Here is a 121,896-nt window from a genome sequence, read left to right as displayed (position 1 = left end):
AATGTGTGCCAACTATATATTTGAACAGCAGGAATGTAGCGATTCAGGTGATGGTAAACCTAAACACTAAGTTTACTAGTGAGTGTTTTGAGTTTAATATAAGCATAGACAGAACATTTTTGCGTTGTAAGACATAGATGAAAATTAAAGCAACATATAGCCTATACTTTACTTTCGTAGAGAAATGCAAAAATCAGCAATTGCTTGGTGTAAGCTTTTTAGGTAATCCGATCATATGTATAGCATACAGAAATCTATAAAGAAATATGTTTAAATAGATGATATGTGTAGAAATAGGCTCTGTACAGGTCATGAGCAGGATTGGAGATCAGGCATAGGCAGATCCTAAGAATTTTTTGTTTTGTTTTGGTGTCTTATGATAATCACTGACTGTAAGACTACATCACTATATCACCGAATTTGTTGTGGCCATGGGAAATGTGCAGTCATTGAGTAAAGAGGAGGGGCGAGAGAGCATGCGGACCTATTGAGTGAGAGAGGCGGTTCAGCCCCGCTATGGTCTCAGCAGCAGCGGCTCAGGGAGTAGTACCAGACCACTGTGTTGTGCAGGAACAGGCACGACATAGCTGAAAACCGCCAGCGGAACAAATGAAAACGAACACTACTCTTTCGTGTGGATTAATTCAGGGGCGAGACACTCAATCGAAGCAAGAAGCTCTCTAAGCGAAATTGGACCCACTGACGAGGATTGGGACATTAGCTACTGTACGATAACACCGCCGAATGGTTTCTCTTGCCCCGCCGCTAAGGTTAGTTAGCTTCCATGGCTGGCTGTCCGTTGGTTTGGGCAGGGGGGGTCTGTCTGTTCTGTTGTTGGACGACGGGGTCCGGCTATTATTTGGAGGAGAAACATACATAGCAGTATTGACCTTTTCGAGGCTATACGTTGTGTTCAGCTACACGGGTCGTCGAACCTTTGAGAAATGTAACGTTAGAGAACAGTTAAACTAGCTGTTTGCTCACCTCATTACAATACTCTTAGTTGTCTGGTTACCATCAGCTAGTTAATTATTTTATAAATCAGGAACACGTGCTACATGGCTAGGCTATGCTAGCCAACGGCTAACGGTGCTAGCTACCTAAGCTAGCTGTCAGAACTGCGGAGTAGCTAACGCTAATTTTGTTGTACAGAATTAAACCTACATTGGTGTTCTGTAGGTAAACACACAATTCCACTCATAACGCTACCATTTCCTATTATTTTGATAAATAATGTCAACTGTCTACTATTTGTCAATATATTGTGATGTCTGGCTAACTTGGTTAGCCTGCTAACTTAGCTGTGCACAAAAGCGTCCGGTTTGCGTTTGTAAACATGGATTTAATATGAAGTTGACTTATTGTGAACTGTTGATATTTAAACTAACGTTAGCTGGCACCGCATTGCTTTGTTGTCAGATTGGTGATAAGCCGTGATTTGTTCATTATACTGGTCTAATCAGCTTGATGTCATGTCACAGATCCTAGTAAATGGAACCGACAGGTGAGTTAGCGTTAAATGGCTGTTTGTCTCGGATTGATAAATTGCTGTTGTGACAATGTACTTGCTTTCGAGTTGGATTGTGCTTTTCAACCTAGTCCATTTCTATAACTTGAACGTAATTTGTTGGTGGGCTACGTAACATTTACTTCTATTAATGATAGATGTCCTTTTGTACTAGCAACCGTTATTGTTAAGACGGTTTCCCTTGCCAACTGAGCGATGCCAAACTTTTAGAGCAGGCACATCTTTACAGACACGTTGTTTGACATGTTAATAGACAGACTCTGTGTAATGCCAAGGGACAGAACATTACCTCAAATTATATGGTCATTAATACACAAAAGTAAACATGTATTGCTGTGGGAAAGAGAGGATGTCTGTTTTTGTCAGTTGCCCAATCTCTGCTGCCACTTCCATAGAAGTCAGATAAAATATACTTTTTGGATGTGACTTTGCAGTTTGAGAACGTTTCTTTGCATCATAATCACTGCCTCTGGACATGAAGGTGACTGAATTTAAATTGTGACACAGCCAAATCTACCTGTGAGTGAAGGTTTCAGTGAATACACAGTTGTATTTTGCATTAACTTATTATAGCATTGCACTTACATCCAAGAAAACATCTTACTCAAAAATACTTTGAACAGTACTTCCTCACATTTTTTATGTTTTATGTGTCACTCATATCTTTATAGCTTTGACCCTCTTAAAATAAGTCACATACACTGGGCAATGAGTTTAAAGCTTAAGTTGTTGTGTTAATTTTATTTATCTTGTAGAGGAATATCTTGATTTGATGGGATTGTCAACATTTGTATGGCTGGGGCACTTAACGTGACACCTATTATGAAGTTAAGTGCATTTTGATCCTCATTTGAGCTAGTGCCCATTGAGCTTCACCAGAAGTCAAACAAAAGATGACATACTCAAGCACTTTATGGGAACTGCTGTCATTTCTTTTTGCTGAGAAGTATATTCACCCAAAACGGAAAAACATTTTTCCACTTACCACCCTTTGGTGGTATCTAGCCATATACGGGTTTTGAGACATCTGTCTCTGAAACCTCTGTTGCCAGCCCAAAACAGTGGATGTAACTGGACATGTGGCAACACCTGAAAACCTGGTAGGTTTAGACTGAAACTGTCTGCATAGCTAGATACCATTGGTAGTTATAGTTTTTTTTATGACTTTGGTGAACTCTTTTTGATTATGTAACCCAGGGATTCCCCCTGGAAATGGTTTAGACAAGGTGGTTGACCATGATCTTGATGCATCTCATCTGGTGATCCACTTAGCAGCTGATGACCTCTAAACAATAACCACACTCATTAAATACATAGAATTTGCTGATTGTGGCTCACCTCAGCTAGAAAGCACTAAAAATAACACAGCATCATCAAGAGGTATGTTGGGGCTTGGTTGCCAGTATCAATTGATAGATGTTTTGAGATCACTCGGCTGAGTGTAATATTTTTCTAAAAACATCTTTATTTAGTTATTACCCTTCCATTTGTCCTAATATGGTTCCTTCTTTTGTGTGTGTGTGTGTGTGTGTGTGTGTGTGTGTGTGTGTGTGTGTGTGTGGGGGTATTGATTTATGAAATAAGCCACAATTCTCGAATGCATCAGTGTTTACAGTTGCCTTTACACAGACTGAATACAACAACTTCCCCTGAATAAATTCCAAGAGAATATATAAATAAAGTAATGGTTCAAATAAGGAAGTATCTGAACAAAGGATCATTTTGAATCTGAACAAACATTTGGCTCCAAGTTTGTCTAGCTGACAGTTTGGTTCATTTGTGATATGGGAACAGTTTAGTTAGCGCTTAAACATACAGTTGTCAGGTATAATACTAAGTAATTGTGCCTGGAGACAATTGGTGTAACAGGGCTGACAAGGCGTTCTAGAGAGCACAAAGTCTGCTTATAATCCATAACACTGTGACATTGCTGGCTTGAGTTATGTGCACTCACAGTACATCGGTGGCTTTGCAGTTTGGACTGTAAAGAGTTAAATGAGAGTGAGGAGATATCTCCCCCTTATCCAAAAGGGTAATGGGGGCAAAGATAATCCTTTGCTCAGTGTGGTGCCCCAGGGAGACTATTTCACTGCTAGTTCAATTTCTGCTCATATTATGAAACACAACATAGTTATGAAACTGGAAAGGGGAGAGGTCTTGCTCATTTTATTGTCTGTAAAAAGATAAATCCTCACAGTGAATTCTTGTGAGAAGAAAAAGCATGTTGCATCATCACGAATTATAAAAGATTTCCATAAAAATTCAATCTCTGCCCTTCAAAGTCATAAATGTCATAAATTGTCACCTTTCTTTGTCACTGTCGGAGAGGTGGTTCACTGTTATTGTAATTAAAAATCCAGCAATCAAATATGAGTATTTTGTAGTGCTTATATATATGTTTTTTTTTTAAAGGAACAAGAGTAAAATTAAGAGGAATTTACTAGACCAGCCCTGTAAAATAAACAGTTGTTTTTATTGTACAAAACATATAACCATTTTTTATTGTTTCTTAGCAGTTATGAGCAAGTAATGAAAATATCATATAGACCAGTCATAAAAACACAAACTACAAGAATGTTGCTCAAGCTGCATTGCTGCAACATTTGCTTCCCTCGAATATACCACTCCTGCTCTATACTGCCAGATACAACTGCTTTTCTACTTGTGTAATGTGATGTCCCTTAGAGTACAAATGGCATGACGCTGTTTACCACTGACAGATACTAGCTTTCTGGTACAGAACACCAGAAAAGTGGTTTGTGCAATTATGTAAAACATTGGGGAAATGTTTTGTTTATGCTTTGCCTGTTATTTTATGTGGGGAATGTAACCTGTTCATGTGCGTTCTTGATTGTGACTGCTACCCTGTGAAGATAACTAGCTAGACAGTTGATTGTGCCTCTGTAACGCTTCTTTTTCCCATCCCAAATCGAGTTTAAGTGCTTCACACCATACCATACTGTGCTGACAGCAAGCTCCAAAAACCAAATGGCTATGTTTAGTTATTAGAAATGGTTCAGGTTTAGACAAGCTTGTTATGAACCATACACAGCCTGTAGGCAAGAGCTCTCTGAGAAGACAAGTTGTGGTGTAAGAAAGCCTCCTTACCTTAATTGATGCTTGCTTGATTTTTACTTGAGCTTGGTCAGCCAACATGCATGTATCAACATCCTGGTTCGACCTGCTGAATGACAGATGATAAGAACTGACTAGAGTCAACAATGTTTGGCCACCTACAGCCAAACACAACCTGTCTGTTTGATGTTTCAGGGCCATAAGATATTTTGCTTTTCATGTAGCTTTTGTTGAAATATCAACCTGGATTTCAGATGATTAGTAGGTTGGATTTGACAATAAATCACAAGTCACCATCTTCCCTAGCTGTGTAATTTCAGCTTTAATCTGTATCAAAGGCGAGTTTTTGTGATTTGGGTAAATCCAGTCATGGTTCTATTCAGATTTAAGTGTTTTACAAGTGAGCACTTCACGCTGTATATTGAACTGAAATTTTATCTTTACTGTAATAACAGCACATGAAACAATGAGTATAGGGAAGTGACACAAGTTTGGTATGTTGCGGTGCACTTTATGAACCCTTAAGTTGACATGCAGACCCAAAGAGGGAAATATGAGGCAGTCACCGTGAAACTGCCTTCCAGGCGCATTCCCTCCCAGTATCCCTCTCACTGAATGAGTAACAGCAGCTGTCTAGCATTTCTTGCTCACCAGTGGACTGCACCTGGTAGGTTTCGTGTGTGGAGAATGTTATGCTTGACTCAGTGTGGTAGAATATTATGATCAAGCACAGCTGGTCTGTTGCACTGCCTCAAATTACTCGCAATCAAAGTGCCATTGAACTGGACAGAGTGCCACCTCAGTTAGTGGCTGCATTGGGGCTGAAGTTATACTATTTTTTGGGATTACCAAATGGAAAAATCCTGATTGTGAGATGTTTGAGAAACCCATGCAGAGGCTTCAAGCCTATAGCCTTGTGATTTTTTCCTCCTCTTTAATACCCTCCCACTTTGAAATTTAGGATGCCGTTGTAAGGATGTAGTCGTCAAAGGGTATGTGTGCCTGCTGGCCTAGGAGTTAGTTAGGTCACTGATTCTGTCTCACTCTGTAGAGCTCAAAAAAGCTGTGGGATGTATCTGTTGCTAACACAAAATCAGTGAATTCTCACACTATCTGTGAGAGCTAGCTATTTTTACCCAGCAGTTTTTCCGTATAACAAGGTCAAATCAGAGTCACACTTTTCACTTTTACTAATTGCTACACTTTTCTGCATAAAACAATCAAATTACAAATCCCTTACGTGAAGTGACAATTAGCCCAAGACCACAACAGACCAGCATATTTACAACCAATTAATAATTCTGTGTTTTCCCGCCTGAAATTATCCTCGGTAAGTAGACCTTACTCCCAAGGTGTGCACATCAGTTCTGCTGTAACTAGCACCACCAATTCGAATCTCAGCAAACTGATCTAATAGCCACTCCTCAGGTAATTTTTATTTTGTGTTAACTGTGCATTACATACCCTTTTAAAGATTGAATTGCTTTACCAATTACCAGCATTGCTTGTTTGTGCACGTTAATGGCAGTATAACTTAGAGGAAAAGAAGTTGAGATATTAGGATGTTGAAATAGCGGAGGGCCTATGGACGTTCTTCCATGAGCCTTCTTTAAGCTCTGATTTGATTTTAGTTCTGAAAGCACTTGGATTAAAGAAATGAAACCAACATTTCTCATTTGTTTCATTTTTGTTGAGATTTTGTTGCACATTGTCATCATCTAACAAACAGCTGCTGCTCTTAAACATTTGAAGATTATTGTTTCCCTTATAGGAAGTGTATGATATGTTATGATTGTCTGTAACTTCTGTAAACATTCATATTTTTGGCATTGTGGTTTTCAACAATATTTAGACTATTCCTTTGCCTTCTGAGTGGATGAATCGCCAGACCTGTTTCAGAAAACGTAATTCTTTGATAAAGAGACTACTGATAATATTGATACCTGATGCTATGGCAACGATGATTACAAAAAGTGATGTTAGTTATTTTCTCGTTCTCTCTTCTTTTATTGGACTTGTCAGATAGTCTTTCATAAATACTGTTCAGATGTTGCTCATATTAAACAAAATTCCTCTCTGAAATGTCATACAAACAGGCTAGTTTTAGAACACCTACATTATTCCAGTCACTCAATTTGACATTGTGTAATGTCTTTCCACTCTGAAACTGAAGCATAGAACAAATGGATAATAAAGATATAACAACAATAATAATAATAAGTTGAAAAAAAAGAAAGAAAAAAAAAAAGAGAGAGAGTGATGCAATCTTAAACCCTAATTTCAATCTAAATTTTTGACTCTTTCAGCAGCCAAACACACTCATGGTGTTTTTTCTACATTGGAAATCAAATATTGTTATGTTGTTATATATTGTTTGTCCCAACACTGTTCCAGTTCATCCTAAACCAGCTCCATGGGGTTTAAGTCCATTGACTGTCCTGGTCTTCCCCTATGTGAAGCCAGCGCCTGGTTCTTTCTTCTAATGTTTTGGGTCATTATCTTGCTGTAGGATGAACCCCTGACCAAACAGAATGGTGAGAAAAAGGCAAGCAACAAAAGAAGACTGATATCAATATACAGTACTGCTTCCTGCAGCACAGCATTGTCCTAAGACTGCATCAGAGGGTGTAGTATCAAAGTTCGTTTCAATTTCTTAATCCCTGGTAAAGGCCTCATATATTTCCATTTTTGGGGGATTTTTAAACCTTGGGTAGTTTACCACTTACCTTTTGTACTTGACCTGCTGCAATTTCAATAGAAACAGGAAAAATAGGGATAGGTAGTGTAAATTCTTTAGGCTACATATGTGTCAATTGAAAATTAAAATTTGCATTCAAAATTGCCAGAAGAAAGCAACATACATTTTGTAGATTGCATTACCTGTCTGTCTAAACAGTAATCTAAACAAAAACAGTTCAGTGCCCTCATATTGTTTTAACATTAGATGTTTCTAGTGTTCTGAGTACGTGATAGAATGTCTTTGTGAAGCCTAGAGATAGTCGGTCATTGCCTCTGCCATCATTTTCATGTTTATTGATGTGCTTAAGTGGAATTAACCTGAACTGTCACATAACTTAATTGACTTATATTGCTTATGTTATCAAAGGTATTATACAACATGTCCAAATAGTGATAGTTGGATATTCTTTTTTCCTATTTTTTCCTTTTAACGTGTGTGAATGAATTTTTCAGTTATTCAGTGTCTTTGGAGATCCTCTCTAACCGCTCCTTTTAAATACATGAACACGCGCTCAAACATGGCCTTCTAAGCCACTTAATTTATTTTTTGCTTCATTGGTAATACCAAGGAAATCACTGCGTAGTATAATAAAAGTTCACCTAACTAATCAATCATCGAAATAATTACTTGTGTCCCTTCATTGTATGGAATTGGAAGCTCAAAAGACTATTTTTTAAGAGCCTCTTATAATAGTCTTTTGATTGTTTTTTTTGTATGCAATTAGGCATTAATTAAATTCAAACTTTAAACATTTATTATTCATAAGGCTTTTTATTTAGGTTTCCCTGGCTATGAAATGGAGTTGCTATTACAATCAGTCACCCTTATTTAAACATACTAAAAGAGAGGCAGACAGCGGATTAGCAGAGATTAGAAATGGCTCTGTGGTAAGTGATTCACTTGACTCCGTTACGCAACACAGATGACAGCATGTTATAGGACATTACTGTTGTTTGTGTTTAGGCTACAGCTGGGGGTAGTGTTATATTTATATCTCCGATTGGCATCTTTGGCTAATCAGGAATTTGTGTGAGAGCATAGTTTGTTTTTCACCTTGTAGAGAGCATAGTGAGGGAGGCGAAGAGGACACACCTTGGGGTTGATGATCTTACACTGTAAATATGAGTGATGTAAGAGTGAGAGGTATGAAGTGTAATTACAGGTTATAGTGTGGTTGTGTGGAAGGATTGAACTCCTGCCTTGACGTGCACTGGATCCATGACTGTGCAGTTTGGAACAAAATCAGTCCTGTGAACACATCAAAACATTGAGCTGCTGGTGTGATGTGTTGTCTGTGTTTTGTGTTTACGTTTTTCTGCCACCGAACCGTTCTCTGTCCATAATTTAAAACCTTGTGTATCAAATTTAGGTGAGATGTTTTGTTTGACATGTTGTTTGTGTAAATAACGCAGGCATGTATGGTCATTAGTGTTTGGCAGTGCGCTCAGATGCATGCACTCTGACACTGTATACACACACACACACACACACACACACACACACACACACACACACACACACACACACTTTCTTGAACCCCCTCATGCATAAATGGAAGCTGTGTGAGGTTGCCGTCATGAGGGGCAAACACAGGCACTCGGGTTGCATGCTGCCATACAGAAGAACATTTCAAAGCTCTTGAATAATTAAGTAGCAGTGAGGAGGAAGTAGGTCAGCCCAACAGACAAGTGTACTCCTCAGTTTTATTTCCTGCTCCTCAGGATGGAGAGCTGAATGTCAGGTGGGCTTAAAGAGCAGAGCCAACAGAGAATAAAGAGGGATTCGTAAGTTGAGACCTCATACATCAGAGCGATGCTGTCACATTGTGTCCTGAGCGGAGGAGTGTTTGGTGTAATGCCATCCAAGGGGTTTCTGCAGAGAGTAATTTTGTGCATCAGTAATTAACAAATAATCATTTGTAGCAATCGTTTACACTTCACCAGTGATCGATTAGTCGTCAATCGTAAATCCTCGGTTATTTTGGGGGGTAATTAATTTAGGGTATTTTCAGGCTGATATGAATCCACTTGTAGAAGAAATTGTTTTGATTCAAGCTGGCAACCAGGCAGAGCTGTTAATAATTGTTATTTAACGCTTTTGATTCAGTGCCTCAAGTTGAGTTGAGTTTTACTGTGACACCAAGGTAATGCTTTTTGACACTTTGTTGAGTCTACATGGATTTTTTTTTTTTTTTTTTTTTTCTTTTTTACAAAAAACATTTTAATAAAATACACCAAACGTCTTTAGTGTCTAGTGTCTGAGTAGTAGGGCTAGATTAAAAAACGATTTTCCGGTTAATAGTAATTTTTAATTGAATGACCCACTATTGATTCTTGCAGTTGTACCTTTCCTCCGTAAACTTCACTTGTTGTAAGTGGTTTAGTTAAGAAACTTAAAAATGCACAAAAAGGTTATTTTAAGTTAAAAAGTAACATAGATGAAGGCTGTAACCTGCTTTGAGTCACAACAGTCCCCAACTGTGACGTGAATAATTATAGTCTATGTGGCTCCGCCGCAGTTTACTGGACTGTCTCGACTCAGGGTGGTTAGCTGACGCTGGCGAGGTCGTAGTGAAGCTAGAGATAGAATCTTCAAGAGAAGACTGAAAAAAGACTCTGCACACTGATCTGAGCTCTGTTTTTATTTGTTGAGGCGATCTTTGGCAACGAGGTGTCAGGCCGCAGAAGTCAACTTTACAGTGTGTTGATTCTACTTTACTTCACCAGCAAACAGCTGCCTGCAGATATCAGGCTCGTGTTGCCACTGCAAACAGTACATATGAATTAGTGAGCAGACCTTCAGTTTCTGCCCTTCCTGTGGTCAGAGCGATCATTGAAGTGGATGTCTGTACATAGTTGATGCAGCTGCTATTGACGGTCTATGTGTAGATGTATTTCCTTTTTACAATATGCTGTATGAATACTGCAGATGACACCTATAGGTTTTTTAATGCACATGTAGACATATTGATGGGTCATGACTTTTAGTTTTACAACTTCCAAATTAAACAAATCGTTTTTCTAACTAGGAAATTAGTTTAAAATTTTGCCTATCATGCACACAATTTCAATGCAGAAAAGTCCCTGGGATAGATTCTGAGAAGCACGTTGCGCAACATTTTTCTCTGACGTAACTTAATCTTCAAGAATTGAATCAAATCGATTCTACAGCTCTACTGATAAGTAACAGTCATAAAAACAGTTTTGCGTTAAAAGGAGTAAAATTTCATTTGACACAATTTCTTGCCCTGGCCTCTTGGAATGACATTGGAAAGCAAATCAAAGCAAAGCAAACCTGTTAATATGAGCTGCAACCTACAGTTGGGTTGACCAGATTGTTTTGTCTCTTTCTGTAAGGTCTCGTCTTCAGGTGTTTTTTCGGTTGCAAATACATACAGCTGATGTATGTACACGTGTATACAATTTATAATCTTTGTGGTGTTTTCAAGTGCAAATTATAACAACACATGGGGCAACACAAAGCATTTCATCAGTTGGCATATGTTGGTGTAGTGTGACATGTGGGGTGGGGTTACATTCGCAGTAGCAACCTGGTGCTGAATAATTATTGCTGCTGCTGCAATGTCACAAAGTTGCAATTACTCGACTCTGCATAGGGCTTTTAATTTGAAGCTGGAGACACATGGCAACACCTGACCAAGGTGAGAGGTAGAGAAAGAAGAGAAAAATGAGAATCCTTTATAGTTGAACTGGCCATTGGGCATACTGGGACCAGACCAGTGGACTGTTAAAAATCCATAAAGTTTTAACTGGCCTAGTCAGTCTCTTGACTTGCCCTCTCTCTTTATTATAAGACACACAGTCCACTCTATATATATATTGGGCTATGTATGTTTTAATAGAGAATTTAAATCACAACCTTTCATCAAATGTTTACTCAGCCGTCTAAACAAATGCACAAATACTGAACTGCTCAGTACTCTCCCTTTGTAATTTAACTGGTTTTGTATCTGGGTGTATCCCAAAGGAATCATTCATAGGTAGGAACCTGTTCTTGAGGTCGGGAGTCAGCGTTCCCTCTGAGATTACTTAAATTTTTACTGGTGAACTCTTTTTGAATTTACCCAAACAACTTTTGATTGTTGTAATTAATCGATCAGAGTAATTATGTAAAATGTGTATCGATGGTGTCGGCGTGTGTCCGTGAACAGAGGGAGCAGCTTTCAGATCCTGCAGTGTGTTCTGGTGGAGTGCCTTCGCCTCCATGGATACAGGGAGTTGGAGTTGGCTGAGGCAGTGTGTGAAGGCCTCAGTTCTATGCCGGCCAGCAGGGAGGGGGAGGGTAGAGCCTTATGTAATTTCACACAGTGTCGCTGAGGCGGCTGGCAGCAGGGGAACAGGCAGGAAATCCAATAGCTTCTCTACTGTCCAGCCTGGATACAGCTGGACGACCACATCTGGAGGTACAAGCCAGCCAATCACTGTCTCTGTTCATCTCTCTTCCGCCTCTGTCTCGTCTGTCATGTCAGATAAGCACTTTTCCAGACTATTGTCAAGGTGATACTAATGATATAAGCTGTTGAAAAACTAATATAAGCCATTTGATTGTTTCCGCCCAAAATGTAATTATTTAAATCTGACATAATTTGATCATGAGTAAATATTTTTCTTTTTTTTGGTCTTAGAGGTATTCATTTTAACAAAAATATGATGATACAAAATTCAAACTTGACTAGAATTGTCATTTTGTATATTTTTGTCACAATAGAAACCAGATGAATACGTTTCTTTCTTTGATACACCCTACCTGCTATTATCAGAAATATATTCTTAGCCTCCACCTAATTACAAAAAAAGTCCTCCGCAATTACAGAGCAGCTACCCACACTACTTCCTGTTTGACTTGTTTTGATGCCTTTGTCCATCACCTGTGATGTGAAAATATCCTATTTTTGCAAATAAAAAGAAGTGATTTTAAATCCAAGTTATAAAATCACAAGCATTCAGGTTATGGTAGAAAAACAATGCTGCCTCATGTGGCAAAAAAATTCAACTTTTACCGCAACGCATCATTACACGCATTGCCTGGGGGGTTACTTTTTAATGTGAATACTGTATTTCTGCTGGTTACCTCAGGACTGTTGCAGCGAAAGTTAAAACCATTGCCGCTATGATAACTTTCCAGAGTTGTGAAATCCTGTCTGAGTATTACAAATCACTGTGCTTTGTTTTGGCAAATAATAAGCTTTTAAACACATAAATCTGCTGCTCCAACTGGACTTCCTGGATCATATTTCATTGTGTCACCAGTATTTGGGCTTTTGTTGGTGCAAACGTGTCCTTCCTGTCATGAAACCGAGAACATGTCAAATCTGTTAATGATGGCTGAATCTTCATCATCAATCATTTTACAGTAACAAAGTGAACCAAACTAACAAAAGAAATTTTTTGTTCTGTATTTTAATTTTAATTTTGAGGTGTGTATTTGCCTTTTCAGACCGAGGTCTCACTGGTGGATTCTGAACCGGATTTCTTTCAGTGCTAGTGTGCTTTTGAAGCTAAATTAATTTTTTATTTATTTTTTTTGTGTGAAAATAATAGTCATGACATTCAAAGTGGCTTTGGACAGATTTGTTGATGACAAGTATATTTACTGTCCACTGCCGATTGAAGTTATAGTTTAAATGGTGATTCATGTCTGACAGTGTCAAAGTTAAAAATAATCTCTATTAAGGTTTTATGTGCTACATTTGAACATTGTTTACATCTCAATGCTATACTTCCATTTTCAGTTTCATAATCACCTGTATTTTTTTTAAATTGTCATTAATATGCTAGTGTTGTTTAGTCAGATTCAAAATGAAAGGTGTGACAGGCTGTGGTTAAAGGACATGATTGCACCTCTTCCCGTCAGACAAATTATAGTTGTGTCAAAGTTGACTGGGTGTTCACACATTTCTCACAGCGTCTTCAGTTGCTGACTTTGTGTTGTGACCGCAGAGTTCCTGTATGAAAGTTGAGTAGAGGTAAGGCAGAATCAGCTTTGGGTGTTGGGCTGTTCTTTCACTGTTTGGTACTAATAGTAATGCTCTAGCCACCTGCCTGCCAGGAGCTGCAATATATATCAAGCCGGCACACAGGCAATAATTATTTCACCTGCTGCCTTTTATAGCTTCTCTCTGCTACCTAATATTTGATTTTGCTTCCCCGTTAGTAACTCATTCTCTTTCCTGGCTTTGTGTCCAGCAAAGGTTGGAGGAACTTGATAGTTTGGATACAAAGATTTTTGCGAATTCCTCGGAAAGCATTAAATTATTTTTGACTGGCAAAGATGAATAAGATGAGGTTTGTGACATTGCAGGGTGTTTTTAGCATACTTACAAAATTACAGGCATATAGGTGTCATCCTGTCTGCTGTGTTTGAAATTAACCAACAGTAAATATCATACATTATGACCTCTTCCCTATGTTGATCTGTTGTCTTCCTGTTTTTTAATGTTAGTGGGACAGTGTCTACCAGCTGATGAGGCATTCTGCCTTGTCAGCATGGTCTTGGATATTACTGCTTGGCAGCATAAAGGGCGTTGCACAAGGGGTTGGCAGATCTGAGTGTTTTTCCTGCTGTTGTCCAACGGTTAATTTAAAGGTGCCTGCAGGCACCTTCTCATTTTTTTATTGGCTGTTGCAATGCGACTTCCTCCTCTTTTACTTTGCTATGTTTCATTTAGTTAAGCTCTTGCTATGTGGTTGTTAACACACAGAGACCAAGAGGAATGTACCATTGTACCACCTAAATATAAAGAGTTTAAAGACTTTATAGAGTTTCTGTTGCACTGAAAGTCAAGAAAAACATTATTCAGCCTCTTAAGAGAAATGTAAATCAGAAACAGGCTTTGCATGGTGCCCTGGGTAATGGCAGTGTTAAAGAGAACGCCACAGATAGTTTTGATAAAACAAAAAATGGGTGAGGTCACTTGGAAAATGCTTAAGTGTTTCCACAGTGTCTGTCTCAAAGAACTGTACTTACCACGTAGATTAAACTTGTTTCTGCACCCTGACCTTATAAAACCTCTTGGGGCCCCAATACTGAAGCATCAATGGATTAATTGCAAGAGCTTTGTTTCCATGTTAAATTTGGGTGAAGGGGGAGGGAGGCAAAGGGTGGGAGTAGAGGAATCAGCAACTGCAGATAAGGGTTGAAATCAATGCAGAAGTTCTTCAAGGTTTACCTGATTGTTTACCTGATTTACCTTTACCTGACCTCCTTGCACTGCACCTTATTGAACAGATTTATTACTTAGTACTTACACCAATGTCTCCTACTGCACTGAAGCTTTAGTGTTGTCCCTCACTTATAAGTCGCTTTGGATAAAAGCATCTGCCAAATGAGTAAATGTAATGTAAATATATGCTCTGGTTGTGATGGCTACTATGTGTTGGCTCCAAAAAAAGCCTGAATAAACATTGGTGGAAAAGACCACTGGTTCCTCTCTAAAATTATGAAGTCAGAACTTTATTTGTACAAGATATTAGGGTATGAACAGCAAGTGACTTTTTGTGTGCGCTTTAAAATGTGACCTGGACCACCCATGTTGCAAGTAAAGATATGAAAATGATTTGGAAAGCAAGTGTTTGCATGCACGTATAGTGTTTGTGAGCGGTGCAGTATTGCGGTTGAGGGTGAGTGAGCGAAAGGGTAAGCGAGCGAGAGCCTCCTTGTCCAGGGCCCTTCGGTAATGAGGCTCTAGGGAGATAAATCCTTATGAGACCTGACAGGGTGCCACATTCCTAGGCTGAGAGTCCTAGCAGCCCCCCTCCCCTCAGCACAACTCTCTAGGGCACTGCTTTATAGACTTCTGATGTTGTTCCCAGACCAAGCCATATGCCCATTACAGTACACTCACCTGCCTTTTCACAACAGCTCCATGCCTTTGAATGGAGCCATCATCTCTTTTGGCTGTCATAGTAATTACAGAAGTCCTTGCGTGACAGCTGAATACTCTGTGTTTCTTTTTGTGTAAAAATACTTGCAAAATATTTTTATGGGCATATAATTAACAGTACAGTGCTGCTGTAGTGATGGGTCGATCACACTCCATTCTATCAAGGTCCAAGCCGTGTGATCAAGGCTCTTATCAAAAAATATGTTACACGCTTTTTGAATCTGCTTTTTGGAGCCGGACTGTCAAGCTACCAAGTCAGACCAGGCAGAGATTTGATTAACTGTTAATGTCAGTAGAATTTAACTGTTGTTTGAAGTCAGCCTCCTGCTCTCCTTGGCAGGCTGGAAGCCGTCTGTGTGCTCTGTGCTAGTATTTCCACAGCCATTCCTAAAATGGAGAGGGAGGGTGGGGGGTAAGAGGATGAAATTTTGGCTCGCACCGCTGAAGGCTGAGGCCCACTCTACTCTGTGGAGAAGACGAAAGCAAAAGAGAGGGGAGAAGGAAAGCACGCTAGAGTGAGAGAGAGTGAGGTGACTGAGTTCATTCGCAGTGTTGGCAGTGAGCCATCGACTTGCCTGTGGGTGTCTGTAGCAGTGCCAGTGCATGTGTTTAGCCTCTCGTCTGGAAGGCCCCATTCGCCTCAGAGTTTATGTCAAAGCTCTCTCATTGTGTTGGGCCTCTCATCTTGATTCAGGTTTTTTGTCCTCTGCAGATCTTGTGACTGCCTTCAGACTTGTTTTCCTCCTTCTCAGGGGAATCTCTCTGGGCTGGACGGTCATCAAAGAGAGGCGTCTGAGGAGGATGGCTTATCTCACCCTCTCTTTGTCTCGCTGGCCTCTTTTTCTGCCCTTTTGTTGAGCATATTTGTATCCTATGTCAATATCGTGAGTTTTTCCTCATCTAGTATTTCACCAGCATTGAGACCTACTCAAGGACTGCAGCACTTGCCTTTATGTGGTGTGTTTATCCAGGTTTGTGTGACCAAAAAGATGAGTTTCTTGAAAATATTTGAATCCACAGTGTAGACTACTTGACTCAAAGTCAAAGTGTCTAGTTGGTGTGAGACTTTTCAGCACTGTTTTCCTATCTTGCAGCCTCCCTGAGCCTATGTTTACAGAGCTCCTCTGTTCCTTAAAACCAGAGCCATGCTCAGCCTTTCGTAACAGAGCCCTTTGCGTAACTGAAATCAAGTGACACTTTGTGTTTGTAGCAGTCGAGCAGGAAGGAAGAGTAGAAAGTACCCCTCTTTGTGCAGCAAAAAAAAAGAGTCAAATCCAGAGTCAGACAATGGAGACTGGCACACTGGCACTCTACCATAAGTTCTACTGTGCCAATGTGGTGTTGTCTGGTCTCAGGTTCTGTAAACATAGTATATAAAGTGCTTGTTTATTACTGGTTTCAGTGGTCCCTCCTCAGACCCTTGTCTTTCAAAGGACCACCAGAGGAACTATGGACACCAATGGTAATAGCTGACCTGTCTAGTGAGCAAATGTTACAGTTTATAGACCATCATTGGCTGTGTGTTTGACCTAGTGTTATTTTTTGAGTTTTCATTTGAAATTTTTACATTTAAGTGAAAAACTATATTGAAAACTTCATTGTATTTTCCTTTCAATAGCACTGTTAATTGTGTCTCCCAGTATTTGTCGTCAGTTGTCTTGCTTCCACAAAGAAGTATGCATGTTATTAATTATGGACAACAAGGTGTATAGGCATGTGAAAAGACTGACATTTATGTTAATGTAGCGATAGAGATAGCATATTTACTAAACAAAAAGTAAAGGAGTGCTACCTAATGCCAATAAAGTCCACTGTTGTGGAGCTACAAGCAGACAGCTGTACCCCTGAAGGCCAGTTCATGGTTTCCGCTTGCCCTTGGACAGATGCGGACTGTGGATGTGGACACGCTTCTATCCGTGCTTTAATTGCAGCTATGTGTATGCAGACATGTTCCACACGTGCACACTAGAAATGTGATGGTGACCTCCTGACACCAATTATTAACGCTGCTTTTGTTTGTTGTATTTGACTGAACAACACTAAAAAAGATGAGCTTAATAAGAATGCGGCCAAGAATGGGAAATAAACGATACAGACATGCAAGAAACCAGCGTCCACGTTACTCATCTGGTGCATTCGTGGCTGCCATGGTCGCGCCGTGGACAATATGTGTGGACTCAAATTGGTGCTGCACACTGGCATCTGCAGAGGGTCCATGAGGAACCTTGTGTACTTGGGCAGATGATGAACTTTACATCATGTGAATCCATGTGGACCCATCTGGATCCCTGTGGACACAGAAAACATGAATTGGTCTTGACAGGTCCAGGCTGTTAACAAATCATGCTAATGTAGACAGAGAGATGGCATCATGAATCAAAGGCCATTAAACAGCTTATTCATTTAGCACAATATATCCTATATAGCATCTAGGCCAGATCTTTTGTGTTTTCATCAAAATGAAGGAAGCACCTAAATTAAATTAATCTCATTTGGGTTGTAACAAGATCAAAATAGGAAACTAACTCTCAGGGGATATCCTAGTAATAATTCATTAATTAAATAAATAACTATTTTTAAAGACAGTTTTAATATTTATTTCAAAATTTCTTGTTATGCTTTTAAACTATTAATGGTTACTGTTGAAAACAAGCACACGATTAACTTCAGTGACAATCTCATTCATTGGTGTCTAGAAATAAAATGCTCCAGGAGTTTGGCCCAGTGCTGGTGGCTTTTCCATTCAGTTAATAAAATTGCAGCGCACCCAGAGCACTTTGCTGTCTTGTCAAGATTTCGATCAGTGCCATGTTGAGAGCCCGTATTTCAGCCACCGTGCCGCTTGTTGTGTGCCTCACTCAGTGCTGAAACATGAGCTATGAGGGAGAGGCATCATTAGTCACTGGCTCATAGAAATGGCAGGAGTCCTAATTTCTCTGTTGGCAGGAGTCACAGGGACACATATCACAAGTATTAGTCTAGCTACTACTACTATCACAGGCTTTTTGGAGTGCCTGAACAGAGAGCAGTAAGCGGCTGGACAGAGCTGAATGTTGCCTGGACCTTGAAAATCCACAAATTCATTCAATATCGATAATTAATACAACATACAACTAATTTGAAGTTCAGTAGGTCTATCCAGTTTAGGACTGAATCCTAAATGAATCAAATTAGAGGTCTGTTATGGTTCTAAATTGTCAGTTATATTTGAATCAATAACTTGATATTCTCCACAGCCCACATGGTGTAACATTTACACCTCAACAAGGCAACAGCAACAATGTTTTTAAACATACAATATGTAATTCCTGCCGCTTGGCGTCTCTTAATTAAAACAACAATGGACGGAGTGTGACATCATGAAGTAGCGTGGAATCATGGGAGTTGGTGTCCTTACCAATATTGCCGTCAGTGCAGTCGGCTACTACTGGTTAGGATTCCTTAAGTGCTAATCGTTCTGGAGGTTTTTACTGGGAGCCAAATTTTACGCAGAGGTCTCCTGTAATCCAAAACAAAAGGAACAGGTGATCAAAGCCGATAAAATCACTGAATAAAGCAGTTAAAATATATGGTTAGAAATGACCAAGATCTAAAAGGCGTGACTCCTGCGCCAAGAGGATATGTCGTCGTTGACAGGTGACCAAATGAAATGGAGTGTTACCTTGAATAAAATGGCAGATTTTTCAACATTTGAATGAAAAATTTGAGGTAATGTAAGTACACAACTAAACAAAATATATAACATGGGCCTTGTCTTTTTTAGATGTGGAGAAGTTGCATGTTTTACCTTTTTAAATAAATGCACAAATAATCAACATGTTGTGCAACACATATTGGCTGTTGCACACTGGGCCTGGCATTTGTATTTTACTTTTATGTGCCACATAATAATAATAATTAAAAAAAATGTATAGATTAGATAAATGTGAGACATAAAGTGACAGCCACTGGGCTTGTCTGAATTAAAGACAGGAGTCACAGAGTGACAGCTGCTGGGTTTTGAAGTTTTCGAGCTTGGGTGCTGGTGCTAACAGACTTTCTGTGTACTCGGTGAGATGGTACCATTTCAAATGGTGGAAAAGGTTTGTTGTGTTGCATCAGCATGGGTTGCCTGCAAATTTTGCAATAAATATCGCTTTGCTGTTTATCTAACTTCAGAAATCCCAACCATGTCTAAATCACAGATGTATGACATTTCTTTGCCCAATTTCCCCAATTTTCTTTTTTTAAAGTTATTCCTTTGGGCAGTTTTTGTGTTTATTCATATAGGGACAGTGAGAGAGTGAAAGGAAAGTTGGGGAGAGAGAGGGGAGGACATGCAGCAAAGGCCAATGGGTCAGACTCGAACCCATGGCTGCTGCGGTAAGGACTGAGCGTAAGTGGTACGCGCTCTACCAGTTGAGCTCTTTGCTGCAATTTTGTCATCTTGTGCCGATGTCTGTCCTCATCTACAAGGAGTGTGTCATATAACACATTGTTGGAAATGTCAAAATAAGAGACTATGAGAAGAGTCACTCTGGTTTGCATAACGTCATCTGAAATTAAAATCTAGTGCCTGACTCTCCAGGCCTACATCTCTATCTGTCATTGAGTTATTTATGTTGCCTCTAAAGCCCCATTAAACTCAGAGTATTTTTGGTTTACCAGCTAGCTGCTTGACTTGGCTGGTCTCTGTCTGTGAGTCCTCAGTGTGAGCACAGTGGGCCATTCAGTAAGCAGTGAAGGAGGGGTTGAGTCTAGCAGGTGCAGGGACTCTCACTTCTTTACTAGGAGCACTGGAGGGGGGAGCAGCTGTGGTAGGGAGGTGATGACATTCTGATATCCGGAGCAGACAGACGCGCACTTTCATCTCTAAGTACTCTGGAAGTGCTAGCCAGAAAACATCAAATTGTTTCCGAGCAACAGTTGCGTGTTCTGTACAATGTTTTATGTATTGTTCTGTGCAGGTACAAAGGTGTTCAAGGCAATTCATCTGAGGTTCCTCAACTACAAAAATGTCTCATGGTTTGTTTTCTCTCTCTCTCTCTCTACAGGTTTCAGGCTAAGAGAAACAACCAATAATGAACAGCATCTGCTCTGCAGCCACACCCACTTCCTGCCTGTAGAGGAAGCGGCTGTGCCAGCATGTCCTCTCATCCCCAGTCTGTGCCCCCGGGCCGGAGGACTGGACTGGACACACGGCACCTGTCAAACCCTGTCTCTCTACCACTGCAGATGCAGCGGCAGCACACGGTAAGGGGCCCGACACACAATGCGTTTAATGGACCACCTGTAGTGCCTCAACATTTTAGAGATTTTACTGTAGTTGTAGCTCGGGCTTTGCGTGCTTGGTGGGTATTTAGTAAACAGGGTATTACTCTGAACAACTGGAGAGGGTCTGACCCCAGAGGCCCCCACTGGTGTTTTTCCAACAGAAACATTCCCAGGTTACATTGTTTTGCACACAGAACCCTCATTAGATGTTTGAGTTGAAAGTTCATGTTGTCACCATGGAGTCACATTAAGGCTTCCCCATTATTTCCACCCACATCTCCTAATTATCAAGATTATTTTCCTCTACATATTACAGACAAAGCTGTCTGCTTCAAAGAAGAGGCCTCTAGGTGATACAGAAGTTCAATCTCTGACCTCCAGTGTTTACAAGGCTTTTTTTGTTCTGGTATGGCGGGAGAATCCAAAGCTTACCCCCCAGGATCCCCACAGCTGCACATGTAGTTAATCCTACTGCTCTCTCTTGTCATCACATTCAGGAGGAGATGAGGGTTGATGGGCTGTGTCCCGCAATCCTTGATTGGCAGAGGCGCAAGTTTACAGTAGCTGTATGGGTTACTCCACTTGTGTGAAAGACAAATGAGAGAAATGAGAGCAGGAGAGAAAAGGACTGGATATTACAGAGGGAACAAGGCAGGGAATGGAGGGAAAAATATAAAAAATATTATATATAAAAGATTATAAGCTATAAGAGAAGGGATCAATGCTTAAAACTTTTTGTTGTTTGTGTTCTAGGAAGTGGGACTGGTCGACTACCACTCTCATGCCAGGGACTACAGTTCCCACTTGGCCCAGCCCCATCGCCGTCGGCCTTCCTTGCTTTCAGAGTTTCAGCCTGGGAATGAGAGGTAGGTTTACCACACTCAAATATAAATTCTATTCTCATAAGCAATATATTGCTTTTTCTTTTTTGATGGCACCATGTTTAGAATCCCTGCGCATTTCATTACCTGCTGTAGTGGGTGATGTTTGTTTTTTAATCATTCATTTGTACAGTATTTGCACTGCAAATAAAGCATGAGGGTGTGTAAATGAAAAAATGTTGCAGGAAAATACCTGCAGGAAAATATGCAAGACTAATATAATCGCTGTAGCTTTATCTGAAAATTATAAATGATTTTTTTATATATCGCATTCACCATCCTCCTCTGCTGTGGTTTGTAGCTGACATTTTGTTTTCTTACATTTTCTCAGACCTTGATGCATGTTGTGGAATTCACCGTTTGTCACGATAACATGAAAGTGGTAGTGTTGCCCCTTTAATGTGTTTGTCCTTGAGTCTTGAGGACTGCGGGACAAAGCATGCTCATGGAAGCTTCATGCAGGCTGCATTTTTATGCAGTATTATTCTACTAAAGCCTCTGCCTGTTAACCCTCCCCCAGTGTAATCCTTATGTAATTGGCATCCGCAAGCCGCTCCTCTGTAATGTTGTGTTAAATGGCTCTGCAGGCAATGGAGCTTGCAGAGTTTTGCCATCCTCAATAGACCAACAGTAAGTCATGCAAAGCATTGTATGAATAGTGCTTTCTCTCTGGAGACTCAGGTCTTGTACCTACCAAAGTTGTTTATTATTTATATAGCCATGCTTTTTTGAGGATGAGCCTTGATGAGTACTTATGAATAATTTATGTGCCTGCCATGAATTGTGCATGATGCACAGGATAAGTCACAAGAACATATATATTTTTTCTTCATTTGATTGTCATGGCAGATTTTCATGCATACGCGAAAAACATGCAAGGAATAGAAAAAATTAAATATTCAAGAGGTTGACTTCACTAAAAATCAGCTGGCAGATATCTGTTACATGAACAGTATGCCGGGGGTGGAGTGGGGGCTCTCTTTCAAGATATGTCAAATAATTTGGGTGTCTGGAATGCAATGGCGTCACAACAGCAGACAGCAGATGGTAGAACGACTCTGTGGCAGTGTGTGCGTGTTGTGTCAGCGTCTTTAAGTATCAATCAGATGGGATTATGGTGTTCACTGTAAAGGCACTGTTTAATGGTTAGTGTAGCCTAGCCCGCAGTGTGGGAACACTGGGTCATGGGTTGCTACAGAAATAAACACTGCACTGTTCAACTGCTGCCCACCAGCTCCTGATTTGCTGACACCTTTCATTCAGTCACGGGTGCTTTGGCAGTCACTCAGAGTATAAATGTTGCCTGTTTCTCCAAGACAGATGCCGTGTGAAACTTCGACAGTAGAACAGTGAAGTTGTTTTTCACCAGATTAAAAAAAAACAAAAAAAAAACCCCATCATATCAAAAGGGGAGACTAGCAGTTAGCCCACGTTTCTTTGTGGAGACTGAAATTAACCGCTAGTCTTGCTGGCAGGCGTCTGTGGGTGGGGAGGCTTTCAGTTGAATATATCAGGCCTTCGGCATTCCTATGGAGGGCTTAGAATCCAGTCTAAAGCCCTCATTCTGCGTTCTCATTCAGAGTCTGAATAGTGTAATTCTGGCCTTGGCAATCCTTCAATCTATTCTCCTCTCAGATGTGTGCTTGTCTTTTCATAAGTCTCAGTAATTCAGCACGACAGGTCTCCATTTGTAGCAAGATTGGGGTTGTTCACATTCTGACAGAAAATGTAATCACAAACATGACCTTAGAAACTGGGCTTTCCTTTAAGGATGGCTTTCTCTCTTCCTCAGTATGATAGATCTATGTATCCTTCTTCTGCTCTTTAATTTTCTTGAGCTGAAAGCAAGGTGAAAATGTGCTATTCAGTTAATGCTACATATTTACCCCAATTACAGGTCAGAGCTCCACAATAGTATAATCACTGGTAAGCCACTGTGCTAGTTGTTTGTTTCTTCCCCCTCTTTACTCCAGGCAATATCTCAGTCACTCCGCCTCTTCCCATCTGTCTGAGATCACCCAGGCCTCTTGAGAAAGGGAGAGAATAAATTTTATAAGAAGCGTAACAAGACGGAGAAACCACTTAAGAGGGTTTCTTTTCTGGTCAGACCAGAGTAGAGTGCAAACAAATCTGGCGCAGTAATACAGAATGAGTCTTCACTCACCGTGATTATTCTTGTAATTTAGCTCTGAACTAAATTAATTTATCGCTTTTCTTTGCATATTTACCTACATAATTATATTACTTTGTTTTGTACAATCTTTTCACGTCTTTTTTTAATTTTTTTTTATTATTATTTCCAAGGAAAAATTGATGAGGAGTTTAGTGCATCAGTGCTGAAGTACATTCTAGGAATTGACTGCTTTCCCCAGCACTACCTCTAACCACATAATGCCTTGTGGATCCCAAAATTCAGACAAATTGATTTTTCAAAAAAATTGCTTTCAATTATTCCAGTATTCGGCGTTTAGTGGTTGTAAATATCCCTGTCCCTTGTTAATTTAGCTATTAGGATGTGATTAAATGTGATTTTTATGTGTTCAGCTATATGAACAGAGAAGTGTTTGAGCACTTCTGTTAAATTTTATTTTACTCCAACCATTGTCTTTCCTCTTTGGTGCACTTTCTCAGTTTCATTCATCCCAGCTGTGGTGCAGTTAGCCTCACTTCACTCTCTGTTAGCCGTCCCTGCACCGTGCACAGCTGTAGGGCTGCTCCTCTGGGAAGCAGCGAAGAGATTGGCAGCCGCACAAACGCCGTAGTGTTTTCACAATAATAGGCCGCTATCAGCACACATGATCTCTGTTCTTGTCGTAATGAGGCCCAAGCCAATAAGAAAGTGATGGAGCTGTTGCGGGCCGTGGTGTTGTGTTGTGTTTTGTTTTGTTGTTGCCCAGCCCCCCCTTCCCTCTCCTCCCCACACGCTCCGCCCCCCACCCATAACACATCTCTTTCTCTCATCCTCCAGACAAATCCTCCCCAGGGATCAGCTTATTCTGCACGCTCACAAGAGGGAGAGGGAGAAAGAAAGGGGGAAAGGGAGAGGGAGAACAGGGGGGTGGGTGGGCTAGAGCTTGATGATGTGATTATGTAAGTGCCAGCCCTCTATGGAGATGAGGAAGTGTGCGACTGAATGAGTGAGAAAAATGTGTTGGGGTGGGTGGGTGGGGGGACAACAAAGCCAAACACCAGCTGGGCATTAATTTTTGCCCCCCATTTTTCAAGATACTATTTTGGCAATCGCACAGATAAACACCCACAATCCATTTTTTCCCTTGACACCTCCTGACACCTTTTAACATGCAGATTTACTCTGGCATCTTACGTAAGTGACATGATAAATCTCCCCAGTGTAAACCTCTGGTCTAGTCAGAGGATGGTCTCGGACTGTCACACCACCCCACCAGCACCCTCCTAGACAGAGACAGGCTCCATGCTCTTTGGCTCACAGAGAAACCACACACTAGGCCATTGTGGGCCTGGACCAGCAATTATGGTTGTGTTTTCCCTCTCCTCTTCAGAAGCCACTTCCATTTTGACACTGGCAGCGAAGTCAGTGACATTCTGGCATCTGCCTCCAGGGCAGACTTGAGAAAACCGTTTCCTCAAAAAGAACAGAGAACCATTTACATGTGGGCTAATAAAATTTCCCAGATCCAAGTAGCTACTGCAGTTAACATTCGGAACCTGTCATTTGACTGCACACCAAGGGTCCGCTGTACTGGCGCACTGTAGCTTGTTGCTGTCTACCCCCCCACCCCCCGTGTGTTAATGAATTTGATTAATGTGATGAAAATGTGCAGAATGTGGTTTATATTAGAACCACACATATAGCGGATCATGACCAGATCACTTTACAGTATTGTGCTCCCCCCTCCTCCAGTGGTACCTGCCAGTTCTAGATTTGCGGTACTGGATGGGGGAGTGCCGTAGGTCTTCTGCGAGTCAAAACAAAGCACCTTTTCAGTTTTGTGTGTGTGTGTGTGTGTGTGTGGCCCCACACAAGGGCCGCTCTACCATACACTGTTATATTTAAAACCATTAGGTGGTAGCGCTACAGTGAGTCACCATTTCCAATTTTCTTGATTCCCTTTCTTTCCACTTTCCACTACTGAGTGACCCATTACATGCTCCCAATTTGCAGAAAAATAGTCCTCAGTGATTACTTTATGATGATTCTGTTTGAACCAAAGCAAGCCAGCTGGCTTTTGTGTGTGCCTTGAACACAACAGTAAAGATTTAGGTCAGCCTGATCTCAGGCTGTAACTGTCATTTTGTGCTTTTGTACAAATGCGTCTTTGTGTGGTTAAATGTAGCTTGTATAAATGGGATTTGATTAGACCACTGTGTTCGCACAAAATCAGCACCAAAGCTCGTCTACTGCTCACAAGATCAATATTGTCTCAGAGTTACTGATGTCCTCACATCTCAGACTGGGGTATCAGTCTGACTTGACGCAGAATTAAACTGATGATTAATTTGTCTTTTGCCCATTGATTTGATTGATCTTCACCTCTCACTTGATTTTGCTTTGGAAGCATTGTTTCTGCTATTGAGGTCTGGTCTAGTATTTCAGGCAAAAGATCACAGCAGTCAAGCTGTCAAACTTCACACATGGTCCTTATCTTCCACTAGTTTCTCCTCGGGACTAGTCTTTCCCTCCTTCAGTATCAGATTGTGCTCAACTTTCATCAGTTTCAACTGTAATTTATCAGCCTCAGCTGTACCGCAGCGTAACCGTGCTTTGAGCTGAATGCCAGTATCTACAGTAAATCCTTGCTAACGTTTGTATGTTAACAGGCCCACAGTTAGCATGCTAATATGCATGTTAACTAAGGGTATTTTAACATGCTGATATTAACATTTGCCACCTTGCTATGTTAGCGTTAAATTGTCAATAGTTCTAGAGATGTTCCAACATGAAAGAAATATTTCTGGTCAAAATCAGAGTGGTTCATCGTCTATGTCCATGAACTTCCATTCAGTCTTCCACACTGCTAATATGGCCAAAAACCTTACACAAGACACCAGCGCATGAAGAAATATACTGTTTTCTTTCATCAGCAGCTACATTAGAAACTCTCATAATTGAGCAAAGTTTGATATTACAAGCCCCATAGTATTAACGGTTGCCTGTAGCTCAATGTACAGTAAGTTTCTCAATCTCGAGTCCTGTTCTCTAATGTGCTATGTTTGTATTTTTTCTGTTGCAGAGGACAGGAGCAGCATATTCGCTATGAACACATATACCTGCCTGAGCCTAGCAGCCAGTCAGAGGTGGAGTATGCAGAGATCAAACGGCCTCGTTTAGAGATCGGACCGGAGTCTCTGATGAGGCCTTCGTCCCACCGGCAATCGCTGCCTCTGGGAGGGGCTGAGGATATGGCAAAGGTCAGTAGCCACTAAAACACACAGTACAGGATTTTGACAGTTCGGAACATATTACAGCGAGATGGTCAATGAGATGATGGCCAGGAATAACCGCCAGCATAGCAACAAAATGCCATCGTGTAGAGAGAGATAATTGATTTGTTTAAATTTATGGTGATATACCTAGCTGTCTATTGTCATAAAAATAAAAAAATATATATTTTCATATTGGTATTTTGAAAATCAGTGTTAGTGCCTCAGAGGGTTTGATAAATTCTGATTCATAACGTGGCTACTTCTGCTCAAAAATTTTACGACTGCATTCTGGAGGCATCTTGTGTTTTTTGGACTAATCCCAGCGGGCCTCCTTCAGAGCCACAGCGGATATTATTAGACATGCCGGAGATTCTGTATTGTAGGAGCTGGAGCTCTGTGAGCAGCAGTGGGAAGACTAAGGGAGTTGTGAAACAGCAATTAATAAATAATAGAGCTGACCTAGATTTCAAAAGACTGAGGAAGAAACTGTGTGAACTGCACATCAAAACGACTTGCTTGCAGTGTAGAACTGCTGATGGGGAGGTGTTCCTGACATTACACAGAGAGCTTCAAACCGCCAGGGGAGGCAGACAGCCAAGGAATGGTAAATAGATACACCAATAACAGAGGGTACAGTAAAAAAAAAAGAAGAAAAAAACAACAAAAAAAACATTGACTCTTATGCTAGCAGGCAAATATTCAGGAATGCCAGTAATTCCCTTCAGAGCAACTCGGGCTGTAAACCCATTATATAAGTCATGTCAGATGCAATCACTGCATGGAGCAAGTGCACCAAATGATAGTCGGAAAGAGGAGGAGATGGGAAGTGGAGAAGTGTAGAGAGGCACAAATAAAGGGGGGGGAAAGGAAAGGGAGGAGAAAGAGACAAAGATCAACAGGAAAAGAAGGCAAGAGTAGGCCAGTAGTAGCAGACAAAGCTGGAGCTTGCATCATGACTCACATGGACAGTGAGACAAAGAAGGACAAAAGCAACATTTTGCTTCTGTACACAATTGTGCAGTCATCTCGAGTGTGTGGTTAAAAAATGGGGAAAAGATAGAAGATCAGATTAGAAAGAGAGACTTGGAGTGTTCTCCTTTATAAGGGAGCTCTCACAAAATTTCCATTCATGCCATTCTTGCCATATATGGCTCAAAGAGTGAGCAGTGCTGTTGGAGCGATGGGATGCTTAGAAAACTACATGTGACAAAGCTGACTAAATTCCCATTCTGATGAAAACAGTGCTTCTGGTCAAATGTGTCTCGGCCTGTCTGAATGAGTATATGTGAGTTAGCTGACCCTCTTTTAAACTGATAAATCAGCAGGGCTGATATGTAGTAACTGTTGATATTAGGTTGTTGCAGATATATTGGTATGAGTGGTTACGTTGGCATTGAATCGCAAGACATTGCAGCACAGTAATAGAGTTAGTTTCACAACAGTGTTGCCTTTACATTGTTTGACACCCCAGAGAACTGAAAGATGTATTTTTTAATGCTAATGCTCAGCATGTATCTTGGCCACAATTCTTAAATAACTAAGTCTGAGGGATCTTAATCAAAAATGTTTATTTTATTAGGTTCTTATGCAAGTGGGCTGATATATTGTTATCATATATTGTTATTGGTATTGGCTCAAAAATCCAGTATTGTGTGGGCTGTATTTACACTCCCTCCCCTCAGCTTGGGTCGTATGCTGGCCGGACACTCGCCCGGTTTTGGTGACCAGGTGTCTCCTCTCGAGATGGACATTAAATCAGTGATACTGTGAATGTCATTTGACTGATTCCCCTAAATGTGTGAGATAGAGAAAGTGAGGGAGAGATAGAGAGGAAGTCAGTCTGCGTTTGAAAACTGAAAGAACTGAAACTTGAGCTCGGAGATTCAGTCTTGACCTTGGGAAAACAGAGTATATCTGTGATAAAATATTTTAAACCCAAGATTCACTTTAACTTTTTTTTTGCTGAACCATATACACGCACGTGTTCACCTTAAAAACTGAACTTTATTTGATACTCAAGTACTAGAATTCACTGTAATTCAGAGGTTTAGCAGTGAAGTGTAGACTAGAGTATTTGTTAACTTTGACTGCCAGACATTATTACTGTAGATTGCTGTAGAGAGCATTGTATCTTCAGTGTTTCACACATGCCTATAGTTACATATCTCTACATTATCTCCTGAACACCACCCGCCCTCTGCCTTTTTACTTAAGGCGTCTGGCAAACAAATGTTTTTTTTATATTCCCAGTCATAATAGCACCAGCTGTGTATCTGGACTGATGACCTTATTGGCACAGGATGTTCAGCGATCAGGGACGACGCATGCCAGTAGTCAGAAGACACTGGCCTGAACAAGACTATCTACATCCAGAAAGTGATAACAAGGATTCTGTAGTGTTTTGGTCTATGTTTATCAGAGCATAGAGCAGCAGTGAGATGTCAAATGCCACCGAAACAACACTCACGGACTGTGTTTTGCAGCTGTTGAGACACATTCTTGTAGATATTTTTATTACTTACCACTATCACTAGCTTTATGCAAATGTAAATAGATTATAATAGAAAACAGTATTATATGTACTTGTCTGTTGTCTGACCCACTGGTTTTCTTCTTCCTCTTACTTACATGTATCCCGTCAGATTATTTGAATTATTGTCATAATGATTACACATTTATGAAAATATTCGATAGTTGCATTAAAGGCAACAGCCATGGAGCAGCAATAGTCCACATTTAAGAACTTTCAAAGTCATTGACATAAATGACTATCTTTTTGTTTTTGGCTCGAGGAACAAAGCATAAAAAATAAACGAGGTCTGTTGTTGTTGACGGTTCACAGCAAGGCCACCCACACAACTTACGCCTGAGTTTTCTGGCATTTTAAAGATTTTCATTTAGCTTTAAATCTCAACCTTGTTAAGATGTTAGAGCCTTATTGAGACCATGTTTACTCCATTATGCATTTTTTTGTATTGTTTATCTTTTGCTAATGAGATTCAGCCTTGAAATCTAAGAAAATCCCATTTCAGTCACCTCAGTTTCAGTAGCTTTGTGCACCAGCTGCTGTGTTCTTCACATGAGAGTGGGCTTCACGTCCAAACCAGTGTTACTACTCTGAACAGGATGTTAAGACAGGATATGTACAGCTTTATTCAAATGTTGTCTGGAATGCATACACTTAAGACTATGTGACTCAGTCACACAGGCTGGTGCTCACTAAACAGAACACATTCACACAGACGTGCCACAACACCCAGAGGTAATTTAAATAAAACCTGATGCATGCACAGCCTGAGACATCATGCAGTGGAATGTTCTAAATGTGACCGGGGTTGTCGAGGGCATATAAGCTGTAAGCTGTGCTGGGCCAAGGGCTTAGCTATTGGCCTGTGACCTTTTCACACTATGTCACAGGTGTAGTAGTTGTTGATGTGCTGCTGCAATGCTGACATGAACAGAGGACAGTGTAGGGCACAGGACCACAGGGAAAAGGAAAATTCAGTCTCTGACAGTGTACACTACTTTTGACTTGGTAGTTTAATTACACCATAAAATCCCTCCTGGTTAAACTCTCTCTAAACATCTTGAACACACTTTACTGTCTGTTAGATCACAGCAGAGCAAAATGGCAGTTCAGAAATGTCAGCAACAAAGGCAAAAATGAAAGGAGTCAAAGGTTTATATAAAAAAATCCCCTGTGAACATGTGATGTCCTTCTTGTGACTGTGGTCATCATGCACGCATGTTGTGTAATGATATCTGGTTTTACATCACCATAAATTCGTCCCCTGAGAGAAATGTCCGGCATGCTGAGCTGGAACACAGGTCAGGAAGGATGTTTTCAAGGAGACAAGTCGGGCCTTTTTCCCCCTATTTTTTTAGAATTTTTTTAATTTAAATTATGTGTCGTGTTTTTTTTTTTTTTTTTTTGTGATTAAATGGCTTTGGTGACAGTGGGCTCCTTCATCTAGCACAGCCCTTCAACATCATCTGGCACTGACATTTTCAATCACAGCAGGTCTACGGGGCTGTAATGCAAGCTGCCTAGTCCAGATTAGCCCATTTACATAATCTTCATTTCAGGCGTTTAAAAATATCGCAAAACAAAACCCAAACTGGATCACACATGTAGTCATTTGAGGAGGATGTAACTGTAGGATGCTCACATACAGTACATACAAAAAAGCAGGAACACACACACATCACAAATAGATAGATGCTGCCCCTGCAGAGCAAGTAGTCCTCTCTTACCATTTGTGTGCGTGTGTTGATATTACATAAACCGGTGCATGTAACAGCAACACGGTTTCCACTCTTGCTGTGCATGTGAATGGATTACTGAGAATTGGCTTCAAGCATGATCTTTCTAAGGCAGCACATCTGAATGTGTATGTGGTCCAGAACACCTCATCAAACTGTGTGGGAGACGTCAGGAGGCCTGACAGGCTAAAGCTAAAATCATATTCATGTGTGGAGTACAACAATCACTTTGCAAAGACAAATTCGCCTTTTAAGGGATATAATAGAAGATGATCATGCAGGTTACCTTCTCCTTTCCATGGTAAACCACTGAAGGTATTTATTTAGTTCAGAAACAGTCTTAAATGCAGCTACAGTGCTCGACTGTGATCTAAACAACATGTGGTGATGAACCAGTCATTTAGTGTTACAGCTGCGTGTAATGTTTGGGGGGCTTCTAATACATGTATTAACAATGTAATAGACTAGATTCATGGTTATCTCCAAGAAGAAGCTGGCTGCCTTCAACCACATAATGCTCCCTGAAGCGCAAGAATTATCCCAGGGATGAATTGAAGCGAAATTAATAACCTATTCATCTTGATTAAAGCCTATACAATTGTTGTTGTTTAGCTGGACAGATAAGTAATTATCATTTTGATAATAATTGTTAATTATTTGTAATTTTTTGAGCAAAAAATTCTCTGCCTCTGTAGGTTCACAAAAATGTAAATTTTTGCTGGTTTTAGTGCACCTGTTTTTAATGCACAAAGAGTCTCAATGGAAATGTAGGAAATGCAATAAAAATTTAAACAAAAGTAATGCTTTTGTTCTCCTTGGCTGAAGTGAAAAAGTTGGGGAATAAATGTGTATATATAGCATGTGACTTAAACGTCCACTGAAACTTCTGCTCTAATGAAGAGACTAAAAACTGTGGCAGACGTAAACATCAGATCTGTGTGGACCAATGAGGAGACTGTAACGTTCCTCAGGTTAACGCATGAAACGAGCGGAAAAGCTATATTTACATCACGTTGTCCACATTATTTGTGTTTGTTTGAGGTTCTTCTGGGCTCTTTCATTTACGTCATCTTGTTGCACCGTCCTCCTCTGCTGTGGTTTAGCGGCACCTGACTGGAAATGTCTGATGAATGACAGTGCACAGTGGCTACACTGACTTATGAGTATGCTACTGTAGTTTAATGAATCTCTTCTCTCTCATCGGTGCAGCTGCTCATTTGATGAGCCGCACTGTGTATTGTTTGAGTGACAGACACGCACCGTTTCCATTCTTCTGCCAGAAGACAAGTGCGTCCTGAATTTGATCTACTCTACACCTTAAAACAGAGTATTTCACATTTCAAACAAAGTCTCTCAAGCAGAGACAGCTGCCAGCGCTCTGCTGCACAATCCTAGTGAGGGAGGCTGTGACCTCATATTCATTAGTGTGGTCTAGTGACACTGAGACACTACACTGCCTTTCATTACCCAGAGGACTTAATTACTGGTGTGTGTTTCCTTCCCAAAGGATACACAGACTATGTTTCGCTGATTTCTTATAAAATAACCTGCCGACCTTAAAATCAGAGGAAGACAGGGATGCTTTCAGCAGGAAAGAGAAGAGATGGAAACTTTTATCTGAGAGATTCAAGACATATCAAGAGGGTCTTTATGCCCGTTGTATGTCAGATATCTTACACTGACTTGTCAACTACAATCAGTGTAATCCGAACATTGTGTAGACTTCTCTTACCTCATGAAATTCCTTTTAGAAATACTCGTCTGGCCTCATTCTCCCCTCTCCCTTCAGATTTAAATCAAATTAATTTATTGTGTTTGACTTTTTCTCGAGTGTCAAATTGAAAACACTGAGGATCATAATATTATATAGATCTTTAACATGTAACCATGCCACTTTTTTTCCCTGTTGTGCATCTGTAGGATCGTGGGAGTGCCATGGGGAAGCTGGAACCCATCTCCCCTGTCAGCCCCGTCCAGATGGACCCTGACTTGGATCTTGTGCCGGCTCGCTTCTCCAAGGAGGAGCTCATCCAGAACATGGACCGTGTGGACAGGGAGATCACTATGGTGGAGCAGCAGATCAGCAAGCTTCGCAAGAAACAGGTCTGCACAGATCAAACTGGCTTGCTTAGAATTTAGAAATTGCAGGCTGATGTCATCTAATGTTTTCCTGCTTAGCTCTTTGAGTTTTGTTGAGGAATCCTGGCAGTCCTGCTGTGAATGCCTCTGGTGTGGGAACTGATTTTATATTTCTGTTAACTTGTTGATTGTTATTGCACCACTGCAGCACTAGATGAATGTTTGGTGGGAACATATGCACCAGAAATAACTTTACAAACCGCAAAATACATATTTGTCTAGTGCCAATCTAATCTACTGAAAACAGGATATATAATGAGTTGTAAAATCTCTCATATGCAAAGGTATTTACATTCTTTCATTATGATAGGAAAGTGGCAGAAATGTGTTTTGCAGTGCATGTGACCCTCCTAGAATGCGATCAAGGAAGGAAGGCAGGTACAGGTCGGCATGTAGCTGAATATGACCCAGATTTGGAGAAGTGTTTTTAGTGGTGTTTAGGTTCTTAGAAGTTATTTTTCATGGTGTTATTTTATGCCCAACCTGCGAGAGGAGATGATATGTGACAGTGAAGAAAGTTAAGTATACACAGTGTGATGTCATTAATGTGCATTCCGCACATATTTTGAGCAGGAACTATCAGGTACCAAAGTGTTTATTTGTCATACTTGTAGATGTGTAACTCTTTGCCAGTGCTGGCATCCTTGTTGAATTTTCTTAGTGGCAGCGTTTAGCTTGTTTGAAATGTTCAATGTGCAGTGTTCCAATGTGACTTTCCCTGCCAGGCTATAGTTGGCATTGGTGCAATAAAGTCTTAAACAGACTTTGCTGTGTTGTAATCGCTGCATTCAAGCTTGTAGCTGTTTCTTGCTCAATGTAGCACGATTCTGTACACGCACTCCTCCAGGCAGCTGCATTCCCACTTTTCTTCTCTTCTCTTCTCTTTGGCTTTTTATTTAGGAGAAAAGTAGGTTAAAAATATATAAGGTTATAAATAACAGCTTCCCCGGGGGAGGAGGAGGATTATGGTGGAGGTTTTTTTGACTGCTAAACCACTCATATCCCTGCCACACTGTCTCCTTTTTGGCCGCCTGCCATGTTCAGTGGAGAAACTGTGTAGTCAAGCTCACTCTTTTCCACCAGGGTCCCTCCTCCACCATGGATGCTGTCATAACACTCAATTATTACAAAAAAAAAAAAAAAGCATTAGGTGAATTTATTGATCATAGACACGTGTGTTGCTCTTGTAAAATGACCGGTCAGTTTCATCTGATAGGGTGAAAGCTGATAAAATAACTCTTGACCATTTTAATATATTATTCACATCTCTTCACTGTAGCAACTTGTGCTTACACTGGTTTCACAGGCTGTCAAGCTACTTCACAGAAGGTTCATAACTATTGATCTGATTGGCTTAAAGTGCTGATTATGCGTGAAGGGAAAACCTAGATTAGTTTAGAATGCCCAGGTTAACATGAATTAGCTACAGCTGATAAAATCGTCTGATAGCTACATTAAACCTGCCTGCTGTCGAATAAAAATAGGAAACTTGTTCTCTAAATATTTGTTAATAGAGAAGGTTTAGTATTAATGAATCTGGGTATTTTACCAAATTGCAACAGGAACCAAAGTAAACTCATATTCCAACCATGGGTTTGAAAATTATGAATGATTGAGAAGCTAAGATCTGCCGCTTACAAGCATAAATCAAGTGTTTTTATGGATATTTTTTTACAGTCCGACTCTCTTCAAGCATTAAAACATCTGGACTAATTAAGTGGCACGGTAAAACTTTATTTAGAGAGTGCTGGCAGAGGTAGTGGATGGGTGGGGCTTAGGGCTTAGGTTACCGCCAGCCTGTGTTGTGTCAGCCAAGCTCAGGATGGCTGGTTTATTTTATTTTACTCTGTGGTGGGTTTGGAAAGGGAAGGGGGGGGGGGGTCTCTATGGGAATGTCTGTGTTTCCCTCACCAGATGCTTATCCAGGCCTATCAGGACACATGATGATCCATCTTGCTTTGCTCTCATGTGGATTCTCTGGAGGCCTTCTTTCCCCTTCTGAAGCCCCTGACAGGAGATGAGAAGGAGGAGTAGGAGCAAGGGGGGAGGTGGTAGCAGGGGGGCTGACTTAACTGTAGATCAGCTAAACACACACTGGAGTCACTAGGCCTCGGCCTCCAGACAGCTAGTTACAGCTGGATCCTCTCTACTTCTGTCTCCAGCTTACAGCCTGCACACAGACTGTGTCCAAACATTTTCAGGAAAATAACAATGTCAAAGACTCAAGTTTTACCTTTAAAGCCACAGGGTTTTATGCCTGCTCGAGTAAACTGTTTGTTTGCTGATAGTTTTGTGTTGTTTGTCAAAGTTAATGACTCTAATGCATGTGCTTCAATAGAGACAAAGAAAATGTTCTTGGTGTTCTTCCCTTGAACAGAAGGGAGAACATCTCTTTATTGACTTTGAATAGGATATGAAATTTAAACTTTTTGTGAATTTACTGAAGTTAAGCCAAAACATAGATACATTTTGGTTTGGGTGCTTTTGAGATTTTTCTATTATATCTTCCAATAAAAGGTTTCCAACCAGAGAGATGATTTGCTTTTCAAATACCAAGGCCCATTTTCCTCTTTTATGCTTGTGTATATTCAGATGAAATTCAGATATGATTTAATTCACATCAGTATTTCTGTACTTTGAGTGAAGAAAGTCTAACTCAACAACCTGTGCTAAAACTGCTTGCCAACAAGTAACTAACACACACACACGATGAGCTGCACTGCTAAATAGTTGGCAAGACAGAGGTTTTGCTCATATGATTCATGCTACACACAGCAACTTGGGCCTTCTTTACGACTGTATGTTGTAAAGTGCTCCTTTCTGTGTCACACTGGAAAATTCAATGTATAAATAATTTAAATGTTTAAATACTTTTTGTCTCATTATCGCCTGTCATTATCACCGGCGGAAAGAAGCCGGTACTTCCACATGCTGCTTATTGACATAGTTAAGTGTGGGAGGATTAATGATGCTGACAGGTCCATTTACGCCTTTTCTACATCTGGATAGTATATGCAGTCAGATTACTGTCCCTCACTCAGGCTTCTTGCTTGTATTCACACTTAGCTTAACGGTTTCTGATAGCTATCCAATCTGCCAAGAAGTGTCTACATGTAAAAGGGCTATTGGAGCCAAACGCTGCTATTTTTTCTATGTGCTGTTCTGCTTCTTTCTGAATGTCAGAACAGGTTTCCCCACTTTCCCCTCTGTACACCTTCAAGGGGATGATTGAAGGACAAGGAAGCACTGACTGAATTGTACATGACTGGCAGTGCAACATAAAGGTTGATGGGTCCCTGCAAGTTTCTCTCTTTTAGTTCTCTGACACCCCTCAAATTCCAACTTGCTGTGGATTTCTTTGCTCACCGCTCACAATAAACAGTACTTCGAAATAATGGTTGGTTACAAGCCAGGGTGACTAGTAAGTTAGAGGAACTCTGCTGTTTTCCAGTATTTGTCTGGTGTTGATTTCCCACATTTCCCCCCCACTTAATTTTACTTTTGCATGTCCCCCATTTTCTCTCTCTCTCTCTCTCTCTCGTTGGATATTCCAGCCGCACAGCAGGCACTGGCTTTGTTTACAGGCTGTTGTGGTAACTCTTTGATTAACTAGGCCCTGGGGAGTTAATAGCTATTACAGCTAATAGGACAGTTAGTCTAGTCCCTGCTGGAGAGCTGGGGGAGGGATGGTTGCTGTAATGCACACTCTTGAACCTTGCAACAGGAACTGGTGAGCCACAGGTCTTCCTGGTAGATCAGTAGTATTAAGTATTAACCGTCATGTCTGTGTTTGTGTGTGTTACAGCAACAGCTGGAGGAGGAGGCTGCAAAGCCTCATGAGCCGGAGCGGCCCATCTCACCGCCACCCAGCGAGGCCAAGCACCGCAGCCTGGTGCAGATCATCTATGATGAGAACAGGGTCAGTACTATACACACACACACACACCAAATGCTCAATAGGTAGCACACTATTCAAGTCAAAATGACCTTGCTTTTGAGTTTGGTTTCACTTGATCACATATGCAGTGTATTCATTACCACAAGTGAATTGAACTCCATGGTTCAGTGCAATTTCACTGGGCTGATGCAAGATAACAAATTAAACTAAGCCCGGCTCTGAATACTCTCTGGTGCCTGGTATGGTTATTTGGTTCCCATGTCAGGGACAGGGCAGCTTGCCAGTGTTGGAGATTACCTCATGGTGTCTGTAAGGTAAATGAGTTGGCCCAGCAGGTACACCTTTGTTGAATTAACCACAAAGTCCCTCATTTTACCATGACCACAGCCACATGTTGTGTGCTTCTTTCATCACATTTCGCTCTGAGGAGACTCGTATTTGTTTGCAGAGGATATTTTTTGGTCTTGGAGATCCGTCATTTTTGTTGACCTTGTTTGATGTAATCCTCAAAAACCCTTGTCAATGAAAGCAGATTGTGTCACAAAGTATTTATCTCCTACCTCAATCTCCCAATCTTCACTGTCAAGCGAGGCAGAACTCTTGCCTAACAGAATAAGCTACTAAAGGTCAGCGTAGCAAGCATGATGAATCACAGACGTACACATCCACACACTCTATGAGGTGTCACAGACGCACACTGACATAAATCTTTGTCCTTTATCATCTGTGCAGGTATAGAAACATAATCATTCTTTCAAGAAAAGAAAAGCAGTTCACCCGAGAGGTCGTATAAAGCTGTTTGGAAGTGTTAAGTTGGTCCCGGTCACAGCAATCATTACATGCAGTGGTGCACTGGGCAGAATATTACCTTTTATAATGGAGTGATTCTCAGTGCTCTCAGCCCCCCTAGTGGTTAAATGCACAAGTCTCCTTTTTATTGGAATTGGCATTTAAACCAGGGAACTCCCCTCACACAGTATCACACCCCACGTTTAACCTCTTTGAACAAACCCCCTTTGGGAAACTAGGAGTAATGTTAAAACCTCACAGTTCAGAGGAAAACGGCTCTTGAATGTTTTGAACAGCTTCCCTGACAGATTCAAAGCAAATGATTTTTAAAGAAGGGCAAAGCAGTGTAGAAAAAGTAGAAATCCAAGTGGAGAAGCTAGTTTAAAACCCACATGTTGGCAAGCAAGCGTTCACCCTGCTTAAGTGTCATTGAGAAAGAGACTAAATCCTTCACAGTTCTTGGAATGGTGCGGTGACACTTTGCTCTAACCTGCACATATCCTTCCAGATAATCACCAAAATGCCCTGAGAGGCCCTTTTAAAGAGAACACCACCACAGCACAGGGAGTGTCCTTCATGACTCGCTCCCTTGCGGTCACCAAGCGCAGCCAAATCACAGCACTTGTATACAACAGCAAGACTCTGCAGATTGCTCAAGACTCATCTGAAAGGCTAGTTTAAGAATGACTCACAGCTTACTCCACCATGTAGCCTGACCTCTGTAACACTTTCCACTTCCCTCTGACTGGCAGGATGTACTCTGGCCTACTGCCTGCCCCCTTAACCTCGCTATCGCTCTCTCTCTCTCTCGCTCTCTCTCTCACTCTCTCTGTCTCTCTCCCCTTTACCCACACTAACCTCATTGCAACAGTGACACTGTAGCATTTACTCATCCACTCATATTCATATTAATTCTTTTAATCACTGTAACATTTATTATTTGTTAATCCCTTATTAATGAACATTACCTAGGTCCCATTTACACATTTCTTACACAGCAGCAGTTTGGCTAGCTAGCTAGCTAGCTAGCTAACAACTGTCCATAATCTAACAGACCACCTGCATGGATGGTCTGTGAATGTGAATGACACAAATGTTTTGCTCATCTTCACGGCCTCTCGCTCTCCCTGTACAGATCACTGCTCTGTCACCCACACAGGTAACTCAGTGGTTGGACTGATCATGAATGTTAAAAAATGCTTTGACTCTCTGTCACCTGCCTGTACAATTGTGATAGTTTTAAGTTGCTGGAGCGGCTTTGCTAATTTTCAGTCTCACTTCAACCTCTTTTGTCACAAAGACAGACCATGTCCTCCTCCCATGCTTTGGGAGGAGTGAAGACTGGGTATGCACCTTGGAGAGACGGAGACATTTACATTTTACATTTACATTTTCAGCATCTGTCTCAAAAAAATTGTTGAATGTATTTAAGCGTGACTTTTTTTTTTTTTTAGTTAGGTGTCCAGTCTGCCCATGGCACATGAACAGGTTATATTTAAACAGGGCGATAACATCGCATTAAAGCTTAATGTTACATGTCAGGCCTGTGGTGCGTGTATATATTGGTATGTGTGTTTAAGCACCTGGCTATAATTACTTCAGCTTCAGCGGGCCTTTTTGAGCTGGTGTCACCGCGGTGTCGTCTGTCCCCTCTGGGCTCAGTGTCACCAGCTCTCTCAGACAGGGTTACAGCCGCATTTCTAGCGACAAGCCCATTGTCAAACCCCGGGGATGGCTCAACTCAAGTTCACTCTTCTCATATTTGGGACATCGCAGTCATGGACACAAACACAAGAAAAGACAGCCCCACTGAGACTGCATTATTATAATTCTGTTGAGCTGTGCTAAATCCTCATGTCTGTGCCATATTGACGTCCTTAAAGAGCATTCTCTCTCGCTCTGTTCTTTCTTCGCCTCTCTCTGTTTTCCATGTTTTTCTCTCTCCGTTTTCTCTTTAGGGGAGATACGAATCATTTGTAGTGTTGTGATTTTAGTCACAGAAGCCTCGACTGTTATTTTCATAGGTTTGTCCTAAGCTCAAGTTCAACATTTAATTTCAGGGATCATGTGATACGCCGGGGAAAATGTGTTGTTGACAGCAGGCAGCTTGTACAACAGTACAACTGCTATGCTTTACAGTTTATAATGCCACTGCCAGAGCAGCAGTCCTGTGTGCTGCCACAGGGAGGGGGCATGATTAAAGTAATGGAGCAGCCTCTGTACTTGGGTCTTGTGATGTGGTTATGTGTGTGGATCAAGAGGGCAGTTCTCTCAGTGTAATTAACCATACGTTTAGAGAAAAGGTAATATTGCATCTTATCCACCCTCCTCTCTTGATTGCTAAGTTTGTCATTTCTAGTATTTAATGTGAAGCCACACTCCAGGAGTTTTGAGGTCAGTATCATGCAGCCTTTTTTTTTTTTTTTCGGATTTGCTGAAAGAATCGCGGCCAGGAAATGAAGAGAAATCCTTGAGCTTTCCTACTCCCTAAGGATGAAAGGCTGCTTTTAATAATTGCTGCTCATTAACTGCTCCTGTAGTGAGCAAGCTTTCTGAGGCAATACTCTGCAGCCTGTTACACCTACTCACTGGTGAGGAAGCAACAGGAGTGAGGGGGGAAAAAAAAAGCATATCAATGCAAAACAACTTAAGGAATAATAATAGCATCATGTCATTGTATTTGCATTTGAATGTTATGTTTTAATAAGTGTAAATGTAAATCATCAGTGCTTCCTTCTGCCTCACGGAAACCTAGAGGAAATGAACAGGGCACTTTTAAAATGAGAGCCATGTCTTTTGGCTTCCCTCACAGGTGACCCAGTTGGAAGCCTGTGTTGAGTCGAGGTAAGCTGTGTGCGTGAGCTCCTCTGGGGTCTTACTTCCGAGTCTGTTAGCGTGAGTCTTGCATAAACTCAGGAGTAGATCCCAAACACCTCCTGTGTTACCTCCACAGTGAAGACCGAGTGAAAGGGACAAGGAAGCAGCATGACATGGTGGGCGGTGAAAAATAAAGGTTGACACGCACACTCGCCACGCACACGCGCCACACACACGCGCCACAGACACACACACACACACACACACACACACACACACAGGCAAGTTCTGTCTCTGTTATCACCTCTGAAATTTCTCCCACATCTTCCTCTCCATCCACCCCCCACTCCTCTCTCTCCCCCCATACCTCCATCCTCTCTGTGAATGTGTCAGTCCTGCCAGTCTCACTGCATGGCCACTGAAGGAAATGAAGTGAGATGGAAAGCAACGGACCATGTGGTGTGTCACCAAGCAGGGTCTGTTTGATCGATGAAGCGGAGAGAGCGTACAGAGCGGAATGAGGAAAAGAGTGGAGCGAACATTGAGAGGTGTAGTCTGGGACACTGCTCATACATTTGTCTGCTGGAGCTAAATATAAATGTATGGAGGAGCAGAGCTGCAGAGCGGTCATCCAAAGACATAGATGGGGGTTTTTTGCTGCCCATCTCCGTGCCCCAACACCTCTCCTTTCTTGCTTAATGGTCCGTGCCAGGAGCTTTTGTTTTAAGAGGCTGATTGTTGTAGGTAGAGAGCTGGAGGTGAGATCTTTCTCTGTCTTTCATCAGATGTCTCTTATGAGATAAGCACCAAAGCCCTTTAGCCCCCCCCCCCCTTTCCCTGTTTTTTTTTTTTGCAATTTCTCTCCCACTCACTTTCTATTCCACTCCCACTTCCCTGCCTGCCTGCTCCTTCTCTCTCTGCTCAGGGGAGGTGAGTAATGTTTTTTTTTTTTTTTTTTTCTGGGAGAGGAGAGAGGGAGCTGTGGCCCAGCTTGAGATAAAAGCTCTAATAATAGTCAGTGCATCCATCTCTCCATCTAATCATCCATCCACCCATCCATACATCCAGGATTCCGTCCGTCTGTCCGTCCGTCCCTCCGTCCGTCCAGCGAGCAGTGTGGTGTAGCCTCTGTGATCAAGTGAGCGTGCTCACTGCGTTGCCGTGGTGATGACAGAGGTGCAGGCAGCTGGCTAATGTACTACTTATGTTTGTATTCCCTCACCAGAAAAAGGCAGAAGAGGCTCACAGGATACTGGAGGGACTGGGACCCAGGGTAGAACTGGTGAGTGGAGTCTTTGATTTTCATGCCTTTTCTGTGTTATTCTTTGTCCCACTCTCATGTCTCTGCATTATTGACATGTGGGAACATTTTTATTGAGGGTCAGGTTTGAGAGATAAAGGATGTTAGGGAGACACAAGGAGTGAGAGTGAAACACATGATGTCCCCAGCACTGGTATAAAATGAAGTAAAAATATTTGATTTCTGTGCTCAAAGCTCCATTAAGCAATGTTGAACACATTGATATTGAACATTGAGTAACATCAGAATGCAATATGAAATGTTTCTTTTTATCCAAACCCACTGAGAGTAGAAACAGAACCAGGCAGAACAGTTACTACATTTCCACAATCGGGACATTTTTCTCTGATCCATATTCAAAGCGTCTCTTTGATTGCAATAATACTTTGTTTTTGTCATATATTCTCACACATACTGTATCTGTCTGTTATTCTAGCTGTCTGTTGCATTAGATCGAGATATTGCACTTCTGTCAGTCAGAGCTTTGACTCACTCTTGTGATTTGATGACCATTTATGCAAAAACTGAAATCCTACATTTATCTGTGGCTAGGTCAGAATCATATTGAAGAGATGCTGGAGTGATTGTCAGTCATTTTGACCTTCATGTGTCTTGCTGTTGAATTTCAGCTGTTTGCAATCAGTTTCAACTGAAAATATAACTGATCCTTTGATCTGCTTGTTTCTTCTCCCATTCCCAGCCTCTGTACAATCAGCCCTCTGATACCAAGCAGTACCATGAGAACATCAAAATGTGAGTCTGTTGCTGTAAATGTCTGAACTCTTATACATGGAGAAATGTTTTACATAGACCCACTGAAGGATACAAACTGCTGAAGAGATTAACTGTTGGGAGAGGAGCTCACCACAGATCTCTAAGACATGTGTTATGTATATATATGTTTAAGATACAAATGTTTTGTAGGGAAATACTGTATATAATCATTTTCAAATAATGCATTTGAAGCCATAGTGATGGCCTTGAAAATCAAATACCAGAGCAAACCAAGCTCAAATTCACCAAACAATTCTGATTGCTGCAGTCATGAGAAAGTGTAATAGGACAAAGAATGTTGAAGAGCCCCGCCTGTTATTGATTGTATTCATAGGAGATATTTGTTTGCTCAGAAATGTAATAACTTTGAGCCCATATTTAGGGCCATGAAATAATATCACTGGTGCATATGCTGTTGTATAACATCCTTGTATTTTTTTTTTTTTAATTCTCTGTAAAGTCCCCCGCCCCTGTGTTGGCTGACTGCAGAGGGGATGTGAAATTATCATTATTTAAACATAGTAATGAAACTTACTGGACTAAACAGGTGTAACGAGGGCAGCTACAGACAGTGAAAAAAATAATGCAGATGGCTTCAGGAAAAGGAGGTGCACTGTCAGTGAAACTGTGCTAAGCTAAGAAAATGCTATTATTTTAGTTCTGTCAATTGAGTTTGAATGCATGTCTATAATAATGTAAGTGTAGTGTCAATTTTTTTGCCTTCATTCATCCTGAATTTGACACAGGATTAAAGTTTTTGAGTTTTCTCCTATTTGATCTTCAGTTTAATTGAAACTCTGCCGTTATTTTGTTGTGAGGGCCTTGAATTTATCACTAGAAGCTTCAGTAATTTTATATCACAGAATTTATTTTTGTACACTTTGGAATATGTCTACCAGCTGCGGTCTGTTAGCTACCACCACTACTGAGCTAACAAGATGGTAGACTTGTCTTAAGTCATATTTATATTGTTGTCACACAAGAACAGGCTTTAGGGGCGCCTCGGTGGCTCACCTGGTAGAGCGTGTACCACATTGTATTAGTCCTAACTGCAGCAACCATGAGTTTGAGTCCGACCTGCGTCCCCTGTGTCATTCCCTCTCTCTCTTCATTAGCCTTTCCTGTGTCTCTCTCACTGTACTATAACAGTAAAGGCAAAAAGGCTAAAAGATAGCTTAAAAAAACCCAAAACAAAACAGGATTTAGGTTACAAATCTGCATCACTTGCGTAGGCCGATGCAAAGGTATAATAGGTCATATTTGAAGTCTTGCTGCTAACAGAGCTTCAGCTGTGCTCAAGCTAAAGCTACATTGGTGAAAAAAACAAAAATGCTTCTGAAAATGGACTAGAATGACCATTGATTTCATTTTTTGCCTCCAATATTATGACATGAAATATTAACAGCAGACTGCCTCTCTCAGCATCCAAGGTTGCATTACGTGAATGATTAATAAATCATGTCAATTTTGTATGTAAGTGGGTATCTGCAGTTCGGGGAGTAGAGAATACACAACTTTGCCTGCCATGTCTATCAGGAAGGCTTATGTGCATCTGTAATCTTTTAAGGACCATAATTCACCGGGGCACTTCAAAGGGTTGCAGGAGGGTTATAATAGCTTGTCTCCACCGTTGGCACTGTGTTTCGGGCACAGTGGCATACCACAAGATGTATCTGACCTCTTAGCCGCACACTGCTCTGTCTTCACTCCTTTTGATCCCTGCACCGTTTGATCAGTATTATTGCCTCAAAGCAATTAACTGGAAACTCTCCTCTCTCCCTCCGTGTGTGTGTGTTATTAAATACCACTATGTTGCTTTGAGCCGGCACAATTGACTCCTTTGTTTTGCTAACCGGTTTGATAACCTTGGCACTCATCCCTGCCCGGATAGATGAGTACCAGTTCTCTGTGGAGTGCTCAGCATCTGAGTCTCCATCCCAATTTGTCTCCTGCGCACACAGTGCTGTTACTACTCAGCTGATGATAAATGCAGAGTGCTATGAAGACAAAATCAAAGTTTGAAGTCTGAAGTGTGGTTGTACCACTGGAGAACATCTGCCCCAAGTGCGTGTATAATGAGTCTTTCAGCCATCATGTTTTGGAGGTATTATGCCAAATTACAGTGTTCTCTGATATCTCAGAAATGGCACAGGCTTAGAGCAGGACAAAGGAAACCATTGGTAGGGGTTCAGGGCTACTAATCTTTCCCTTTGCCATCTGGTGTCCAGAGGACAATGCCATCTCTGTCTTTAAAGGGCTTAATCTATTAAACCTGTTTTTGCTATACCAAGTTAGTTCTCGCCCATATGCCACAGTATGTGTAGATATCCACAGCATCTAGCTGGATTTGGCTGTGTTTATCTATCTGCAATGGCTTGGCTTAGTATGTGTCTGTTTGTATGTGTGGGTGTGTGGGAGTGTTTATGTAGGCTGGGGGTTAAGGCTGTTTAGATTTAACTTGGGTTTGTTATTGCAGATAACATGTTTGGGAAATGAAGAATGGATCGTCCTCTGTGTGTTTATCATCCTAAACCCTAAATGTTGTCATGCTATCTTCCAATTTTCACCAAACTTATACACCATGGGTAGCCCACTTCCTCGTCTTCTGTCCTTGCCTGTGACCTGAGGGACCCTGCGGCTCAGCCGAAGTGACTAATGTAGAATAAGATTACATTAATCAGTGGGGAACGTGACCTTACAACTGACAGATTAAGTGTCAGGAATAAAACTCTGTCTTGGAGCAGAGAAAGAGACAAACTGAGTGGCTGCCTAAGGAGATTACTGGCCCTGACCTTTATTTGAAGCACTGTGGCTGGCTGTTCCCAGCCCAGACAAGTTTTATAAGTTTGGCTCCCCTCGCTGTCCTTTCCACCCAGAAGCAAGTTTGAGTTTATCGAGCGGTGGCATACAAGGACAAGCATTGTTTGTGTGTGTGTGTGTGTGTGTGTGTGTGTGTGTGTGTGTGTGTGTGTGTGTGTGTGTGTGTGTGTGTGTGTGTGTGTGTGTGTGTGTGTGTGTGTGTGTGTGTGTGTGTGTGTGTGTGTACAAGTGCTTTTTTTTTTTTGTGGTTTATTTATTGGATAAAGAAGTGAGGCAGAAAAAGTGCAGCAGGGAGAACATGTGTACCTACGGATCTGGAGAACACAGATCCTTAGATTAATCATGTGACAAATGTGATGAAAGCCAAAGCATTCTCTGAATTGAGTGTGTTTCCCTGAATGTGCTCACCATATGCCTTTCTGTCTATTCCTCTGCCCCTCTGTTTTCTTCATGCCTCTCTGCCTCCAATCTATCAGAAACCAGGCAATGAGGAAGAAGCTCATCCTATACTTCAAGAGGAGAAATCATGCTCGTAAGCAGTGGGTAAGTGGAGAACTCAATATTTTTGACTCTCTGCTGCTGGGACTCAGCCCATGACCGATGACTAGAGTGAAACTGTGCTGGGTGCATCTTGACGCGAGTGGCCATTTTAGGCAGACCGGAGAGGAATGGATCTGTCAGTACAGTGACTGTGCCCTGTGGAAGTGATTGCTTTTGAAAAACCAAAAAATAATCTCACCTACTATCACCTGAAAGAAAAACCTAGATTTTCTTTAATACGTCTGCCAGCCGCTAAAATGAGCACTGTACAGGGTTAGTAGCTGCTCTTGTCTGCCAGTGATTGAGCGAGACTGAGCCAAAGAGCATGACTATAAATAAAGCAGAGATCAATGGGGGGGGGGGGGGGGGGTTCTGATGCTGGAGCTAGACGGACATCTTAAAATCAACTGTCTTGACAGAAAATCATTATTGCAAATCAAGTCCACAGTTTTACCATGAAATTTGCACGTATCCACATGTGAGGATCATGGCTGTTTTTAAACTGCTTCTAGCCTTGGAGATGGTGCCGTCAACAGCTGCCCCATAGCTCTGCATTTATTATGTATTTCAGGTTTATGTGAGGTCAGGAAGAACCGTTTTCAAATGCAGCACCTTTATCAAAAGCATGTGAGTCACGGCTGAGCGTCGAGTCTGCTCTCGTGTTGCGTCTAAGTGGGGGAGGTAGCTCCTCGTGGGCAGAGTGCGGGGAGACATCACCTTGTGGTTTACGAGCCTACTGAGGGTCGTGTCTGCACCAGGGTTAATGGTCTGCTTTACAGCCTGCCTGTGAGGAAGCTGGGAAAACAGTGGGCTGTCGTCTGCCACAGCCATGGCTCAAGGCCAGACCCCCCCATAGAATAGCAACATATCACTTTGCCCCCTCTTGACATGTATAGCTGCATGGTGGGAGACACCAGAGAGACTGAGAGCTAAGGAAGATTACTGAATATAAATATCGAATGTTAGGACAGGCTGAGACATCACTGCTTTTTGAGCGATGTCTTTTTTTTATTGCTAATTCTTTTAAACGTTCAGACTTTGTGGTCTGTTAGTTTTGTGCCTGAAAATCTAAGGTAAGACTTAGAAAGAGATATTGTGGATTGAAATGTTCCCCTTCTCTGTGCTTCAGGAACAGAAATTTTGCCAGCGCTATGACCAGCTGATGGAAGCCTGGGAGAAGAAGGTGGAGCGCATCGAAAACAACCCGCGGCGCCGAGCTAAGGAGAGCAAGGTGCGGGAGTACTACGAGAAACAGTTCCCAGAGATCCGCAAGCAGAGAGAGCTGCAGGAGCGCATGCAGAGGTGAGATTACAGGATGGTTCTCCCTCTCACAACATGGAGTCCGTGATTGTTCAACAGAGTAAAAGACACAGTTAATTTTTGGAACTGACTTAATCACTTCCATTTGTTGCCTAGTTACTGCAGTTATGTAAAGAATGAATGTGGATTTATTTCATTGTGTAATGTAAGTGGCTCAATTACAGTAATGAGTGGGTAGTTTTGAGTGACGGCTTCTCTGTGTTTTTCCTTTTGTAGCCGTGTTGGGCAGCGGGGAGGTGGGCTGACGTCGTCTGCAGCTCGCAGCGAACATGAGGTTTCTGAGATCATTGATGGAATATCGGAGCATGAGGTAAGCTCCACTGTTATTGTTGAATTATGTTATGTTAAGATGGTTTGCCCCTCGACTTGCTCTTTGGCAACTTGTCGTGCTCTTGAGCTTTAAATGACGATGTTGGCCAGACATCTGGATGTCTGATTGTTTTGAGTCAAAACTGGCACCGCTGCCAGGAATGAAACCTGCGGTGTCTGTGGTGTCTCAGTGATAATTTTACACTATAAAAGTGCAGGGCTCCTGTAAATTTATTTATATGCCATATGTGCTTATTTTCTAACTATGTATTATTTTCATTATTAACTATTCTATTGATTATTTTGAAATGAACTAGGCCAGGTCTGTATAAAATGTTATTGTCTTCTTTATGCAAAAACATGAAATATCATGAATATTGTTGAATTTTATTTTCTGAAAACGGTAGTCAAGATAATAAAAAAGGCAAGCAAAGCAAGAATGTCAGGTCAAAAGTCAGGGGAGATTTTATTTATATATCCCATTATCACCAATTAGGCTCAAGGCGCTTTCACAGTCTATACAGCATATGACATATGATTAAATATGATATGACATGTCCATAGACCATTGAGTCATATAATGAAAAACTCTTGACTAAAAAAAACAAACAAAAAAACAACCTTTTAACAAGAAAAAAGAAAGAAGAAACCTCAGGAAGAGCAGTAGAGCAGGAAAGGGATCCCCCATCCTGGACTGATAGACATGTAATGTTTTCGTGTGTATAGAACATTCAAAGTATGGACAATCAGGATATCAACATTATAGCTGGTAAACATACTGTACATGAAGAAAATGTTCCAGGATGAGGTCAAGCAACTTCCAGGTGCTGCCAAAAGATAAGACCTGAGCCACACAAACTCTCCTCCACCATGAAACGCAGCTCTAGCCTTTTTAAATCACTGCAACACAGTTCTCTGTCTGTGGCATATGCCAGTAAATATTGTCACATACCACAGCTGTTCTACTGGGTTAGCCTTTTGCCACTGTGGTTCCACTCACAGATACCAGCTCACACTGAGGGCTTGTTCTCAGCTGCTATGCCATTGGAATATTTGCAATAGCTAAGTTAGCAGGGCTAGCCAAAGCTAAATACTAGCCTTTAAAGGCCACCACAGCCCAGCGGCAAGCACAGCTGCTTTCCATTGAAATGCTCCCAAAACTTTGATAGTTTTTACTGCCTCTTTTTTTATGGTCTAATGTGAGCAGTCGACACATAGCGTCAGCTGCTGGTGCAACAGTAATTATTGTTCATGTACACATCAACATTATAATAGTTCCATGATGAATCTTAGCTTCGAGGGAGAGTATGGTAAATGTCAGCATGGGCTTCAAAGGCTTCCGTCTAGATTTGGCTGCTTTTGGTTTCAGCATCAAAAGTGTCGGTCTGGACTAAGACAGCATTTCTTTGTAGTTATTCGGGCCCTCTGAAGCAAATTATATAAATAAAACTGGTTTGACTTGACTTAAAAAATACCAACCAAATTCATGCTGTTTGGGCTGACAGGGTTGCCATAGTTGTGCTTCAAAAATTCAAATGTTCATAGCTCACAAATTTTAAGCCCAGTAGAGAAAAAATTATGGTTGCCTAATCTTACTTATTATAGATGTTAAAGTCAGCATAGGTAGGGGATTTGCAAGGCCTGTGGTGTCAGACTCCTACAATGTGAGGCACTACTCTGTGTTGAGGATAATTGTGTTCATGACCATGATATCCACTGCTCATGTCAGCCTCGTCCCATTAAGCTGATCTGTGTGTCCAGTTTGATTATCTTTCCTCATTTCAAGAAATGCTTTCTAATCTCCTGCCTTCTCAATGAACCAGCACTTTTCCTTTACTCCCCTCCCCTATATTTGTTCGGTTGTAAATCGCAGAGTGACAGTCGTAGAGAAGTTTACATTTGACAGGAAACATGCTTCAGCCTGTTGAGCTAACGAGACACCCTAAAGTTCCTCTCCTGTCTTGTGAACTCTGTCACACTTCAAAACAAAGCATGGCACCACATCAGGTTTCATATAGTGCATATCAGTATAAGCACGGTGTTGTCAGATACTTTCCCTCTCGAGACCAGCCCACTTACCCCAGGATCTCGGTTTCTGTGTTTGCCATTTGTTTACGACAGAACACAGAGAAGCAAATGCGACAGCTGGCGGTCATCCCTCCCATGCTGTTCGACGCCGAGCAGCAACGCATCAAGTTCATCAACATGAATGGACTGATGGACGACCCCATGAAGGTGTACAAGGACCGGCAGGTTATGAACATGTGGAGCGAACAGGAGAAGGACACTTTCAGAGAGAAGTAAGCAGAACACTTCAGTAAAGTCATGGTGGAAAATATGATTTAATCTTCTTTGAATAGAAAAAATATCTTCTTTTATCTGTTTCCCAGCAGCTAGACTAGGATTTGTTGGGCAAAATACACTTTAAAAAAAAAAAAAAAAAAAAATCTTTGACAACATTTTGGCTTTAGGCATTTTTGCACCCAGACTTATTACATTAAACTCTTTAATCAAAGAGAATTTATCAAATGCCACATTAGGTTGTAGCTCCACTCTTGTTTATTAGTCAAAGTGTTTCTTTTTAAGCAACAACAATAAGTGTGTGTGACAGATAAAGGGTCAGTAAGTTGTGGGTAAGGAAGTGAATCTTCCCCTTTCGTGAGAAGCGAGAGGAGGCGTTTCAAGCTGCCAAATCAAATTAAAGCCACACAGTAAAATCAGTGCTTTTAAATTCTACCCACGTTTGTTATCCCAACAATTCTGATCCAAAACATACAGTAAAATATTTGATCATTAAAGACTGTCCAGTGTCATATTTAATAATTGACGGAGTGGATTTGTTCTGGTTTTTTTTGTGTTGTTTTTTTTGCATCAGCACTGACGTTACCTCCTCAGCCATTCTCTTTGTGTTATTCTGTGATCTTTTAGAGATCTTCAGCAAAGGCCAATGATTTTTCAATCATTCCATTAGCATATCACTAATGTTTCTTTGCTCTGCTCCCACAGGTTCATCCAGCACCCCAAAAACTTTGGTCTGATTGCGTCTTTTCTGGAGAGAAAGGTGTTCTTTTTTTTTTTTTTTTTTTTTTCAGATTTCTTTTCTTTTTTTTGTTGGTGTTCTGTGACATCTTGTCTTAGGAAATTACTGTTGCTAAATGACATATCTTTCATGTTTCAGACGGTGGCAGAGTGTGTGCTGTTTTACTACCTGACCAAAAAGAATGAAAACTATAAGAACATTGTGCGGAGGAACTACAGACGCCGCGGAAGAAGCCAGGTATTCTCACCCTAGAAAAGTCACAGTTCAAAAAGATGCTCAAGGCCCAATGATACAGCAAACCTTGAAGGCTTGAAAATGTGAGGTGCACCACTCTGTTTTTCTTAAAACGAGAGCTGCACAGTCAGAAGCACCGGAATTCTCCTTTTACTACCATGAGACAACAAAGACGTCAGCTAGACGTAAGCTAGACGTCAGCTACTGTCAGTGATCTAACTGACTTGTCTAGACCTACCTTTACATTTACTCATTCAGCAGATGCTTTGATCCAAAGCGAGATAAATCTTATGACAGTAACTAATACCCTTTTCTAGATGAAGAAAAACTTGTTTTCCATTTCAGTCATTACACTTGAGGGCTGATGCCATTCTCTGCTGTCAGACAGGTTTGGCAAGAACACCACTAACCTTCCCTTATTTTTGTTTTATACAGTGAAGAAGTTGCATTGACATGTTTTTTGTGGGGAGTTGTTGTTGATCTTTTAACTTTTGGGTGCACAGGGTGTTCTGCAAGACACACAGCGCAGATAAACGTGATGTATCTGGCGTTCAGATACAGCATGCAAAATGATTTAAACTACTAAAAGTGGGGCATTGTGTGGGCAGACTAGTGAGGTAGTTCAAGCCATAAAACACCAAAGGTCACTCAGTAGTGCTGATCAAGTGCCACGATTTGCTCAACCCCTTGTGTCAGCACTATTTCCATACTGACAGGTTTTTTAAACACAGGCAATTTGCTAATGAGATCCTAGTTATTACTTTAGCCCCGGATCAGGTGCTACCTGCTAAACTTCATGGTGGTGGGTGCTAATGAAATGGCACATTAATTTACTGGTGACCTTTTCCTGTGGGTCTGAGGATGGTGTCCCCTCATCTTTCCTGAAGAAGCTGCTGCTCATTACCTGGCGGGTTGCTCCACATCTCCTGAGTAGCAGCTAGCACAAAAAGCTCACAGTCACAGAGGGAGGTGGCCGCAAAGGAGGAACAGAAAGTGCAGTGCTATATGTCAGCATGACTGCAAATGCTAATAGAGATTATGTTTGGATAGTGGAGAAATGGTGAGAATAAGTAATAGCTTAACGCAAACTTTAATGTGTTTCCAGCCTCTCTGGATCTAGCTGAGGTGGCTGTTCTGTTGTCTCCTTTAACTACACTCTCTGTGGGTCTGCCCCTGCAACAGCTTGGTGCATGTTTAGATGCAGTGCTAACAGATCTGTACAGTTAGGGTACATAGAGATTATTAGGCTGATGATGCATCTGGGGAAAGCAAAAGGAAAAAGCGACGCACATGAGGCTGGGAGGCCATTAAGTGCTATTGAGTTATGGCTTCTATTTGTTCTCAGTCTGAGTTAATTTTGCAAGGGAGGGAGAGGACATTAGTGATATTGTGCAAATGGAGAAAAAGAGTGTTTGAGTGAAAGGTGCATTTTGACGTTGCCTCGGCAGAAGCCAAGGACAATGTGTCTTTTTTCTCTCTTTTTTTTGAGCATATATGTCATAAAGAGATCACCAAAGGTTCATGTTCTCTGGATGAGGATTAGCGCAAAGGCAGAAACTGCAAATACATCAAACAGAGCAGAAGTTCTTATCAGTGTGAGTATATCTGCTTTGTCGGTGTTCAGCTGCGTTTAAGGTTTTTGGTCAGGCTGTGTGTCTGTTCTCGCCTGAACTCTAACCCTAAAAGCCCAGACAGGCAGGAAGCTGGTAAGGAAGTGGTTCTGGGTGCTTAAAGAACTAAAGTTATACAGCAAAATGTGCTGCTGTAATTTCGGAACTTTCGTATCCTGTTTTGTTTTGTCGGTGCATGAACATGAACAGGATTTTTTTTTTTTTTTTTTTTTTTCTTTTTTTAAGGTTGGTAATTGTTCTATACTTTAAATAGGTGAAACCAAATCTTTGGATATGACAAAGAGAGGAATCATTTTATGTTTCTATGTTTTTGTGAACACCGCGGTGCGGTTGTTGTTGTTGTTGTTACCTGATCAGAAAACCAGCCACGGCTGTAAGAGAGGTGTCATCGTCTGCAGCTGTGTGTGACAGAGGTACATTTCTATCTGAATAATATCTAAGATATCAGATCTGCCACAGGAAATGCGACTTCACTCACTGACTGCAAACAAGTGGAAAATACATGTGGTGAAAGGAGATAAATTATGGAGAAATACTGGAGGAATCTACTTCAATGACAGAAAACCAGAAAACAACCACCACTCATCAGGGGGCAATGAATTGATTATGGTTCGCTCTCTAGTTAACAAAATTTAAGTACTACACACAAAATGATTTTTCCCTACACAAACATGCAGAGACACACTTCAGTGGTTAGTGCGTTTCTTTTTCATGTTTGTCCATCCACACATCTAAGGTGTACAGGTTACAGGAGAGGTCGCGGTGTTTGTTTGTAAGTCTGTGTATCCAGTTACCTGGGATCATCTTTGTAACAGAGCGCCCTGTTGTTGCTCTGTCTCTCATCGCAGCATGGCCAGCAACAGCAGCAGCAGCAACAAGTGAACCGCAGCAGCCAGGAAGAGAAGGAGAAGGAGGAAAAAGAGAAGGAGGGAGAGAGGGATGAAGAGAAAAATGAAGCTGAAGACAAGGAGGATGGAATGAAGTGAGTCGCTTTTTAAATCCTGACAAACACTTAATGAAATGTTAAATGTCTAAATGTAAAGTCTAAACGATTTGTGCTGCCAAGATGACTTTACTTACTGATGCGCTGACAGATTGGGAAGAAAAGGTTGGAGCCGAGTGAAAGTATTTCCGCCACATTGTCTGAGCCTGAACCTGTAGCAGCTGCAGTTATCTGCTAAAACTCTCCATTTCTCCAACACACAATTTTTTAGAATAGTTCCAGGTCAGGCTGCAGCAAATGGAGTAGGAGTAAGGTTTGGCGAGGGGGAGCGGATCTGGATATCCAATCATTCCGTAACCCTTGAGCTCTTACTCCCTCACCTCCAGCAAGACTTTCCACCTACGGCAAATTCAAGAGTCCATTCGTTCTCCCTATTAAAACAGCTGTTTTCCTGTTTATGCTTCTCCCCTTCCCCAAAGGTTGCCAAGTGTCATTTTTAAAATTCTGTGCTTATTTTGTTAGTCTTGGGGGTTTTTTGGTGGGGAAAATACGTGTTGTGATTAGCCTAGCTGTCAAATTGAATTGTCGATGTGTAGGGAGGAGGGTGTGTGTGTGTGTCTCTCTCTGTGTGTGTGTGTGTGTGTCTGTCTGTCTGTGTGTCTGTCTGTGTGTGTATGTGTGTGGAGGCAAGCGGGTGGGCGCAGCAGTGGTGAAGCCGGGCTTTTCAGGCACAGAGCCAGCAGAGGATACAAAACAACAGATGGAATATCACTGCTTTCGGTTGCCTGAAAATTAATTGATGAATACAGCAGTCCATCGCTGTATCCATGCTTTATATTATTATATCAGCTGAGGCTGTCCACTACAGCAGTTTCAAGTAATGGCAGGTCATATTTATGAGCAGCCTAAACTCGAGGATGAAGCATTGCCTTACTGCCTTGCCTGCTCTGAGGCGAGGCCAGGGGACTCCGTGACTCCCAGCACTCCCTGCTACCTGCCTGTCTCCCCTGGCACAGCTGGCTCGCCTATATTTAGTGTGCCCCAGCTCCTCTCATCAAGATTAATGTAGCGGGGGGAAGGTGAATGGAGGAGCAGAGCGTTCAAACTCACTGGCTGTCTCCTGGCATGGCGTTGTGCTGACACTCGATAAATTATCTGGCAAGAGAAAGAAAGAAAGAGAGAGCACAGGCCAGGTGTCTCTCACTAAAGCCAATGCAACGTAGAAGACAAGAGCATTAGGGACAAGATGGTGATGGATGTAAAGTTTAGATTTAAAATTTTGGGACTGACTAAATATTTGCATCTCAAAAGATTGGATTGGTATTATTTCACTGGTGAGATCTCCCTACTCCCATTTCTTTTACATTTTATTGTCATGTTATGTTTTTTGCTAAACATGAGGTGATATATCTTTATGATTTTGAATAATACCCTACAGTGTACAGTGCGACCTGCAAGTATTATCTCAGTGGCACATTTTTTGTTGCTAGCTCAGTACTTAAGCACATCGTGTCTGAAATGAAACAATGATTGAGGTTCAAGTGTCATCTTTCTTGTGACGTGTATGTTTGTTTACAGTTTTTATACATTAAAACTGAGCTAAAGTGACCATATACAATATTTGAGTGTAAATAGTATGTGACCTTTAGTCATCAGCACACAGTTGCGCTTACTACAGCCATATTCATTTCATACTCGTGTCAATGGTTTTTGCATTTAGTCTGATCTTCAGCAGTGAAACACATGCTCAGTTGGATTAAGCACATTTGGTTTGGTAATAAAAACACAGTTTTCTGTGTCTAAACGATTATTATTATTATTGTGATAAAACGCTGCCCCAAAATTAGGGGCTTTTGGCTCTAAAATCGGTGATCCATCACATGTACACATTCAAAACACCCTGTGTGTATCTCTGGCTGACCGTGTTGACGTTTCTGAAATGCAGGGATGACACCTCTGGAGAAGACGCGGAGGACAAAGAGCCCACTGTCGCTTTCAAGGGTCGACGCACAGCCAACAGCCAGGGCCGCCGCAAGGGCCGCATCACCCGCTCTATGACCAGTGAAGTGGAGGAGACCACCACACCGCCCCTCAACAATGAGCTCGGTCAGTCTCAGTTGTGCTGCACCAAACTACTAACTTTTTGCTCCTCTGTCTGTTAAAATTTTAGCATGCAGGACACTGTAAACTGTTATTTGAACCACTGTAGTATACCTGATAATCACACAGACATGACAAGAAGCGTTATTTCATATTCATCGTAAAGGAAACTTGTATGTTATTTAGGTCAAAAATAATGTGCACCTGTCAGGAGCAATGAAACAATAGAGAGGATTTAAAGGTAACCTACCACCACAAAGATTGACTTTTTCACCTTTGATGTAGCTGTGGTCTCCTGTCCCACACCACAAGAGTGCACTATTGTTCCTTTTGTCTTCATTCACTTATTCACATTCAGTCTTGCACTCATTACTGTGTAACAAAGGTGAAACCATTAACTGGTATACTGAGAAATCAAACCAGTGAAAAACTGTGACTGCATGTGACTGCTAAGTCCCATCTGTCGGCGAAAGTATTATTTAAGGACAAAATACTCGGTGTCAGCAGTGCCCTCCCCACTTAGCTCTTTGTTTCCTGGCAGGTGGTAAGTTAGCCGTACACACACCAACACTCTTGCTGCAGGCTATGAGGGATTTTTGATGTGTCAGCAGTTCCGTGTACATGCTGCAGTCGCTCCTGCAGCACAGGTTTTAGTCACAGGGAATCCCCAGGTGACTCGGGCTGTAGGGGCTCTCAACAACAGCCCCCCTCCGCCACTGTTTGTTCTCCCGCTGGCAGCAGTGCTAGCCGGCTCACTGTGCCCTTCACAGGTCCATATAGAGGACACATGAGCACAGGCTCCTGCTCCGCTGTCTGACGCGTAGGGCCAGGGTCGGCCTGGCTTGGGGCCTGTGCAGGGATTGAAGCCAGTTGTTATGTCTATAATCATTAACTGACTTCTCTCCTTGGATTTCCTGCTTCCTCCATCTAAAACAAACAGTCCCTAGCGACCCGTGCTGCAGTGCCTCACTGGCAAAGCAGCACAAGCTACCCTGCCCCCCAACCTCTTATTCTTTTTTCTTCTCTAATTTCTCTCTCTCCTTCCCTTCCTCTTGTCAGTCACTCCCTAACTGACTTTGTGACAACTGCCCACTCCCCCTCCTCCTCCTCCCGCCTTCTCTAACTTGGTGGTTCTCTATTTTTTTTTTAACAGCCAATCTGGAGATGAATGAGAGCTCTCGCTGGACTGAAGAAGAGATGGAAACTGCCAAAAAAGGTAATAAAGAATAAACCTTTCCTCTCCCCGTGAAGTGTAACTTCATCGCAGTTACTTTGCACTATAATTGAGATACCAAAGGAGAGAACATTAGCAGCGGATCAAGCACTGTTTTTTCGAAAGCATAGACAAGTGATGCGGCTGTGACTTCCTGTTAGTGAGGCAGCCACTGCCACGTGCTGCTGGGTTGTGTCTATACGTGTATGTGTCAGTCTGCCTGGACTGGGTCTGTTGCTCTTTGGGGCTGTTTCCTCTCTCTGGGTCAAGGCAACCTGTTTTTTTTATGAAAACAGGCTGTAAAGTCTGCCTCTTATCAGCCAGCCCCTGCAAGTGCAGCAGTCATTAACTCAGCTTGTTTATTGTCTCTGACTGAAGATTACCCAGAAGCCTATGGCTGATTCACAGAGGTCGCTGACATTGCCCATTTTCCTCGTAGCAGTGCTGTGCTGCTGCTGTGTGAATGTGGTTCACAGTGTTTTGCGTGCAGTGCATGAGTCTCAGTTGCTGATTGAATGAGCTCCTCAACCTCAGTGTTTTCTGATGTGTAGTACTCTTTTGATAGGGATTCCCCACTGATCTGCTACAGCAGACTGACAGTCTGCAACTTATCTGTTAGAGAGATTCATCTTAATATTTGTCTTTTGAATCAAAAGTCAGCCTGAGCTGTGTATTTAAATGCACCTTTTTATAGGTGTTTTTGTAAATCTTGGTCTCAGATGGCTGAGTACTGTCTTTGCAATGTCAAGTCTTGCTTTCTGCACATGACTCAACTCAATTTCACTTCAGCGCGGCTGCTTTGTGGCCAGTTGTAGATGATGTGTCATCGTGCTTTGTGCGACTCTCAGTTCTGCTTCTGACGAATTTAACCTGCCCTTCCCTGTTATCAACAGGAGGTGATGTGCCTCTTGCAAGCAGCTATCAGCAACTTTAATGTGATATTGAAACCACATTAACTCTACAGGAGTTATCGCATCTTTCTCGTCCTGTATGCCTGCGTGTGTGGTGTATTCTGCAATTTGGGGTTTGTGTATGCGGGCAGGTTGGTGTGTTAAGGTTTTATTTTGTGATAACTGGCGCTGGTCTGGCTTGAACACGGTCCTGTGTAGTAATCCTGGTTAATGTCTTCAGTTCCATTCTCCTGCAGTGGGATTAGTGGGGGGCTCCATCCCAGAGGATTAGCCTGGCAGCTCGGTGGGAGCAGGGCTTCTATGAAGGGCTTATGTAACCACAACCGCACAGTCCCAGCTACAGTACCAACGGCCGAAGAAGAGGAGCTGCTCTTGCCATTTTTCATCAGTTCTAACAACCGCCCCCTCACCTGCCAAAAGGGATTCCCCTTCAAAGAACTCAGACACTCCAGGATCATAACCCCACCCACCCATTTCCTCATAGAAATGAATAAGCTTGTCAAGGTGCTCTCCCTTGCAGGTGCTTGACATGTATGTGCTATAAAGAGGCTTAGGTGTCTTGATGCTAATGTGTTTATGCCCTTGAACTAAACAGATCTGAATAATGGCACTCGTAGTGCCTGGCAGGACATCGGCGTTCCAGCATGGCAGCGCCAGCCAGTGCTGCCTTTAAGGATGGCATGGCCGCACTCGGAGACAGATCACTCTTGTTTTCACTGCTCATGAAGACTGCTACCTGAAACAAGGGGCGGCCAATCTTTGTAAAGCCTCTCTCTTAAACCCACCAGCTCTGCCTAGCCGTGTGTGTGTAAGATATGTGTAGCGTAGCTTGTGTCTGTGTGCACTCGGTCCGAGCTGTGTGTGTTTGCATGTGCACCCTTCTTGGCTGGCGTTTATGTAAGTGCACTAATCTGGCAGGCTTTGCTTGGGTGCAGGCAGGCAGGCAGCTGGATAATGGCCCCTGCTCTGCTTGCTGGAAGAACCCATTTAAAGGAGCAGCAAGTAGAGAATGCCATATTATCTTTTCTCTCTTTCTCCTCCACTGTTGCTCTATCTCTGCCTCTCGCTCTGTCTGTCTCTCTCGGATGGGAGATGGCAACGGCCCAGTTTGGCAAGAGCTCTGGAAGATTTGGCAAGCGCCTCTTTCCCTCACTCACTTTCTCTCTCCCCTCACTCTGTGTTGTTATAGACTGGTGAGAGGTCACATTCAAGATGAAAAGCAGGTCAGTCAGGAAAAATGTGAAAGCCTTTATGCTTTCTCATGGTATCAACATCAACTCCCTCTCCCCCCTCCTGTCTTCCCCCCTCTTCTCTCTTTGCTTACTCTCTACTTCTGTATCCTTTCCCTTTCTTTATTGTCTCTTTAGCTCAGTGGCTCTGCTCTCTCTCTCTCTCTCTCTCTCTCTCTCTCTCTCTCTCTCTCTCTCTCTCTCTTTCTCTCCTTCCTCTCTCTCTGGGCTGCTCTCTCTCTCTCTGCTCTCTGTTTACTCTTGGACTGCCTGAGTGTGTGTTTGCGTCTGTGTGCTAGAGTATTAACAAGAGAGACAGAGAGAGAGCGAGAGAGAGCGAGAGAGAGAGAGAGAGAGAGAGAGAGGGTTCAAGTGAGTGTGTACTCACTCAAGCATTTGTGTGTGTGTGTGTGTGTGTGTGTGTGTGTGCCGCTGTGCCTGCTGGCAGAGTGAGGTAGGGGGAGGGACAGACCGACGGAGAGAGGGAGGGAGGGAAAAAAAAGAGAGATAGAGGAGAGATCAGATGAGGGGAGAGAAAGGCTGAGCACATAGCACCGCCCCACAGTCCCACTTTCCTGTGGAAGTCTTCCCAGACGACCGCCATTGGGGAGAGACACGGCAGAGAAGAACAGACCAGCACTCGCCGAAGCACAGGGAGGACAGAGTGAGAGGAAAAGGAGGGGAGAGGCCAGGAGCATGTGCTGTTTTGGAACACGTCAACCTGACACCGGCTCAAGTATCAAGCCAGCTGGCAGAAGGAGCAGCGAGACTGAGCTGTTTTCATCTCCTCTGCTCTGGATCGGAAGGCCCAGCCCCGAAGAGCTTCCCGGCTGGCCCTCCAGAGATCAGACTGTCTGATAGTGTTATCTACAACAGGGCCACCAGGCGACGGCTGGAGTGACAGGCATGTGACAGACAGGAACAACCACTTTCTGGCCGCACCAGGTGTTGATTGGACTTTCTGTGGGAGGAGCTAATGGGAATACAGTGTCCTGATTGGGTGTGAGGCTACCACCTGCTTCAGTATTGCTGCTGCTGATTGGATGGTCGTTCCATGTGGTGTTGCTCCAGTAACTGAGGTCCTGAGTCAAGCAGAGCTTGGGATTGTGCTTTGAGTATGTGCTTACAGTGGAATAAACTGGATGTAGCCAGAGGTCATAACAAAGTGACCTTTGACTTCCAGTGGATTGTTATTGCTTCCTTCACTGGGTGCAGCAGAGTGTCTCTCAGTAGTTTGAATGGGTGTGATATTATGCCACTGTTTGTGTCTTTGTTTGTCTGAGCATGTGTATGTTTGTGTGTGCTCAGGCAGGTTGGAGGGTGTGTAACTGCCCCCCCCTGTGAGAAGACTGTAAAAGGTTGATAGCTGTCGGTCACGTGTCTCAGTCCTCCTGGAGCAAGTCAGGCCAACTGTTCTTTTCCTTTCTTTTCTTTTATGGAGGAGCTTTCCTAGCAATGCCTTTAAGTGGCAGTGATGAATATTTCAGCTGAAAAACCTCTTCCACTTTACCACTTGACAGGTTGTAGGTGTGCAGCAGCTTTTAGACACCAACAGCTCAGACTTGAAGATCACCTTTGCTTGTTAGGGTACTTCTTTTTTTTTTCTGGCATTAATAAATTCTCAGTGTGACTGTGAATATTATGCAACTTCTCACATTTGCTGGATGATGCACGGCTTCTATAGATGCAAAAGAGTTTTTCTTTCTATCAGTAGGTATTTGTGACAGAGGTAGTATTTTACTTATGTCAATGCAGCGATAAATATAGTAAATTTTCTTTGCAAGGGATGGATAGAGGTTAAATGTGACTGTGTAGACGGTTTTCTGGATACTTTATGATATTTGGGGTGACATGTTTATGTACACATAAATAAATACAGTCCCTTGAATAATTTCCCAGGAATTAAACATGTAAACAACTAATAGGCCAGCTTTTATTGCAGCTATTACTTATTACTAGCATTATTCAATAAAGTGTTGGTATCACAGTCAATCTTTCTGATTAATAGGAGTGTTGAAATGACAGGGCTGTAAACAGCTGTCCTTTCCTCTCCTTTGGCTCGGAGTTGTGCTTGTTGTCCTACTGCCTCCATTAAGCGATGAGATGCAGAGACCTCTGAACCCATGACCAAGGTTATCCCAGGGGGTGTTGGCTCTGTGCCTGTTAATAACCCCCTCCCTCTCTCCACAACCCTTTGAGAGGGTGTCCTGTTGCCAGGACCTGTCAGGCTGGCGCAGGAAACAAGTGGGTGGTGTAAGCTTAAGCCTCTTACAACACACACTGTTAATGAGCTGCCTTTAGCTAACAGCAGACTGGAGGGGGGAAAACACCAGAGCAAATTCTATGCTATCTGTCTTTCTCACTCACTTGCACTTACACACTGACTGCTCTCTGCATCTCTTCTTTTAGCACACATAGACTAAGTGATTGCGTGTGTGTGTGTTTCCTGTGTGGGTGTGGGTGTGTGGGTGTGTGTGTGTGTGTGTGTGTGTGTGTGTGTGTGTGTGTGTGTGTGGGTGTGTGGGTGTGTGTGTGTGTGTGTCATGACAGGTTGATCTATCACAGCTCTGGCCCAGCGGGTGCCTGTAGACTCTTGTGTAAGGCACAATCATGTGGTTGACTGGCTAGAGGACTAGGGTTTCTTGGAACTGGGTCACATCAAAGTCAGTTAGAATATGACACATAGTGACCCCAGTGGGTTGAGTTAGTGATGTCATTGGTATGACTGATGGGTCAGCCACCACGCCACCACTCCCCTCGCTCTCTCCCCTGTCTCTCTGTATCTCTCTCTGTCTCTGCTGAGGAAGTGTAACGCATCAAGCCATGCTGCAGCTGAGAGTGGGACTGTGTCGCGTTGCATCGTGAACTAAACACCCAGTCTGTGCTATAGTTTTCACAGCTGTATAGAGACAGATGTGTATGGCTGTTGAGTTACCATACTGTGCACTCGAATAGTAGAGTTGGAGATATGCTTTACAGCATAGAAACTGAAGTAACAGTTAAATTTACAGTCTTTCACTTTGCACAGCTTACATCACGTTTTTCTAACTTCATAGAGAATATCATTTGATATGGAAGCTTCATATCATCTTTGTCTGTCTTTGTTCCTTACCTATTCTAATCCTTCTGCCTGTCCATCTGTTTATTTCAGGCCTTCTCCAGTATGGTAGGAACTGGTCCGCCATCGCCAAGATGGTGGGATCAAAAACCGTGTCGCAGTGCAAGAACTTCTACTTCAACTACAAGAAGAGGCAGAAACTTGATGAGATTCTGCAGCAGCATAAAATGAAATCGGTAAGCACAGGGAAAGTTTCTTAGCCATCACTCAAGCTTTTTGTGCACCGCCAAGCAATAAGATTGTTTCTGGGTTTTCTCTGAAGATCTGTGAGCAGTTTTTATTTAGTGTGTGTTTGTTTTGACTCAGGAGAAGGAGCGAAAGGCCCGTCGTAGGGGCAAAGCCCCGCAGAATGAGGAGGCCAGTGCCCCATACGCACCAGAGGAGGAGGAGATGGAGGGTTCAGGAGCCAGTGGAAATGAAGAGGAGGCCCCTGAAGATGGAGATGGTACATACAGAGCAACATACATGACGCTATTTACCAAAACAAAATACTGTATGAATCAAAGGTTTTATTATTTTACCAGCATTTATCAAGTTTTTTTTCTAAGTATAAATTGGTGATAAAATTATTCTTGCATCAACATTTAATTATGTAAGATGATTAATAACTAGCTTGTTGCTGTGGATCTGTTTTTTTCTGAAATGCAGTGAGTAAAGCAAAATGGAGGTTTTATATGGCTAATACGTAGACTCAGGACACTTTATTAGGTACACATATATATGTTTTAAGGTAAATGCAATACAAAACAACAGACCTGTCACAAATCCTACTTTTACAAAACTTATAATGGCCAGTTTTTATCAAAACGCTGAGAGAAGTCTTTGAAGAAGTGCTTTTATTTTTTATTTTGTGTTAGTGGTGTGTTGGTGTTCTGGATTGCGTTGTATTTCAGAGTTCAACATCACTGCAAACAAAAACATCTAATAATATATATATGATTAAATGATTAGCTCTCTTACATTGTCAGTCAAAAAGAACATTATTATCTTTGTAAAAGTAGAATTTATGGCTGAACTGTCACATTGGACTACATTAGATTTCAAAGAGATACCTTGAAGAATCATGTTCTGCAGCGACGGTCATAAAAGTGTCCTGAAAATCCTGCTGTAGTCTGTTGATACAAGTATACAGTGTAGACTGTACTTTCACAATAGAGCGCTGAAGCCCCAGGGGATTTCGTCCATCATCCCAGTGGTTTTGTGTTCCTCCTTATTGTACAGTGAAACTTGATTAGGCAGAAGACTGGCACTGTGAAGAATCTGGTTTAGCAGAAAGAGATGGGGAAAAGATGGAAGAAAAAAGGACAAGGAGATATAACATGATTTACAGTATAATCCCAGTCTCTTCTTCTGATCTGTGCTTCCCTTTGTCCTCTGTCCCTGCCAGGTGGAGCCAACAACAGCTCTGACACAGAGAGCTTGCCCTCACCACATTCATCCGAGGACAGCAAGGTTAAGGAGGAGGGCTCAAGCAGGTCGAAGGCCGGCTCCAACGCCGCGGACAAGGAAGCGTCCAGATCAGATGTGGGCCAGGCAGGGGATGAGAAACCTTCGGTCAAAGAAGATGTAGACTCAGCCATCAAGCAGGAGATAAAGACTGAGACAGGGGAACCCAACAAAGAGCAGCTGCAGCCAGCACCACCCAGTGATGCCGCAGATAAAAAACCTCCTACAGTAGAGACGGAGGAAGTCAAAAGCTCCACCAAGAGCTCCAAGAAGGACCATGTGGCCAAAACGGGCTCCCACGGGGACAGTGACTCTAGTGCCACTTGCAGCGCTGATGAAGTGGAGGAGACAGACAACACAGATAAGAACAGGTAAGAACTCTTAGCAAGAGGTAGAGTGAAAATTAGATATTTGTTTCCCATTCATTTAAATAAGAAATGTTATATGATGTCTTTATTGTTTGGTTTTTAGTGTCAAAGGGCCTCTGGTTTCTGAGCAGAGCAGTGGTTTTTGTAGGTGTCCTACTTCTCCGGTCTGCCACGGCAGACATCAGAAAATAAAGCAGCGAGGGTTTTGAAGTGTTATTAGTTGCCTAGCTACACTGTACGGCAGTGAAGCCGTATTTGGCAAGCGACTTGTGTGTGTACACCACAGGTTGCTCTTTTCTATCAACCAGAGATTTTATTAGCACTTTGCATGAATGAGAATATATATTTTCCGTATACACGTGTGCGCGTCTGTGAATGAGGCCACGAGAAATGGGTGTCAAAGTGCGTGGGAGGAGTGATTAGTTTTGTTTGCACGGTATTTGTTCAATTTTTTCCATGACAGCAGACTGCATGTACTGGCAGAGCCGAGGGAAACGCTGCCCTCTCTGCCAAAGCAAACAAAGGCAGTGAGTGTGTATGTGTGCGTCTGCACACTTTTGTGTTGCCGTGCATCAAAGTGTGTATCAGTCTGTGATTCAGAGAATGTTGTGTGCTTTTCGACAGATGTGCAAGACATGGATATGGATTTTTACTTGTAATTTTTTTTCCACACAGGCAGTCTCTGTCAACACTCATCCTACATCCATATCCCTTGCGCACACACACACACACACACATACATACATACATACATACATACATACACATATACACACATATATATCCCATATATCTCTGCTTTCCCTCAACATTTGAATACTGAAATTCTTTGAGTAGTGAGGATTTGTGAATGTGCCTGTATCTCCTGGGGGGGGGGGGGTAGGCAGGCATGTGGGGGGTGGAAACACACTCAGAACCTCTGCTCTTTTTTTGTGGTATTATCTGGTATTTATCTGTGAACATTTTCAAATGAATTGTTGGATTTAGGTAGGCACAGCAGATGACAAAGGGCCATTTGTGGCCATATTAAAGTTATGCGGTTCTAGATCCATTGGCAGAAACATGATAATGTGCCCTCTATCCTCAACCTCCTATTCACTTCCGCTAACGTGTCTGTCTGTATGTCTGTCTGTGCGTGCGTGTGCATATAGAATGACTTCTCCACGGCCGAGCCTGCTGAACTACACTCATGATGGAGTCATATCCTCCCCACTGCAGAAGCCCATGGACCTGAAGCAGCTCAAACAGAGGGCTGCTGCCATACCGCCTATTGTGAGTCACTAATTTGGCTCAGTGTTTTTTTGTCTCTCACATCACACAACAGTTAAGTGAAGAACATCTCGGCTTTTCCAGCCTTGGAAAAACTGTCTTTGACCCAGGTTGTGTTTTGTAACAGAAAACTGATTTACTCACTCACTCACTCACTCACTCACTCACTCACTCACTCACTCACTCACTCACTCACTCACTCACCCACCCACCCGCCCGCTCACTCACTCTGCCATTGCAATGATATCAATACTATCCCTTTCACTCTGCTTACAGAGATAAGAGTACAGCAGGTTTAAATTGTTGAGTCATATTTGTATAAGGTAAGCCAGCCAGATGGAGGATGATGGGATAGATTGCTTTGTGGAGAAGAAACGAGATGCCAGACATTAGGGAAACTTTAGCTTACCAAGAAATAAGAGCTGTTTTTTAGCTATCATGTTTGTCAGATACTGTATGTGGCTAACCATATGTCACATGCCAGATAGGACTGGGCTTGTGCGCTGTGTATGTAACCTTTTCCTCATCCTGTGTGTAGATGCCAGAGGCCTCCATGCAGGGCAGTCAGCGCAGTGGGAGTGGCAAGGCAGTGCTGCCCCCCCACGCCCTGGCACTGTACCAGCAGCAGATCACCATGGCTCATGGGGAGTCCTCCCAGGAGGTCAAACAGCAGCAACAGCAACAGCAACAGCAGCAGCAGCAGCAGCAGCAGCAGCAGCAGCAGCAGCAACAACTACTCTCAGGCCAGCCAGGCAAGCAGCAGCCTTACACCCCGCAGGCAGACAGAGACAGGGAGGCTCTTCACAGCAGCAGCCCTCGCATTCGCCCGCGCAGCCCCTCCACCAGCGACAAGGATGGTACGACAACTCCATCATCATAGAAAACTACTTTTTATTGCCAATAAGTTCATTTAGCGAAGAACCCCTCACTCAATTTCCAGCATTTCTTCCTTATTAATCTCCCCGTTTGTCTGTTTTTCCCATCCCATTATTTTCTTTCTGTATGATCCCTAGTGTCCCTCTACAGCAGGGTGTGTGTCTGTGTAACATGGCACATTGCTGAAATTGTGTAGGATAAATGGTTTTTAAATGGAAACCAGATTAGCACTATGAAATGAGCTTTAGTTGCATTTGATCTAGTTTTACTTAGTTGGTCCTTGCTACATGCTCTAACCTTGAGTCTGTGTTCTCTAGTGTTCAGGGTATTCAAGTGTTTCTGGGACACTCGTGGAAAGGGAACTGATAAATGATCTGGTATTGCTACTGACCCAGAAGGGAATATAGTCTAGTTCAGCGCACTTACTGTGAGCGCGTGGAATGTGAATCTCTGAGAGCACAAGTGTGCGACACACCAACTGTGAACTGAAACACACAGCAACCACCTTTTTTTTTAATTTTTTTTTTTTTTTAAAAGACTTTTTAGAAAAAAGGGAAAAACTCTTTATACCTGCCGCAGAGGCAGGTGTGGACATATTCTCAACTCTGCATTCAAGCTAGTATTTATTACCATCTCTCTGCATGTGAATACTAAATTCACATCATGTGGTGACAGTAGTAAAAGCTTTTATGTGGTTAGTGCATGTTTGTGAGGAAGAGAGAGATAAATTCTGTGAGGTTGCGATGATCTGTGGTGTGTTTGTGTCCCTTCAGAGCTGGAAGGCAACGAGAGGTGGTTACTGACCCTCCTGCAGGGATTAAGTAGGTTCACCCCTTGCCTTCTCCCCTCATTCCTTTCTAATTACACCTTTAGCACACTACAGTGCAATCACCTCCTCTGCTGGATTTTTTACTGTGTGTACTAAATATTAGCAGTGGGTTGCTGTGTATGTTAGCATATAATTCAGTGCTGTGTCACCCTGGCTGGGATGTGGCATGAGGGGTTCTACATGCTCATGACGATGACAGTGACAATGGTGTTGATGACAGTGAGCTGGCAGTGGCAGAAGGACAGCTTCTTGGATTAGTAGAGGTCAGGTTGAGCGCTTTGTTGTGGCCCTGACTCTGTTTGTGTGTCATTGTTGTTTCAGAAAAGTCCCGGGCTTTCTCTCCACATAGCGAAGCCAAGAAGCAGGCACTGGGCCCCGATGATCTAAGGACCTCTAACTTGGGTCGCCCTGTTCTCTCCCCGTACCCCATGTCCCCACGAGACATGGCCAAGATCAGTCACGACCAGCACTTGCTCCACTTCAACTGTGAGTCCTCTTCTCCGTCCTCTTTGCATGTTCTTAACAAGCCTAAATTTGAATATTTCTTGGTGTCTTGTATGGGAACTTTGCTTCTTGATGCTAAAATGCCTCTAGAAACCCTCTGCCAGAAATCAGATATTCTGATCTTGAGCTCCATAATGTGTCCTGCCTTTCAGCGTTCCAGCAAGCGGGCCACCCCGCACTCACTAGTGCTGCACAGGAGAGTGGTCGGCTAGCAGCAGTGAGACCCCTCACGATGCCAGAACCACCACCTCTCATTTCCTCCACCAAGCCAGGGGGCTCCATCACTCAGGTACAGCACAACACAAATGAAAACTAGGGCTTTGAGATAGTCGGCCCACGGAAATCATGTTATTTGAAAATTATATATTTTTTTTTAATATACTTTTGGTAGCACACTTGCTAAGGACAAAAAAATAGAATCTAACACAACCTTTGTGACTAAATACTGGTGTCTTCAGGGGACCCCAGTGCAGCTGCACAGCCCGGCTCATGGGTTGGACCATGGGAAGATGCCTCCCACACAAATAGGGTTGTCTTGGATGGATCAGAGGAAAGTGGGTGAGTAAAACTTTTCTGGAGGCACCAGTGCACTTCCAGATTTTCTTTTCTGTAAATTGCCATCTACTTCTAAAGCATCCATCACAACTGATATTGAGGCCTGATCATCTGCTGCATCACCATAGATACGTCTGTCTCATTGTCTCGTCCGTCTGTTTGTCCATTCCTATGCAGCAGGTCCTTTCCCTGTGGTGAAACAGGAACAGTTGTCCCCTCGCAGCTCATCCTCTCAGGCCGACAACCTGTCCATCCAGGGGACGCCTCATGATTGTGCTTCTGGACGTGGTGCGTGGCTCACCTTTTTCTTCAATTTCTGTATACAGTAAACTTGTATTGGTGCCCCTACATTTTTCTTTGTCCTGTATAGATCAGCAAGTAAAGAATGAAGAAGAGTCTTTTTCCAAATTTTTTTCGTAACAGATTTATTTTTAAAACTGATTCTGTTTTTGTCACACACACCCTTTAATAACAATGGTATTGCACGTGTTTCATTGAGCTCTGTTATGCTGGAAAGATGTACCCCCTCAGCATGACAGTGACCTGAGACAGACAGCAAGGACCACACTGGAGTGACTTTGGGACAAGTGTCTGAATGTACATGAGTGACCCTGGCTAAACTTGACTCTCATGGGGAGTCGAGTTCACTGAAGCTCATCTAATCTGACAGAGCTTGAGAGGATGTGGAGAATTGCAGAAAATGCTCAAATCCATGTGTGCAGAGCCGCTGCACATTTACTCAAGAAGAGTCAAAGCTTTAATTACTGCCAGCGGTGCCTTCAGTTGTCCTTTACAGAACTGTGTAAAACTTTTTGACTTTGTCATCACCAAGAACACTAGACTGAACATTACAATTCTAGATATCAGATAAGTGATATTTTTTACAAACCATAAATCCCAGTGATAGTTTACATTCGTTTTCCACTTTAACTACTCTTAATACTGCTGTACTGCCTATAGTTACATAAATGTCTTTCTTACTATCTTTACAGCTTCTATTCCAGCTGTTCAGGGGGGTAGTATCACTAAGGGCATCCCAGGGACCAGAATGCATCCAGATCCCTCAATTTCCTACCGTGGGGGATCCATTACTCAGGTGAGCTCAGACCAGCAAAGTACTGCGAGTCTTGTCCTTTTTTAAAGCTGCTATTCAGGAACTAGGAATATCCCAATACAGTTTTTTTTCTCTCTCTACGTTTTTCTACATAAGAAAGTTGATGACAGATAACTTGCGCAGTCAATGGACAATCCCCTACCGCTGTTTTTCCTCTCACTGTAACAGAATCTGCCATGTGTGGAGTTTGTTAGCGCCGCGTTGGGTGCGGCAACCCTTATGTGAGTGTGTTAAGGGTATTGTGCTGACAGTGTTCAATTTGAATAGTGCATTACGACAGATAACTGGCAAACAGTTCTCTTCCCCTTTTATTTGGAGAACCTCTGAACTTCATCGGAAATTCATTAGGTAAGTCACTTTAAATATGAGGCATTATGTGGGTTTAGGAGAGACTTTGGCCCAGTGTTTCCTCTCAGATCACTGTGCAGGAGCGGCGCACTCAGGTAAATGAGTTGCTTTCTCCAGACAAAGATAGATCCAAGTGGTGAACTTAAACTGGCGCTACATTGAACTGTGTTAAAGTTCATGGTTGTAGCAGCTTGTATGGCTCTGACACAGACAACCCACCCTCATTATTTTTAATTACCTCCACCTTTTCTGATGGTTAATGCTATTTTTGCCCATATCGCTGCTGTCATTTGCCACCTGCCCACAACGTTTAACAGCCACTGCCGTCAAACTTAACAGCCATCATGTTACTGGGCTTTGACTTATGTACTTATGATGAAAGAGAGAGAGCAGCAGAGCTGTTGAGATCGTGAGGTAGACCAAGTGCTCTGGCTGCTGGATTTCCCTGCTGCGGTGACATAACCACAGCTCCGAGTGGCCCTATCACCCTAGCAACAGGTACACACTGTACCGCGTCTGTTCCCTCTCTTATTTATCTATTTACTCTAGACGCTGGCTAAACCCAGTCATTGATATGCCCACTGTAATATCACATCACGCTGGCATACGAGAGAAAACAGTGTTGAGGGGGCTGTTATTCACCATGACAGATTAGTAAGGAAAAGGTGAAAGCGATCATGTATACTCACTGCCGTTGTAGAGGGACAACTCATTTGTTTGTTCAGCTTGTTCGATCGTAAAGGCAGTGGTGCACTTTCATTAGGAGTAGATGAGGACTGCTTCAGGACTGGTCAGTGCCATCTGACTCCCAACGCCCATTACAGCAAACCATACTTGTCTGGCCCCCAACATTCAGCAGCATCTTCTTGGAAAAGCTTCAGTCAACAACACTGCTGTGTCTCCTGCTCAGCCATCCGCCCCCGCTCTCATCTCTCCACCAAGCCGTGTAGAAATATGACTCATACTCAGTGATTTGACTCCAGGTTTTAACAAAGCTGCCCGTTGTCATCCGCTGCTGCCAAGTGGTTGCACCTCCACTTCTTTTGGGAGTACTATTCTGTTTGTTTTGTGTGTATTTGTTTATTTTTTTTTCTATCTTTATTTATTTATTTATTTATTTATTTATTTATTTATTCAGATCCCTGTTATCTGTCACCGCTGTAACAAACATTCCTTCTGGGGCGAAAATAATTCAGGAAACAGAATACACGTTCTGTGTGTAACACAATCTACAATATGCGTTACAGTCAAATCAACACTGTTGCTCCACTTATATCTTACTCAACAATCCTGAAGAGAAAAGGAAAGAAAACACACGCTATCTGTACTATAACTGTATCAGTCAGAATTACTGACCTGCACTATTATTTATTAACAGCCCTTCAAAGCTAAAACTAAACTGATTTTATTAGGGGCCTTTATAACAGAGATTAGTGAGATTAGTGAGTAAGAGCTATATAGTCATATAGCTGCCTTATATGGTTAGCTAGCTATAGTCTGTTATATATCTGTGTTGTATATCTATATAACACAGTCCGCTTTCATAGCATTGGTTGTTGGTTTTGAAATGTCTCACCCACTGTGAGCTTTCATGACAGTGATTACACCCCATGAATACTGTTCAGGCTATATAACAGAACTGACCAGTCAGTGTAATCACGCAGAGATTGTACTGTATTTAACAGTGTACATTCAACACCACCTGTTACCTGTGCCTGACTTGATCATTGCTGTTGGTGTTGATATTGCAGCTGTTTTTGCAGCTAGCAGTTTTTGTTTTAATGTCACTTTGTCATGTAAGAGTGGTTGAGAAAACGGACCAAACTGAGGCTTGTAAACGGCACCAGCTGCTAGTCGATGCTGTCTCTTTTAGGTCCTCTCTCCAATTTGTCTTATAAAAGCCATGATCAGATTTTGTCTCAGCTCCTGCGGCTCACTGATAAACTGATAAAGTGCTGGTCTCATGTCTCCTCTCCTCACTGCAGGGGACACCGGCTGATGTTCTGTATAAGGGAACCATAACCCGTCTGATCACAGAGGACAGCGCCAGCCGAGCTGAGAGGGAGCGAGATGAGGCGCTGTCTAAAGGCCATGTGGTGTATGAGGGTATCAGCGGGCACATTCTCACATATGAACGTGAGTACAGCAGCTGGGCTAGAATATACTTCATGCCGTGCCCAGCTGTTATTTTCATTTTGCGTAGGATCTGGCAAAAGCCCAACAAATGGAATGATTTTCACTGAGTGAACCTTAACTTCGAGATATTGTTTACCTGATTATAGTAACATCTTTGTTATTTGTAGGCGCTGCTTCTCAGACCCCTAAAGATGAGGGCCGAGGCCCCGGGCAGCCCGGGGAAATTCTGGGCCTGAAGCGTCCTTATGATGCTATGGAGGGAGGCATCTCTAGAGGACTGCCTATGAGGGATTCACTGTCCGCTGCCAACTGTGAAGGTAAGAGAAAACTCCACTTAACCCTCTGTCACACTCACAAAAGGCCACTGGATGTAATCATGTTTGACCCTTGTCGGCATCTCCTCTGATAATGGATGAAAGCATTGACTGTCGTTGAATCTCTCCACTCCTTTCCCTCTACCTCAGGTTTGATTGGTCGAGCCATGCCTCATGACAGGGACAGTCCGCACCACACACCTTACAAGGATGCTCATCACATCCGTGGTTCCATCTCTCAAGGTAGGATACCAGCATAGCAGAATAAAGTGACACAATGGGACTGAGAAAAGTCTCAAGGTTGTTGCAGCAGATTAGATCTTTGAACTTGAATGTAAATATATCTGCTTGAAAGACAATTCACTGTAATGTCGTCTCTGTTTGTATTCTCTGTTTCTCCTGAAGGCACTCACTCTTTGTGCTCTCACTTCTGCAGTCCACTCTCTCAGTGCTCATTCAGCAGAGCTGCAGAGAAACACAGAGTTTTCTTTTGCCTTTTTTTTCCTTTCAAGAAACAGATTGTGCCATGTTACCAGAAATCACCCACTGGCATGAGTACTTTCATGTTGGTATTTGTATTTATCTATGTGATGACAGTCAAGTCGGATAACCATCTTGTCTCATCTTGCCCAGAGACAGTAGTGGATGAAGCTGCTCAGAACATTTCTTTGTTTCTGCCTATCTGTTCCTCCATTTCTCAGCTCCCTTCTGCCTAAATTATGTCCTGTCCTCTCTAGTTTGAAGAAAAATGAGATTGAGATATTCTCATGATTTCAGGTATACCTCGTCATCTGGACCCTCAGGATGGATACCTCAGGAGGGAGGCTAAGCAGATGAAGAGAGAGGGCTCCCCGCCCCGTGGACCCAGTTCACTTTCTGACCCAATGAAGGGCAGAGAGGCCATGGTGCCCACTGTGAAGGAGGCAGGCCGCTCCATCCACCTCATTCCCAGGGAGGAGCTCAGGCAGCCTCAAAAGGAGGGCATCATAGCACAGGTATACACACACTAGCAACACACTGGGACACTGTCCGACCCGTAATGTTTTTGGCCCCGTCTACAACTAAGCTCATTCATTCCTGTTGTGCTCCTCTTCAGGGAACACCCATGAAGCAGGAGGCAGCTGGTTCAGGGAAACGTCATGATGTCCGCTCCATCATAGCCAGTTCACCACGTTCCTACCACAACACCCCCTCCCACCTGGAGATGCGTGCTGACAGGGGCCGCTATGAGGAGGCACCAAAAGGGCGCCCCAGCGCGGTGGTCAGTACGGCTAGCCCTATAGCCCGCTCCTCTCCCCTCACACTGGGGTCAGAGCAGGGAGGAAAGGCTCATCACAGCCCAGTGGGCTATGACGACAAAGGCGCCTTAAGGAACCCTTACCCTGGACCCTCTCATCGTGGCTCCCCTCTGTCCAGGGAGGCAAGCCAAAGGCAGCATGATGGTGGGTATATCTTATCCAATCAAGAGGGTCGTTTTTGTTTGTTTCTGTAAAAAGGGTCTTACTATAGCAACAGCAGCTGAACTATCCAAGAACAAGATACTTCAACCCAAAGACTGTACGTGAAAGTCTTTTGTTTCCTTGTTTCTACTCCAGGTTCCAGTAAGAATCCGCCTCAGGAGCGTAAAGCCACACCGACCCCCAGGGAGATGAGCGCCACCAAATCACCGCTGCCTGGTGTTCCTGAGCAGCAGGCCTATGAGCGTCTGCTGCAGGGTCTCGGAGCCGACATGTACCGTCAAATCCCCTTAACCTTCGATCCTGCGGCGCTGCCCCGTGGCATTCCTATTGACCCAGGTACAGCCACAGTCAAATAAAACATAGAAGATGTTAACCTTGTGATCTAAAACTCTTATATTAAGTGTGAAGTTCTTGAAGACCTTGCGTATCGAGTGTGTTGTTTTCAGTTATTGATTAGACCTCAGCTCACTTGAGGTTTGATGGAGCTTTGTTGACAGTTATGGGAAGTCAACAAAATCCATGTTCTGTAATAACTATAAAGGCGTAAGTTATACGACAGGCTTCAGACCAACAACAGCCTTGCATCAAAAACACATCCTTTTATTGCAATGAGACTTTCGTGCTGGTGCAAAATTAGCTCAACTTTTGCCGCAACACAGTGTATCAACATCCGGCAAACCACTGCATTGACCAATCAAATACATGGAAGTACACATACTACTCTAGGTAGAGTACCAATATCTCTGTGTGTGGTTTGTACTTCATCTTCTTGCCAGTAGCAGTAGCACCACGACCACACCATTGTAGTCCTTTGCAATGTTTTGGTGGGGGGCGTGTTGATCTGAACACATTTAGAGAGGTCAAACAAAACAGAAAAGGGGAAGAAGATGTCAGTCAAGCACAATCTGAACACACTCACTTCATTCTGAGAAGACGTCTGAAAATATCTTTAATCATTCTGACATTTCCTCCTCTTCATCCACAGCGGCTTACTACTTGCCTCGCCACCTAGCCCCCAACCCGGCGTATCCTCATCCCTACCCCTACCTCATCCGTGGCTTTCCTGACACCGCGGCCCTGGAGAACCGCCAAACGCTGCTCAACGACTACATCACCTCCCAGCAGATGCACCAGTGGCCTCCAACTGCTGCCATGGCCGCCCAGCGCTCAGACCTGCTGAGGGGCCTGGCTCCACGAGACCAGCCCCTTCCTCTGCCCTACTCTGCAGCCCCACGTGGTAAGGCCACCTGGCTTCACAACGCTGAGTTTGAGTCACATTAAGTGTGATACAACTACAGATGGAGCTTGCTAATAGCTCTTACCAGTGCAGCAGCACGCCTCATGTTGCCTGGATTTCATTCAATAAGAGTTCTCTAGCAGGTGTTTGTGGATTACTTAACCTGGTACCTCACTCTGCAGCTCAAGTGCATAATGCATTTACAGTGATCTCTGTGTTACATTCTCATACTCTATAACAGGTTGTAAACTTAGTTGGATTCAGCTTTAGATATATTTTGAATATATATTTTTCTCTGTAGCCACTGCTGTGAGCTCTTGGTATTTTATGTTACTTTGATCTGATTTTTATCTTGAGCTGTGCTATGCGCATGTCTGACCCACATAACCTGTGGGCAATCAGCTGGTGTGCTGCATCAAGCAGCGGTTAAAGGTAATTAGTAGCTGCTAGAGAAGGAAACATGAATAATCTGACTTGGTTGTCAACACGGTCTAGCAACTTGCTTCAGCATTTATCTTCCCTTTGTCTGTTTGAGTTAAGTTGAAATGCAAATGCACTGAGTGAGTGGGGAGTTTTATTTTCAACATTTTGTCTTGAAACGCTCCATAATCAGAAACTCTCAGATCCAACGCTGCTCTCTCAGTTTAGTGCCTTTGGCCTTTTAGTCGATTTATAATTTCTCCTTTCAAAAGGCAATTTTATTTCAAAGATAGCCATATGTCCTTGCGTTATTGTACCTATCATAGGTGCGCTATTGTACCTATCAAAACTGTTACGTTCCTGAATGACATCCTGCTATATGGAATATGTGACCACAGTATGTACTTTATTTACCTGTTGTCCTCAATCCAAAACCACACATTCCACATGTAGACCAGCTATTGGGTTTTCCTTTACTCTTCTCTTCTTTCTTTCCCCTAGGGATCATCGATCTTTCTCAGGTGCCACACTTACCTGTCCTAGTCCCTCCCTCTGCAGGGACAGCCGGCTCCCCAATGGATCGCATCACCTACATCCCCGGGGGAAGCACCACCTTCCCTGGCAGGCCTTACACCACCTCTCCCATCTCACCAGGTACAATTCAGTTCACACAAGCAAACTCACCCAGAGATTAGATACGTTGCACTGTTTTCATAATTGTTTTTCCTTTTTTTTTTTTCTTGTACAGTTGGCTCCTCACACATAAACAAGATGCAAGGCTCATCCTCATCTTCGGAGCGTGAGCGTGAGCGAGACCGTGAGCGTGACAGAGAGAGGGACCGGGAGAGAGACAGAGAGCGGGAGAGAGAGAGGGAGCGTGAACGGGACCGGGAGAGAGATCGTGAGAGGGAACGCGAGAGGGACCGGGAACGGGAAAGGGACCGGGACAGAGAGAGGGACCGAGAGCGCGACAGAGAGAAGGGCGGGTCTCTTGGAAATGTTGAGCACGCCCCCATCTGGCGACCAGGTATGGAGCAATTTTGTTTGTTTTTTTTTTTTCATTTTTTCTTTCATTTTTGTCATCATGTTAAAAGTAAAGGCACATACTAGCAGCACAAAGGTAGTAATGCATCTGTGAGATTAAATGGGTCTGGTTTGTGCTTCTAAGGTACAGAGCACAGCTTGGGAAACAGTAGCAGCAGCAATGTGAGACCTGCTTCCCAACCGTACAGCCACCAGCACTCCCCGGTGTCCCCTCGCACCCAGGAGAACGTGCAGCAGAGGCCAAGCGTCCTGCACAACACTGGGGGCAAAAGTCTTTCTGTCAGCGAACACTCCAGCTCATCTGTGTTACGGTAAACTGCACTTTAGTTCTGTTTTTATAAGGACAACACTGGGACAAAGCATACTTTCACTCAACATTCACAGCAAAGTTTACCATTTTGACTTCCATGTTTATTAAGTGGGGTTTGTTTGGCCCGGCAGGTCCATGCCCTCAGGCCCAGGACGCTACCAAGGTTACCCTGGCCACCTCCAAAGGACAGGTGTGCCCCCTGAGGCGTACCCATCTGTCATGGATTCAGGTGTAGCCAAAGAGCAGAGTCGTGATGGAGGCAAAATCAGGGGAGGTCTACCCAAGCATGTGCAGGACCAACACGGACCCTCCAGTAAATCAGACCCCAAGCTGTCCAGCCCCAGCCCAGGAATATACCCAGGTTCCTATACCTCGGCTTCAGGCCGGCCCCAACACCTGCTGCCTCTCCAGTCGGATAACCCTCCTGGCCGTGGAGAAAGCGGTACACCTAGTAGGGAAAAGACTCAAAACAAACCGATGTCCATTCAGGAACAAGAGCTCCGAGCACTCGGTAAGACCACCATGACTGCGGCCAACTTCATAAACGCGATTATAATGCGTCAAATTTCTTGTGAAACGGGGATGCCAGAGACGGGCTCGCTTGTTGCCAGCAGCGCCACTGATGGTAAGACGCTCTGGATCCCAGGGTCCCCCTCATCACCCAGACCCTCCCCGTCAGTCTGTGGCCTATTGCACGCTGTGGTGGTTGGCATTATCAAATCAGCCCAATTCATTTACATTTTTTTCTTTCAATGCTATAATTTTTTGCTTTGTTCCAGTTTTATTATTAGTTTCTTTACAGACTTAAAGACCACCAAGGGTGACCTCTGGAAAACCAAACTTATAGCCTGTCCAAATTGGACCTGACTGGCTGAAATGAAATATGAAGAGGCAGTTTATAAGCTTGATAGAGCATTGATGAAATATTAATAACAACAACTCGACACATTTAATTTTCCATGAAGAAGATCCTAGGTGTCCTTTAAGGCGTCATTTGAGGTAGTTAAAGCTGGTGGGACATTAAGGCGGAACATCCTTTGCTGCTTATTTTTAATTTTCTTTTCGTAGATGATGTGACTTGAATTTAACGTGGCACCCCTCCTCCCTCCCTTTCGGCTGCTTACTTTAAACAGAATATTTCACCACATGCAAGTGGGCATGAAAAGAATATTTTAGACACTTGAAAAGACATTGCACCACAGGAGGCTTTTATATCCTGTTTTAAATGAGACCGCTTGTAATTCAAGCACTTTGACTTTACACATGCAGTGGCTCTACTTCACTGCTGCATGTCTTATGAGGCACTCCTTCATGTAGATGCTCACAGACCTATTTGAAACACATTGTGCTGGGGCGCAATGACCGCATATAACCCACACGACTAAAGGGGAACAAAGTAGGTGTGAGAGTCCCTTTCATTAAAGGTCATTGAAAGCCTTACCAACCACCAAACTGACCCCCTGGGGTCCCAGAGAGCACCGGTGCTACACAGAAGGACGGTGTTGAAAGGGGACGCACATGGGAAAGACTGGGGAGACTTTCAGCCATCCAGGGGGAGGGGGGTACTACAGGTTCTGGCCCTTGAAATCTCTGCATGTTTCTATTTATGGCTCACTGTAATTTATGCTAATTTTTTTTTTTTCCTATTGAATTTAATTATTTTTCCAACACACACCCAACAATCAACACATCTCTCTCAATCAAGCCTCTGAGAGTTTGGAATGTGAATTTGTTTGCTGTTGTTGTTGTTTTTTGTTGTTTTCTGCTTCGTAGAACAGTGTGTCACATCTGTATTTATACAATACTGCAGGGCAAGTGACAACTGCATGCTGAGTTCAAATGTGTGTTAATATAGTCCTGTATATACAGTAGGCATCAGGAAGCATGCTTCTCCAAGCAGACGAGACTCTGACAGATAGGACATCATCACCTTGCTGTTGGCACACATTCACAAACTCGTACACAGGACCACAGAGAGAAACACTGTAGTAGGCTGCTGTTGAAATGAACCCAGAGTCTCTTCTGTCGTTGCTAGCTAACAACAAAAATCACAGCTTCCTGTCCCTCCGGGGGACTCGTCCTCTCTGGGAGTCTGTACAGTCCTGCCCCCTCCCCTCCCTCCGATGCTCAACTTACATCATCCTTTCCTGAGATAAATACTGTAGTGCAAGAGTTGTGTAAGAAAACACATAGTGAGACATGACGCACAAGGGAAAAACAGTCTTGAAATAGGCTCATTAGTGCTCTCTAGAGCATGCAAGCGGAAAGCTGTAGTCCCACAATGGTTAAACAATAATTTGATAAATGTATGGCTAACCATAGACGGGCCTGTCTTGAGTTAAGTTTTGTACTTGTATTCATAGTATACAGTAAGCACATTTGTTTTCTCTTTGTCGCTGAGGCAGTACATGAGGATTTTATTTTTTAGTTAAAAGTTGTCTCTTCTTTTTCAGTTAATAAGTGACTGTGACTTCTTCATTTATGAATCACTGATGCAAAACCAGTCAATTTTAGTATCGTTTCTGGTCAGAGCCAGGCTCGCCAGGTCTGTATGCAAAAAGTACTCTATAAATAGTTAAGAGATCTGAGGGAGCTTGTCTCACACATGTTCATGTAGTGTTTTTATAGCAAAGCTTGCCCTTTCAGCCCTCGTGCAGGTGCTACACGAAATGTTTAAACTGCACATCCACCATAAGTCCTGATGGATGGACGGACATTTCTGAACCGCGCATGTTTTCAGTAGGACAATTTTAGAGATCTTGAATTGTGTCACCATGAACTAAAAAACAAAACTAACTTTTATTCATGTGTGGATGTGATTTTTTGCCTCTGTGTGTGTTTGTGTGTGTGCATGGGTGTGCATGTGTATCTGTTCTCTGAATTTGACTCTCAGCTCCACCGAAGATGGATCCACACAGTCTGTACCTTGAGGAGAGACTGTCTCCAGGCCAACAGCCCCCGTCCCCCTGTGTTAAAGGCAGCCAGAGGGTGGTCACCCTGGCACAGCACATCAGTGTAAGACTTCTCAACCACTGCATTACAACTGCAAAAAAAAATAGCACAATCTCATCTTTATATGTATGTATTACTATGTATGTTTCCTAAGTGCCGAACAGAACAGGTATTTTCATGTCTCATGGCGTGTATATGTCTTTCCGTAAACAGGAGGTGATAACTAAAGACTACACTAGGCAGAGCCAGCAGCAAAGCTACCACGGCTCTCCTGTCCTGGACTTGACCCGTCCACCCAGTGCCTCCCAGCCCCCGCCCACCTCACAGGAGTCAGGCCAAGGGTCCCGCTATCCGGAGAGCCTCGGCGGAGAACGCAACAGAGATCGGTAAGAATTACTGTCAGACGGGATCACTTTGAAACAAGAGAAATAAAGGTTGAAAGCTTTGAGTGGCCACTGTCTTACTGTATGTGCCTTCACCCTTTGATGCCGATAACTTAAACAAGGATTCATTGATTTGGTCTGATGTTAACCATGCTGTATATATCTTTCTTTGTATTCTCCCCAGGTCTCCTCCTCAGCCCAAGGCATCACCTGTCAGTGTTTCAAATGACGGCATTGAACCAGTGTCTCCTGCTGGAGCCAGCTCTGAACCTGAAGTCCAGGGAGGGGCCTCCTACCCCAACGAGCAGGGAGAGCAAGGGTAACAGCTCACACTGCTGTGGATTTCCTCAGAAAGAGCTCACTGCAAATATGTTTTATTGCTGGTGTTAACTTAAGTGGGTGCAGTTGCATGAAAGTCAAATATAATAAAACTATGTGGTGTATATATTCAGCTCATACAATATTTAGATTAGCACGACCGCAGTTAAGGATCTTATTCCTAGTTGAATATTGAGTCGATTGCTAATTACAGTATTTGAACAAACTGAACAAAGTCTGCTCTTTTAGTTGTCATTCAACGGGCTGCACCACTGCAGCTGCGAGGTGCTTTATATTCCGTTGTGTTAATAACATAAAAATGTAAGCCACATGCCTTGAACCATAAGGCGCACTTCAACTCAAAATATATATAAAGTGTAACAATTATACATGTCGCGCTCCAGAAGGAGATCCCTTTTGTTTTTAAATATGTTTTGAAAAATATTATTTTTCATAAATGTATGAGCTTCTCTGTTCAGCCTGCTGTAAATGGATGGATGATTGATGATTTGATTATAACATTTGTTTGAATCATTGTTGTCACTCTACAAATAATTTCAGTAGAAATTAAGTGTTTGGAATTGGCTTTCAGATGGTGCTTAGACATGCCAACTATTGAATTTAAAAGCACAGAAAAATGGGAGTATCATATGAGTGCTGTTTTGTGTGTGTGTGTGTGTGTGTGTGTGTGCGTGTGTGTGTGTGTGTGTGTTAACTTGGCTTTCCTTTCACTCCTACAGAATGGGCTCCCGTTCCCCTCCCAATGCCTCCCAGCCTCCGGCGTTCTTCAGCAAGCTGACGGAGAACACCTCGGCTATCGTGAAGTCAAAGAAACAGGAGATGATCAAGAAGATGACTGTGGTGGGGAACGACGGTGATTTCAGTAAGTCTGACTTCAGCACCGACTTGTGATTGCATGTGATTTAATGAAGAGAATGGACTTTTAAAAAGAAACCTTGTTCACACTCTCAGATGCTGGTCAGCCAGGGACAGAGATCTTCAATATGCCGGCGTCTACAACTGCAGGTAATCGCCTCTATTTCCACCTCCTCCATTATGGCATGTTAGCAAAGTGGGTAAATATGGAAACAGTATGCATAATGCAACTTGAGGTCTGTTAAGTTAAGGATGACTGTGCAAGATGGAGCGGCTTACAAGAGTTTGTTTTATATTTGAACATATTGATGTCCAAGGCCAAGGTTTTCAGAGCCCAGGCATCAGCCACAGCTGCATGTTCTCAGGCTAGAGCTGTGGTGAAAGGTGCCGTTTACAGAAATATTACAAAGGTCATAAGGTGGCGTTTACACGGGAAATTAACTTGACCTGTGTTACCACATGACACAGGCAGTAAAAATGCATTTATGAAATGTTTGCGAGACTTGATAAAGGCCTTAAGAGAAAATCATCCTTTTCTCAACCCCACCCTCTGGACGGCCTGAGGCACTGTTCTCCTACAGTATTGACCTACAGTAATTTGTATACATTTTTTATTTAATCTTTATTAAGTCAAGCACTGTCATTGAGATTAAAATCTTTTTTCCAAGAGCAAATGCAATGACTGAAGCTGTGTGTCTGTTCTACTCTCCTATTCTTTCACACCTCTCTTTAAGGTTGTGCTCACTACTCTTCGGACAATACTGAGTCACCACACTGTCCTTCCACTGTTGGCCTGTTTTATCTCTTCATGTCTCACTTTCCTTCTGATACGACTTCATGCTGTGGATCCCCACTCTCTCTTCTTCTTCCTCCTTTTGCTGTAGCTTTAGCTTCATGCCCATTTTCCCTGCTTACAATAGCACTCTCTGTACTTACTGTCCCTCTCTCCCTCTAACTTGTTTAACACTCCCTCCTTCCACACAGGACCTGTGAGTGTCCGCAGCCACCCTACTCCAGAGGCCCCTGGTAACTCAATAGGCCTGGAGGCCATTATAAGAAAGGCCTTAATGGGCAAATACGATGATCAGTCTGAGGAGCGCTCTCCATCCAACGCCACTAACCCGATGGGTCCCAGCGTGTCTGCTGGTATGTCGGTAGCCGACGGACGTGGTGAGGACTGTTTCTCACAAGGTGCGACATTCCTCAAACTCTTTTATATTTTATCTTGTTGACTTCTTTTCTGTTGCCAAGCTGGTGTCTTCATAGTCTTTATGGTAAAATAAACTTACGGCCTCCTGGCTGTAGCTTCACACAGACAAATATGAGAGTTTTATTGATCTTCTCATCTGACTCTTGGCAAGTAGATGAATAATTTATATATAATTTTTTCTTCCCTCTTAACGATAATTCTTTTGCTTAAAGTCTTTCAACAGTGTGTTTCTTATTTCAAGAGAGATAGTGAAGGACTGAGTTATGTGCGGATGTGTTTTCATTTCCAATACCCACGTAAACACACCTCCTTAACTGCTGGAGGAGGAGGAGCTGCAAACAGAGCTGGATGCTTTTTTTCACAGGAGCGTGTTGCACCGTAGCTTAAAACCAGACTTCTGCCTCCTCTGTTTGTAGGTGGGGGAAAGTCCTCAAAGAGCAGCGGACGCTCTAATGGGCGCAAAGCCAAGTCCCCAGGACCAGGTCTGTCAGGGGGGGAGAGACCATCCTCTGTGTCCTCTGTCCACTCTGAGGGAGACTGCAACAGACGGACTCCCCTTACCAATCGTGTGTGGGAGGACCGGCCTTCATCCACAGGTAGATTGATTTATTGGTGCAGACACCTGCTGTAGTGGATCTCTGGAAAAGGTGAAAATGCTTTAAACACATCACCAATTCTGTCTCTCTCCTTTTTTTTTGCAGGTTCAGCTCCAACTCCCTTCCCGTGTAACCCGTTGATAATGCGTTTCCCCAGCGGGACTGTATCCGCTCCCTCCCCCTCCTCCGGCCAGCCGGGGGGCCAGGGCCCAGGGTCAGGACCTGGACAGGGCCGCTCCTGGGAGGAGGAGCCCAAGCCTCTGCTCATGTCTCAGTACGAGACCCTGTCTGACAGCGAGTGACCGGAAACGCCATCGTACAACAGGACCCCGCTAACAGTCAACCACCTCTGTGCTGCTGCAGCCACGCAAACACACACTCACACACACACACATATACACACACCTGCTGAGGCACCTGCAAACCTACCCACACCATTCCACTCTGCATTTTCCTCCATCAGTCCTCAAGCAAGGATCGTGTCACCTTTTCACACACCTGAGACACCAAGCACCGACGAGCTGGAACACTGCTGCTCCGTGTGTTTGTTTGCGCTTAGGTGTTATGCATTCACTCCAGGACTACTCTAAAGGACAAATCACTTTGTTTTTCTTTTCGTTTTTTTTATTTGAACTTTACTACTTTTCCTCACTGGCCTTATCAATATAGACACATGGACCTGCACCTTTTGGGTGTACCGCTCTAATGTGCTGACACTTGTGTGGAAGGGACTCAGAGGTCGTGTCGTTGGTCTGGTCAGGAGCCCGATGACGGCTGTTCTAGAGACAGATTTTCACTGCAGATCTGACCTGAAAGCAGCAGCCCACACAGCGAAGACCCCCCTCACGTTTCTTCATGGTGAACTCCAGGTGCAGGCGACCTGTGCACTGCTACCACTACAAGAACACTTGTGAGAGGACGGGAGGAGGATCAACATCCTGTTTTTCTTGTTTTGGTTCTTTCTTTTTCTCCTTTGAATTCAGTCCAGTCCTGTGTTTGGAACGTGAGCTGAGACCTTTAGTACATTTTGATGGTGAACTTTTGATGGTGTCATTTGTTGTCTCTTATCTGCAATGATGTATCTTTTCTGGGGGCGGGGGGCAGAGATTGTTATGTGGGAGGGTCATATCATTGGTTTACAGGGTAAACATGCTGTTCATCGCTGATGTCATCATATATTTGGGAGGGTCAGGAGAGCGGCGAAGGCCGGCTGACATCAGGCATCCACGTGGGGAGAGATGCTTTGCCAGATGGACGGCACTGAGACAAGTGACACTTTCTCACTGTTTTTATATTAACCATGTCTGTGTTTGTTGAAACCGTTTTTTGGATATTAAGCACTTAGTTGTCAGTCTGTTCACAATGGCATTTTTAAGAATCTGTGTTTCCTGGGGGAGGTAAAAAAAAAAAAATGGACTCAAGAACAGCATAGAAATCCCACTGTGGAGGTATCCTTTAACACCTACCTGTTTATTTTGGTCTTGCCACCGATATTCTTTAGCGCTCCCACACTCAAAGCGACAATCACATTTCAGTGAACGACGAATCAGCCGCTTCGAGCAGGTGCGGACCGACCTTAAAGCTGCTTAAAGGCAAATTCCTCAGCATCACTTGGAGTTTGCTCGCATTGAAGAGGTGACAAAAAATTTAAAAAATAAAGCCATCTTTCTATGACCTCTTGGTCCATGGCGGCGGCAGCTTCAGCCGGCCCGCTAGAATCCCGTCTAGGAGCTGTTGTGACGGTCTGACCTCTGACCTTTTACTGCCTAGTGGTGGACCTGAGACTCAACTCCTCATCCAGGCAGATTTTGTACAGTTATGAGATATTCCTAGTGTTAAGTGCCATTTATTTTACATATACAGTACTGAAGTTACCAAGTGACGCACAATTTTTCTTTTAGCCCCCCCATGCCAGGGTTTATACTGTCCATGCAGGGAAATCTGAAATCAAAAAAGCAAATGGAACGTCCTTTTTTTAATTTTTTGTTTTTTTGTGTGTTGCATTTATTATTACTTCTTCCAAACCCATCACAGCCTTAGCTTTTAACTGTTTCACTCATTAGATTTATCATCTAAACACGACAATGCTGTATCACAGGACAGCTTACCTGGGCCTGCATCAGATGTTTTCTCCACTCTATGAGACCCATGACATACTTCAAGTGTACTTCATTGCACATCCTGTGTTCGTACGGGTCAGAGGAAGTCGAGGGGAAAGGCATTCGAAAGCATTCTGGTAGTTTTTTTTGTAACATTAGTTGACATGTTTTAACATTTTACTTGCAGTATTTTTTTTAAAGGTCGCCCTTTCTGTAAATGATGTGAAATGTTTCCCCTTGTGACTTTGTGGAAACAAGCGACGGTTTCTGTCCCCTGACTGAACACTCTGAAGCGATGGCAGTGAGCTTATTTAGTAGTTTCAGGAAGACTCACCTCTATCTCTAGTTTTGTCACGGGGGATTGTCACAACACAAACATGATGACTGTTATAGGACTACCTCCTCTCCCTCCATCATTCTACTTACCTGCAGAGGATCATCTCAGCCATGTTTTAGCTCTGAGTTTGTTTTTCCTATCCAGACTGATGGAGGGTTTGTAATTTCATCAGGCGAAGCAAAAATACAGCCAGGCTCTGTACATCGGTCTCTCTGCGTGTTTGTCATTTATCCACTGATGAAATTTAAGAATGTGACGGTAAACAGACTAAGCCATATCCAGCTGTTCCCTGATGACAGACTAATAGGTTGTTTTTAAAAGTATATAATGAAATCAGTTTTAACATGCATCCATTTTGTTGTTGTCCTTAAAGTTTCTGTATTCAATACACACCTGTGTCATTATAAATCAAAAATAATCATTCAAACCGAAAACGACAAAGTTGATATCTTGATGTGTTCCCTGGACTGTCCAAGGGTGGGTGGGGGGATTGACATAAACAGTACATTGTTCAACAATTTTTGTGCATAATGATTTTTTTTTTTTTTATTATAACCCACTGTATAATAGCAAGGATTGTATATAAAACTGAAGAGATGTAAATATTTATGTGGCTTGCTTCAAGGTTGGTATTGCAAAAAAAAAAAAAAAAAAAAAATATTCACATGGTTAAATTCTACATGCCCACCAGCAAGCTTTGTGGATAGCAGTGTAAAAATGAAAAACAAAAAAGACACTGCCTTAATGTTTAAATAAAAAGCTTATTGCCATTCATGGTCTCAGAGTCACGTCATTTATTGGTATGTGTTTGTGTTGGTTGTTTGACAGACCCAAAGTAATGAGGGTAAAGTACCACCAGGGGGCAGTATAAGCATATTTCTTTTTACAATTATACATTGACTAAGTTTGACCCAAAGAATTCAGGGAGAGATGTTCAATCACTGCATTTATTAATTTTGCATAAATTGAACAAAATAAGATCAGATCCAGCCCTGACCCACGTTAATGTCGTAGTAAAGCTGATCATGATGATGAGCCGAGTCGTCCGCTGCGGTTGTTGAACTAAGGTGCTGTTCAGCTGCTACTGATCTGGTCTCCTGTGATCTGCTGTGCTATCATTCAGCTCGTATGAAGGTCACACTGCGTCTCCGTTATGATCCCCTCCTTACATAACTCCCATGAGCCCTACAAGGATACCATGTTATGAAATTAAGTAGGCCTACTTAGACGTGTGAAGAGTGAAATATGATTCTTAATTTGTCTTCCCTCCTCCATTTACAACATGTAACAAAGACCTTTGAAAAATACGCTACTTCCAGTTATAACTGCTACATTTTTGACAACTTATTTGTTACTTTTCAGTTTAAGATTTACATATAAAAAATGATTATCCTAAAAATTCTAATGCATGGTAATAGATTACACTACCCTCTACTATATAGATTTGTTAAAATGAGTTTACACATTAATGCATCAGTGTATGATCATATAATATTATAAACCATACAGTACTCTCACAGAGGGAAGAGGGAAATTTCCAGAATACCTTGCTTTTCATACTTAAAACACATTTTCCTTATGTTTATGTACTTTCACTTGAGTAATACTTTCAATTAATGACATTTAACTGAGTATTGTCACAGTGTGATGTTGCTGCTTTCACTCGAGTAAAGAACCTGAATAGCCCTGCTCCAGACTTTCATGTAAACTTCAAGGTGCCGATGTGTTTTTTTTTTTGTAATATTTAGAATTGTTCATTGTTTGTGCAACTGGGACCTGCTGATAAAAATGTTGCTCCACCACAAGTGGCCCACAAAGTCCACAGTGTACTTTTAAGTTTCTGATCAGGTATTTTAATTGTGTTCTGTATTTGCTGTGGAGTATATATGTAGACTGCTGAGACATGAAGAGCAAATTTGGGCAAGTAAACCATCTCTGAGGACATCAGATAAAACATTATTTATGTTGCAGGGGCTTTTCTGCACAGGAGGAAAACAGTTTTCATGGATCCCCACCGTGTCCGTCCCTGAGCACAATTTTACATCCCCTGATTTATGGATAAGAAAGTTGCTGACTTAATATTCAATCCTTTATTGACCATATTAGGGATTTTTAAAAGAATACTTTGTGCACTGATATATCAAGTTGAAGCTTTTATAACTTCAACATAATGTATCATATGATCTGGAAAAGAGCAATTTCATCCAGTCAGTTGTTTCATAAATACCGACTTTCACCAGGAACCAAAATATCTCTGTGGTCAGGTCCAGTTTGCTGTTTCACATCAGTCTTATCCAACACTGGAGACTGCATGATGTGAGCTGCTGTGGAGATCCTGAGGCACTGTGGTATCTATTATTTTATTTCAATGTGAGGCAGTGAATGCGCTGAGGCAGAGGGCCTGAAGAACAATAAAAAAAATATAACTCTCCAAATACTTACGGCCTGATTGATAGATTGATTTTGTTTTTGTTCTGAAATTCTGCTTAATGAACATGCCTTGATTCTTTTTTTACGAGGGATATTATTATTATTGTCTGAGGGTTTCCAACAGGATGCTGCACCATATTAACTGTGTGACCCGTCCCACTGTGTGTCTGGAGAACTTCCTCTTTCTTTCAGAGGGCCAAAATTAAACCTGTAGTAAGAAGGGAAATACAACATCCTGTGATCAAAATCAAGCAACAAATGCACTCAAAACAACAGAATTAGGGTTTGGGAATTTCTTTTTTTTTTTTTTTTTTTTTTTATTCATTTAGGATATACATCTTTTTAAATTATTTTCCTTGATCAGAACAGGAACAATGATTGACGTACAAAAATATAAAGAGAATTATGAAGTGCCTCGATGCCACATATACAACAGGAAAATATATTACAGTAACAAAATCAAGTGTTAGGAAACACAAAAGTATCTCACAGAAAACCACCAACGTGTTTAACTTTACACCCACCGACTTTCTCTCATCAGTCTCTGACATTTCACAGACCATCAACACATAGCAAAACTCTCCACCATCTTACCAGGGACTTCACTGTTCTGTATAAAAAGTCATCTCGTCTATATTTTTTCTTTTGAAGGAGCAGATCTGACTTTTCTCCTGTTGTCTTGCTACTTACTGTTCCCTCATTAAAGCCCAGTACCTATCCCACAGTACTGATGCACCGCCTCATCTTCGTGCCCTCCGCGTCCTCTCCACTCTACACATAACCTGGAGGGTATTTCAAACTACAAAATAAAACAAGATCACAAGCTCAAGACCTCAACTGAAAATCAGGAATACACATTTGCAATGAATAAAACAGATACCTAAGAAAATTTGAGGTAAAGTCTGAAGTTTCAATATTTGCTGTGTTCAGTATCTAAATATATATATATATATATATATATATATATATATATATATATATGACACATAAAGAAGTCATGAAAACGCTCTATAAAAATCTATCTTACATTTTCAACAGGGAAATCTAATGTGGTTTCCCTGCTCGACTTTTTACATGTTGGTGATAGCAGAAGAGTTTCATGCTTTTGAACAACCTTCACTGACAATTTGTTGACATGTGAAAACTTGAAACGCCCGGCTGCGTCAGCTACTCGTAAACTCACACCTAGTTATAACGCAAGTGCTCACTTAGTGGAGATTTACACATACACAAAAGGTGATGTGTAAATTGCATCACATAGTTCTTATGTAGGGACTGGTTGTTAATAGACACGTATGCCCAGTAACTGCCAACTGTTACATAGCTAACTGAACCGACGGACAAAGCTAATGCTAAGCCTGCCAACATTTGACCCACATTTGCAAATTATTATTAAAGTTATGATGCTGCAGCGACTTTACCAGCTACGTTTCAATGGTGCAATATGATTCAGCAAATCACCGGTTTGAAGTTAATGACTAGTTACTTTCTAAGTGATGCATTTATGAGTAGCTGGTGCAGCAGCTGAAACAGTGATATGTCGATTGCACTTGAAGCGTCCAGATACTGACAGGCTGCAGCTGGAAACACTTCTTGTTTTTGTGTTTGACTCTCTTGGAGAAGCCGACAGGTGAGCGCCACTGCATCAGTACAGTTTGTTCCGTACCAAGAGTTGTGACAGAGAAGTGTCACTTCCCTCTGCTTGTTTACATTTTTTTTTTTGGCAAAAGCAGGTAAAACAGAAAGTAAACTATGCAACGATTGCCACTGTTCTCAAAGGCTGTATGTGTTGTCAATCTAAATTGTTGAATGTTGCTCTGCAGCCCCTCAGCACCTCCTAGAGACCAAACATTATCTTAAACTAAAGTATTGAAATTAAATTGCGTTTAACAGGCTGTTTTTAGATTTTAAACCATGTTTTCAGAGGCTTTAAATATCTCCCTTTTCAAATATTCTTTTGTTACCGTTCTGTGATCCTTGTTTTGATTAGACTTCAGTCTTAACTCTAACAAAACAAAAGCGTTCTGCCTCATTGTGTGGAGTTATTACAAAGAGATAAACTGTCTTTGGTCCAATTTTTCAAATGCAGTACTGAAATTCTCCCCCTGCGATGCTAAGCCCACTCAGAGAACTGTGATATATAGAAAACAAGTGCAATAAAGCCATATTAGAAAGCTTTGCATTGGTGTGACTGGGTTTGCGCGAGCTCCCACGACACGTCATCCTGACTTTTCTCTACATACACAGACATCTACGATCTGATCGTTACCTCCACTGAGGTTACGATCCAACCTGAAGGACAGCAAAGGCCACCAATTTGTCAGCTCTGGTATTAAATAAGACATTAACCATTGAAGTGCAGCTTTAGACTGCCAGAGGACCAACCCTCCCTTTTTAAAGACTGCATCAGTAGAAAGTCTAAATACACTCAGGTGAAATGTCACTAAAGGGTTTCCCAGAGTTTCCTCCATGGCGAGTAAAGATGAACAGAGCAGGGTTTTTAGTTGCTCCAGCTATTACTTGAAGTATTTCCATTTCAATATTTGCCTTCCCAAGTTCCTCTTCCTCCAAAAAAAAGAGAAGAAAAAAAACCAAAAAAAAAACACCCGGTCGCCCTCTCCCTGTGCGGGCTGGCCCGGTCCGGGCTCTACAGGTCCTCTGTGTAGATGATACAGGGACTAGTATCCTCACTCGACTCCAGCTGCACCGTGGAGACAAACCAGCGGCGGGAGCCTGTGGCGTTGTAGTTGAGCGTGGTGCGGTAAGTGTTCTTGGCGTGTTTCGGGTAGATGATGGTGGTACTCTGGTAGCTGATGGGCCTCTGCCGTGGCTCCAGGTACACCTGGGACTTGTAGCTCCTCCAAGTGCAGTTCCGCACCGCCACCACTGTCTCGCTAAAGGAGGTGGCCGTGGGAACGGGGGCGCAGTAAACTCGGTCCCTGTAATGCTTGTCAGAGTCATACTTGACCTCGGAGTTGCACCTGGAAAGGAGAAAATGACTCTTTAGAAACACATTTAAAACTGATCACTAGGTGGCAGTGTTGAAAAGACAATATTGATCTACATTAGTGAACAAAGCTCTATATTGAAACCCGCTACTGTGTCTCGGGGGGTTCCCTTACTTGATTTCCTGCTCTGGTTTGGGGTTGACCTCGATGCTTTCTCCGAAGAACACGGGGTACATGCGAGTCTTTGGGTCTGTTCCTGTGGCGTTGAGCAGCAGGTAGGGCAGCTGTGCAGGAGACACACAAGAGTCACAATCTCACACAAACATCAATCTCCTGCTGAACTGTTTGTAACCAGCCTGCCAACGTGTCCATTCAAAGTAGTCCTGTAAAAAAAAAAAAATTAAAAAATCCCAGCATGGTCGGGGGGGTTTCAGCAGAGCCAAATTAAAAACACAGACTCGCCATCCTCCCTCGTGAGAACTCGCCTCGTCGATGGCACGACTATTACTACAACAACAATTAGACAGAAGAGCGCAGCAGTCAGGGCCACACTTCCATTTTAATTCCGATAATTGCACTGTGTGGGTCCAGCCAAATGAAGTGTTGGTGGGAAGTCTCTTTCTCACCAGCTTTCACTGCAGCTCAGGCCGACTTGAGATATGTGACCCAGACACAGCCTGTGTGTTGTGTGTGTGTGCGTGCGTGTGTGTGTGTGTGTGTGTGTGTGTGTGTGTGTGTGTGTGTGGACTGAAAATAGGCTCACAGATGTCAGGGCCGACAGTAGTTAATGAAATGGGAATTCACTTGCAAGAAGTACGTCTCTGGAGCAGCTGGTAGTCAGGCTGAGTGGAGATGATGCTTTTTGAAAATGATAACCAGGTGATACTCATGGATTCAGTTTCTGCTACAGGGAGGTCAGAGGTCTCACGGGGACTTCAGCCATAGTTAACTGAACGACCTCTAATCACATGTCATGCCCTTGTCGCATTCCCTCTTGGTTCTTGTTAATTCAGATTTTTATGGGTTCAAATGATCAAGTGTGTGTGATGGCCTCTCTCCACCACATCTGATCGTGGCCATCCTCACTTCCATAAATCCTCCAGTCATCAGAGCTGTTCGACTCTGTTCAGCCCACACACACACACACACACACACACACACACACACACACACACACACACACACACACACACACACACACATACACACACACAGGCACAGTCTGATGATTTCTGATGCATAAAACACTTTTGGACACTTCAGATTTCCTCCATGGCTGTAGTTTAACTGTATCATATGTTCTAGGGCTGCAGATAATCACATTGTTCATAATATGCAGATTATTTTCTCTATCAATTGATTAATAGTTTGGTCCATTAAATGTCAAAAAATAGACAAAAATGTCCATCACAATAACCTCAAGCCCAAAGTGAAATCTTCAGATTTACTTGCTTTATTTGACCAAAAGTTAAAAAAAATCAAAAATGTGTAGTTTATTATTTCTTCAAAATCAACAACGATTATTAATTCTCAAAAAAATTGCAAATTAATTTTCTTTCCATTCAGTATTTTATTAATCAACTAATTGTTTCAGCTCTAATATGTTCCTGTATGAATAATTGAGTGAACAATAGGTGAAGCTCCAATACAATAATAATGAGAACCACAAACACATGCTTAAGTTCTTATAGGAATCATATGAATGTTACTCAATTAATTTTCATGGGATACATTTGTAATCTAAGTTTCAAGCAGCGTACAATACAACAAGTTTACCTTAGATAGGCTGCTGGTGACAACAGTGTTTGTATAGTGGGGGGGTCAACTAACTGTTTGAACCATGCAGGTGTGTTTGTGTATTGACCTTTGACCTCTCCAGAACTGTAAGGAGATAAACAGAGCCGCACCAATCAGAAACACAGATCCTATCGTACACTGCGACGTTCAGGTAGCGACTGAATGTTTTCTTTCTCCAAACGCCGTCCAATCTGAATCAAATGGCACCCCGACCACAACTCCGCCACCTCTCACATTACACAGGGGAGGCTGTCACATGCTGCGGTTTGGCCGCTGTGAAGTGCACATGCCGCTACAGGGGACGAGCAAGAACAGGCCAAGGGTACAGCAGATCGCCGTGTGAAGCTCGTCTTACCTACAGCCTACAATCATCACCACACACTCTCTGGATGGTGGGACTGGACTTGCACAGCTGTTAGTTTTGCCATGCAAGACTGAAAAAAAAAAAGAAAAAAAAAAAGGTTCATATTCAGGCCGTTGATTTTCTGCTGCTGGCACTTCATGACCTGGAAACACTGAGCGAGAATGCGATTGTCCCCTGCTGCTCCGGCACGGAGAGCATCCCAGGTATTTCTCCACGGTTGCGTTCTGGCAACTTCTGCAAAGCAAACACTCGTAAATGGAGGCAGGTCACCTTCAGGCAGCGGATCCCGCAGTATGCACACAAAGCATGAACCCCCCTGATAGCACATTTCTGCCCAGGAAAAATAGTCTGCAGCTGAGAAACCCACACAATGTACAATGCACAATGCAGAGCTGCGGAGAGAAAACGCCAACTCAAACACAATCTTCCGAATGCTGGCTGTTTGGTGAAGAGAAGCACCCGACTTTAACATCCTGCGTTTGCAAGGACGTTAATGTGAGAGCATCGGTATCACACAGTGAGGCAGATTTAGAAAAGGTCATGAGATCTGTCTCCTGCCTGTCCTCCTGGATAATCCAGCGACAGTTGAGCCACCAGCTTGAACTGGACGTGCTCTGAAATATTCAAGATTACATAACCACACTATTTTTCATGCACTTAGTCCCTCTTGTAAATCTATTCACATGTTAAGAGATCCAAGTGTAAGATTAATTATCCTGCATCTGCATAAATTTGAACCAAGTCTGAAAACAGACAGGCCATCTGGATGTTTACCCACTTTTAATTTAGAAGTGAGAGCTCATCAAACACTTATGCAATGGCCTGCAGCCGCGCTAACAAGCCCCTGCACCTCAAAATAGAACTTGAGGATTGTTCTTAGGTGGCACACAAAAACAACACAAAAATAGATTTGGAAAGAGAAAAAAACAAGCACACGTATGCCTCCCCTCATCCTGCTACCAGACATGTTCTCATACCGCTCAAAAAACCTTTTTTCTCTGATGGAAAGGTTTGATTTTTTTCCACACACATGAGCCCATAGACGGGATTAGAAACACAAGCAGGAGCAGCCCCTATCAGGACTGATCTGTAAAAAGGGAAACCACAAAGCAGGAGTCCTTACTAATCTAAACCTCCAGAGGATTAGAGGATCTCTCTCTTTTTCTGTTTCAGGCCTCAGCAAACCGATGTCAAGCAACTCCCAGGATGCAGTGCTGCATTTCTGAAGCCTCCCTCAGACACTTTAAAAGCCACCCCGACCTGCGCAGGCATGTTCTTAAGACTTTTGAAACTGGGAGTGACCCTGGAAATGATTTTCAATCAAATCAGTCTTGTTATGTGTGACACACAAATGACTGCAGGACGTGTCATTAAAATGTATTTGTCCTTCAAAAGAGCAGAAAGTGCATCAATTATCATAAATCTTAGTTTCCATGGAATATATTCTGCAGAATCATGTTATTTTCGTTGGACTGTCCCAAGCTAAACAAGTACTAATATTTGCCTTGGGGTGCACTGACAATTTGGTTCATTTAATGTACAATTGTGTCACATATTGTTGCAAATTTACTGTATATTTGTGCTATTTTTGCTTATACAGGTACATCGTTTGTAATTCAGAGAGCTATTTATACTTTTAAAGAAATAAAACTTGAAAAGAAAAGTTTAAGAGTGAACCTGTGGACTTCAACAGTCGTGTTGACTGGGCTTGCTGGTTCATGTGAGATCTGAACAGGAACTGGTTGAGGCTGATAGTGAACAGTATTGTTACCAATAAGGTCGCCAGCGGCCGGTCACGGATGGATACTGAGGCTACATAAACAGAACCAAATGAACAGGATCGGTTTTTTACTGTTTGTATTGCTACCACATCCACAGACATGGTGAACTGAACATGAATACATCAAGCAGGACACTGGCTTCCAGATGTTGATGTATTTTTAGCTTCAAGCTATCATTCATTTACATTCATTTTGAGGCTGATATTAATAAACTTTATAGGGTTCTCTGCAACTTTAGTTTGATACTTAACTCAATTTCCAGTTTTTCTTTTTGAGCCGTTAATGTTCACACATTAAGGATACAAGAGGGTCAACAGGTCACACAAACGCTAAAGAAATATTGACCAAAGTTAGCTGTCACATGACTTTCAGACTTCAGTACTCAAGTTAATGTCCAGATAGAGGAACCAGAGTCACAAATATGAAATACAAATACAGATGGTCCCATAAATAAGAGGACTATGACTGACAGCGACTATGACTGAAACTATCTGATACAGTGGTTCACAACTTGGGTGTTGGGACCCCCCAAACGGTTCGTAAACTACAGGGGTCACAAGATGATTAATGAGAAAACAGTTCTAGTACACAAATGCTTAAATTGTTGCTTTTTATTATGAAATACTGTAGAGGAAGGCCTCTTTTCAGAAGAATCAGTCTGAGAATTCGTGAAAGTGCTTGTGTCTCTAAGTGGTCACTGCTTCTCTTTAAAGGGTCACAAGCAAAAAGGTTGGGTAATAAGTACTGCTCATTAGAGTGGTTTCAACAGAGGACACAGAGCTGCTCCTGGTGGCTTATTTCAAGGTTTATGGAGCTGAGAGCCTGACTGATCATCTTAAAGGTTCCCTCTGACTATAAATTCCTCAGCCCTGTGATATCAGATATGAAAGACCTAGTTGAAGAAGCATAATCCAGATTTTTTCATATCGATCCCCCACTGACAGACCACCTGACTGTCCTGTAGGTGAGGGGGAAGAGACCTGATCAGAGTGGTCATCCTTGCACTCTACACACCTTCACTCAGATTCATGCTACTGAGTGAAGTAAAACTGTTATAAAACTTTATGGCATCTTGTTGGGAACCCCTGGAATCCTGGCAAGGACCCCTGGGAGTCCCTGGATCCCAGTTTGGAAACCCAGCTGGGTCTGATCAACTCACTGACCCTTATGACACCATGTAGTCAGGGCCCAGCTGATGCAGCAGAGTGAAAAAGAAGACATTTTACTGGATTACTGAGGGCCAGTGGCATCTTCAGCATGAGTGCAACATCAGAGGTTTGCAACTAAAGAATTCCGGGGAGAGAGAGAGAGAGAGAGAGAGAGAGAGAGAGAGAGAGAGAGAGAGAGAGAGCTTCCAGATGTTGGGTGAGTAGGACCGGAGTGAAATCTGGTTCTGGCCAAACAATAAAATGCTCTCAGATTTTCAGTGTCTCTCACAGCAGCCTCATTATTTGGCCATTACGTCCTTTTATCCTTTAATTCAGTGTGTCAATGATCTGACTGACAGCAAAATGATTCTGGACACAAAACAGACCCGAGTCTGTTTGATTTTACTAAATTAATTTCAATTCAAACCATACAGGAAGTTCAGCGATGTGTTCCTTACCAGTTTGCCTTCTCTGCTTTCCTTTTTATAATATCCATGATGGCTTTCGACGGGCGTCGTGCAGCTGCTGGAGCGCGACTCGATCAGACCCGGAGAGAGGGAGCAGAAGGGCGGACTGGGACTTGGGGGCAATCCCGAATCCGGACTGTCGAGCAGCCCTTCCCGGTTCTTTCCTTTAAGGCTATCATCCATCGCTTGTAAGTGTAGGTGCCCCACCATTTCTGGGACGGCTCAATTCAAAAAATACCCCAGACGAAGTCGCACTGACTATTTTTTTTTTTTTTTTTTTTTAAGTCTTGAAGCGCTCCGAGCTGCTGCGCGCTCCTGCGTCGGAAAGAAACAGTCCTGGTCGAACTTTTTCAAGACGACTTCTGCAAGCAGAGAAGAGGGGGAAAAATCAGGAAATGGCATTTAACCGTTGCCCAGACATCGACTGTGGACAAAACCCCACAGTGATATCAACTCAGCCTTTATTTGTCTTCAAACTTTACTGTACCTGCGCCTGTGAAGTATCCACCTTTAATCCCGAAAGATATTCCAAAGAGGCGTGAAAGGTCACAAACTTGACCCAGCAGTTATATATTAACTACTCTTAATTAAAGAAAAATGAACAAAAACCTTGTAAAACTCGCGCAAAATCAAAAAGTCGACCGTGCGTCTGGCACCGATCTGGATGAGAGCTCCTCTGCTCTGCTCTGACTGTGTGTGAGTGTCTTTGTGAGTGTGTGTATATGTGTGTGCGCTCTCCAGTGGAGAGCTCCCTCTTAATGATCCTGGCAGGCTTTTTTTTGCACCTGGATCCAGTCCAGCCCCCATGATCTGGATCACTTCCATGTACAACCGACAGGGGCGAGCACGTCCTCCTAGCTCCTGCTGCACAGGGTGTTTATGACAGGAACCCTGCTGAAATGCCCTTGAGCAAGTTATCCAACTCCCCCTCTGCTGGAGCTGGTGATGCCATCATATATAAAATATCATTATTTGCCTAGTTGTTAAATAGTTAGAAATTGGCAATTAATGATGTACCACTATTAGCAGCAGCAAGTTATTACATTATAATAGTGATAAACTATTCATAATTAACAGTTAGCTTTTAATTAGTCAGCTGGTATTCATTCAATTTATTGACACACGTTATTAGCAGTTAATAAAACTATTGTTAATTAAAAGTTAGTGATCTGTTGATTAAGAGTAATTAATGTGTCACTTCATCAGAGCAATCAGATATTGAATTAGCAGTTAGTAATCACTGTTCTTATGAAATAGTGATTATCAATTAATGATACATCACTAGTCATAGTTTGTGAATTATATATACTATATTATTTAGTTAACAATTTGCAGTTAATAGTGATATTACTAGTCGTAAATAGCAGTTCGTTTCTGTTTTGTACCTCCTTTATTTCGTGTGACTACTCAGGGCTTTTGTGGACCTCATTGAAACATAAACTTTTTTAATATCATTGACTCAATAGACTATTTTCTAGTGACACTACAGGACAAACTTTACATTTTTATCTTACTTTTTAAGACTTGAAGTATTTCAAACGTGTTAATCTGTCCTATATTTTGTGATATTGTATTGTTATGTAACCTGGTAAGCAGTGCACTGAAACCTGAACTGAAACCTCTTATAAGGCAGACCTGGCCAAGCATAAAAAAGTTGCAGATAGAAAAATGCAAGTCAGAAAAATAACTAAAAGAAAACTAAAATCCCAGAATAAACAGATTATACTAAAATATGGCTAAAAGTAATATAAGAACAGACTGTTGATAAAGGAGTCATTTACCATATAATTAACAGTTATGACACATGCAGAGATACTGCACTGATGCATTCATGTAACACAAATCCCCACAGTCATGAGATGGTGAAAAGTCTTGTGTCTAAAATAAAAAACCTGACCTCACGCTCACTGTCTTCAAAAGGTTTTCAACATGTTGCCTGAAAGAAAGACATGTATGAAACATTAGAAAATAAAACCAATTTATTTTATTTGCATTCAACACAGCAAAATATTGTAGCCAGACTGTTCAAGTACATCTGAAAGTGAAGCTTCACAGACATACAAAATTGTATCATCTGCATAATGACATAATGATATTATTTCCTTGTGTATTAGCATCTAAATTATTTACAGTATGTCAACAATTTTCTCATCTCATGACCACAAGATCATTACAAATGAGCAGGATAATTGCACTAAGTCAAACCAAGAACCTCTTCTTATCTGGAAAGTTATCCTGATAAAATTATCCAGAAATTATCCAAAAGTTAGCCAGTGTTATTCCGATGTAATCCTGCTGAGTGCGAACACCTCCCAATATCAGTCCTTGTTTAGTTCATCAAGTCGAATCATCAGTCAATTGCCTTTTTGGAGCAGGTTGGTTTGGTTCAGAAATTATTTAGTCACTGAAAGGATTATTAAAGGATTACTACAGTTATTTTTCAAAAGGCCTGTGTGCATGTGTTTATGTATTTGTGTCTGTAACCATCCCGCCTGGTGTATTTCAGGACTGGGTGGAGACGGGCGGGAACGCTGTGCATCCACCAGTTACTAAATGAGTGTTAGTTGCACACACGTGGGCACACGCACACACACACACACACACACACACACACACACACACACACACACACACACACACGCACACGCAGAGCAGACCTGAGTGAGAAGTCAACACAGCAGGCAGAGGAGAGAGAACTGAATCGTTGTTGATGGTTCCCTCCACATAATGTCTGCACTCTCTGTACATACAGTTACTTTTACCAACAGCAGCTCTGCCAAAAGGGAAATCAGAGCATAAATAAGAGTCAGTGCAGAGCTGCACAGAGCTGACTGTGTGTCTTAAGTGGTTGATTGTATCTTTGATGGTCCACCAGCTCTCCATGGTGATTACTACAGATTGCCAGGAAATCATGTGAAATGTTTTCTGTTTTTTTCAGTTCTCATAAAAAAAAACTAAGATAACTCTGTGTTTGCCTTTGTTGTCTGGGGGAATGTACTTAATGGCATGCCTGTTAAGCTTGTGCAGCTGTAATCTTGTTTGCTGAGAATTGTTTTCCCTCCTCTGTGTTATTGTTTGGAAGCCACAGCAGGAAGCCGTGGAGCGGCGCTGGGAGTTTTACTGGCGTTCTCTGCATCAGGTGTGTTTTTGTGTCATCATGTCCATCTTAAAGAGCCCATCATGTTGATCCTCAGGCATTCATGGGATTAGTGTGGAGATCTGGTACAGATTAGCCGTAAGATACTGGGACACAGATGATGAGTGCGTTTGTGGGCGTAGGCATGTCTGTGAGCACGCTGATGGGAAGAGTTGCTCAATCTCAGCCTCACTGAGGGAGAACCCAGAGAGGCATGAAAATAACTGCAGTGACCAAGTTGGACTCTTCTGCTGACATTTTACACACAGTGAAACTCAGGTTGCTTTTTGCTCATATCTACTCTGATGTACATGGACACACTAAAGGGTAATTTCACCCAAATTACAAAAAACAAACAAGCTTTTATTTTTAATATTATGTCTGGTGCTGTCTAATCAAGCAGATACTCTATGGAGGTGTCCCGTTTACTTTGGTTAATACACAGATCTCACTTCAAAAACTGTGACTACTGTAACTTCCTAGGAAATTTACAAGAGAAATGTATTATTTGGCAAAAAATCACAGGGGAAACATCTGTGTTTATGTTTGGTTTTTATTGTGCATGTGTCTGCATGCATCACCTTGGGTTTCATAACAGATTTAGTTTATTCCTAAACTCACAGTCACAGGCTGTCATTCTTACTAACAACAAGAAAAATAAAATCATATTTCAGCCAGTCTCACTTAATCCTTTCTCCATCTGCTCTCAGCCATTACTGCTTCAGAGAGATTAATTATTCTTTGAAAAACTGTGATCATTCATTTTGGGGGTGGCTGCCTGCATACCTGTTTTATCCTTCTCCTTCATTCAGTAAAGTTATTTTGACACTGTATATCAAACCTATGACCTTTTCCATTATGGATGGTAGATTTGGGACATTATGAAACAGACACCTTTACCATTTGGCCAAGTGGCCGCCCCCAATATGTGGGAGATGATTGAAGAGTTCTGCAATCAGGACTCTGTTCCTGAGAGATTTAAGATCCCAGGAGGCTTTGAGAGAGACACAGAGGGGGGAGGACAGCCAAGCCGTCTGCTGATGATTCAGTTTTTTTGTGCTCCATCATCTTCTTCCTCACAGGGCAATCACTCACATCCTGCAACACACCACACGCACACACGCACACATACACACACACACACACAGTCAAAAACATGAGGATACAAACATGTGTGTGTGCATAGATCTGCAAAAATTGGTCTCACTGCATTCACATAATGATGCCAAGCAAGCTGTGTGAACTGGGTCTGGAAAAGAGAGGGGGTAATACAGGTGTGTGCTTGTTTGCATGCAAGAGAGTGAGGGAGACAGACAGACAGACAGACAGACAGTCAGACAGACGTACACTCATCTCGCTCCCATGACCGATTTTTCAAGTCTGTGGTTGCAGTGAGAGCTACACATATTTTCTCGAGGTGTGCAGAGTGATGTGCACGTCGGTGTGTGCACGTGCTGTCTGGAAGAGCTCTCAATGTAAACAAACCACAGAGAGGCCAGTCCTGGCAGTGAGGTTGTTTTGAGCAGTCGGGCACGTCACTGTGGTTTCCACACACAACGCTCTTCTTCAGACTCCCAGCCATGAATCTTCTCCATCTCGCAGATAGGTGACCATTCTCCAGTTTGCTTTTCACACAATGTACACATAAACACTGGCCACTTGTTCAGCGTACTCATGTGACCCACACACCTCTGCTCTGTTCCCTTTGGCCTGCTTGCAAAGGAGCTCTGAACATGCTTTGACTTTATGATGGATGAGCCTGGCAGATTCTAAATATGCCATCCAGACCTCAAAGTTCAATCCATAATGCACCTCACTTCTCTGGAGCCTGGCTGCATCTGGTTTTAATGTGTAGAGACCCCTGCCAGGATAAAGAAGACAGTCCTCACCCTGCAACTCCCTCTCTATCACCACCAAGCATCCTCTCCTCCATTCCTTTCTAATCTCTTTCTCTATAGAGATAGATAGTCCAACGCTGCCACCAATCACACCATGTTAGCTCTGAAGAAAAGTTCTTAATGGCTGCCTTGAAAATGGCTCACTGGGTTAAAACATCTTGAATATTACTCTTTTCATGTTTGTAAAGTAGCCTACATTGTGACAAACATATTTACTTACCTCCTTACTTGGGGTCGAGCTTAACCTTGCTTTGTAAGTGATGTGTAAAGGTTTGGAGTAATGATTTGACAGCAACATTTTGTTTTTAAAAATATCCCCTTGGCTAACTGATGGTATTATTTGAATCTAGTAATTCTATACACTCAAGGATCTGGTGAGTTTTTAAGGAAAAATCCTCTATAGAAATGGGTTGCAAACTTAAAGGAAAACCATTACTACATTAAGTTCAAGTTACCAGTAGCTCAAAGACCAAATGTGAAGACACTATTTGGTAACTAAGACAAATTGCCCTAAAACATTCACAAAAACGAATTAAAATGACATTCCCATCAAGCTTAGCTGTACTTTGTGTTTAGGGCTAATTATCAAATGTTAAACATGTTAAACTAATATGATAATATTATTAATGTCAGTATGTTAGGACTGTCATCGTGAGGATGTTAGCATGTTGATGTTAACATTTAGCTCAAAGCTATGTTTAAGTACAGCTTTGCAGAGATGCTAACATGGCTGCAGACTTTTTGCTTGTAAGAGCCTTGTTCTTACATACATAATAATAGTTTGCTAAAGCGTTGGGGCTAAAACTGCATGTTAAAATCAGGAAAACAGACAGGAATCTTTTGTTTTGCAGTTAGAGTGGGGGATGTCATATTTACCTGTCTGTAGGAAATAGTTAATGCTACATTTCATGGAGAAAATCAGACAATAATTGTTAGTTAACATTACCAAGAAAAGCTCCCATGTCTCCATTCAAATAAAAGAGTCTTGGATAAGGCTTTAAACTTCACTCTGTCTTCAGTCTTATGAATAAATCTTGACAAAGATTCAGCAGATAGGGGGGCACTAAATAAGTTTGATTTTGTGGTTCTTGAGATTTTGAATTTAGAAATTTTGATTACTTTCTATTTTAATTTAATTTGAAAGATTTGAGATGCCCCAGTGCTGTTTTTCAAGATAAGAAGCCATAATGCAAACGTGTATGCTCTGCTTATTGGAAACTTGTTCACCATTTGCAGAAGTGTTTCACTGTGTTCCAGTTAATCTGTACCAGTACCTAGCATTTTTATAGGCTGTACTGCTGCATATAAATAAGAACGAGTGTCTTGGGGTGACAAAGTTGTTTTTCACATGTTTTCCACAATTTCACCAGTTATAAATCATTGTCCTGAGCTGATCAGTTGGTGTGCTGCTCGGTGCAGTTGACTCTGCACACTCTGTGACCTCCTTACTGAGACTTCCCTGAGGCTCCACAGCTGTTGGCCTTGCATGCTAGCAGCTCATCCACTCTCAACTGTAATCAGTGATTCACCTGCACGCCGCTTCCTCTGACATTTTCGTTTCCTCCAGCTTTGTGTGAACAGTCAATAGGTAAACAAGAGAATGGCTTTTGTTTAATGTGTAACAGCGGGATATGCGACTGACTGTAGTTTCTGACGTGTTCATTGGTGCAGATTTAGTCTATGGATATTTATCTATACATATGTGGATCTATATCCTGTCAGGGTAAATATTCAGAGATCATTTGAACACATGAAATGTCATCAAAGAATCGACTTTGTGTGCAGACAGTCAATAGTCAGTCGCTGGTTTAGATACGGCTGGCGCACATGAGTCACAGTCCTGTCAGGCAAATACCAGGGAGCTGCAGTGTCAACAGTTTTTAACCTGAGAAAAATGAAATGTGGACAGAGATACAATCTGTGCTTTGTGTCAGTGTGTCGATTATCTGTGTTATATATTGACTAAACAAGGTGTACAGTGGTCACAGGGAGAGCCAGGCTCAGCAGGGGAGCAAACACAGGCATGTTATTGAGCCTCGGAAGACAAGAAAAGGTCACTGCTGGGGCAGAGGACGGAGAGATAAGAGCTGTTTATGTTTCTTGTCCCATTCATCTCCATTCAGATGCATTCATCTCTACACTTAGAGAGAAAAGGCCCTGCCCTTTGCCCCGTTCTCTGTGCTTTTGAAGCATAAACAAGCTCTACTCTCGGGTCCTAACAACTGCTCTGTCTGTTTGCTCAGTGTGTTTGCTCAGGCCTGTGGTTTGGATTTGAGTGTGAGCCGTGCATAGGTAGCTCAAGGCACCAAATCAAATGCAACAATTTGAGATAGATGTCAATGCGACAGCAGCTCACCACAGTAACATAATATTTATAATGCTGCGATTAGACCAAAGTGATTGAGTCCAGGTTGTAGGAAGAACAAACAAGCCGTGACTTCCTCCTCGGTGACAGAGGGATTTATTCTCCTCAATATATTTTCACCATCGAGCTTCCTCTCTGTTCAGCTTCCTCTGCACTGGGGATAGTTTAATCTCTGGCTGCTTGATACACCAACCGTCCACCTCCGAGTGATTTGTGCTTCACTCAGAGTTCATGACTTTTTATCCTGCCAGATTGACAGCCCTTCTTATGCTTTGCCATCAGGGAAGGTTGTGTTTCCCATGGTACTTTGTGTTTGCCTTCTTGCCTGCAGGGATATAATGACAAGCATGGACCACCCATGTCTGCTTTGGCCTGAGTGTTATTGAAGGAATTCCCCAGCTACAGTGTGTGTGTGTGTGTGTGTGTGTGTGTGTGTGTGTGTGTGTGTGTAAACCCATAAGCTTAAGTTTATGTTTGCATGCTTGTGCTTAAGCCAATGTGATGAACCTTTATTTTAAAAGCTTATCACAAAGACTTAAAGTGATTAGACCACAATAACTGACAATAGATCATTTTTCTCATTCGCTACGCTGAACAAACGTTTATTCAAAAGTTGATTTGAACATTGTGGTGGTGCCATATCCAGTCCAGGGAGTGTTCATAGCAAAACTGACTATTTAGCATTTATAAAAACTATATACTAAATAATTAATACATATCAAGGGTGAAAGTTCATTCTTGACCGTGGAAATTTGTCTTAGTAGTAGTTTGACAAAAAAAAAAATCCCAGCTCAAAGCTTACTCACTCATATTGGTCCTCTTTTACTTCATTAATGTAGAATATGTCACCAGATCCAACACGTCCATCTGCTGATGAAGACAGTGTATGCTAACATGTGGATTTGGGGTTAGTTTTTTTTTAGTCAAATTAATAAATATGTTATAACACACAATAACATCCTATAATGTTAGTGGATATCACATTAGGGCATCATAAAAAGGTCTTCATTTGTGTTTACAATTACTTGATAGTGCTGCAAATAATTTAAATGTTATGGGTGTTATAAAGAATTTATTCACTGTTAATATACTGTACATGTACAAATCATTCATATATAACATTTTTTTGTGTTTATAAATGTGTGTAAAGCCCCAGACAACTTGCTTTCATATTATGTGTTTTCAGAGCCTTTAAAACTACTGTAGACATATTGTTATACACGATTGCAGCTATGTTATTCTATGTTATCAAGCATTACGTTTGTTTACACAAGTTAAGTTTCATTGGTAGAGTCACAAATGTGGAGTTACTAATTGCCAACTTGTAGTGGAAAAACTACAACAGTGTGATTTGTGTATCTAGAGTGATTGTGCAGTGTACAGTGTTACATGCAGTATTATAGATCCATAATAACTCTCAGTGCCTCTGTCAGAAGCAATCGCTCTCTCTGAAGAGTCTTGAGGAAGAAAAAATGAAGCACAAGTCACAGGAGGTCGTGGGTGAACAGGAGACCGGAGATTTCAGGTGGAGAGTGTTTCATGAGCAGTCCATTCCCCAGAGGTCAGAGGATCTGCTGTGCAGGACAGTTTGCAGTGCCCTGGCGACAAACCACATCCTGACTTGGCTGGTCTTCCAGGGCTGCAAACTGCTGTCCATGTGTTTCTTTCTGCAGCGTCGACTCCTTACATGTGTTTCCAACTTGTTGAGCATCTTGGGTGAGACGTCCAGGAAGCCTTTTGTGTGGGGAGGTTCACTCTCGGTCCTGCAAAGATACTTGCCAAAAATACAACAAATAAAATGTATTAGATATAACATAACGACAGTATACTATTCTTGTACTCTTTGCCTTTGAAGGACACCAGCTTTTTGCTCAACCTCTCTTGTTTGAGAAGTCACTTAAAATGTTACCTTTATATTTCATGATTCACACAAAACAAATTTCCTGGAAATTCTTGATAGTTTCATTGAAGGTGCTTTGCACAAGTTAATGTCCAGCCTCCTGATCCAGCTGATAAAGTGTTTTACATTGTGTGGTACCGGGTTTAACAGGAAATCGGCTTTCCTACACAAAACCGGAGGCGGAACAGGAGGGTGATAGTGTCTTGAATTTGCTGTTGGCTTTTAACTTTCAACAGGAAGCAGCTGGTTCAGTTCATGGGGAGCTGTACAATCAATACCACTGCTATACGTTCACGTCAGAGACAGCTTCAGACAAAATATGAACAAAAGTTTACAACAAAACAAAAAAAAAAGTTTATCTTTAAGTTGAGTGTCAAAAATTCATAAATGCTAACTCAGATTCTTTCTTTATCACAGTAACTCAGTTTCACACATCCACTCATTCAGTTACTCACTCTCTTACTCAGACACCTTCTTTCCGTCTCTCTCCATCTTCTTTTTTCCATCTTCAGTCCGACGTTACCTCTTCAATGAAGTGCTGACCTTTGAACTCCTGTAGATGGACCTCTTTTCACTGATTGACACTTCCTTCCTTGCTCTCTTCCTTCCTGGCCCAGTCTGGTCATGTGAAGTGGGTGGACATATTAGGAGATTGGCTCGCGATCTTACGTTCGTGTGTCTGTCCGTTGTTTCCAGCGCTGTCAAATGTCAAACTTCATACGCACTTGTTTGTGGAAGACTGCAGATGTTAGGAAAGAGTTGGACAGTTTCAATCCCTGCATTACAGTTGCATGTAGGACTGGAGGTGTCTGGAAAAGCCAAGTAACAACATGAAAGCGGAGCAAATTCCTTGCATTTTTCCCGTTACATTTTCAGCTCAAGGACCCAAAGTGAAAACCACTTGAACCCTTGAAAGAATTCACCCTGCTGGAGAGCCAGACGGTCATCTTACCATCCCATCCAGAGTCACTTAATGGCTTTAATGGTTGTCCTTTGAAAAGACAGACAGGCTGTAAAATGATCAGACAACTGGTCAGTGCTGAAAGTGCGTTAAGGTTCATGTTGATGGCAGAATTGTGAATCAGTCTCATCTGCAGTGACACACACTGACAGAGGTTCTTGTTTTCTGCAGCCCCTGTTTGGCCTCCGGCCTCTCTGCAACACACTCATTTATGCACGTACGCACGCGCACACACACCCACACACACACAAACACACACACACACACACACACACACACACACACACACACACACACACACACACACATACACATCTCTGAGCTGTTGCTCAAGACAATTGTGGGTAAACAGGCTGTGTTTAGATGCCCGTGTCTCAACCTGTACACACACACACACACACACACACACACACACACACACACACACACACACACACACACACACACACAGACACACACACACAGAAAAAAACACACATACATAGAAAGGCAACAAAACAAGACACATGGAGTGGGCGTATTTGCAGTGCCACGCCAAACTCTCTTGCCACAACTTGTTAGGCTGAATGAAATCGCTCTCTTGCACACGTATACAACATAATAACATGCATGCACCTTTAAGCCAATGAGCTCAGAGATGTACTGTAATGTGTAAGTAATGTGTGTGTGTAAGCGTGGTAAGTAATAGGTGCAGTTGCTGCTTTGCATGAATAAAAGCTGATCAAGACAACAGATGTTATCTGGGAAGGAAAACATGATCTACACAAACACTATGTTGCTAAGAGATTATTTGCTTGATTTCAGTTAATGATAGTGCAGGATGACTGTCAGTCTAGCACACCCACAATTAAACAAACTCATTTGGTATGAGTGTCTCAAATTGTGTTCACTATAGAAGGAGATACAAGCAACTACTAAACAGTTGTAGCAGTTGAATAAAATTAAAAACAAAGAAACACACATTAAACAATTTAGAAAAAAAATCTTATTCAGCCTTATGTTCCTATTAAAAGTTATTTTGTAGAAGAGACCAAGCCAAGGCTGGAATTGCATTTCTGCATGTCCCTGCAGAAAAGGGTGTAAGAGGTAGCAATATGATGCAGAGGCTGGTTGATCAAACAAAGATAACAAAACATATATATCGCAATACAAACACATACAATACATCATAGAAGGTGGCAGGTGAAGATGAAGACTTCCAAAACTAGTTCAAATAAAAAAAAAAAAAAAAGACAAAACAGAAATGAATCATGTGTCATATCCATGTATTGCAGTACAGTTGATTGCAGAAGTGGACCTTTTAAACAGGAACATACTAGAGTACAATGTGGTGATTATAGTGGCTGATTAGTTGTCCCACCATTCAACAACATTTAAACCCCTTAGAAAGTAGTCAAATTGAGATATATTGAGTCTAACAATACTGGAACCAACCAGGTTAGAATTCCCAGAAATCATATGGAGGACATGACCTGATTGTCTTCTATGGTAGCTCTCCTCACAGTTACTGAACATGGTTGAACTCTATGTAAAGGAAATCCCGGTGGTCAAAAGTGGCTGAACCTGGTCGCAAGAGGAAGGACTGTGATCTGGGGAAACATATACAGCAGTCATTCAGTGTGGCCAGCCTCTGTGACCTGTCTGATTTGGGCTAAGTGCGGCGCATTTAGTGTGACTCACTGGCGTTATCTTTGCTTCTGCTGGTCATACCAGACAGGAGGAGTCACCTCACCAATTACCAGGTACAGAAAAATGTGACTCACTGACAAGTATGCTAATTTTGTTTTCAAGTACTTTCATGTGATTGTGTGACTTTCTGGCACTTGTAACAGTGGCACACCATCTGGTACAAAAGCCTAAAATATTCTGGAAATATTATTTAACCAGGTTGGAACTTAATCCTCTGGTGTCCCGTCTAGACAAACCGCTGCAATTTGGTTTCCTAGAATTCATCCTGGAGTGATTAAAGGAGTAGGAGATGCTACTGTGGCCCATTTTTACAGGATGTGAGGGTTCAAACTTGAGTTTCTGCCTGGTTTTGGCATCACGTCTTCTCAGCTGTGTGGGGCTGGACTGAGGTCACGTCCTAACCACTGTCCCACCAGTCCACGCAGACCCTGACTAACCTGTGGGCGGCTTTAACCAGCAGCCGACAGCAGGAGAACTTAAAGCTGCCGCCTGCCTCTGCCTCCTCACGACAAGACTGGCAGACGAGCACAGCAGGTCACAGAAGTGAGAAAGCTGTTTCCTAGTTGGCCCTTCACGGGTCATTTCCCTCCACAATGGTAATATTTTTACATTGACTGTATCCATTAGCCCCTGAGCATCCAAAGAGGAAAGTCATAATAAGATTTGTGCATATGTAAGCTATAAAGAGCCTTGAATGTTGTGGCAAGTGCAACTCTGCCGTTAAACCGGGGCCCCTATTTGAGTTGGAGAAGAGGGATTTGGAACGATGTGTTTCTATTTGCCGCACTGAGCTGTGAGCCAACTGGTCCATTTTCCACGATCCACTTTCACAGGGCGCTTTTATCCCTCACAAAGCCCGAATACCGCAGAGAAAATGGGACGGGGCGGAGTTCAAACGACAGCTCAAGTTTTATGTTCAGTTGAATTGGAAATGACTTTTTAAATGCCACTCTGTACGCGCTGTTCTACTGTAAGAACTCGGTTAATGAATTTAATGTGCAGTTTTTGGCACGGGATGTTCATTTTTCATCTTTGACTGATTAAAAAGTTGAAGTGATTTATAGCTGCAATGGGAGTCTGGGTTGTTTTGTCATGTGGGCAACTTATTATGATTTTAGCTCCCCTCATCTGCGTCATCAGCGACCGTATTTACCATATTGTCGAATGCATTGTGCCGCTGGTGAAATATTGCATTTCAGTTGTAACATGAAGATATATGAAGCTCCCGGCTGCTGACTGACCGATTGAGAGTTATCATGGCTCTTGAGGTTTGAGATGAGAGGTTCATGTAGTCAGCACATTCCCTGCTTTGTTCTCTGTGAGACTGCTCAGCGTTTTTCTGTTAGAGAAATATTCTTTTTGTTACAGAATTATCTTTTGCAGTGGATTGTACACTGTCGGGAGTTGCATAAAGGGCCATGAATATGGGGTTGAGCTTTACTTCTTATGGACCTGAGCTTTACTCTACTTACATTACTTCTTTCAATTCTTGGGAAATTCTCAACCTGCCTGCTGCATGCAATCGTGCTAAATCAGTAGTTTTCCCGAGAGGCGACTGTGTAATATGCCTCGGCAGTTATATTTGGGCATATTCCACAGTGTTTAGACTGCCTGGTGTTTGTACATAAGGCTTTTGGAGAACTTCATTTGCATCCTCTGTGTAATTTGTAGTCCCTATGAACATTTTTGTGGACAGGAGTTAAGGGAAGTGGTGGCACTTATCTCCAGTGGTGGTCTCACCTCAACCCCAGAGCCTCAAGTGTAAGGATTTAAACAACTTTAATTGTGTTGTAAGGAACACATTTAACACATTTAGAAATACTGCAATTATACTAATAATGATCATGCAATGATGAATGACTTTTAAGGCTTTTAATTCATTGTAACAGCAGTGTATAATGCATAGGCTATTTCTTCTGAAGCAGGTATGCAGTGACTCACTCTGAATAAAATATCCTGTTACAATGTGTAGAAGGAACTGTTTAATATGCTTATTCACTTTCTCACCTACAGTTAGAGCTAGGAGAATGACACCGCTCTCACTGTCTGCTGATGAAGCTGGATCCAGGAGACGGTTAGCTTAGCTTAGCACAAAGACTGGAAACAGTAGGAGTCAGCTAGCATGACTCCGTCCAACAGTAACAGAATCTGCCAACCAGAACCTGAAACCAGGCTAGCTGTTTCCCCCAGTCTTTATGTTAAGCTAAGCTAACCATCTCCTGACTCCAGCGTCATAAGAAATGCGACTAGTATCTATCTTCTCATCTAACTCTGCAAGAAAGCAAATTCGCTTGCGTTGAAATTTCTTAGTTTTTACATTCACGGGATCAAGTGAGGGAGACTTTGCATTTTAGGCGGCACTCGGGCTCTAACAGAGGCACAGCAGGAAAATGGTGAGTCAAGGGATTTTTGAAGGACACATTCTTGTCCCCCTGCTCTCTCAGCACCAGGAGGTCATAAACATGATGAAGATTTACTACTGATGCTGCTGAAGGATATATTTAAAGCCATCATTCTTTCACTGCCAAGTCATTGATACCTCCTCCTTAGGGTAGAGTTGAGTGATGTGATGGCAGTATGTTGTACGGTGATTTATATGAAGTCAGTGACAATGTGATAATTGATAATGACGATAGCATAGAGCAAAGCGATCGTCCTGTTACTTTAGAGATTTTATTACACTCTGTGCACAACCTGTCTGTTTGTACTGCAGTCTATAGAAAATTAGGATCTAGCCTGTGTTTACAGTGTGGGCACACAGAACCTGTATTCAGTGACGCCACAGTCGAGGTGAAAGGACAAGAATCAGCCATGGCCTTGTTGAGACCTCTGGTCAGCATGTGGTTCCAGGTATTCCCTGCATCTATGAGCTTCCCTCTCTGGGTCATCAGTGTTTTGTGCTTTGGTGTTTTATCCATGACAGTGTTTTATCCATGACAGTCAAAATTAAATAGAGAGAGACAAAAAAAAAAAACTTAACCAAACAATATAACATTTTCATGTTGTCAGGCTGTTTTTCCCTTGTTCCAATTTTTGAGCCAAGTTGGTAAAAAAATTAAAAATCCCCAATTTTTTTTTTTTTTTTACAGTTCACTTGTTATGCAGATTAAACAAATGAGATAAACTGTGTTCATTAGTGAACTTTAGAGATGCTGATTCTGATTTTATTACATTTATACAGTCAGGCTAGCTGATTCCCTGTTTCCAGTCTTTATGCTAAGCTAAGCTAACTGAATAGACCTTCATATTTACTGTACAGACATGAGTGCGGTATCATCTAACACCTCAGCTAACTCTTAATCGTGTTTCCCAAAATGTTGAACTGTTGCTTCAAGACAGCAAGCAATAATATTTACCAAAATGTTGCAGTTAGTCAAGTCTCAGAGAACTTGCATAGTTCCCTGCACATTCAGAATTATTGTTCTGTTCAGACTGAAAACAATTAGTGTTAAATACAGCCATATTTTTCTGTTACTATTTGATTGGCATGTGTTTTCTTTTGCACTGACAAAAATGTTGCAATGTTGTGATCCTGGGACAAGTCATCCCTCCCTGCTACGCACAAAGTTGATGGCGTGTGTGTGAGTGTGTGCACTTAAACTTGCTTGCACAGGCATGCAGGGAGTGTGGCGACTGAGCAGGTCTAATGTTTTTGGTGGGTGTCTCGCGCACACACCCGTGCGCTGCCGGGATAGGGTGGCCGTTGTGATTGAGGACTGTGAGACTGTGACTCACACCACGAACGTGACACCTGCACCGTCCAGGTCGTCACGTCACTGAGGCACACCCCAGCTTGCGCAAAAACGCTGCTTCTGACGTAAATACTCCAAATGAATCCTGCCAGTCAACCCCTGGAGGCAAAGAAAGAGCTTTTAGGCTGACAAGTTTTTTCAGGCGCATTTAATGGCTGCAGCATTGAGGCCTACATTTCCACTGATTCATTCATCGATTTCCCCAGTCATATGTCGAACTTAATGGGCCCAGCGTTTTCAATGCCAAATATTTCCTCCACATGTGTAGAAGTCTATTGATAGCATGTGGCTCCATTTAATGTAGACACATAAAACAACAAGCAGGAAGCATTAAACCATGTGAGGCTGGCTTCGCTGCTCTGCAAGGGACCCACTTCTCAATTCAGCCTGTGTACTCACCGCCCAGGACAGGGACACAAACACACACGCACACACACATACCTGTTCAAGCAATTAGACACGCCTGTTCTCCATATTGGAATAATAAATACAGACTAAGGGGTGCTGCAGTACTGTACCCGGTTAATGCTTCTCTTTCAGCCCTCTGCGCCTTATTAGAATAAACAGAAGTGGTTCGCAGGTTTGGGAAAGTTGACGAGTGGCAAACAGACCTACGAGTTCAGCCAGTATTCACATATATTTCTTGTGTTTTGTTTAAGCGTACCACAAGCGCCAGTTTATATAAGTTTGCCATACAGAGCGATGCAATCAGCGTGAGAAAGTTTTCGAGGGGTATATTTTAAAGTTAATGTGCTGCGCTCTTCCATGATTAACCAGACTCTATTTTAAATGTGCTGATACAATAAACCCCACTCATGTGGTTCTAAGAGAAGGGGAAAATGAATGCTTGTTTGAACTACTGTTTGACCCAGTTTTGGCAGTGTATATCATTTATTTGTGACACCCAATAGTGCGGAGGGCTCTTAGCGAGACTCCCTCCATGGTAAACAGTCATAAAAAGACCAGGATTCAGTTGCACAAACACAAATAGCTGACTATTCATAGGACTAATGCGAGCTGCCAGGGACACCAGCAGGCCTTGAAATGCATTGTCGCAGCTCGTAGAGTTATGGCATGGCTCAGGGTGGAAAGCTTGGCTGGGTGAGGGGCTGAAGGTGTAAAGGTATTCCCATATAACTTCCCCTTTCCCTTGCCTCTTTTCATTCAGCTCTTCTTTCTCTCTGTCTGTTTTCTCTCCACCCTGTATCCACCCCCCCACCTTCCTCCCCCCAAACAAACCTCTGCTCTTACCATGTGTGCTGCAAACTCATGATGGAGACATTTTCGTCATGACAAAGATGTTTCCCAGGAGCACACTTCTATGTCAAATTATTTCTGTTTGTGCGTGTTTTTGATATGTATGTACAGACAGTGATATGCCCTCAGATAACCTTGTTTCGTGAACCATGCTGCAAATTGGATTATGAAGGTGTCAAGTCTCTCCCTGATGGTCAAAAGCTATTTTCTGAGTGAGACATTAACTTGCCATTACCCCCTACAAACCACAATGGACGAGTGTATAATTTAGCAGCACACTGATTGATTGGTCTGTTTATTTTTTCGTTTGGCCTGACAGGAATTTAAGACTTCAACTTTCAAATTCTTTGCAGATGGCCAGCCGGCCCTTTGAAGCCCCACTGTAATTAACCTTTGGAGGAGAATAACAAACCAGTACACAGGGGCACTGTGGCCTGGTTCAGCTGCTTTGATGTGGTTCCTGTGTTTGCTCTGCCGTGCGCTGAATGGGAGGTGAACTCTGCTGACATGTCCGGGGTTGCTGAGGGGCACGTCACACCCAGGGGGTCTGCCTCCAACCGTCACACCACCACCAGCATGGAAAGAACTGTTATCGCCTTTCTGAAACATTGGCTACATTTACTTACACAGAGGAGCTTGGCCATTGGCCACAGTCTTAGCACATATCATACCCTGCAGTCAACTCTCCCTGCTCCCTCAAAGGAACCAGAGGACATAACAATCCTGTTGATCTTAGATGACCTGGCTACTGACGGAGTGATGAACTTGAAGAATAAAACACCCACTGAGCTGCTGATTTCTCCCTCCCTATTGGAAATTACTTGTAATTAGTGGTGGAAGATGAAATCAGACAAAACTATCATTGCCACAATGTGAGTTTAGTTTTTACCACAGTGTCAAAAAATCTACTTACAATCAAGTAAAAACTTTAAAATTAAGTACATCTATGATATTGTAATTAAATCTACATTCACTGATTTTTTTTTGTTGGCAACTCAAGGGCAGCAGGACAAGCTGTAAACATACTATTATACTGAATGATGTACTACCCTTATAAAGTTGATATGGCGAACAGTTCCTTATTTACACATCCAGTAGACATGTACCACCTGATGAATATAAGTCCAATATTTACTCTCCTTTTGACTCTGTTTTGGTCTCCACCAACTCCAGAGGGAAATATTTGTCTCTTAAGCGGCTAAATACTCCACTATGTTCAACAGCTAGTTCCTAACTTTGTCTGTTAGCTAACTAACAGTTGTTTGCCAAAACAATGAGCTGAAAGATGCTGAATTTTTTCTGATTATTCTTTCTGGTTTCATCACTACAGCCAACACATTTCACAATGCCTGTTGCTATTTATCCAATATTTATATTAGATTGATTAGTGCAGCTTTCAATTAAAGGATACATATTATTACTAAAATATAGCCTACTTACAGTAAGTACCAAAAGTACAAAGTTTCCCATCTAGCCAATCTAAGAGGGTTATACACATATATAGTATATATATATATATATATATATGTGTGTGTAAAACGTTGATCCCAGCAGTAGAAAAGAAAAAATATCTTACCACTTAAACCTGTCAAACTGGTCTGACACTTTTTCAGCATTTGTCAGCAACCCCTTCATGCAGTCCCATGGGTTTCATTACTGCTAGTGAGAGACAAACATCTTCTTCTTCTTGCTAAGCACACACCACATCTCCGTGCTTGACTGAGAAGAAGGCAGCCATATTTGACCCCATCAAGCAGCTGGGTCTGGAGGCTATTTGGCTCCATGCTGCAACTCTGTGGTGGCTTTTAATTAGCTGGGGCTTTAGTGGGAGCTCCATCATCAACAGAGCGTTTTTGAACACATTGCTGTTCCTCTGCTCTTTAGACCTGCAGTGCAGCTTTCCACTTGGCAGGCTGGGTGGTGTAGCATTGCAGGCACCTTATATGAGATCTTTATCATTCATATAGAGTGACATTCACTCGCTGCATTGACAGATTGCTGCAGTGGCATGAGACCAGTCAGTCGTCTCTGTTCTCCCAGAAAATATGTTACGACTTACGAGGAGTTAATGCTGAACAGACCACTGATATCTGGCTTTGGATTCTTTCCCCAGGGCTATTTTGCTTCTTGCACAAACTGTGTGTTAAGTTGAGTAATATGTCAATGCCTTTGAGCTGCTCACTTTGTGCTGTGTCTTTGTTATCACTTATACTCTTTGTTCTTTTGATTTGCAGCATGATCCCAATATTTAATTTACTTATTTTTCTTCACCAATTCACAAAGAGCAGTACCACTGTGGTCATATATTTCACACCATGTCATGGCTCACAAATAATAGAGGAAATTTTTATTCACCCACTTCTAATGATCCCATGTGCCAGCAGCATGAATTCTCACCCACAATGCTACAGTAGGATTTTTTTTTTTCCTTCAACAACATCTCCATGTGCATTTAACAGGCCAGAGGAACAATGTTGGCCTTGTGGAGGCTTTCCATGCGTTTTCTGTTAAGGACGTGGCATTTCAGAGAAACAGATCCCTTTGAATGCCTCACAATGGCAATGGATTTTTGTGTGTCAAAGTGTGGGCCAAGTGGGCTCGAATTCATTTTTCAGAGTTTTGGGGAAAAAAAACACACTCACTTAAAATGTATACTGATATTGTCTGCATACATTAAAGTACTTGGCTGCTTCCTTCCCCTCGTAGAAGTGTTGTGTGTGTTTGCAATGTGTGAGCACGGTGGGAAGGTTTCCACTGGCCCTGAAGTGCCGGTGGGTGGGAGGTGGTGGAGAGCAGAGCAGTGGTTGTAAGCTGTGGACAGATCGGTGCTCCGTCCTATCTGATCTTGTATAGCTGACATTCTGGCTCAATGGGCCATTTCAACACCTCGACACTCTATCCACATGGGATTGCAGACAAAGCTGCAGACCTCGCTCTCTCTATGTCATCCCATCTCTCTCTACCTCTTTTTCTCTGTCTAGACAGACAAATGTGCCTCTTTTCCTTTTGTACAAATCCTTTTATACGGTGCTGTGATGTAAAGCTGGTTTATCTTTGAGCCTATTTGGTCAGGAAATTGAGTGACTCAAGTCAACGACGTACATTCAGTATTCATATCACCCGTTTTAATTGTGTGTGAAAACACAAAGAGTATGAATGAGTGTGTCTTTAAAAATAAAATCTGGTATCAAGACAAAGAAAATATAAGATAACTACTATGTATTATATAAATTCAGACTACAGTCAAAGTGCAGGTAGACTTAGCGTTAAAGCTGCTACAGTCAACATTTTTACATTAACACAGGATCAAATGTAAAGAAGATAATTCATAGTGACAGCCTCATAGATATATTACCACCCTACTGTGCAGTTTCTGTCAGCATTGCAGAACGTTATAGCATCTTTAAGATCTTTGTTTTGGTTTTAAAGCCCACATCTTTACTGTTTTGGTCCTCTCTCACTACTTTCATCTAGATTTAGTTTCCAGAAGCAGCAGGAAGATGTTCTCAGCTAAAGAGCATTGATAAACCCAGCACCAAACGGCAGACTAACTGGTGTCATAGTGGAGTATTTACAGTAGTGTTAATATTGCTTGAAATAATAATAATGTCGCACCATCTCTGTCATAACAATCCACTGTTTGCTAACATGTTTGCCATATTAGTTTAAGCAAAGTACAATATAATGAAGCACATAATTATTAGCAGTTATTTCTGTCACACCTGGATAATAGGTGGATGGGAACAAGAGCTAATAGAAGCCAGGAGAGAGACAGAGGCAAAGAAGCAGGGAGGGAGTGCCCTTTTGCTTGCACTCCACTATTTTTATAACTCTCCGCGGGTTCACGGAGGCTGGCTCCTGCATGGCTGCCCACGGTGTTCGGTTACCAAGAAAAATTTAATGTGTGCAAGCTTACATCAGGGGCCACCGGCTGCAAGAGTGCAATCTGATGTTGTGACAGCGTGTGTCACCTTTACTGGCGGGGTCAGAGAGGGCACAGTTTTGGGGAGCATGCATAGGAGCAGTTATGTAGGCTACTGAAATGAGGATTGAATTACTGTCAGCTCTGTAGATGTACTTTGTCTTGATTATCAGTTGCTTGTGTATAATTACATTGAGAAGAGAGTAAGGAGTACAGGTTTACAGTATGCTGTACAGTTGGATACAGCTGACACTACTTGTCAACAGTATTTAAAGCTGCCCTCTAATGAGCAGCAAAACAAGCTGTAAACACAATAAACTGACGTATATAAAGTTCATATGGCAAACATGATAGCAAACAGCTACCTCTTTACACATCTCCAGGACATGGCGCAACGTAACCTTTCATTAGGAGTCATGTTTCTGGCCACCTGATGAATGTAAGTCCACAGTTCACTCAGCTCTGTTTTGGTCTCCACCAACTCCTGAGGGAAATATCTGGTTCTTCAGCTGGTAAATGTTTCACTATGTTCACCATAGCGGCTAACTCAGTCTGTCTTTCCTCTGGTGTTGGGCAGGTAGTGTACAGTGGGTTTATAAGACTAAGAGACTCAAGTAGTAGGACAGTCCCATTTAAGATGCACACAGTTTCAGTTTAGTGGTTTAGATAATCTGACTAAGCTTGTTTGTGACTCTGATCATATAACTATAACACCCAGGGTGTGATAAACTGTGTTTTTCTTTAAGAGATAAGAAGTTAAGTGTGAGACATGAATGGATGGAGGAGCAGGTCAGAACGGCTCATGTGACCATTGGTGACAGTATGACTCTCTTTCTTACAGGCCACCATTTTGAGGGCAGTACGGGTGGTCTGAGCAGGGCTCAGGTTCTGTACTGCTGATGTCCTCTTGCAAAGTCAGCAAACGCCCTCTGCTCACACCCCACACACACACAAACACACACACACACCCAATGACCATCAATCTCCTCATTTGTGGCACCGACAGGCAGAAAAAGCAGCAAACAGTCTGCCTGTGTGCTGTCTTCGCTGCCACCTCATCCCTCTATTTATGCTTTTACTTCTTCTTTTTCAGACTGACTCCTTCATTGCAACCATTCCTTTTCTCTCACTCACTGCTTCTCTAATTTGCCCCTGTGTGTATAACGGGAATCCACTGCATGGCTCAAACGAAACCGAATCCTCAGATGGGAGCAGGAGAGCAAGGCGGCAGCTAAAGGGGAGGTCATGCAGGTTTATGGAAGGTCGCACTGGCCCCGCCGCTGATCAAACAGATGGAGATGTGCTTTGATCGTGGGCCTCGCGTTGCTGCCCCATCCAATGTCCTCCAGCAAGTATCTGAAGTTACGTAAGCATCACAAAGAGTGGGATCCACCACCGGGCCCGCAGCAACAGCTATGCCTTCGATCCTGACCTCCCGTCCCACCTCAGTCTTGTGACTACAGGGCATGGGGATGGTGGTGGGCATTTGAGCCATGCCTGGAAGGTGACTCCTGGTGCCAGTGTTGGGTTTCAAACTCGACCTACAAAGTGAGAAGCAGAAGCCATGTACTGCTGCTGTCAGGGCCACGAGTGAGATATAGGGGAGAAAAGGAGAGAGAGACAGTAAATGAGAGAGACAGAGAGAGAGAGATCAGAAAGAGAAGAGAGAAAGAAAGAGAAGCTTCCTGAAACTCCCCCTCTGTGCTTCCCCTGCTGCTATGCATGCTGGGCATGAATGTGTCTCACCAGAGAGCTTGAGTCCTCACCACTACTGACAGCCCGCAAACCCAAACACTGAGGGAATGCTTCATTTTTGGGACCACGGTGGTTTCTGGCACTAAATCCTGAGATTTTATTTATTTCTACTTGGTACATAAGTTGTTATTAAATATTGGCTCTGAGTAAACATTTCACCATATAAGCACGAGTTAGGCTGCTGCAGGGATCAGGACTTAATGATTTGCACGTGGTTGTACAACTGGCACCTTTATCACTCTCCCAATTGTGGAATAAAGTTATAGAGAGGTGACAGACTCTGCCATAAGCAGTGGAGCACAGATGAAAACTGATATTTTTATGTCATTCAAGATTTATTGTCTGCTTTACTGCAGAGCTGCCAGATCTGCTCTGTATCATAAGACATAACAGAGATAATAGATCTGAGTCCCAACAGGTTGATTCAAACACTTGAGGTGAATCCACTCCCACCCGCCAAGCAGGAATGATAGGAATGACTTTCTCAGCCACATTCTCTATTGTCATCCTGGGAAGCTGAAGAAGGAGTGGTTTATTTGAGAAAAAGGAAAACTTGTAGTGGCTGTCTTCTGCAAATAAGTCTTGCTTCATTAGAATTCTTTTTAAAAACCTGTTAATGTATTAAGCGTCCTGACATTAGAGTGTTTTGTTGAGTATTATCTGTTTCTTTATAGTAGAATAGGAAGTTATACTTTTTATTTCTGGGTCCAGCTGAGCAGGTAATGTGAAAACTAATCAGAAATCAATTGAGGAAAATGATGTGCAGTGTTAAGTGATGGTGAATACAAGACAGAGTCTAGACCTACACTAGTGGGTCTGTGAGACTGCGCTCAATCCTAACATTAGCATGCTAACATGCTCACAATGATGAAAATAAAAGGCTGGTGTTTATCAGCTAGCCCTGCAACGTTTGTTCACCATATTAGTCTGGCTTGTTAGCATGCTAACATATTATGCTAATAAGAACTAAACACAGAGAAATGTCTTGTTTGTGGATATTTGGTCCCATAAACCCAAGTATTGGACACATTAAAAAATTTGACCCAGATAAAAGTCAGGGGATCTTCAAAAATATTTAAATTCATCTTCAGGAGGGCATGAATGTGCGAACCCAATTTCACTGCAATCCATCAAATTCAACTTGCCAAATTGACACTAAAGGAGAAGTCATCATCACCAGCGTCATTTGGAATCATCATTTACAAACCATGAATGTCTTTGTGCCAATCCGTCCTGTAGACATTGAAATATTCTCCAAATAAGAAAAACAGTGACCTGCCTGGGGCGCTATTCAAGACACCACTAAAGTCATTAAGGTTCATCCTCTGGGCATCATAGATGTCTGTACCAGATGTCATGGTAAACCATCCAGTTGTTGTCAATGCAGTTTATTAAAGCCACAATCAAAGTCAGAGCAATTCATCTTCTGGGGACAATGAATGTCTTTGCACAATTTCATGGCAGTCCGTCAGTCCGTTGTTGAGATATTTCAGTCTAGACACTGCGCTACTAACATTGTTAATATACAACTGATACGGGACACTGACAGAGCTAACATGGCCAACAATTGTGTGCGTGTATGTTAGAATGAATATATGTGCTGTATGTGCTGATGTATGTGTGCATCATAATTAATCTAAACCATCTTTCACATGCTGCATGCTCTGTTGCACATAATGCGTATACCATTTGCAATGTGTTTGCTCTGAGCAGAAATTAATCAGAGGTTTGGTGTCCATTTGCAGACACAGAACATTCTGCTCTAATGTGTCTAGACAGTGGAGAGGGGTAGATGTATTAGTCACATGTACCATTTATAAACAGCAAAGAGAAAGAGACAGCGACATGGTAGCGTGATACAGCACCATTGGGTTGTTGATGACAGATTAAATGACAACATTATGTCTCTGTGTCTCACACACTGGCATTTTCTGACTCACCCTGTCACGCTGTCTCTGTATGTATGTTGCTGGGCCTCCCCGGTAGTTGCCGGCTCAAGTGGGCTAAACTTAACTCCCAGCCTTCCATGAATTTTGGACATTTATTACCACACCCTTCCTTGCCATTGCTGGCGCCTTCTTCTCAAACACAAGTGTTTTTGTGCCTGCAGCCAAACCAAAGCAGCAGCCAGCAGAGAGGCTGTAAGTGACTGCTGCTGAGGAGTGAGAAGGACAGAAAACAGGAGTGGAAACATGCCTGTTAAATATACAACACAAACAAAATGCAAAAAAGGGACTCCGTCTAAAAATATCCTGGAACTGCACCAAGTATAGGACCAGTGGCACTGTCCAAAAATACATAGTATTGTTGTGGGAGGAGAAAGGAGACAGGCTGCTGTGTGTGGCTCAGTGTTTGGGGGGGTACAAGTTTGGATACAGTGCATGATTTCCCGTAATCTATGAAAACAATTTCAGCAGAACTACCTGACTAGCAAACTGTTTGCCCTGAGAAAATCCGCAGCTTACAGAGAAGATGAATCACCCTAGATAAAATTTCCACGGCTTCCTGAAATATGAAAAAGAGGTGTGATTATACTCGCCTGTCTCTCCTGGTGTGGTGGTGTGTGTGTTTCTGTGTGAGAAAGACAAAGGCAGCAGTGGGAATGAGAGTTGGAGTGTTTACATATCCCAGAGTTCTTATCAACAGTGTCAACTAAGAGGTAAATTTAATCTCACCTTGACCTTGAACTGGCGTGGGACAGCCCTGTCAAAAGGAGCCCCCACCCAGTTCACTAACACACCCACACACACCCACAAAACAGATTTGGAACATTTTATGTAAACACTTCTTGTCTTTGACGTTAACATCCCACCCTGTAGCAGATTAACAAAGAAAGGAAAACGATTCTGACATAAAAAATGTTTTGAAGTCTTTAAGAGTCTATTTGCTCCCCAACCTTTTTAAATCATTGATGACTCCCTTTCGTCTCTAGTGTGTTTTTCATGACACTATATCTCACCCACGTTTAACCTCTATCTTGATTTCTGCCCTGATGAATATTGTAAAAATGGAGATCTTTTACTTGTGGTGTGAACCATTTCTTTCACGTGATTACAATGCACTTAAAATTATTGTTATTTATATACTGTCTAAATAGATCCTCTGTCATGCAGGAAGTGGGGTGTTTTACATTTTTGGCTGCAGCAACAAT

The 121,896-nt window shown here is 42.4% G+C and overlaps 2 protein-coding genes across 9 annotated transcripts; one reads left to right on the top strand and one right to left on the bottom strand.

Moving 5' to 3' along the window:
- Positions 1–538: 538 nt before the first annotated feature.
- On the top strand, positions 539–85,947 carry ncor2 (nuclear receptor corepressor 2). 8 transcript variants are annotated; one of them, XM_056376296.1, is made up of 47 exons: positions 539–726; positions 20,280–20,478; positions 21,253–21,365; positions 26,594–26,771; positions 32,970–33,152; positions 36,994–37,107; positions 41,918–41,974; positions 42,693–42,745; positions 46,063–46,129; positions 47,256–47,428; positions 47,663–47,756; positions 49,877–50,055; positions 50,762–50,816; positions 50,934–51,032; positions 53,509–53,642; positions 55,549–55,709; positions 56,857–56,919; positions 62,208–62,350; positions 62,481–62,619; positions 63,562–63,991; positions 65,140–65,260; positions 65,796–66,114; positions 66,907–66,954; positions 67,284–67,448; positions 67,619–67,755; positions 67,925–68,024; positions 68,199–68,309; positions 69,014–69,117; positions 71,469–71,619; positions 71,787–71,936; positions 72,084–72,176; positions 72,711–72,928; positions 73,030–73,375; positions 73,529–73,729; positions 74,379–74,630; positions 75,552–75,704; positions 75,799–76,077; positions 76,219–76,405; positions 76,536–77,029; positions 79,298–79,419; positions 79,570–79,742; positions 79,924–80,058; positions 80,798–80,940; positions 81,030–81,083; positions 81,918–82,124; positions 82,560–82,739; positions 82,845–85,947. In XM_056376296.1, exons 2-47 carry the CDS (start codon positions 20,371–20,373, stop codon positions 83,039–83,041), a joined length of 7,383 nt encoding a protein of 2,460 aa, XP_056232271.1. In that variant the 5' UTR covers positions 539–726; positions 20,280–20,370; the 3' UTR covers positions 83,042–85,947. The 8 variants fall into 8 exon arrangements, with proteins under 8 accessions (XP_056232271.1, XP_056232273.1, XP_056232272.1 ...); XM_056376298.1 differs by having other exon boundaries at positions 539–770; positions 62,484–62,619; XM_056376297.1 differs by having other exon boundaries at positions 539–770; positions 68,202–68,309.
- rflna (refilin A) lies at positions 85,813–96,873 on the bottom strand. Its single transcript, XM_056376304.1, has 4 exons — positions 96,598–96,873; positions 96,102–96,472; positions 90,728–90,837; positions 85,813–90,586 (listed from the first exon to the last, which is right to left on the bottom strand). Exons 2-4 carry the CDS (start codon positions 96,318–96,320, stop codon positions 90,253–90,255), a joined length of 663 nt encoding a protein of 220 aa, XP_056232279.1. The 5' UTR covers positions 96,321–96,472; positions 96,598–96,873; the 3' UTR covers positions 85,813–90,252.
- Between the last annotated feature and the right edge of the window lie 25,023 nt (positions 96,874–121,896).

Source organism: Seriola aureovittata, chromosome 5 (assembly GCF_021018895.1).
Source record: "Seriola aureovittata isolate HTS-2021-v1 ecotype China chromosome 5, ASM2101889v1, whole genome shotgun sequence".
In the NCBI taxonomy this organism is placed as follows: Eukaryota; Metazoa; Chordata; class Actinopteri; order Carangiformes; family Carangidae; genus Seriola; species Seriola aureovittata.
The sequence above is the reverse complement of the archived record's forward strand: the minus strand, read 5'-3'. Positions and strand labels throughout refer to the sequence as shown.

What these genes read in the sequence shown, in the direction of transcription:
- rflna (XM_056376304.1), bottom strand. Translation starts at nt 96,320, where the DNA reads ATGGTGGGGCACCTACACTTACAAGCGATGGATGATAGCCTTAAAGGA. An exon ending in AAAGCAGAGAAGGCAAACTG is followed by an intron (nt 90,838 to 96,101) that starts GTAAGGAACACA and finishes TCTCCTGCACAG; the next exon opens with CTGCCCTACCTGCTGCTCAA. An exon ending in AAACCAGAGCAGGAAATCAA is followed by an intron (nt 90,587 to 90,727) that starts GTAAGGGAACCC and finishes TCTCCTTTCCAG; the next exon opens with GTGCAACTCCGAGGTCAAGT.
- ncor2 (XM_056376296.1), top strand. Translation starts at nt 20,371, where the DNA reads ATGTCCTCTCATCCCCAGTCTGTGCCCCCGGGCCGGAGGACTGGACTG. An exon ending in GCAAGCTTCGCAAGAAACAG is followed by an intron (nt 33,153 to 36,993) that starts GTCTGCACAGAT and finishes TGTGTGTTACAG; the next exon opens with CAACAGCTGGAGGAGGAGGC. An exon ending in GATGGATCAGAGGAAAGTGG is followed by an intron (nt 68,025 to 68,198) that starts GTGAGTAAAACT and finishes ATTCCTATGCAG; the next exon opens with CAGGTCCTTTCCCTGTGGTG.